This window comes from Perissodus microlepis, chromosome 23, assembly GCF_051167445.1.
Source record: "Perissodus microlepis isolate ML-2025 ecotype Zambia chromosome 23, ASM5116744v1, whole genome shotgun sequence".
In the NCBI taxonomy this organism is placed as follows: Eukaryota; Metazoa; Chordata; class Actinopteri; order Cichliformes; family Cichlidae; genus Perissodus; species Perissodus microlepis.
This window is the reverse complement of record NC_140482.1, coordinates 30,007,578-30,129,473: the sequence shown is the minus strand read 5'-3', so window position 1 is coordinate 30,129,473 and position 121,896 is coordinate 30,007,578. Positions and strand designations below refer to the sequence as shown.

The following is a 121,896-nucleotide window of genomic DNA, read 5'->3' as shown; positions in this document are numbered from 1 at the left end:
AAAATAAATACAGCAGCTATCCAGATGACTTTAATATGTTTCCTGAGGGATGAGGCTCGGTTTCTGCTAACAAATTATACCTCAGTCTTGGCTATTGAGGGGTAATCCCTCAAATTGTATCCCTGATACTGAAGATCACAGTGTGGTTACATCTGTTTTTAAGTGTGTTTACATGAAGAAAGACAATCCCAGACTGTCACTTCAGATCATCTGTCACACGTTGCGTGGGTCATTCACTGTATTTTCTCTTCACTCCATAAATGCCAGCTAATGCAAAGCACTATATTTGGCTCTTGTGACCTTTATTACAGCTGATAGCGACAGCCATGGATGTGATGGAAGCTCCATGTCGGCACAACAAAGGCTGCTTGCTAGTGGAGCTAGATTTCAGATGTGAAAAACGTGATAGCAGGTAAGAGAAAATGACAAGCAGGTATTTTCCTTCTCTTATGTGATAATTACCTGCAGTCGACTCCCTTTAGAAAGGTTATCTGAAACACAAACATCCTGAAACAGCTCCAGGAAACTGCACTGGTGCAATGCTGGGGACCGTTTATGGGAGATCAGACATTTCAGATCTTTAAGTGTTAAAAATGATTAATATGACAGTGACACACTTGATAGATAGGCTTGGTAATTATCTACAAATTCAAGCTGCTCTTCTTGGAGTACTAAGGGTTTTAATTAAATTGGGGTTTTTTTGGAAAATAAAGCAGGTGTAAATTTTTTCTCCAGACAGAGCAGGGTCAAAATATTTCATATAAAGTGTTGATAAGAATCACTGCGAGGCATGCTGTGGCGGGCGAGGATGATCTTATATTTCCAAGGGAAAGGCCAAGCTAGAAATATGTTATGTATAAGTTTGCCTGGATAAAAATAAACATGAAATGAATTCAAGTTTGCATCTAGAAGGTTGCAACAACAACATAAAAAGGCCTCTTTTAAAGAATTCGGTTGATCCCTCTTTTGTTAATTTGATGCAGGCCGAAATTACATCAGATGACAGCATAATCCGACATCATTATCAGCATCAAAATGTGTTTGATGCTGTTTGGCCCGGGGCGGCCGGCATGTGCAGCCTCTGTAACGGGATGATATGGATTACACTTTGCAAACCGACCTTGCCCCCCTCTCATTTTTTATGCCTGCCAGTCGAACGCAGTGATGACCGCGTGCATTACATCGCTGCCAAATAAAACCCAAATATCCCCTATGATTAAGGTCACTCATACACTGCTCAACAGAAGCCATCCTCTTATAAGCCTCAGAGTGGAAGAAGAGGGGGGGTGACCGCTTGGACCTTAGTTAGTCTTGATGTCGTTTTATTGTTTTGTTCCTTCGATGCTGCCCAGGTTCTCTCTGCCTCACTGGGGCTGCCGGTGACAGGAAGAGGACAGTACAGTAATCAAAGTTTTCCTCTGAGTCGGTGTGACCTGTTGTTGGCTTTCATTTGTGTATCACTTAAGAGGCTTAGGCTTTTTCATGGGAAGTTTATCCCTGGATCACAGGGATCTGCAGGGCTCACCGGTCATTTGCCATCAGTATCCCAAGAGCTCAGATTGTTAGGGCTGCTTTATTCTGAAATATGATGGAAATGTGTTGGACTAATTTGGCTTTAGCAGGATTGGCTGAATATTAGTCCACTCATCCAGTGGATTATCCAGTGGCTGCGATGAACGTACTGAACGTGGATAGATCTGTCAAACGCCCAATACAGTATATCTTTTGCTTTTTCTCTGATATTTAGTTTCTTCTGCTCATAGAAGTGCACATTCTGATGTAGCCACGTGACGCCTTTCCATAAAGATGATAGCATTTCTATCCAACACACTGCCTGCAGCTGACATAGTAAAGCTGTGCAGCATGTAATGCTGGTAATGGTAAGAGCTTTGGGAGTTCTTACCCGGTGAGGTGAGCTTATCTGCACAGACAGCATGTGTATTCATTTAATCTGAGTTCAACATCAGGTGTCAAGTACGATTAGAACTGATGCACATGCATTTGGCAAAATGCTTTTAACAGTATGGATTTCGTGCTCACAAGTACCTCATCAAGCACCAGTTGTGTTGTGCTTTTGCCATCAAATGATTACATTTTAATGAGATGCAGATACATTAGTTGCTAGTACCTTATGACAAAAAACAAACAAACAAACAAAAAAACAGTTTAGGATGAATATCAGGGTTTTTTTTACTCTTGTCAGGGCGTTGCTCCCTAATTTTGTCTCCTGCTGAAACATTGTTGACCTTCCTGTTGGGCGTGCCATGTTGGAGTGACAGCTGGTGTGATGTAATAACACCCCCTCCAGTAGACAAGTTATAAAGAGCAATATCTAGTTCCATGGATTGAGATAAGCTTAGGTAGATTAATGCTCGGGACACTGAAATGTTTGTTGTATAAAAGCTCTGTTTATAAAACAATGTGTCATTGCCCTATATGAAAAACTGATCTGGCAGATGGCCCGAGTTCCTCCATGTTAAAGGCATTGCTAGTCTATGGTTTGTGCTGCTATGGCTTAATGGGATTTAAGACTCTTCATTCAAATGAAATATATATAGAAAAACTGGGATTATTTTACAGGCTGTTAATCTCTCTCTCTCTCTTTTTTTTTTTTCAAAACTGAGCCTGCCCCACGGTTTTAGCATTCGTGGAAAAGTGGAGCGACTGTGAGTGCTACAATCAATGAACGCTAGAGTGCAGGCGGCCTATCAGCTCAGAGAGCCACAGAGATGCCCTGTGGACCATTTCACTAACGTGAAGCGTGCTCAGTCGATTTGACTCACTTCAGCCCCGCTGCCGTGCCTGCCTTTCCAGAAGCGTTCCCATCCTGCTCCACAACGACAGACACGAGGCTTCGCCAGAGCTTCTCCATCACCGACAACTCACCGCTTCGGTGCCCTTTTCCAGCTTCATCCCTTCAAGCTTTGGCTGCTTGCGACTCAGGAGCGAGGCTTTGGTACCGGTCTGCCTCAGCATCCCGGATCATCCAGCTACTTGCCAGACAAATAAAACTCTGGTGAAAACAATTCTTAAAGCTACATCAGAGGCGCTTCCGGTTCCTTAACTGAGCGTGCAGTTCAAAAATCAGCGCTGCCAACTGATTCCCACTACACATCCCATCATGCCTCACTCCTTCCAGCAGAAAAAAGGTGAGTAAAAAATAGAAAAAACTGAGTGCTGCTGCTGGTTAATGAATGATGATTGTAGCTTTGCTGAAAAGGGAAGAAATTATCAACAAACTTTTAATTAATTGAAATGTATTTGAAATTTCTGAATCTGTTGAATGCTAATTTACTTTTGTCCATCGTACAAGAGACAAAGATATTCCAACAGGTTAAGAAATAACATTACAAGCATATAAAATAGCATTTTAGCATTTTGCTAAGTTATCATTATAAACTAAATTCCTTTGTTGGATCTTCTAATTGTATTTAATTTGGCTTCTGAGGTAGGACGAGCTAACCTGATTTAAACTATTTCCCTTTTATTCATCATTCATAAGTCAAAGTAAGAACATCATACCTCAGCAGGATGGCAGACAGCCAAACACTTTGACAGGAAGGCCAGAAACTGTTTGCTAACACCTGTATTGATAAATTTCCATATATCTTTCATGTCAGTCAGTTAATCTCTGAGATCAAATCAATATACTGCTGAATTGTCTGCGCAGCCACAATATGAACAACCATGCAAAGTAACAAAAAAGGACATACAGTGAGTGCAGGTCATGATAAAACAACTGACATCTGATAAGCAAATGGAAGTACCGACTCCAATAAATAATGCCCTCACAGCTTTTATCTGCAATATGTAAAAACATGTAAAATAGACATTTAGCGCAAGCAAAGATGCGATATGAGCAATTTCAGGGACCTTTTTGATTCACTTTTGATTTTCATGCCAAGTGTAGACTCCAAAAATCTTCTCGTGAGTGCACAAAGGACACAGAACAAAACAAAGGTGAGTGGTTTAGATAAATCTATGTTCTGCAAAAGCTAAACTCTTGGGTGTAATGTTTTGTTTTACAGTTAAAAGAACGTTAGTGCTCGGTGCAATCCACACTTTGGTTGGAAAATTAAATTTTCTGTTATGTGGTGATGTGTACTAAGAACTGTTTGTGGTCCCGTGCATGCAGAGCACAGCATCTCTGAGAGTGCAGCAGATATCAAAGGTAGCTGTGTGTGTGATGTAGAGCAGATAACAATTATAAGAATGTGTCGAGCGCAGGATCTGTCACAATATGAACTTCCACCTGGCATTTCCTGGGCTGTGGAGATGCTTTTAATGAAGGCACAAAGGGATGCAGTATATGTTAGTGTTACTAACTTGGAATCAAAAATGCATTCACTGCCAAAAAAAGAGAGCCTTTATTTTGAACTCGATCAAATGGTTAATGAGGTGTGACGCTTATAGGAGCAGATTTTTTTTTCCAGCAAAAATAATCTGTGGGAGTTTTTCTTTTTTTTTCTTTTTTAATCATTCAGAACAAAGAGCTGTCTAGTTTTATATATTAACTGGGTGTGGGTGCTGATGAGGCAGTCAGTGTCGTGAGAAAATGAAACACATTTTGAGAAAACTTGCACATACCTTTTTAAGCTTTGCCTGGAAAAAAAGAAAGTCATGGCACTTTCTTTGTTTGAATATTAACATTTGAAATGTAAATGTGCATTAATAAATTATGCATGATATTTTCCTTGATATTTTATTTACAGTAAATGCTGGAATTATCTTCCACTTGAATCCACGTCAGCACCCAGAGTTTTCTGACTTCTGGGGCTTGGTGGGATTTCTTTCATCCCACGTTTCCACATTGGATTTAAATCCATTTACTGCTTTGACTGGAGGATAGCACATAAAAGCTGACGTAAAAATATAACTGTATACAAATAGAGGCTGGCAACAATGGATGCGGATGTGGACTCTTGACCAAAACATGAGGGCTAATGTCAAAGCTCCTGTGTTTGTAACGAAAGGCGTTTTATATTTGGAACTGCAGTGACTTCCCATATCTGGATTTGAGGTAGTTAAAAATGTATATTAGTCTAACAAGAATTTTACCCAGGACTGCATTCATATTTTAGGAGTTTTCTAGCATAGAAGCAGCAGAGACAGGGAGCTGAAGTGCTGGATGTGTTGAGTGCACTGTTGCTGCTTTGTACGTAGCTCTTGTTGAACTGTGGCCTAGAGCTAGGTGTGTGTAATTCCTGTTTAGCCAGCCCTGTAGACCAGTATCAGCAGTTGGCACTGGATACAGGCGGCTACTTTGACCTGGCAGTGGAAGCAGTGCAACATGTGAGAATTTGATATGGTGGAAATCAAAATTGGGCCGCAGCATGATGGAGTGTGAGGGCAAGAGAGAGGAAAAACCAGCAAAGGCAGAGCTGCAACAGTTAAATGGGGGAGGAGTGGGGGGCGACGTGAGAGCTCAGTCCCCGCTAACAAAACACACTGCTGCGACTGCATCTGTGTGGAGTGAATTTCTACAAACTCATGTTTGCAGCAGTGCTCCCACTGAGTGTTCCCCTTCAGTTTTACTTTTACTTGACAAACGCTTTAGCGTCGCTGTGCAGTGGGAGTGAACATTCAGAACATTCACAAGAATTCAAACTGGTTTAGCAGCTTTGAGCCCGGACCGTTTACATCCCCGCAAACCTGTTGACAGGGGAAGATTCCATCAGCACAGTGGAAATACACTCCAAATATTACCTCTGTTGCCTAAACAGTGAGAACAGCAAGGTTGGAATTAATTGTTCTGAACCTGTGCGCTCGGCATTTTCACAAAGGTCTGTTTACAGTGCATCGCTTTTAACACGAGACACTGAAATCACTGGTTGCCATTAGCTGAGACAGCGTGTTTGTGTTTTCTCACTGTGTCACCAAAGAGCTGAACAATGTCTCAATTATGTCCAATCACAGTGTGAAATTAATATGCTGAACTGCAGAAGCAGGTGTTTTCCAGAAACGCAGCACAGCAGTGCTTCCCTACCCACCGCATCCCAATCAGATAAACTTAAGTTACTTTTCATCCATGCAACATTAAATTTTAATGTGGAATTAACTAAATTGATGTAAAACAGTGGAATTCTGTGCATTTTGATGCCTTTGAGGGGAAAACATTAACCTATGTGCATGTGCAGATTTTTATGTTACAATTCAGCATTTCTTCTCTGGTGAGACTCGCATGAGCTCGACTAACTGTAAAACTTATATTCTATACAGCAGATTACCAAAAAGGTGTTCAAATAAAAACAGTTTATTAAGATCAGAACAGGAACAAAAGAAAAACAACCAAATAACTAACACCATTACACTGTAACGCTTCTGTTATATACACCAAATTACCATACCTTAAATAAGCATTAAAATAATTGTATAATGACAACCAAACAACTGATGTTATTATACTGTACATAATAAATAACCATGAATTTACAGTAAGAAATTACAGCGATTTTATTGGAACATTGAAATGAGTTTAACAGCAACTCAACAACTAGCAGCACTTTAAAGCTCGCATTTTTACACAGCAAATCACTGTCATTGTTTTATTGAAAGAAACCGTTTTTTAAGATAATAATAGAAATATAGAAATGACAGATTATGATACCACAGGATTCATATTCTAGGGAGCAAATAGCTGTAATTTTCTTACAGTAAGACTCAATTGAAAATATAACAGGCCCATTAAAATAATAGTATAATGTGATCAAAACCTGACAATATTGCATGGCACAGCAAATCCTTTTTTTTCTAGTAAGAAGCTGCTTATTGAGGTTATAGTGGGAACACTAAACTAAAATAAAGCCTAAAATGGAGTAGATAACATCTTAGAAGCAGCCAAATGTTGTCAGTATTTAACAGGAAGATCTTATGTTTATTTTGTCAGTGTTTAGGTCAGTTTGCATTCAAAAAGCTGATCTTTTTATCTATCTGTTTGGGAGTACAGTGGTTATAAATCCAGTGCACATGCCAGAACACACAGACAAAACAAAAATGCTGCGATACGAGAAAGGAGCCTTGAAAAATTTCCAGTGCACTTCCAGCATACCAAGATCTACAGCTTGATGCTAACTAATAGGTGTTGTGACAGTAGAGCAGGAAAGGGGGGTCGATTCAGAGAGATGGTTCTTATTGGATCATTACGGAGGGTGGTGCAAAGAAATAAGACCCACTTGTTTACCATTTGAATCCTTGCGCTAAAGCTGCCTGTCAGAATGCGGATACCTCTATTAAAATACAAAACTGAATCCACATGGAGATGCATAACAAGGCTTTGAAAAGTAATGTCTGCAAAAGTTGTTTCCAAATTTAACAACTCCTCATGTGCACATGGAACTCGAACGCTTTGCAGCCCTGGGCGTGTGAAAAAAATGCAAGCCCTCAGATTGTGAAGATATGTGAAGATGGTAGAGATTGCCGCATGCTTCCACTATTTATTCTCATGTTCCGTGGAAGAAACTGACCCATCAACCAGCAGATGGCACACTGGCAGGAGACTGTTTTCGGTATGTGTGGAAAATTCCAACAAGTTCGACTCTGCAGACTGCATTCCTGGCTCCTCTCAGCTGGCCTTGAGAAAGTCCTGAATCTACATGCTTTGATATGACTAAATTGGAATTCTAGCCTACCATCACGCCTCTGCTCTGACTATAACCTTAGCATGTAGCTTGCTTAGTGAACTCAAGGTTATCCACATAGGCGCACTGAAGAAACTTGCTCCAAAACTTACTTTTCTTGCAAGTGGGATGATATTTTTGTTTTGGAAATAACACGATAAAAAAAAATCTTTCTCAAAGCTTTTCGGGACCTCTATTGAACAGTGTAAAAAGTACACTGATGACTATTTAGGAAGCACCCTTTGAATAAAATGCATTTGCAAAAATGGTCATGATCGCTTTTTGTTATGAACATATAATAATTGTTCTCCTTTTAGATAAATGTGAACGTCTGCAAGCTCTTTATCTCTGTGATTCTGAGCTGCTGGTAATCTTCCTGTGTGTGTGTGTGTGTGTGTGTGTGCGCACACGTGCGTTTAACCTTGTCAAGGGGCACCAAAAAGCAACGTTCAAACTCAAGCGTGTGAGTGCAGACACACGTGGCAGTATTGTTGCAAACAGACATGATTTCACGTCACAATATGACTCGTCTGTTAATTAAAAAAGCAAAAGGCAAGATTCTGAGCAACGTGAGCTCATCGTTACCTGCACAGAAAGTCTTTTGAAGTGAATTTATTTATTACACCTCATGTTGCTGTAAATCATGCATGCAGTACGGTGTGTTTACGATCACCTCATCAAACGGAGAATCAAGGAAAACGTACAAATGCATACAATAAGATGTGGAAAACAAACCCTTTTTACTGCCACACTGCAGTCGTGCCACAATTCAGACCTGCAGTAGTGATTGTGTTTTACAAAGAGAAACTTAGTTGTGGACAAACGCAGAAAGAAAAAAAAATGCTTCTGGGATGCATGGAGTTAAAAAAGTGAAACTCAACAATATAAAAAGAAATTCTTTTAAAGAAAGGAACTAAAAAGACCTCTGTAGCTAACAGCATTATCTGTTTGGTGTTACAGTGCGGTTGCATCATGCCTCTCAGAACAAAACTCCACACTCACATCTTTGCTGACAATGAACACTGAAGTTGGCAGAAATTTGCTGTGAAACGAGACAAAAGTGTGCAGTTTATGAAAAAAAAAGTGAGGCAACCTCCGGGCCTCAGGCTTTTGTCAGTGGGCATTTCTATTCAATGACCTATCATGCTCCAAGTATAGGCAATGATACGGCTTAGAGACGTTTCACATTGTGTCAGAAGTGTACAAGATTCTTTTTTAAATGTGCAGCTGTTACCGGTCGGTCAGACTTGAATCACTGTCACAGCCTGTTTATATTGTCTCTGAACGGCGTGGTGCTCAGACAAAGGAGCCGAGACCCAGACGTCACGAACTCTTGTTTAATTGTACAGCCTGAAAGAAGATCAAGGATTAACCGATAAACTGTTCATAACGCGATAATACACTCTCTATCAGTTCAGACGGGGGCATATTGATCAGCCACTCAGCACTGTCTCTCTGTCCTCTGTAAGTGGGTCATTTATTTTTGCTAGGAACTGGTTGAGTAAAAGTTTGCCAAGGATTTGCAGTAATTATCTCTTCCTTCTATAGCCGGGCACAGCATGGGGCCTTGGTAAATTACACATCTCTCTCCGAACTCCTGGATGGTTTATGGCCGTGCATTATGCATAACTGTGCTGGAGCGCCTTAAACATCCCCCAAGTGGATTGAAATAAAGTTGACGCTGCTCTTTGTTTGGAGCTCAACATAGTCTTTATTTGGCAATGCTGAATCGGAGATTGCTGTAAAAGCGCGCATCTTAATTATTTTGGAGACTTTTCCCCCCCCCTTTCCCCAATGGTTTGTGAACACCTGGAGTGTTTTTAGTGGGATGCCGGATCCAGATGGGCGGATGCTCGGGCAATCCACGGGGAAATGATGGTTACAGAGTGTGTCGCCATGCAAAGGGTTAATAAAAAAACAAAGAAAGAAGGAAAAGAAAAGGAAACGCAGTTTGTTGTTCGCTGAATTCAGAGGTAAAGCGCTGTGAAAAAGCAATCTGTGGTGTCAGATATTTTAAAACTATTTTCTCTCAGAAAAATTTGACCTGTGGACAATTAGAAAAAACATGTAAAATAACTCTGAATTTTATACAAATGCATTAAATTACAAAAATGTAAAAGATAAACTACAAAGACTTTATCTAAAGCTAGAAATAAGGAGAAAGGTACTGACTGTGCGGATAGCTTTATAAATTAAATACAAATCCACATAACACAGCTGTATGTTCCACTAAAATGGATCTTCAGTCACTCTTTGCCCTTTAATATTTACAGTAAATGCAGATCAGATGCATTATTTGAATATTTAATCAGTGCTACCCACTACATATCTCATAAAACACAAGAGAAACCACAAATGTGAATTACTTGGAGAGTTGTGTCTCTTCTTTCAAGGAGACATAAGTCTGTTTTTCATTCGACCTAATATTTCCAATAATTACTGTTATTTTGTGTTATATTCTCCAGCTCAGCAAATGCTCCTTCTGTGCCAAGGAGTGAACGGGATGAGAAAAGACGGGGAATCCGTGGTTTGGAATCACCACAAGCAAAGTTTCCAGGGTGAGTCACTGACAGTAAATGCTAGCCCACAAACTCATGAAATGAATAGTACTTTTCAGTTATTGGCATCCCCTAAACGAGACACAGAAGCCAACTATTAGCGAGTAATAAGCGCATAAATTCACACCACTTCTACCCTCAATGTAGGGATGTAACAAATCTACACACTTGGTTCTAGTTTCACGCAGACGCCCAAGTGCTGCTGCTGGTTTCAGATGAGGAAAGCACCAAGTAAAACACACTTCCAGTAGGCTGAGGAGTTTATTCTTGCCCAACTCTGTGAAATGATGCAACAGGGAGTACACATGCCTTAAATTAAAAAAAAAAAAAAAAGTAGAGTGGGGGGAAGAAAATCACAGCAATGCATTTAATTAATTTTCCAGGAATCTTTCACTTTGCATTTAAAGTGTGCACATCACCTGACAGGCATCCTCCCCTTCCCAATTAATCCCAGTAATCCAATCAGAAAAACAGGACAAGTACATGCAGCATGAAACAGAATACAAGTTCCCCGTCTATAACATTATAATAGCGCCAAAAACACACCACCTATGAGCCTGACATCTCACCTCCTCGCATAATTTAAAAAACGTTATTAAAAATATAAATGCATTCACTCCTGTGCATTCTTCTTCCTCAACTCACCTCATGCTTTCTGCAAGTTTCCTACACAATCTCAAAGTTCATTTACCGAAGCTCTCAATTACTAGCAGCTGTTTTAGCGACAATCCGCTCAGATTCACCTGCTTTTAAAGCAAAAACCAAAAGGCAGAGGCAGTGCAAGAAACCGCTATGCGCGCATGAGAATATCACAAGAAAAACTCTCAACCTACCTAGTGAAAAATCTGATTAACTGACAGAAAAAAAACACCCCAAAAACAAAACAAGTGGCATCCACACTGCTCAACAGGCTGCCTACAGTACTTGTGAATAATAAATCTATCGAAGCTTTCCTTTTGCAACAAACCCCGGTGGTGACTCGATGTATTCTCCGTCTATGTGGTCACAGCAAACCTGCAGGAAACCACAAAGAAAAAAGAACCGTGGACATGGAGAGGAGCGAGCCTGTCCGCATGGGCCTAATTAAGAGGGCTGTCTGTGTGCTGTACATGTACGGTCTGTGTGTTAAATGCGACGACGGGCAGCCAAACGATGCGCTGCTTAAGTCATGGAATATAAATTAGTTCTGAGAATTTCGGGGGCCGGGTTTAAGGAACTGGTGACGTCGCCTGCTCGACGTCCTGTGACTGCGGATCGAACCAAAAGGCGGGGGATGTTGCTGCTAAATGTTCAATTTTTAAAAAAAATTATACACATTTTTGCGCTTATTTAAACGCTGCTTTTAAGTTTTCTCGCCGTTAGAGTCGCCTTGCGTGAAAATCGGAGGGATATCTGCTCTGGAAACGGGTTGTTTTAACTCGCAGTTCGGGAGGTCCCTCTCCCCTGCCCCGGGAGAGTGGTACGGTCCGGGGCTCAAATTCCGAGAATTGTGCTCGTCTGATTCTTAGAACTGGGGTTCTTAGAAGTGGTGATGCAAGAAGTTTCTAGGAAAGCGCTACCAGGTGATTTTTTAAATTCCATATTATTTTTTTCTGCTTTAATTTGGCGCGAAGTTGTTATGTGTTATTTGTTGCTGCTGTTTTCGACATGTATGCCGGTGCTTTGTGTGCTTGTTGGGCTGTTTGACGGGCTGTGACAGCGCGAGCGGCTGCTGCTCTCAGCCCGGTCGCGCGCTCGCAGTGAGGCGGCGGGGCTGAGAGCGGCGGCCGCAGCTGAGCTCCGGCTCGCGACGCTCGCGCTGACAGCCCGTCCTATCAGGAGGCTGTAGCTACGGCGGGGCTGGATGAGCGTGTGCCGCCCGGAGCTCGCGTGAAATCAGGTGTCCGGGCGGTTGCGATCGCTCTTGCCCTGTGATTCACTTTGAGTGGGCTCGCTGCGCTGTCACACGAACTTTGCTGGCAGCGTGGCAGCCGCAGGTTCTCAGCGTTTTTCTTTTTTCCTCCGTAATTTGCTCTAATGGAGCGCAAAGAGCTGCGCACAGCGAGCCCCGCTGTTACCGTAACACTGGAGCGGAAATATTAGAGTTGGAAGGTGTGTGTGTGTGAGAGAGAGAGAGAGATTGAGTGTGTGTGTGGTTTTTTTCCGCGGCAGAGGCTACAAGTTGTCTCTCATGTTTCCACTGTGACAGCTCGCTGCATGATAACCAAACTACGCCGAGTTGAGAGCTTTTCACCCAGACGTGCGCAGTTTCGGTTGTGCAGTAATTTACGCGCAGTCTGAGACGAGAGACCCGAGAAATGAAAATAAAACTATAGATATTTTTAGATTTAAAAATAAATACAAATGCGTCCTATCACTGAAATGAAGTTTAAAAGCTGTGATACTCCTCGGAGGTTTTCTGTTTCACAGGAGGAGGGGGGGGAAGTACTGAAGAAAGTACTTCATGATTGGCCATCAGTCACTTTAAGGTGCATTCTGTTCTGGTTCTATTTTCGGACGTGTCTAGTTACACTGAAGTAAATATCCGGTTATGAGTCCCCTGCCGTCTCGTGAAGCCGATTCTTCCTTCAGTTAATTAAATGTTAGTTTTTTGCTCTCGTGCAGTAATTGACCCAGAAATGCGCTTAAAGACATGCGCTGCGCAGCGCTGCGGGGCTTCACCGGTTTTACCACAGCAAACAAGTCAAACTCTCACTTGTGTTACCCTCCCAGCTGCACCGGTGTGAGTTTAAAAAAGTCCCAAGGTGAGGACATCTTGCGGATGAATTTAAAATTTGGAGGTTATTTGTGTGCCAACAAAAAGTTTAGAGTAATAACTTAGTCAATTCGTTTTTATTTGTACAGCTGCGAATGCGCTGAAGGAGAGCCCCAACTCTGAGGCCACAATGCCCATCTTACAGCTCATTAATGCGTAATGCGCAGGTGTTTGTCTTAAAAATGTACAAGTTTTAATGACCAACATGAACTTTTCTCTTTCTGTGGAGTGTATTTAAACCGTGCACATTTATATCGTCTGGAGGTCTGGATGCTCTTAAAATGCTCACGTGTGCAAAGGAGTTTGTTGCATTGAGCTGTTAACCAGAGGTTCAGAGAGAGAAAGTGAGGGGGAGAGAAATGACTCCAAAGAAGAAATTTAAATGTCTAGACAGTGTTTACTTAATAAATGGCGCCGCCTTCTGGTGATGTGCGTGCTGCCTTCGGAGGATCGTCAGTAACTTGAGCCCAAGTTCATCTACTTGAAGCACACATACTCTTTGTGGCACGGCAGCCAAATACAAGAATATTTTATTTAAACTTGCTTTATTTTTTTAAAATTAGAATAATCTTTATGCTTTTGCCCTTTTTTTTGCAGAACTTGACAAAATGGCTTGCGCAGCAGACAGCTGCATACAGTTCACGCGCCATGCAAGTGATGTTCTGCTCAACCTGAACCGGCTGCGCAGTAGAGATATCCTCACAGATGTCACTATCCTGGTCAACAGGCAGCAGTTTCGTGCACACAAGACCGTTCTCATGGCTTGCAGGTGTGTGAAACTAAAATCGGCGTTTGTGCTGTTCTATTTCTTTTGAACAAGCGACTGATCTTTGCATGTCTGCTCCTTTCGTTTGCTGCAGTGGGCTGTTTTACACTATCTTCACTGACTCCCACAAGTGCAACCTCAGTGCTATCAGTCTGGACCCAAAGGTGGACCCAGAGGGCTTTGCCATCCTGCTAGAGTTTATGTACACCTCCCGTCTCACACTAAAGGAGAGTCTGATCATGGCTATCATGAATACAGCTATCTACTTGCAGATGGACCACGTTGTAGACACCTGCCACAGATTCATCAAATCCAGGTGGGTGGAAGCCAGTTTTGTTTTGTTTGTGTTTTTTAAATTGCTGATAAGAATAAATCCATGGTTATGAATACCTCCATGTTTACGGCATCCTCGTTCTCTTCACAGTGATCCGACTGCCAAGCTACCTAGAGACGAGTTTCTGGTCAGTCCCTTGGTTTTACCTCAGGATGTCCATGCTTACAGAGCCCATGATGTTGTTGACAGTTTGCACAGCCGCGTAGCTCCGTTCAGGGACGGGAGACCCTACGGTTCAAACATGTTCAGCGGGGTCAGCACCCCCAGCAACTACCATCTCTATGGGCAGTTTCCCATGCCAGGATTCCCCTTCCCTCTCTGCAAGCTGGCCGATACCAAAAATGCTTTTGCTGACCTCTCAAAGAGCAGCATCCACCACAAGCACTGTCCTCCGCATGACAGCGGCATCAGGGCAGACTACAGCAGAGCCATTGGCACAAACTCCTCTGGCATCATTCACTCCACCACCTATGCTTCCAGGGAGGTAGTGAGAGACGATGAGATGAGGAAAGAGAGCCACGAGGGGGTCAGCCAGTCTGTCGGTTTCAGCACAAGGAAGCGTGCATTTCCCATGTTGTCCCTTGAGCACCAGAAAGACTTGGGCAAAGAGCACGCTCCTCAGGCCGAGGAAGATCTCATCCATCAGCACTATCCCCTGGGAATCTCCGCTGGACGCAAGAGCCTCATGAGCAGCCCGCAGAGCCCCCTCAAATCAGACTGCCAGCCCAACTCCCCGACAGAGTCCAGCAGCAGCAAGAACGCCAGCCTCTCCCAAGCTGCTGGAGCGCAAACGCCACAAGGCACGCAGGACCCCAAAGCTCGCAACTGGAAGAAGTACAAGTTCATTGTGCTGAATCAGAGCGCCAAGGAGGACAAGGTGGGGTTAAGGGATCCTGGGCTTCACTCACCTCAACGTCTCGCCCTGCAACCCTACCTCCACCCCAACGACTCGGAGAACCTCGACCCACAAACGACGAGCAAGAGCAACAGCGAGGATCTACCAGTACCCCAGGCTAGTCGTCTCAACAACATCATTAACAGGTGGGTTTTTGTTTGACACGTACACATCTGCATGCTTTAAACAAAACAAGGAAATGTATAGTTGAGGTGATTTAAATGACACACTGGGCAGATTTTAAGATTCTTTATAAGCACATAAAATTTCTTTTTCTTATAAGAAAAAACAGGCATGAAGTGAAATTCAGTGTTTGTAAATATCAGGCAGGATAGTTGTAGGATTTTTATTTTTGTAATGAAATTTATGTTGGAAGAATCTGATTTGAGATGTCTGACTGGATTAGTTTTCGATTTTGTGTCTGCAGTGCGCTTGAGGGGTCTCTGAGGAATGGCGATGGCCACCCTCCACACTACCTGAACCGCCTCACGTGCTCGTCCTGCGGCTCCCAGTCCCCGCAGCACTCGGAAGTCTGTCCCAACCACTCCAGGTCCCGTCTATCAGAGGAAATGTCAGAGCTTCATTCAGAATATTCAGACTCCAGCTGTGGTGAGTTTGGGATTTCTTTGCACCTCCAAAATGAATCTGAGCACTTTCGGAGCACAAGTCAACATCAGATTTTTCTCTTAAACAGAAAACGGCACGTTCTTCTGTAACGAATGCGACTCCAAATTTGCTGAAGACGAAGCTTTGAAACAACACATGCTTCAAGTACACAGCGACAAGCCATACAAGTGCGACCGCTGCCAGGCTGCTTTCCGCTACAAGGGCAACCTGGCCAGCCACAAGACTGTCCACACAGGTAAAAGCAATTCACTCTCATTTATCTAACTCATCGGCTTTAGAAGTTGCTGAAATCTAAAGTGCTGCTTCTTGTTTTCAGGAGAGAAACCGTATCGCTGTAATATCTGTGGTGCTCAGTTCAACAGACCAGCTAACCTCAAGACTCACACTCGCATCCACTCAGGAGAGAAGCCATACAAATGTGAGACGTGTGGAGCTCGTTTTGTACAGGTAATTATACCCTTAAATTATTTTTTTATTTTTTTTAAACTCAAGAGTGTCTTCTATTGTGTTATCAGCTAATAGTGCTAATGCTCGAATCTGAGCTGTAATTATGGGCAGCTGTAATCACATTTGGCTTGACGGGAGTGCCCATAGACGTGCTGATATAAAACATGTGATGTCTGAAAAGTTTAATTTAAGTTTCACTCCCACTTTTTTTTTTTTTTTTTTTTTTTTTTTTTTTTTTCCTCAAGGTTGCTCATCTGCGCGCTCATGTGCTGATCCACACGGGCGAGAAGCCATACCCATGCGAGATCTGTGGAACCCGCTTCCGTCACCTGCAGACGCTGAAGAGCCACCTCCGCATACACACAGGCGAAAAGCCCTACCATGTAAGAATGATACTTCAAAGTTAGGAACCTCCTGAGTCGAGTCCAACCAAAGCGAGTGAAAATAACGCCGCTGCGCTTTCTTTTTCAGTGTGAAAAATGCAACTTGCACTTCCGCCACAAGAGCCAGCTACGGCTGCATCTTCGACAGAAGCACGGCGCCATCACTAACACAAAGATCCAGTACCGTATGTCCACAGTAGACATGCCCACTGACTTGACGAAAGCATGCTGAGCCAGATGAAGGAAGCAGCTTAAAGGAGGCAATCTTGACCTTGGCATTTATGAACCCCAACTTGTACAATCATCCAAAATTGTAGTGCCACACTGTGTTTATTAGACATGTAAATTGGCTGCGTATGCCATTCTAAACGGGTTTCCACTACATGTGAACGTAGAGCCACATGGCATCTTAGTCACTTTATTGTTTCTATATAGATATAAATATATATATGTATGTGGGGAGTGTTTTTAAGCTTCGAAGGTACGTATATAAAGCTTTATTTTGTTGAGAAGGATGGAATGTAAACAATCAGTTTTTTTTGAAAAAAAACAGTATTTTATATCAGAGAACTTACTTTTCTGAAAGTATTGAAAATTTTGACGGGTGGTACATATATTTTAAGATAATGGGATTTGCGGCTGTATAGAGTTGTCTATACATGATTTTTATGTAGATGTACGTACATGTTGTCAAGTTGCCATATTCACGTGAGCGGGGAATTAAAAAATAAATAATTGGATTTGGTGTAAAACATATCAGATGTCTGCTGCTGTCTGAGGATGTGCATGAGGTACTCTCTAACCGGTGTCGGGTTCTGGCGTGCACGAAGTGGGCAACTGCATAAATATTGTGACATATTGTGTAATTATATCCGTGGGATTGCTCTCTGCGGGCAGAGCCAATCTAAGTGTTGAAATGCATTTCAAGGTACTGCTTTGTAACGACCAAGAAAATTTTTTGCTTCAAATGTATTCGTATAGGTGTGACTTCTGTTGGTTGATTTGTTTTTCATAAGTGAAGGTTTACAGTTTTGCTCATTGTTCTAGATCCTACGGTAAAAGTCGTGTAAATGTCGAGGTTTTTTGTTTTTGTAGATACACTGTGTATTCAATGTGCCTTTCTCTATGGTGACTGAATTCCTCTCCATTCAGCCCAGCTCTGTTAAGGTACAACTCAAGGACGCCACTTGTCCTAGATCCCTGTTTGTGTGTGAGCGTGTGAGTGTATATTTTTAAATGCTCGTCACCAACCTTTGAACGTGCAGACTCATCATTGTAAATCTTCAGGACTTGTTTTCGGATTGGATTTTTTCTTTTTTTTTTTTTTTAAAACTGCATTAAAATTATTGTACAACGTTATAGATGTATGAATGTAAAATAAAGGTATTGGATTTCTATGTATTAACTCAAGAGTGAGCTCTTTATTATTTTCTTTCACTTTGTGTTCATGAGGAATGTCCCTCGATCTACGGGCACACAGATTTGACTGGTGTTCCTGAAACACCGGGCTGAAATTGGTTGGCGATGGCGGCAGTAAACTTAATCGAAAGTATTCACCGTGGCGTTTTCACTCAGTTTTCATGTAACATTTCAAACGATTGTACCTTCCACTCTGGTTACAGCCACATACTCGAACAAAGATAAGAGAATGAAGAGATGATTTTAACCTTGTTTTTGGCTTTTGAACTCTTCTAAATATCCGCGTATTATCAGGGTCGGCTCAGCCAGATTTTTCCATCTAAAACCAAGGAAAAAATAAAAGCTGTCAATAACTGAAACACTCATTTACCCCTGACACTTTCACTGTTTAACCCTGAAAGTGAATGAGTCGCTGGATGTTTCTGTGCTATAGTCATTTTTTTAAAGTTAATTTCTGCCATGAATTCATTAGTACTGTATACCTCTCCTGCAAGCTTTTACTGGAATTGGTGCAAGGATCAGAGGAAGCTGTGTGGGAATATGCTTTAATTTTATTGTAATTTCCCAGTTGTAATCACTACAGTTTGATACTCCTGTGAAAAACAGCAGACGGACAGAAACAGACGTACTGCTGCAGGAAGCTTGATGCCCAAAATGCTCAAGAAGACAGCAACAGCATGAAGGAGATCAGACGGGCCAACTCCTTTTTGCATAATTGGTTGTTTTTTTTAAATGACCATTAATGACATTTAAACATCTCACAGCATGAAAGCCATTGAAGTATTCTTCTGTAAAATGTAACAGGCTCATTTCAGTCAGCTCGGTAGCTGGAAGGACAGATCACAGCCTGCAGCAGTTTAATGTCTGCGACATGGAGTAACAGAAACAAGCACCGGTACCCTGGATGTTTGACCACTTTGATTATTCACTGGAAAAAACTTCAAAATTTTTGGCTTTAAATTGTGCTGCTTTGAGTGGGTCTAAATTTTTTTGGCTGCGGTTTTTAAAGCAGAGCTTAAATGTGATCGTCAGCCCTGAAAATCTGACGTGGACACTCCAGTACTCAAAAATACTGGAATAGAAAAACAGTTCTTCAGCAGCAAAAACTCAAATCCTCCAACATGTCACCAAGATCATCCTAAAAAAAAAAAAAAAAATCACAAACGTCATGAAAATATAAATAAAATAATGTTTATTTCCAAGAGGCATAAAAAAGCCACAACTTGATAAGCAAAGCGTGCCTGTTATCATCAACATGAACATCACAGCAGGTTTCCTCTCTGGACTCTCTGATTAGTTTATTTCTATATAAAACCAAAAAAAGGGATCAAACGACGACATCTAAACCGTCTGTGAGGTTAAAAAACAACAACAAGAAAACAAAAACTGCAAATGATTGATCCCCAGTGTCAAAGACACATTTTCAGAGACAAAGAGAGGCTGCACAAACTTAACCCAAAACCAGAACTACCCATTCATTATTCCCCTTACCCCCCACCCCCCGTCCCGCATCCCCGTCACTGCTTCTGCTGCATGGCTTCTTTCCGTGCAGCGTCCTGCAGCAGCTGAGTGTCCACTTCGTCTGCCGGCAGCTGAACGTAACGGACCACCGATCCACGGATGAAGCAGTTTTTCACAGACAGCTGCAGCAAATGAAAACAGTCAGTGTGAAGACAGACAGACAGCCGTCACTCGGTGCTGGAGCTGCTGGTGAGCTTTAAGGAGTGCACATTCAAGGACTTTCCTAATGTCCGAACTCTGATTTCATGCAACTTTTAAATAAGGAGCTAAAGTTTATACTTATGTTCTTGATGCTGTATTATAATAACAACAACACGGGGAAAAATATCTAACTTTTCTTTTTCCTCTTGACCTCATTAAAAACTGAGCAGCAGCAAATGGAGCTCACATACATGATGAAAACAAAGACTGAAATCTTGAAAGCTTTGTGTATAATAGATGAAAAACATAATCAATGTAAAAGATATTTGTGTAAACATATTTGTATAACTCGGGAGGAGCTGTTGTCTGTGTGTCTTTTTTGGGGGGATAATTGAGCCCCTAATTATTTATCATGCATCATTCTGTGTGGAAAACAGAAGTCCGGTGCAAATTTTCACCGCTGGAATATTCATCTAATCAAAAGATTCATCAGGTAGAAGGGCAGCATCTCTACATTCTCACATACAGCAGCAGAGAATGTAGTTTCTTTTACTGGTTGTACAGACCTCTGTAGCAGAACCTTAAAAACCTTGTAAGTACACTGCAACAGCCTTTTTTTCTGTACATTGTAAAACTGTAAACACCTGTTTAGCAGCGACAGCCTCATCTGTTTCTGTAGTCTTTTTTTTCCCCTGTATGAAATGTGGAAAGTTTCCAGAAGCAAAACTTACCATGTGTGGATATTTCTCCGGATCTGTGACGCTGATGTCTGTGAGCTTAATGTTCAGGTACTGAAACACGCAAGCAGAGGACAGCGATGTGAAAACGGCATTTTAGTGAGCAATCATGCAGAAATGTAAAAACTGAACAGCTTCCGTTTGAAAACAAATTAATTATTTCCAACCTGGTCAACAGAATGAAGCGTTCCACAGATGCTGAGGAGGGAAACACACACATTCATGAACATGACTCTGTTCACAAATACAAACCAAAATTGCTCAATTAATCTTTAGATTATGAGGCTTGGGAACAGCTCATCGGTATTTGGGTGGAATTTACAGTCAGGTGTGCCCAGGTGAAGCAAACACGACTTCTGAGGTTTTCTTTCTGACCTCAGGATTTCCATGGCAGTTATTGATTTATTTATGGGTATTTAAACATTTATTTTCACAGGTCTGGGTGGTGAAACAATAAGAATTATCACCAAAATATAATATTTTTAATACATCTATGTTTTGTCCACATCTTCAGTAATTTGCACATATTTTAGAAGCTGTACTGGAAACAACAGGCAGCAGCACAAACCTGTTGTTTCATTTTAAAACCGTCACTACTGACAGGCATCAGGACCCTGCTCCAGAGTTTAACCCCGAGAAGGGAACAGTTTGTGTTCAAGAAAGTCTCATTGTAGTTTGTTCGATCTACTCCGTCTATGAAAGAAAGCTCTGATACCACCACTGCAACACGGAAACAAGTTTGTGACTGTGATCTCACAAAAGATTTTATTCCACTTCAATTTTATCCGACATACAGAAGTTGAAGTAATGTTAAAACAAATGTAATTATGCGGCTGTGACCTGACAGGCTGCAACCTGGATTCAAAATCTTGCTTTAAGCTACATTTAGTCCAGTTTCAATCCTGTTTGAAGTCACTTCAGATTTTATTCAGAAAAAAACACATCATCTCCAACAAGAAGTCAACCACGACAATCATTTCATCAGTGGTCATCAGTGTGACCAGTTACAAGAAATAAAACGTTCTGTGTTTTATGTCGACAGTTTCATGCAGATTAGTTCCATTTAAGCAGTGACAGCTACGGTAATACGTAATAAATATTTCAATGCTGAGCTCATAATGAAGACTCAGAGCCCACTGATCGCTGTCTAAGGCCTTTCACTGATGACTGATTGCAGAAGTGCATAACATAACGAACTAACCTGGAACTCTAACCTCACAAACTGAACAACCACAGCGTAAAACACACAGGAAATGTTGTTAGCTTGACTTTCTGAGAATGTGTATGACTCAGAGTGAGCTGTTTGTGTTGGATTATTCTTGCAGAATTCAATAAAATGGAACTAAAGCTGAAATGAAAACTAATTAAAAAAAATCAATATTCAAATTGTGACTGTAGGAGCGCTGCTGCGACTATCAACGAAGCTCCAAACAGCAATCGCCGACCAAAAAAAACAGGCCGGAAAACAGCAGGTTATGTGAGCGAATTGAACACGAATACTAACCTCAGGTCATTTTTGAGCTCCACCACGACGTCCTTCCCCACCAGCGACTTGAAAAACGAGTAAAAAAGCTGCGGAGCAGAAACACATGCTAACGTTAGCTGCACGGTTAGCGTGGCGGCGGGTTGTTTTTTTTTTAAGCTGACAGAATAAAGGTTACAGAGAAACACCGAGGTGTGCTCGGGTCAGAGGCTCTCTTCTGTCGCACCTATCTGCTATAAACTCTACAGAAAAGTCATAATTTCATCGTGATTCCTTACCATTCTTACTGCTGCCCTCTCCTAGCGGCGCGTCGCCTGTCGATGACGTAACAAACCCTTAATATTCCTGAGAGACACCAGGGTGTAATTACTAAAGTTCGCCACACAGAGGCGACAGAGCTAAGCTCAACGTTCATGCATGGGAATCGTCGCTTGCACAGTTTATCTAATTGACTTAATTTTATTGCGATTTCCCCAAAAAATACATTAATAAATAAATAAAAACTTCATATGAAAATATATTTCAGTTAAATAAAATAAAATATAATTTAAAGAGACAATAATTAAAGCTTAACACTGTCAGCTGACATTAAACAAAATGCTTATGGAAAATACAAACTCTTTTTTTGTGGTGCAACCAAAGAATAAATAAATATATGTTGGAAGTTTATAATTAATGCATCCAAAGTTTCAAGTGACATCTTCTAAGAGAGGGTGTGGGTCCTTAATTTAAAAAAAACAAAACAAAACATGAACTTAATAAAAATGACTTTTAAATTATATTTATTTATTTTATTTAGCAGAAAAAAATGCACAATGCAAAGACAGCTGGTACCACAGTCGCTGTAATTATATTTCTGTAATTATGAATTTGTTTGTCTGTAATTTGTTTTTTAAGAATTTATTTGTATTTTTCTTTGAACTTTGTCATTTTGGGATTTTTGTTTTCAACTACAGACAGTTACTGTATAACATGAAAGGTAAGGAAAACCATGATAGGGCCTTCTAATTCTCAAATACTCAGGGTGGAAAACACAGGAACCGCTGGTGTTATTTCAGTCATATTTTAAAGTCAACATATGTGTAAAATATTTGCAGTGGAGTACATTCACACACTTGGACTTCATCAGAGACTTTGCTCTTCTCTCCTCAGCCAGTTCCAAAAGAGTTACCAACTAAACCAACAGAACTGGCTAGGCTGTTAGCCTCAACATCTACACCAAGAAAACACAGCCAATGTACACCAACGCATGTCTTCAACCATGTCTATAACTATTGGTGACTATTCCCCAAATATGCAGCATCTTCCAGCCAAACAAATACTCAAACATGGAGCTGCACAGAAGAACTGGGGTGTGTAAATGTGTCATGAAATAAAGATGAGGAGTTTTAAGGTGGGTAGAACATGTAGTAAGCATGACCCTTTGATGGAAAGAGGAAGAAAGGCTGACCAGAGATGAGTGTGCTGGCTGAGCTACAATAGCTGGGTCTCTCATGGGAACAGGAGCAAAGGCAGAGGCACAAAAGCGAGATGGGTGGAGGTTACAGGCTGCAGCCTTACGACAATAAAGAGGCGTAGTAGTAGAAGCAGTTTGTACTGAAAGTGCACATCAGGAACTGTGCCACCTCACCTTTTTAGTCACAGCTGATTAAAGAGAAAATGTAGATGTATTTCCAATAACACCAAGCCAGAAAGTCCCCTTGAATAAATTGCAAGTCTCAGACTGCCTGCAGTTTCTTTAGGGACCAGCAGATGGAGGCAAATCACTGCAGTGTGACCGGTCTGGTCCTCGCAGCAGATTGTAGCGGCCTACACTCCAAGTTTTAAAAGCAGTCATTTGTGACGTGACATAAAACACACACACACAACATGTAATTCAAGCTTTAATAATGGAATTCATTGGAGCATCATTTGCACATATTAAAGGCAAACATGTCTGTGCAAGATAATACTGTGCGGTAAACATTCATCAGCTACTGTATAGTGTAAAAACTCCAAATGAAATGTAACAGTTAATTTAGAAGCAGGTTTCAGGTTCAAACTTACGTTCCAATGCGAGCTTTGCAGAAATCCAAGAAACTAAAAAATGAGTTTACATACATTTGAAGGCTGAGTTAGACACTGGTACACCCATTTAATGTCTCACTAGCACTTAGATAAGTAGATAACTAAGCTAACTACAAGCCAGTTAGCTTAGCTTAGCATAAAGACTGGAAATAAAGGGGAACTGCTAGCCCGGCTCAGTCTAACTTACAAAGTGAGTTTTTGAGGATGACAGGCAGATGAATTTTTTAGACCTTTGGACAGGTGCAAAGCTAAGCCAACTGAGTTCTCTATAATGACAGCACAGATATGTGATTGTCCTCTAAAATGAGAGACAAGGGTTTTTAAAAATATTTCCAGAAATGCAGCCAGGAAGGTGTACCTCTCAGTCTCACTTCACAGGGCGACCCATCTTGGAAACGTCTGGATGCACAAAAAAAGACAAAGAGATTTCATTTAGTGTATTATAGCTGTCTGGAAACCTGAGTAGGTTCCTTGCTGTCTTTGCGAGACTCACCAGGTCTTCCTGGTGGTCTGTGTTTGCTGGTGAGCTCTGAGGTGTCTCTGTAGTCTCTTGGTTTGGGGGTCTGGGGCTCCGGCACACCTGGTCGGGACTTAGCAGGCAAAGGAGGGCGGCTTAGGCCCATCCCGCCTTCTGAGCGTGAAGGCACCACTGGTTTCTTTTGTGATGGGGGATGCAGGCTGACTGGTGTTGGAGGCTGAGGTTTGTTCTCAGAGCAGGTGAAGGAGCGGTTGCGTGGGGTGGGCACCGGAGGGCGATCGGTATCTCCGTCTGCTGTTTTGGAGGATCCAAATAGCACATCTGGGGGTATGAGAAGGTCCTTCTGTTGTTGGTCTTGGTCTTTAGACCGACCATGTGATTTGGTCACTGAACCATACAACGGGTTGTCAAACATCTCTGACGTCTTTCCGTTCTCACCCCTGTCAGAGAAATCATAAGTTAATGACATCGGTTTCCCTTTCTATAGAATCAGATCAGATAAAGGTTTAGAGGTATTTTTAGAAATGAAACTGAAGTCTCTTCAAACCAGAAAGAGGCTAACACTTACACAGAAGCAGGCTTTCCTGTGGGGCTGCGTGTGCTCACATCGTAACCCTTCTTTGGCTCTTTTCCGGCTTGTCCACCACAGGGAACATTTCGCGGTGGCATGCTGTAACTCCAGCCTTTATCTATCACATTCCCACCTCTGAATGACACTCCCATGTAATTGGGGTTCGAAATATCATGTGGTTGGTTGCTACAAGACCTGTTAATCAGAAAAAAGAAGAAGAAAAAAAAAAGAAAAATCACGCCCTGAGTAGTTTTGATGGTCCAAACCAGCAATCAAAATTAATCAGGCAACAAAAAAACTTGAATCGCAGTCTCATAGCTGCGATTTATGCCACCAGCATGACAGTGGATTGTCTTGCTTCTCTTAACTTTGATTCACCTTCTCTCCAGAGCACACTCCATCTCTCCAGCATCTCTTCCACCTGCTCCCAGCTCTCACTAAAGATCACAGTCTTATCTGCAAATATCACGTACACAACGACCGCCTGACCTCATCTGTCAGCCTCTCCATCAGCACTGCAAACAAGAAGGGGCTCAGAGCTGATCTCTGATGTAATCCCACCCCCACCATCAGCCCATCAGTACCACAGTTCCTGTCTTGGCACCCTATCATCAGCCTATCATATTCTCTGATCCGCAAAGGCACAGTGCAGCTCGCCCTGACCTTCCTATCCACACTTCTCCATCAACATCTTAAAACAAACATCCCATCTGTAGAGCTCTTTCTCAGCATGAAGCCGCTGTTGCTCACTGATCATCGCCTCTTTTCTTAACTAGCTTCAACAACTTTCTCCCTCATCTTCATGGTATGGCACATCATCTTTATCCCCCTGTAGTTAGAGCTCTGCACGTCACCCTTGTTCTTGAAAACAGGTGCTGGTTAACCTCTTCTCCCTTCCTCGGTCATTCTCTCACTTTGCAGGATGATGTGAAACAATCTGGCGAGAAAGTTCCCTGCCCTCCATCTTCATCCCTCCACAGCTATGTCATCAGGACCAAATGGATTTCTTTCTGCTTCATAGCTGCTCTCACTAATGCTCTGCACTTCTTTTATTAACCAACTTTGATCCATCTGCCCTCCTCTCTCTCATTTTTTACAACAATCAGCTCCTTCCATCTTCTCAACACACTCTTTTCATCTGTTAGTATATTTCCATCTCTATCCTTAATCTCCTAATCTGCCTCACATCCTTTCCTGCTCATTTTCTCTGCCTAGCCAATTTATACAAGTCCTTTTGTCCTTTCTTCATGTCCAGACTCATACACACTCACTATAAGCCTTTGCCACCCCTCTCTCCCTTCTTATACTCCTGTCGACTTTCTTCATCTCCCTGACTTCACAACATTTTTTCTTTGCTAACCTCTTCATTAGAATACTTTCCTGTACATCCTCATTCCACCACCATGTCTCCTAGTCCACTTTCTTCTATCCAAAGGATACGTCCAACACCTTCCTGGAAGTTTCCCTCACTACTTCTTCATTACTCTACTTTTCCAGTCATTTGTAACTCTTCCCTACCACCCAGAGCCTGTCTCAACTCCAGCCTGAACTCTTTACATCATTCTTCCACCATTTAATCCCTAACCCTGTCTTCACTTACTTCCTCTTCTTGATTTCCAAAGTCATCCTACAGCCACCCATCAGATGCTTGTGAGAAAACAGCAATATATGATGTCCCGTATATCGCAAAGATTCAAAAGTATTAAAAATGGATCAACTTCCGTGCAACAGGCTCATCTGTGTCACAAAACTTTCTCCCACAGTCATATTTTAACACTTATAAGTGTGGTTTATGGCTGTAAATTAAATTTAAACTCCGATGTGCACATGTTCCAAATGATAGTCTTTACAGATGGACATTGATCAAACATTTTCAGGTTCTGAAGAGGTTTTTCAAACTCTTTGAATGACTTTAATCACAGAGGGCGATCATAAGCTACACAAAAATGTTGACCATATTAGAAAATTATTTTGACCTAGAAAGAATCACAGCTTGAAGAGGTTTTCATATGTTTGTGTAGCCACCTATCCCACAGGGTGATTAGAGAAATTAACCATATGACACTTTTTGAAGCTTTCTCCAGAGTTCCTCTATGTCAAAGAAAGACATCAAACTGGTGATGCTCCAAGTCAGGTACAGAAAAAAAAATCTGTGCTGAATAAAACTTTAACTTTTTGACAGTGTATGTAAAACTCATTTGTTTGCAGAGGTTAAATATGTTTTTCAACCATAGCATATCTCCTGTTCTTAAGAAGTTATGATGGGTTAAAAATGCTGGAAAAATCTTCACAGCAAAAAGGTACATTTCTGCGTGACTTCATTCAATAAATTGAAGTTATTTTCCTGAAATAAAACAACCGATTTTGAGGGTGAGAATGTTTTTCGGATGTGGTTGATTTTATACGTAACGAGCCATGGCAGAACATGAGGGAATGCATAACAGGTCCACAAAAAACCCCCAAATCTTACTTATTGAGGTCTCCAGATTTGCCTTTTGAGGCGATGGGGTCATCCCTTTCAATTTTGATGAAATCTGAAAAAAGAACCAAAATGAGAATAAAGCTTCAAGAACCGAAGAAGAAAAAAAATCGAACAAATACATCCTGCGTCGAAGCTCAGCCTCACCGTATAGCTTCTCGGTGGGCTTGCCCTCAGAGGTGCGTAGCTGGATGCCACCTGTCAGTGTTCCCGTCTTCTCCCCGTGGTGAGTCAGTGTGATCTGAAATTCGGTGTAGCTGATCTCAGCGGCTCGCAGCGCCACACAGCCCTCTCCTTTAGGGATAACACACCAGCAAACTGTAAGCGCTGCTGAGTCCACCGTATCCAAATTACAAGCTGTAATGTGAGCTCATTACCGTACGACTCGTCGCTGTCCGTCGACTTCACGCATATCAGGATGTGCTGGTCCAGAAGGTACTCGGGGTCAGAGATGATAGGGGTCAGCTTTAAAAGACAGAAACAATGACTATGAATAACGACTGACTGATGCCATAACTAAGTAGTGTGTGCTGTGAGCTGTGTCTGTGGTTTACCTCTACTTGGTTCCCAAACCAAACTTTTATAGACCCATCGGAGTGCTCGCTGTTCTCTCCCTCTGTAGTCTTTACAGTTTCTGTTGGAAATGCTTGCTTTTAGTCATTGTAGCCCATTTGATGAGACACTTCACCCAATATTCATGCATACATACATGCATGCTCTGGCCTGCAGTGCTGTTTATTCATATTGATAGTTTTTGGTGTAACCTTTTTCCCTTTTTTTTGAGAAGTCTACTGCAAAGATCTTGGCTGTGCATGACGTCAGTAAGAGTAGATAACACATAATCTCAGGCACAGCGAGGGTGGACTTCAAGGTTAAAACAGTTCATTTCAAGCATGAATAAAATATAAATAAATAAATAAAATTTTTAAAAATTAAAAGATTATTTTGCATTGTGAACAATGCAAAGCTCCTCTAGTAGAGTCCCAGAATAAGAGCATGGAACTGGAAAGGAGAGGAATAGGTCTACTTTAAATAGAGTAAGCAGTTTAATGTAGGAAGTATTTTCTCTCTAGTGTCTACACACATCGACCAGAAGAAGTGTGCAGCTAGCTGACACGGCAGTATTAATGTTTACATCCTGTCACACTGTGAGCAGCGGCTTCTCGTCACGGGTAGGTGCACACCGATTTCTGCACAGTGGTACTATGAGTGGGTGTAGCTCACCAAAGAGAAAACAACTCCCAGGAGAATTTTCTCACAGCCAGGCTTGTGGGGGATTTTTGAGTAATAAAGTTGTGGTTTCAGGAAAGTGTATTTGTCACCTGGTGGCAGGATTCTTTGTATTTTTACAGATTTGAGTGTTTAGTGTTTTCTTTTTCAATTTGTTTCCCTTTGAGTGCCATCAGTGTCCATTGCATTCTGACTGTGACTCATAGACAGCACTTACAGTCCAGAGGAAGCATGATTTTTATGTGATTTTGAGGCGAACTGTTCCTTTAAAGCAGAATCTAGTGAGATGCGGTCAATCAGAAAGAGGAAACCTACTCTCCAAGCAACTGGAATGGAATTCGATGAAGAACTTGGTCTTCGATTTTGTCGACAAGATGGCCACACAGTTCATGATCTGAATTCCACCAGGAGGCGCACTGCTGGGATCTGAAAAATAAAAGCGGCATCAGACTGCGGCTATTGAGTGGACTCATCTGTGGCGTAGGTTGGGTGGGGGGGTCATACCTTGTTTGGAAACGTACTGCGAGGCAACTCCAACTTCAAATGAGGCGAACACCGGGGAGTGGTCACTTGTCATGATGTTATTAGTGCACCCTGCAAGTTCACACAAACACTTATAAACACTTCTGTGCATATTTTACACATATTTAGCCTGAAAGGACGTCTCAGCTGCAGTTTCACTTCAATCTTTGGACACTTTTGCGTTCAAGGGTTTTTTTCTTATTTTCTAAGTGCGAAACAAAACGTGAAAACAAAAGAAGAAGAGCGCGCGAGGGCCACAGAGAATGAACATTAGACCAGTGGAAATCTGACTCTGATCAGTCAAAAATCAGAGGTTCTGAGAGATGCAGAGGAAGTAAATAGATGTTAATCTGCATTGTTCTACCTCAAAATATGGAGGAAAGGGTGTAGTTTGATGGTGGGATCATCATTTGTTTTTCAGTTGGACACAGAGTCCACCTTCTGTAAGGAGTGCTGCATCAAATGTTCTGTGCTGGTTTGAGCTTAGAGTGAAACAAAAACAGCTAACAAAAGGTCAGTGTGTGTGTGGTCCTGGTGATGAGCTCATGAAGTTGGCTGAATTAGTGACGAGCGTATAAACTGCAGTCAAAGCCAAATGGCCTATTTTGCCGTCAGATTTCAGATATGCAGATTTTGTTTACATTTCATTTCATACACTTGATAGTAGCAAACTCTCGAATGAGCGGGTGTGTCAAACTTTAGTCTAGTACTGTACATTTTTATACATTATTGATCTATATATAAAATTAGTGAACGATTATTCTCTATATATTATAAAAGGTCTAACTTTAGGAAATGTTCATGGTTTCGCTACAGCTCAATGAAGACTGCAGTCAGCAGCAGCAGTTGAAAGATTAATACGATAAAATGGCTCATTATTTATTTTATGTAGGCACCAATAAGTTCATATTGGCTGCTTGGTCCAGTTAAAGACAGTTATTTGGAATTAATTAAGTGAGCTAAACTCTCTTTTGCCATATATATTAGGGGTGCAACGATACACAAAATTCATGGTTCGGTTCGATACTTTGGTGTCAAGGTTCGATATTTTTTCGATACAAAAAAATGTTCATGCCTTTTTAATTTGTCATTTATAAATATATATTTTAACTCAAAAGACAGAAACAATCACTCATCTTTGGAAAAGAGAGTTTATTACAGAGAAATGGCTCTTTCCAAAATAAAAGCTATATTATACACTTCTTCTGGGGTATACTCTCAGCAGCATATTAAACATATCAGGTCCCCGTGAGGAGAATCATGTGTTAACGGCTGTCTAATGACTCGGGTAAAGTTTGTAGCATGCGTGCTTGTTGTTTTTGTCTGCTTCCACTTGTCTTTGCACTAGGATGATGTCGGCATAAATGTGCAGTCATATTCGTTGCGTTCCCACTAGTGCTGTCAGCGTTAATCTCGTTAAAATGACATTAATGCCATAACGTGGCAAATCTCCGTTAACGAGCTACCGCGGATCGCCCCGTGCGTGGGGCTGGACGGCGTCAACACGTTAACAAGCTAACTGCACTAACGCACTAGTTCCCACCAATTGAGCATTGCGGGGCACATTCGACATACTGTTTTACTTTTGTCCATGACGCGCTTACCATCAGGGTCATGCTTCACATGAAAACCAAGATAGTTCCATCCGAATGAGGGTGGGGGAGGTTTAATTTCGGGTAGCGTTCAGGCAGTTGCCATGTTGCAACGAGCTTAGCTTCTGTCTTGCTAGCTTGCGCTGCGCTCAGTGGATCTGCACTCGACAGTGCAGCCTAGGCGGAGTAGTCGAACGCAGATCCACTGAGCGCTCAACACAGACAGCATAGTCAGAAGAAAAGTTGATAAAATAAATAAAATAAAAAAATTGTATTGTTTGATACATATGCGTACTGAACCTAAAGCACTGTATTGAACGGTTCAATATCGATACATGTATTGTCGCACCCCTGATATATATATACATTCCTGTATGTATAATATAGCCGCAGAAAAAAAAGGTTTAACAGAAGATTACTCACCGTACGCTTGGCAGACAACATGAACCAGAGGATATGACTTTCGCAGGACGCGATCACACCAGGATGGCAAATTGTATTTTGTCTGTAGAGTTAAAATCATCTTAATATTAATATCAATATAAAATACTTGAATTTTCAAATTGAAGACTGTAAAACAATTCAAGTATAACTCTACATAAATAGCCCAACATATAAGAAGCATGATGGGCAGTCATTTGTGGAAGAAACATGAGCAAATAGCCCTGCTAACGTGGATCGGTTCAAGAGATCACGCTGCATGTTCAACCGTTTGCTATCAGTAAATGTGATTTTTGACTTTTCCTAAACTGTCGATGAAAGAATAATAAGCCAACAAAAATCCAAACCAAGAATATTCAACGATAGGTAACTTAAATTAAAATGAAAAAATTCAAAAGATGAAACCTCATTAAAATGAAATAGGCTGTAAGTACACTAAAAGTATGTAGTTAAAATTAAGAGCACGTTAAAACAAATAAAATTAAATTTTATGCATAATAAGAAACTAATAACATTAGAACATGATGAAGTGAATAAAATAATTTAGGATTAAATTAAAAAAAATTACAGCAATGAAGCAGATAAAATTAAAAGTCTCAGTGAAGTGACCGTGATGCATAGGGAACAGAGATGTGATAAAACATGAGCTTACCCCTGTCGCTTTGGCCTTTGTGTAGGCGTACCTCTCTCGTGTGTCTCTTTCAAATCGATACGTGGGCGCGAATGTGATTTCTTCTTCAGCTACAATCAAAATAGAATAAAACCCGTATGTATGCAAACACAATTATAAGAAAAAGGACAGTGTTTTGCAGAAAATCCCAAGCATGGCAACAACAGTGAAGACACTTCTTTCTGCCGTATGCCTACATGTACTGATCAGTATTCATCAAAGCTCACCAAAATGCAAGAAGACCTTGCTCTCATTCCTCTCCATGCTGAGCTGGTCTTTGGTGAGCAGTTCCTGGTACTGCTGCTGTTTGATCTTTGACACAATGTTTTCAGCTTCCTGTGAAGGGAACAGGGGAAAGTAGTGACTGGAAGTGTTAGCAGCTGAGAGCTCAGACACCTGACAACCAGCAGGGTTTAAAAAAAAAAACAAAAGCACAACCATGCTTCTGAGAGGAAAAACCACAACAAAGCAAAGTCCGTGAATCTGTATGTAAAGTAGATATAAAACAAGGTTTATGACTTACAGAAGATGCCATTTCAACGCGATAGTTCAGATCTCCAAGCCAGAAGAGGTGCGTGAAGCGATGTGTGATGTCAAACGGATTAAGCTTCTTGTCTCCTAGATTCAGAAATCTCAGGATGCTGGCATAGTTTTGATTCCGTCTGCAAATACAGCAAAAAATATTGGAGTAACATCAAAAATGTGACGAATCAGTGGAGGAAGCAATAAAGTTTTCTGTTTCTACTGCCATTTAGCAAAACGTTGACTTTTAAAGCAAGGCTTCAGAAAGAGGAGGATACATATTCATCATTTATGTTGTCCAGGTTAAATATAGGTAAATAAATTAATAAAAAACATGAAGAAAATAAATAATTTTAAAAAATCCGACATGAAAAATGACAAAAATGGTTGCCATCGTGGCCGTGTGACTAGTATAAGGGGACGATGATGACAGTAAAAAAGATGGAAAATAAATATTTTTTTTAAAAGTATAAAGTATAAAGATGGATGTAGCTTGCTGGGTTGAAAAGTGAAGCTAACGCAGAATTGTCTTAAACGTGGATGTTTTTCTAAAAACCAGCAGGGGGCGACTTCTGTGGTTGCAAAAAAAGACTTGTGATTGTGTTTAAGACAGCCGCCCACGACTCCCACTGTAACCTCAGTGAACACGCGCCTGAAGACTTCACAGGCTCAGTCTCTAGTTTCAGATAATATTGAATAAAACATCTGTTTTATTTTTTAAATTAGTCAGAAAGTTTCACAACTCTCACTGAATCGCCCTGCAGACGATTATTTATTGGTGCTTTGCTTTAGCTGAGTGCTTAGAACTACTAGTGAGTATTTGCCGTTTCCTATTGGTAGGAGTATTTTTAGTTGAAACATTTGTTTTCAGCGCTTTTGGTTTGCTGACATCTTTATTTTGTTGTGTATTTTAAATCCTTTCATAACAAATGGTAAATGGACACCTCGGGCTCTATCTGAGCACTCAAAGCGCTTTGTACAACTTGCCTCATTCACCCATATTCAAGGGCTTTTTTCCCCATGGTTTTTCTACTTACTCTCCAACATTCACACACACATTCAAACACATTCTCAGGGTTCGTATCTTTCCCAGGGATATTTGGTATACAGACTGGTTCAGGCAGGGATTGAACCACCAGCCTACCAATTAGTAGATGACCTGGATGGACTTTTCATTTTTACTCCCATCCTCCCCTAGTTCATTTTTGGAAAGTTAGCAATATTTTAGCAGTTCTGGATCCAGATCTGGACAAGACCCCAAATTGTTGGTCTGAGGCAAAAAAAATAACAAATGTTTCCAAAAATGCAGTAGCAGGGCAGTAATCAAGCATTGCGATCAAATGTTGCAACGTTAATTTCTGATAATCGTGCAATTTGTTGTGTTTGATTTGAATAACTGTGGTCTGTCCAAATAAATACATACTGTACACAGTGCACAACATGAAAATGTACTAGAGTGAGTAGACCTACCAAGCTGCAGCTCATTTTAACATGCAGAATGCTTGTTAAGTTGACCATACAAGCACTCAAACCTCAAGGTTCTTTTTATAGGTTAAGGTAAAGGTCCTACAATGTTTAGCAGCTAGTACAATTTAACTGCTAAGCTAATATTTAACAGATAATGTTAACTGTTTTTGTAAAGACGATTAAAAAAAGTGTTTCTGGCTACATTTTGTCAATGTCAGCAGCAGGCTAAAACCAAATTGTGCTGATTGTTAGGCACATTTACATTTCCTGCTTTCCATTTACTGAACTGCTAAGTTTCTGTTAGGAAGTAGTGAATAAGTGAACAGGGGGGTATTTTGCACATGTCACTAGACAATTAGGATTTTTACCTCCCCATCCATCATTGAAATGATTACTTTGTTGATATCTGCATCGGGTTTTCCCTGAAGAGGCTATAAAAATGCTAGCACATTTCAAAGAGATTTGCGACTTCTATCAAAGGAAAGCCGCAAAGAGTTGAGTTTAATTTGTTTAAGCCTAGATACGTTTTTTGTTGATAAAATGTCCGGGGTATTGCCTTAACTAAAGGCAAACCAATCATGGTTATTTGCATAGTTACCCTCAAAGGTTAATTTTGAGCCCAGAAAAACCCTGTGTATATGTATGTTGTATATGTATATGTGTATAAGATGCTACTAATCAATTCAAACTTTTTAAAGATACTTTGAAAAGTGTAACCTTCTCCTCACCTGAGCTTCTTCTCACTTCCAGAGGTCAGATGACTGTTGACAAAGCCAAAAGATGTCCCATTGAACATGAAGGACACTCCCACTGCTCCCTTGTTTCCTGCAATTCAAACCAGTAAACACTGATGGGTAATTTTTCTGTGAACTTTTATGAGCAATCATTACAGGCCTCAAGGAGAAGTGGAACTGCTTACCCAAGGTGTTGGCGATCCCTGTCTTCACGCTGTCTGAAAAAACATGAGAGATCCTGTTTTCATGCTCAGGCTTGGCCAGGACCACGATCCGAATATTCCACAGTGTGTGAATTGCCACCTGGATGTTTGGAGATGTTTAGGATATTTGATTCATTAGTGCTTTGTGTTTGCATTCAGCTACAAATTCAAAACTTTGCCACAGTTACTCACTTGTTTAAAGCTAATGTTTGTGATGTTCCTCAGGACACCTTTCACTGTATCTGCCCATTCTCGCTCACCCAAAGGATCCTCCTGAGTCCCAATGACATAAAAATCATGTGGAATATGATCTGCTGTGTCATCTTGTGTCTTCCCTTGGCCCTTACACTGAAACCAGGAGTTGATGTTCGGGGGAGGGCCGGCATTTCCTGTAGGTTTGCAGATCCGTTTTTATATTATATACAGTTAAGTTAACTGAAGCACTGAATTCTGTATGACATCACTGTTACCCATGTTCCAGGTGCCAACAAACACTGTGATCATGTCTGGTTCAGGCTTTTCTGAGTGTTTGTTTTTCATTTGCTGAAGCAGCTGACAGAAGCCCTCTCTTTTCTGGATTCACAAGACAACAAAACACATCACATTTAACAAAGTGCACATGACTGAGGTCAGAATAGGGAGCATCACTTTTAAAAAGACGCTTACCTTTGTGTCATCAAACACAAACTCTTTCCGCAGAACTTTTTCTTTCTCCGTCTCCACCACAATGACCAACTTAGCGTGCATTTTCTGGGATTTCACCAACTGCAGGACTGACGGATAAGAGCAGTATTCTTATTAAGTTAAGTGCTTTTGATGGTTGAAAGTACTTCTTGACATTTGTTTTCACACATGCTATTTTGCACTTGCTGCAGAGAAGGTGCAACTTCCAGGCTGAAGAATCAAGCACAAAGTCTGCAGCTCCTTTAATGAGGCTGTCTCAAAAATCAAGGGACTCTTCATAGACACTGTTGTTAAAACATCTAGTTTTACAGCAGTAATAAACATTTTTTTCCGCTTCCAATAAACAAAAATACCTCCCATCTGTTCTCTTTTACTTATCCTTATCAGGGTTGTGGGAGGACTTGAAGCTTATCCCAGCTATCATAGGGCGAGAGGTGAGGTCACCCTGGACAGATCGCCAGTCTGTCCCCCCTTCACAACAACTCCGGTGAATTGATTTTTTTTTCAAACTCATCTATCTGCTTCTTTGATTGTGCATTCACTATCTGTCAGGCTTCACCTTTACTAACTGTAGTCACTTAACTGGATCTCTTAGCACTAATAAAAATCTTTGCTACATCGCTTCAGTTTATGTATATGAATACAGCAAAATGAACAAACTTGCAACAGAGTCATTCTCTTCTCCAAAACTGGCCACTTCTGGCCAAAAAGCTCAACTTGAGGATTAAAAACAAAGAGTCCAATACGAATATGTAACATTAGGGTGGCTACATTCATCTTTTATACTGTCTGTAGTAGCACGCACCAGTGGTCCATGTATGACGTTTTCTATATAATGATTTTTAAGACTTACTGACTGATTAAAACTCTTATGACTACAAATCCCACTTTATCTGTCTATTAGCATGGAAAAATAGCTTTTGTGGCCCTACTTAAAGTTCCTAATTTCTTAAGATACTGACCCGAGTCAAATGTACCACCTGAATACATTTTTCTGAACTTTACAAACCCAAAGATGTTCTTATATATAATTAGTAATTTAGAAAACAATAACTGTAACTGCTTCCTCCAATGAACCAGGCTAATGTACCTTCTCTGTGGTCTCACATGTGTAAGAGCAACCTTCTAATGATTAGCGTGTTCTTGAAATATGTCAGAATGTTTGATTCTAATAACAAATATTTCATTCTGGTAGCTAATTACTCCAACATAAAGACCAAGTGAAAAACATTGCTTATTTTCTTTGCAAAACAGCAGGACAGAGCACAGGGTTAAATACAAAAGCTCCGGTGGACACTATAGGCACTGTAGCCATTTAGTCAAGTCTAGAAAATATAGCAAGATACTGTAAAATACTCCGCCAACACAGAACGTTGAGTTTAACACCTTTGTTTGTCTATTGTAACGTCAATAGAGACAAGGGATCACCAAATTTTATTAAAATCCTTCCAACAAAATTAAAAAAAGAAATCACCAAAGTGATTGTGGGATTAATCAGATTAAGTTAATCATATCTTGATGTTTGCATTTTGTGACAATCAATTGTTTGAGATAGAAATGAACTCCTCAAGTCCTTACTTTTATTGTGCACAAAGTATTTGTCTTCAGGCCCATCTTTTGACTTCTTAAAGTAGAGCTTCCCACTTTCAATGTCCACTTTCAGGAACATCTTTGTGGAAATACCGAGAGATTCTTGTTTGACCTACCAGTGAAAGAAGAAATCGATCAAATAAACCATACACACGTATGACAAATGTTATGTAGACATAAGTACTAAAGAAAGCACCTCAAACGTAACGACTGGTATGAGAGATTTCCGTGGGCCCGCATCAAATCCAACATACTCAAAAACAGAACCTTTAACCTGAAAAAAGGAAGCAGAGTCGTCCTTTGTAATATCGCATGACATTTTCTATTATCATATAAAAAGCTGTTGTTAAAACATACTACAGTAATTTACCTTATCTTCTATCGAGTAGAGCAGTTTTGTTAGTTGCTCAAGTCTACAGGACACAGGACCCGAATCACAGAAATTCTGAAAATAAGGAGGAAATACATGAAGAGAGCAGCTTTTTAAGCGCTGATAATACTGCAAAGGATCATGGGTGCCACCAACTTGTTTTGGTCCAATCCCTGGAGAGAGCTGTTGGTCCAGCGTTCTGTGAAACACCTCCAGAGTTGGCATGACGCGGGAAATTTCACTGCCTCGCAAAAAAGATCAGCGCGTGGTTCAATCAACCCAATCCATTCAAGTGTATGTAATATTACACATTCCATTAAATGGACACTATACCTGTTTAGGTTCTTGCAGACTGCCATTATAAGCTTCTTGAGGCCAGGCAGGTTAGGGTTACCGTTTTGAACTTGTTCAGCATCTAAGCAGACTGAAGTCCTGAAGTATTCTTGGATGGCCATTTCATGCTCTTCTGGTAAGCTGGAGACATAAGAGAAATGTAAATTAAAACACTTCTTGCCTCAGTTAGCTTCAGGAATATTCATATTAGTAATTGTTTTGGAAAGTTTGGTGCCGAATGCCTAAATTCTACTTTTATAGTGCTGTAGGTACAAGAGACATTGCAACTGTCTGTAACTGTGACCATACATGGACAAGTCCATATGCTGCAGTTTCGCCAGGTATATGTCTGATAAGGATTTGGAGGCTTGCTCTGAAGTCTTGGAGTCACTGTCCTTTACATCAAGTGGGATGTTTCTGGGTGGGAGCTGTGGAGGATGACTGTTTTGTTCTGCAGAATAGATATAAAGTTTGTTTAGGACAAACAATACTTTCTCTTCCATATCAAAACCAATATACAGAAAAAGTGAAGTTTTTGACCTGGCTCCTCTTCTACCTCCTCCTCCCTCTGGACAGAGTACTGCAGGTGGGTGACTAAACCCATGTTGGGGCTATAATACGCCTCCACCAGCTCAGGTAGCATTGTGAAGAACCTAATAGGCACTCCTTCAGATGCCTGCAGAGCAGATAACAGCAAACATATTTTTTTAATCACTCTTTGTAAACAAAAGGATGATTTTTGTTGTTGTTACCAAAGCAGGTGACATAACCTGTAAGTGTTACTTCCCATATGATGTCAGACCTGTCTACTGTCTGCGTCTGTGGTATTTTCCAGTTGCATAATAAAACATTCCTTTGTAATTTTGCAATTTATTTCATTTAAAAGAACATATTATTACCCATAAATCATCAGCTATTTTAAGGAAGTAAACATATCCCTGCTCTGTCATAAGAATTAAATCGTACACTTAAACCATTAACAGAAATAGGTTTTAAAAACTATAGTCCCTTAAATGGGTTTGGTTTCTCTATATAGCTACATTGCATTTAGTCTCTTGTGCGGCTCGTAAAACTCAATTGTGAAACTTGCAGTCATTGGGCGGTTACATTATTTTAAAGCATTTTCTTTAAACTAAACTGCACAGGTGTACATTATCGCCTCATCTAACAAGTTTTTAAAAGCACGAAATGGTCACATTTTACCTGGCATGTTAGAAGGTAACAGTGCTGACTTATCGTTTCCTAGAAACCTGACACGTTGCTACTTCATACCAGTAAACTTATTTCAGGACTCAGCACATTTTGCTGTTACAGAATTTCTATCTAAGGCCACAGGTTTGCATAGCAATTATACATAGCTGTTATGTCAGTGCATAAATCAGTCATTTAGAAGCTCTCTAGCATTTTCACCTATTTTTTTTATAATTACAGTATTTAAAAAAAACATACAGATGATACTCTGTTCAATCTTTCTGTCAAGCCCAAGGCATTTATATCCTCTCTGTGGGGCCTGTTAGTTTTCTAATCTCTTCAGACTTACACTGCAAAGCTGACACTGAACAAATACCAAGATAATGAAGCATCTGCTGATCTGCTTCTGATCAGATTGAGTCTTGCTTTTATCATTGCCAACTAATTTACTGCAAAACTCTTAGTTCCTGCTTCAGTTTCTGTACTGGCTCATTGTAAGGTAGTTCGCCAATGGCAGATTAAATACAAATGAGAAGCAGGCATTTGTTATTTGCTGAACCATAAAGTCTCTTTTCTATAGATTTAAAAATCATAGTAAATAACAGAGGTATTTGTGGCTTTTTTAGGGTGATGTTGTTGTGCTCCCAGTCTGTAATCCCAAGTCTGTAAATTTTACATTTTAAGGCTTTTAAATTACTATCAGTGTAGCTTTGTGAGGCAATGATATTTAGTGTATAATAAGAGAATATGTTTTAAACTGCAGCCTTGTAAGCAGCTCTGAGTTACTGAGCTAACAGACAGTTTTGTGCTGAAATCTGTATGCCTGCATGCTAACATTCAACAGAGACTACCTGCTGATGTTTAGCATGTCATCTTTATTCTTTTAGTTAATGCTCATACCTCCAAGCTGAAGCTATTAATACTTATTAATACTGGGGGTATTCGATCATCAGATTGAAATTCAACTATAATGATGCATTATTGTGTTTATTAAATTTTATGCTAATCAATCTGATAACTGGAAACGTCACACGCGCGCGCTCATACACCAAAAATACATGCGGCTTCAGATTCTAGTGATCTTGAAAGTCATTTACGCATTCATCTCGCCTGTTGTTAGGATACTTCAGCCTGGGTCAAAGTGGTGGACAGTAAATACATGTGTGGGCTTACATCTTTAATTAGGTTACAACTGAGCATTGCACTAGCAATATGTGACTAATACTTTTGAAAATATCATTTCATCTTCACAGTAACTATAATAACTCATCTGGGTTCGGACCAGAACGATGGAAACTGTGAACCCACCTGGACAGAGAGCTTCTTGTCTTCATTTGGCAGGATTCTGTATGTGTACACACAGTTCTGATATCTGTGGATCAAATAAATGCAAATGTCTGTGGTTGGAACATGGAATGAATGTAAGGTGAAGAAACAAGCGGATTCAATGTGTTGAGTGAGCAGTTGGAATCATTTTTAAATGAAGGTTACCCAATGGAAGATGATGTGCAGAGGGGAAAGGGTGGTGCTTTGTGGCTGCACTGTATGCAAATAAAAGGGAACTAGTCTTGTGTTGCAGTGTGTATGTGCAAAAAAAGAAAAAAAAATGTAATGTGATATGGTGAGACAGTTTTAGGAACTTTAACTAATAACTGTGTTATAGCTACAGTGCACAAACGATCATGTTTGGAATTGTGTTTCTTGAACAAAATATACAGTTTGACAACCAGATCGTGTTGATTCGATACGATTCATAGCTGGTACTGCACGTCACGAAGGTTTAATGAAGTAGAAACATGAAGTATATGCAGGCATATTAGAATCAACCGCGAGCCATAATAAAAAGAAACAATAACTTACAAAACACAGAGGGCATAGGCTCCCTGTATGGATTCACTGTCCCGGATGAGGAAGCTTCCATCTCTTGCTGCTTTGGAAAGTAGATCCTCAGCTTTGGATCGAGTTATATTGCCATGGTACCAAGGTTGATAACTTGGCATCCTGTTTTTCACCCAAGAGCTCGATCTCAAGAGCTTTGCATGTGATCTCAAAAAAAATGATCCCAGCAAAACAAAGTAGACTCAATTTTTCTTTCTGGCTATTTTCATCTTCTCATGGTGCATACTTTTTAGTTCTTTCTTTCACTTGTTCATCCACTGCCTCCGCAAATTGTAAAAGGAAGCTGCTACTAGCTCAGCCCTGAACTTCCTCATTTGTCAAGTTAAAGAGAGGAGGGCCCTAGTGCCTTCACTCGGCCTCTTCTTTAACATAGCCGCACAGCTGTAAAATGGAAATACACACTTTTGTTTGCACAGTAGAAATCTTTATCACCTTACACGAATGATTAACCAGCATACCTAACCTCTTTGGTTTACTTGTTCATGTGAACTTTCAGAAAATAATGAAGTTATACGTAAAAAATTGAGCTACAAGAAGTGAAAAGAGGAAGTAAGAAAGAAAACATGACCATGATGATTTTTAGTAGTTACAGGAAGGGAATTTACTGGATATATTTACTTTAAAACCCACACAGTAAAAAAAGAAAAAAGAAGATAAGGACCTTGATTTGTTTTTCAAACATGATCATTTTGTTCTTTGATAAAAATAAACCAAGGTGCATCATATTCAGCCTGCATACTGCTGTTCTTTAAACCACAGATGAACCAAAGGGAGCTCGGGGGTTTTCTACAATATATACATTCAGGAAATACAAGTTAAAGTAGTTGCCATGTTCATGTGATGGACAGGAAGTCTTGCAGAAATAAGGGGAGGAAAATGAGCTGCTCACAAACCACAACATGTCACATGATATGAAAAGAGAACTACATGGTGACAAGTCACTGCTGCCTTCTGTCCCCGCACTTGAAATAGTTTTACCACTTTCACGGAGAACACGTCAACGCCACAGACGCGAAGGACGTGAAATCATACTTTTGCTTTCGGGAGACAGCAGCAGACATGTTGAGTTTATGCAGTTTTTATGTGACAAGCAAAAAAAGAAAGAAAGAGAGGGACTGGACATGTCACACAAATCGTGCATTTTTGCTGCAGTGAATTACACAATCATTCGCACGTTAAAGTCAGAGCATATTTTTAACATATTACATTTTATCAAACTGTAGATAGAACACTAGTTATTAGTTTGTCAAGTAACAGTGCAACAGAAATGCGTAGCATTATAGGAGAGTTAAGAAACTGAAAACCAAAAAATATTTTCACAATGGAGCTTTGTCGAGCACATTTAACATATACAGTGACTCATGTCAGGAATTTATAAAAAGCTGTGACTGTGTCCACGTCATTCCTAGCTGAGCTGGAGAAACACAATACAGGAATTTTTGCATCTATGAAAATGTGATAGCAGGGAAATATCCAACAGTAGTATAATAATGGGCACATTTACACAGTCCACTCTCAATAAAATGGTCACTCCATCGTAGAGTAAATGTGGACTTAATCCAAAGGGCTACAGCCTTAATAGTATCTCTGTGAGGAACAGCGTTGCCTTGAGCTAAATATTAATACTGGCATGCTAACACACAGCTGGAATATGAAGCAAGCAAAGTTTCAAAGATTGCAGTTCCGCTAGTGACCACATGAGGCTCTAAAAGTGTCATTCCCCCATAAAGAGCTGCCTTAAAATGTTACTTTACAGTAACTTTAAGTGAACTTACTTACAGCATACTACTCCATGCTATTCCTTCTTAATAATAAGTCAGGGGGGACTTTCTTATAACTTCTACTTCTGGTTTTTGGAATCAGAGGTGATTTTCTTAGGTCAGTCATACCAGAGTAAAAGTAGGTTGGAATAATCAGCAGCTCATGACTGACCCAGCAGCAACTGATTGAAAGTACCTGCATCAACAACTTTGGATTGCAAGGCAATCGCAGTTTGTTTTTCTGAGACAATTTCTCTGTGACACATCTTTTTTTTGTACAATACAAGACTCAACTGAACTGCTTCTACTTTGGTTCTATTCTTATATAAATTGCGGTTGCCGAGCAGCTGCAGCATGTTACAGTTAAATCACCATCCTGTAGAAACTACATCACTGTTTGTGGTGGGTTTTCTGAATTCTGAATGCAAGTAGGTAATGTGAATTTCTGTTTGTGCAGTCAAACACACGTGCCATTTTGCAACAAACAGATTAAATTCAATTGCTGACTCGACCCCATTCACTTGCAAACTGTTAGCAAACTGATGTCATCTTAATGCACTAAAATCGCCTTGAAAATGGCAACTGACTGCAACCAACAGCACTGCAATTTTATTTTACTCTGTAAGTCGTCATAATGCGAATGACTTTGTCCATTAGGTTGACTGTAGCATAATACTGGTGATAGGAGTCACTCATCTGAACTTCTGGACCGTGTTCTTTCTTGTTGTTCTTGCTTTTTTTTTAGTCTGTTACTTAATTAACACCAATAAGCACCTTTCTGTGCTTGTGGATTTCACCCATACAATTTATGGATGCAGCAAACCAACTTAGCACTTCAACTTCACCTCACACAACAGCAGCCACGGTGCTAATGGTGAGTCTTCAAAATGTGGAGTCTAGAAGCTGGTGAGTGCCATAGTGGGTATGTCCACCAGCATGCTACCATACAGTGCTAATATTTGAAAGGTATAATGCTTACCTTACCTGTAATGCTTACCCTGTTTAACTTCCCGGTTTGGTGCATTAGCATGCTAGCAATGCTAATTAGCATAAGCATTTTCCAAATATTTGGCCTGAAACTAAAAATTCAAACAAATGAACATTTAACTGGATGTTGGTACTTTAGGAGACGACACATGATCACACGAGTTTTTAAAATTCTCACATGGATCGCATCACATTTCACTTATAGTGTTAAAGTATGTGCACGCACATTTGATTAGCCACAAAGCAAGGACAACCTATGTCACCTTAGATGAAAAAACAACAACAATATTATCAACTGTGACTGATGCATATTCATCACATTTGGCTTACAGTATAAAAAAAAACAATAGAAAATATACACTGAAAGTTGACTATGTATATACTGAATTGCTGTTTTGGATTTCCAACAAGCAGAAGGCGGAACAATTAGTACTCAAGTTTAACCCCCATTAAGTATTATATATGACAGCAGAAGCAATTAAAAACTTTGCATCATTAGTTTTTTGCTTCATCTCTGGAACAAGTGAGTTGTTATGTTGAGACAAACCTTTTCTAAAGATTATTATTAAAACCGTCAGTTGTCAAAAATTATAACCAAACAAATTCAAATAGCTTAGCCGATACCACATACCAAATGGGATATTTTTTGTACAGAGAGTCCCACATTAGCAGGTATTGGGCACAGTTCTGACTGGTTTGAGAGTTGGTTTCTAACATGGACCCAAAAAACTTTTAATGGAAATGACAAGAAGCTTAAACAGAACATCAAATGTGTCACTAACCAGTACAAATTGTCTGTCTTATGAAACCAGATCTACTACAGTAAAAAAACAGGGGATCTGCTGAGCTGAAAGCAAGCCAACAGTACACTTTGAAAACTCATCAAATATCATATTTACTACTAATTGCAGTAATTTTGCTTTTAAACATTCTCCATTGCGTTAAATTGTTAAAGAAGAATGAGATTTACTCGAGTCTTGTGTGTGTGGGAGTTATTTTGAAGCATTATCTTCATCAACTTTAATTCCAGTGGTCACCAAGATAAACAGTGTGTGCAGAATCAGAAGTTATAACGGATTTAAAAATGCTTTAAAAAAGTTTGCTGACTTTGCCCCAAATTTAGGTTTTAAAGATCTTTGTTCCTCTCCTGGAAGTTAAACTTCTACCACCGTCTTTGCTGCTGAATTCAGGATTCTTTGAGTGTCAAAGTGATGTCAGTTTAATTCTCTAAGGATTTGGTGGGAATGGTGTGGGGATGACACTAGAATTGGTTCTCAAACAGCCTTTGGAAACAGCATCAATCAAAGTATCATCAACCTGAAGCTGCTTGTGATGGAAAAGTTTGCACAGGTGTCTGAGTCTAGCTGCTTTTCCTCAGAACTCAGATTTGGCACTCACAGAGCTCTCATGTGTTCCCTTTAACTCTCCGCTGGTGGCCCCCGACATCCCGCCATTATCTTTACAAAACAATCGCCGCAGTGTGCCGCGGAATTTCTCCGCCCCAAACAGGTAGACCAGCGGGTCCATAGCACCATTCAGGCAGGTGAGGGAGGAGGTGAGGCGGTTGGCCAGGCTCAGGCCTCTGCGTGTCTGGCATGAGACGTCTGGGTGGCTGTAGCCCAGGATGAAGGTGGCCCTACTCATATGATAAGGCAGAAAACAGACCACGTAGATGAGCATAACCAGGCCAATGGTGCGCAGGGCCCTTAGCTTGAGCGCCGGCTCCAACCTGGAGCCGCGATGCAGGCTGTGAATGATGAGGAGGTAACAGGAAAGAGTGGCGAGGAAAGGCGGCATGAAGGCAACAGCCAGCGAGATCAGAGCGTTGCGTGAGGCCTTCTCCCTGTATAGCTGCAAACACACCGTCATGTTGTCCACCTGTGCAGTCTGATGGGTGACAAGCAGCGGTGCCATGGAGACAGTAACTAGGACCCATAGAGAGAAGCTGATGATCTGAGCATAGCGAGCACGACGAATCTTCAGTGACCTCACAGCGTGAACCACAGCCAAGTATCGATCCCCTGCTACACAGGCCAGGAAGTACAGGCTGGCATACATGTTGACATAAAACAAAAAACCCACCACCCGGCAGGGCACCTCGCCCAGGGGCCAGTGGCCTCCTGTAAAGTGGTAGGTGGCCCTGAGCGGGAGGATGATGACGTACGATAAGTCTGCCACAGCCAGATGAATCAGGAAGACGTTAGCCGGAGAAGAAACGCCACGCTGGTGAGAGAAAATCCAGAGAGCCAAACTGTTACCGCTCAGCGCCAGAACAAAAACCACGAGGTAGAACCATCCAAACAGCTGGTTCTCGATCGTGGTCTCCAACACTACACAGCTCTCTAATGACTGATTGGATGGCAGATGCATTGTAGCAGACTCCATTTTGGTGACTGTGGAGACAGAAAATATTATAACAACAATATTATTACCATTACCTTTAAACCATTTCTGTAGTATAAGCAGAAGTGCATATATTCAGGACAGTTACGACGGGTCTAATTTTGCACTGCAGGCTGCAGGAGTGGTCAGATTTCTGACCTGAATTTAGTTTATACACACACACACACACACACACACACACACACACACACACACACACACACACACACACACACAAGACAGCAAAGACAGTCCCAGTAGATTGCATATTCTTTAGATCTTACAATCACTTTTTCCTTAGAAAACCCACCCACTGCTCCATCCAACCCCGCCAAGCTCCAACTGTTCACTCTTTGTATTTTTTGCTCTCTTTTCCCTGTTGCTTTAGCTCACTCTCTACACAGAAACATCACCGGGGCGTGAACAGCAAAGTCTGACTTTAATTAATTTAAGGCAAGGCTTCCTTCACTTTGGTATTTCTGTTGGATCCAAAACCAACATTTCTACCGTGTTTAGCTGGGGCTGAACTGTCAACCCACACAAAAGATGTTTCTGTAGCTGATGGAAGGTTCCCAAATGCAAAAAAACCTCCTTAAATTCAACAAACCTGTTTGTGAGAGAGTTCACATTAGAAGCTAAATACATGAAAGGAAGATTTGGAAAGTGAAACAGACTCTGTTTGGTACACCTGTTCAACTGCTCATTAATGCAGTTAGCAAATCAGCAAATCACATGGCAGGAGCTCAGTGCATTTAGACATGTAGACGTGGTGAAGACGGCCTGTTGAAGTTCAAACTCAGCATCAGAATGGAGGAAGAAAGGTCATTTAAGTGACTTTGATTGGTTGTTGGAGCCTGATGGGATAGACTGAGTATCTCAACTGGTGATCTACTGGGATTTTCCTTCACAAAGGATTTACAGAGGATGGTCCGAAACACGGAAAATATCCAGTGAGGAGCATGTTGATGTCAGAGGTCGACATCAACATACAGTTCATACAGACTCACTAAAATCAGACATTAGAAAATTGGAAAACTTTGCTTGGTCTTCCACGTATCAACAGTTCAGGCTGCTGCTGGTGCTGTAACATTGTGGGGAATACTTCCTTGACACACTTTGGGCCTCTTAGTCCCAACTGAGCATCATTTAACCACCACAGCCTGTCTGAGTATTGTTGCTGACCATGCCATACCTTTATGACCACAGTGTGCCATCTTCAGATGGGATAACACAATGTCACAAAGCTCACATCATCTCAAACTGGTTTCTTGAACATGACAGTGATCTCAGTCCAACAGTACAACTTTGGGATGTGATGGAATGGGAGATTCACATCATAGATTCAACTGACAAATCTACAGCAACTGTTTGATGTTGTCATGTCAATATGAACTAAAATCTTTGAGGAGTTTCCAGCACCTTGTTGAATCTATGCCATGAAAAATGAAGGCACTTCTGGAAGCAAAGGGTAGACCTACCTGGTCCCATCATGGTGTATCTAATAAAATGATTTCTGCGTATTATGCACAGGATAGCAAAGAATAAGATATACATTTAAAGATATATGTTTCCTATTACTTCAAAATAAGAACTTTCTAGACTTGTATATTGAAAAGATCCATATCCAAAAACTATTAATAACATTTCCTGATTGTTTCTGTGTTCTCTTTATGTTTTAGTGCTGATACAGTTATTTTTAGCTCAAAGATATTTTTCAAAAATAGCTTATGTGATTAAACAATGCAGAACAACCACAATGACTCACACACACAAAAAAAACCTGACTGGGCTAAATTTCACTCCCTGACTTTTGGCCCTTTAAGAAGCAGCGTGGCTCTTTTCAGTGGGTGTTGTGGGACCCACATGCCAGGGCATTTCTCAGCCAGGGCTCAGAGTCAGAGCTTTCAGTCCCCCCGAAGAAAGAGAACTGCAGTCCCAGCAGGGATAACAAACCAGAAACGGAGCAGCTGAATGGAAAACCTTCCATAAATGCAGATAATCCTGGAGAGAGACAAAGCTGAAATACGCCTTCATCGCGGCGATCTGGATAAGCAGATCTGTGCAGTGAAGAGGAGACTGAGCATCCTGGTATTGGTCCTTTACACACAGCGCTTATGGAAAAGCTGCAGCAGCTGTAATGTGTGAAATCTTCCATTGTCTAATGTGAAACAGGATTAAATGAGCCCACTTCATAGTAAGCAAGTATAGAAATTTGTTGAAACAGTGCAATCAGTAAAAGATTGGGTTTGGGTTTGCATGAGCAAAGTGAGAAATTTGCAGAAAGGTTTATTTAGTAAATCAACGGCAGAGTCAGGTATTTAGTTTAAGTTATAAAGGAACAAATAATAAAGAGGACTTACTGGACGGGCACTCCTAAAAAGAAAAGTTTTGCTGCTGGAAGACAAAGATGATCAGTGCAGGAGCAGGGAGCTGTACGTGAAGACAGGGAGTTCGTCTGCCGCTGTGTGGAAAAACTGCCGCTCTGACATGAGGAATGCTGTCCTATAACCCCCCTATCTCTCTCTCAAGATGTTCTCGGGAATGAGACTGTAGCTCTTTTTGTGTCTCAACAAATTTGATAACAGAAAGGGAGTCCCAATGGGAGCCTTTCGTTTGAACCCTGACCCCACCCTTTCTTTCTCCATCCCCTTCTTTTCAGAGAGCCACTTGTGCGCTTCACAATAGGCTGAGTCAGAATGAGCGGCGCATTTCAGCAGCGGAAAGAAGAATGGCATGCCTCAGTCGCAATGAGTTTTGGGGGTATGGCTCCATGGTAACCAAGGCTAGTTGTGCATTAAGTGCCTTTACCATGAACTCCCAGCCTCCCACTGACAGATAGAAGATGGACTGTGTTGTTAATTGTGTTGTTAAAAGTTTATGACTGAAGTCTCCGAGATGATCTTTTGTACATGGCCTGCTCTGTTTTGGAGGGGGCCCCAAGCCCTCACTATAGGCGAGCCAGAGAAAAACAAGCCTTGAGAGGGGGGTGCTTGGAGGAAACAGAGGCCCTTGTTGCTGTCTTGCCTCCTGGGGGCATCTTGAATTGGAATGCCCAAAATAATCAGTCGCATAGCCATCGGACAGATGTGGAGAGGGGACCCACTGACCAAGGGGAGATAATATTTCTTTCATACATGAACTTCACAGCTGTGTTTCAGACACATTGGCCCTTCTTCTCCTCTATATCATCGATATGCAAATGGTATTCTGTAGACTTGAATGAAACCACTATCTGCAGACTGTGGAGAAGCTTTGACATCACTACTCTGTTAATCTACTGCCAATTGCTAATTGGGACAGCCCCCCGCTTTTGTTCGGCTTCTCCACTTTGTCTGTTATTCGTCTTGTTACCCCGAAGCAAAAACATCCCCTTGTGCAAGAGCACAGCATCATAAATTTATCATTCTTCTTACTGCTGGGAGGGTTTAGTCAATAAAACGTGCTTTTTTCTTGCTGATGAAAGAGTTTAATAAAAACAGAGATGCTTTCATTTTAAAGGATAATTCCGCCATTGTTTGTAGCTGTGGACAGCCTCCCACAAGTAAACAAACATCTAAGTTTATCAGTTAGAGATGACAAATGAAAACAGAAATACATTCAGGCCGATTTAAAACATTTTAAAAGCATCAGTACCAACTTTTTTCATTTGAAGTTAATCAACTCAAGAACAAAAGTAACCTCAAATAATCGAATGTGTATTTGAACTAACTTTAAACCTATATTGAATTCAATTCAATTCAGTTTTATTTATACAACGCCAAATCACAACAACCGTCACCTCAATGCACTTTATATTGTAAGGTAAAGACGCTGCAATAATACAGTGAACTTATTAGCTTTGCTATTCATCCATTCAAACATTTAGCTGCTCCTTTTTTTTACAGCTATCCAAAGTTCACCATTTGATCATTTTCACCTTGCAATGGTTAGTTCCAAAATTTTGTTTGTAATGTTGGATAACAGCTGAGCCTGTTGGTGATGTGTGTAGGAACTGCTGACAACAGACGGTATAAAAGATGGATGCAATTTCCACATCTGAAAAAGTGAAACCAATGTTGAAAGGTCTTAAACCTGGATTATCTTTAATGGCCACCAGGGGGCCAGATCTGTGGTTGCAAAACGCTTTGCAGTCCTATAGAAGTCTATGAAAAAATAGCTCTCTGTTCTGATCTCTTTAAATACCTCCCTGCTGGGTCTATGGTTTTGCTAACTCATTTTTGGTTAAGTTGGATAAAAACAAAAAGTTTATTGTGTAAATTTTGGTTATACTATAATAGAAAGGAAGATTATGTCTGGCTTCACAATTGTTCATCTCAAGGCTTCAGTATGGGCTCAAATTGTATGGCGTTATTTTTGTGCCACTATTCTGAGCGCACGTAAAAACAAATTTGCAGTTGCAAGTGTTGCATTTTGAGGAGAAATTTATTTTGAGCGAAGAAAAGCTAAATTTGAGTGAACAAAACTCATTGCTGCGTGCAAAAAATGTATTTCAGTGTTTGCTATTATCCATACACACACACAATAGCAGCCCCTCTCGCTCAGTTTTTGCATTTGCGCTCGCTCGCAATGTGTTGCTTGCGCTCTCAACATTTCTGCCCGTGCGCGTTCAACTCTTTCTATACACCGTTATATTTGTGCCACAAAACCAGCCAATCACAGACTTGGATGCAAAAAAATCTGATTGGCTGTTTTGGTCTCCAATCAGCTCGAAATGACGAAATGCAGTATCCCAGAATCCATTTCGTCCAAAACTCAAACGAGGCAGTGGCGGAGGAACACAGAGTGGCGGAGTTTGAAATATTACTCTTTCTGGGTCACAAAATAAACTTTTAAGATATTTTCATGCGAGAATGGTGCTGTGTAAACTTCAAATATCTGCTCGATTTATCAAGACATCACATATTTGCACAAGTGCTCTAAACGTTTTCGGAGATGCCTGTTACCCACCAGCTGACCAGCTAGAATGGAAAAAGACACAAACCTGGAGTTATTCTGTCTTTACGCTGTCAACGTGCTGCTGTTGTTTAGCGCAGTTCAAAAAAGCACCCCTCTGACAGCCAAACCCATCTGTTCTCTGATTGGATATTTAAATTTGTGATTGACATGACATTGGCCAATCAGATGAAAGGAAGAAAAATAGGGTCAAAATTCGTACTTGTAACTTGAAACTTGAGTGCAGACTTTCTCACGTATTTTTTGGCTAAGTCCACACACAAATCTTTTTTACACTGATTTACAAGTACAAAATATTTATGACCACAATTTGAGCCCATACTTCAGAGCATGACTTCAGAAACCAGTGAGTGATGTCATGTAGTTGTGCATCTTTTAAAAGAAGTGGAAAATTCAGATTCATCAGGGACAATGCGGGGATTCAACCTCTTGCCCAAGGATGCCTCGACATGGTGATTGGAGTATTTAGGAAATCGATCCACCAATCTTCTGATCGGTAGAACTCCTCAATCTCCTAACCCACAGTTTTCCCAAAGAAAGCTCATATTAGTTGTTTCACGATGAGCTTTATTGTACGACAGTGGACAGTTAGAAATGATCACAGGGTAATAGTTAAAACAAATCAATCATCATAATCACCTTTTAGGTAGTTCACCTCGCCAAGACACATTAACTGGGGGGATGTTTTATTTCACAATTTTAACACAGAGTAAAAAATTTGCATCTGTAAAATTGACATAAAGGGAAAATCATTGTGGAGATTAACTTTCGATATACTTTTTGAAGATGGGCTAATTTAAAGGTTGCGTGTGCAACCTAAACACACAAATTGTGAAGTCGGTTTGACACTTGTCCAGCTTTCACTGTGATTTGAAGATTTTCCAGTGTGAGGAAAATTCAACTTTGTAACATTTTTTTGTTTTTTGAGAAACAAAACACTGAATAGAACTTTGCTTCCAAGAAAATCTTTAATGTTTTTACATCAGGTAAATTAATGTCTAATAATTGTCTGGAATTCAACTTTTTTTTAATCTACAAAATTGAGTACACGTGCAAAACGATGCGTCCTGTGCACATAAATGACATCTGTGACATTTTGGTGAGCAGAAACAGGTCAAATATTTTGAGCTAAAAAAAAAAAAAAAAAATCCACAAATGTAATGAAACTGACATTTACACGAAGTTCAAGAACAAATCTTATTAGACCTAGGTCTTTAACTTTGACTCAGACTCATTCAAATTGGATTTATTTATTCATAATAACACGCTAGAATTATTTAACTTGAGACAGTTTTGGTTTTGTGTCCATCATTAAAAACACCAAAGAGACCAATAACTTCTGATTTTGTTACTCATACACAGACCAGAGCATACATGACTTTAAATAAAAACTGAGAAATCTGCAACTACTTCGTTTCATGTAATAATTCAATGTTTTTTTTAAGGAAAGCACAAAAAAGTTGATTGCTAATCCAAAAACAGAGAACTAGTGTGAGTACAAGTTTCAGTCTGCAGCTACAGACACACAGCATGCTTTCAGCGAGCTGTCATGCCACAGAGTTTAGATGTCAAAGCGGCGGTTCCTGGTTTGCACAGTCTTCCTGTCACTGAGGTACATGTTGACGTAGGAGCTTATAAGATCATCCATCTTGTAGCCCTTTTAACAGAAGAGAGTGATGTAAAGAAAATCAAATGTAGACGAAATATAAAACAAATCTTACAGAGTGTCTCACGTCTTACCAGTGACGTTTCACACAGGAACTTGCTGCCGTTGACTAAATTACCAATAGTCATGTGAAAGTAGGTGCTTCCACTGGACCAGTTAGCAATGCGGTTGAATGGGTGAGTTGCCAGAGTTTCCTTCAAAGAAAAAAAAACATGAATAAAAACATGAATAAAATATTGATATGAGAGAAGGGCACTGAAATTTCTATTGCTCCATAGAGTTTTAGACTTTCTTTAACCTTGGTTTTTGGATGAATGATTGTGAGTCCTTGCTTGCTGATGGCAATTCGCACAATATCTGGAAATTTTTGCTCTGATGTTTGCTGAAAAGAAAGAAAGATAAGCAAATGAGGAAACTGTCAAGCTAGAGTCATGTTGCACTATTTGCGGAAAGAGTGCTAAAGACCAGAGGCTGAACAAATAGTGACAGATATCAATAGCGATCACATAAACACGCTGCCCACGCAGCCAATCTGATAGCTGATACCAAGATAACCATCGTGTGAGCTGCACTCGCTGGAGGCCTCACCTTCACATCAAAGAAAGCACAGCCAAACGTCGGCCAACGGTGAACCGCCTTCAGGAACGCCACCTTAGCTTCATCAGCTGTCATTCCAGTTTGTTTGTTAAATGAGGCGGTAATGTTCTGAAAATGAAAGTACAGATGTATCACAGAGTGAAACAACACCTTCAAGTGACCACTGCCTCTAATGAGGTTAATGATTTTCTAGCATTAACACTGATGATTAAGAGGGGAAAAATCCAAACCTACATGACCCTGTTTGTAAAAGCGAACCCTAAACCTAATAAGTGGTCGAGCCACCCTTAGCAGCAACAACTGCAACGAAGAGTTTGCGATAACTGGCAGTGAGTCTTTTGGTTCACTCATCTTTGCAGAATTGTTGTAATTCAGCCACATTGGAGGGTTTGCAAGCATGAACCACCTTTGTTTTTTCTTAAGACACTCAGAGTGGACTTGCTGGTGTGTTTTGGATCATTGTCCTGCTGCAGAACACAAGTGTGCTTCAGTTTGAGTCACGAACAGATGGCCGGACATTCTTCTTCAGGATTTTTCGGTAGACGGCAGAATTCATGGATCTGTTTATCACGGCAAGTCTTCCAGGTCCCAGCCCCAGACCGTCACACTACCACGCTACACCACAGAGTATTTTCCCAAAACTCTCAGGGATCATCAAGATGTTTTCTGGCAAAACTCAGACGAGCCTTTGTGTTCCTTTTGCTCAGCAGTGGTTTTGGTCTTGGAACTCAGTCTCTTTCATATGGTGTAGTCATGAACTCTGACGTTAACCGAGGCAAATGAGGCCTGCAGTTCTTTGGATGTTGCTCTGGGGTCTTTTGTGGCCTGTTGAATGAGTTGTCAATGCACTCTTGGAGTACTTTTGGTAGACTGGTCATTCCTGTTTCAGGTTTTCTCCATGTGCGGATAACGGCTGTCATCGTGTTTCACTGGAGCCCCAAAGCCTCAGCTTTGTAACCCTTTCCAGACTGATAGATGTCAGCGACTTTGTTTCTCAGCTGTTTCGTTGGATTGTGACAGAATTTATGGATCCACGTTGTGCTGCTTTTTGAGATCTTATGTCTTATGTTTGAGATGTTATGTTGCTTTTTTTCCCCCTGTGTGTCTTGCTTCCAAATTTTATTGTGCAAGCAACTGTACATTGACAATAAAAGTTGTAAGTTCTAAGATCTTTTAGCCTGCTTCAGTTTGTTGCACAGGATCTATTTAAGTGACTAGTTGATTCAGCAGGTATGGCATAAATAAGACCTGGGTGTGTTCAGTTTCACTGAACACAGCTTTGTAAAAAAAAAATGGTTTGGACATATGCAAAAAAGGAATAGTGGATATACTGGACAAAGATAACATGTCTTTTGTCCTGTTTTCCTTCTCTCACCGCAACCAGCCATGGCAGATGGCCCCGCCCCTCCCTGAGCCTGGTTCTGCTGGAGGTTTCTTCCAGTTAAAAGGGAGTTTTTCCTTCCCACTGTCACCAGAGTACTTGCTCACAGGGGGTCATATGATTGTTGGGTTTTTCTCTGTATGTATTATTGTGGCCTACCTTACAATATAAAGCGCCTTGAGGCTACTTTTGTTGCGATTTGGCGCTGTAAAAATAAAATTTCATTGAACTGAAGAGAACGTTTAAGATGACGCTGGCTGGCAGGAGTTAAAAAGGAAGACAACAGAGATTTATTGTGGATGTAGTAAAAGAGGAAATGCAGAGGGTTAGTAAGACAGAGAAGGATGCCCTGTGATAGGGTGAGATAGAAGCAAGCCGTCCTACCTTCTTCCACTCATTTTCAGACATGGCCTTCAGCTGGTCAGTGGGCACCAGCTCCTTCAGCAACTTGGGAATCATGACTAACTGGTTCTTATCATTGTTGACCTTTATGCAGAAGAGCAGAGCCGCAATTTTGAGCATTTCCTCTTTGGTGCACACATGATAGCCTCTTAGGTATTTGGGTAACTCCTGGAAATTAGAAAGACATTTCGTTAACTTATTTTTTAACAGGTCTTGGCCAAAGTTTCACTTTTTAACCGAGTATTCAAAACGTTTTTCAGTTGCAGGCAACTGTTACTAGATTTTAATCGCCAACTCCATCTTTGTGTGAGGAGGAATTGTGTTAATGGAAACATCTCGCTTCATATCAGCTGGAAAATTGGAAAATGAGACATCATTCAAATGTACCTGAGGGAAATGGAAGATAAGATCTGCTTTTGTGTCTCTGCCAGGGATCACGTTGAACCACAACTTCCTCATGAAGAACACAGTATAGTTGACCAGCCCACCTGCGGAACACACATGAGCACAGGGGTTTGTACAGGTATACAGCAGACCATTTAAAGTCCCGCCGTCATTCTAATCAGAAGATGATTTATTACCATCAATCCTTTTCACACTCTTTGACCAGTCAGTGATTTGCCTCAGACTGTCAAAGAAGTAGTCCGTCTCATTCAAACTGAGAAACTGAAACAGAATTAAAAAAACACAACAACAGGCTGGTTTTAGTTCATCAAAGATGCCAGACCGTCTATTGTATAAATGTATAAAAATACTGAATGAACCTTGTCATTTGTTTTGACAAAAATGCTGAAGCCATCTGCTGAAGACAGTTCGAGCTTCCTGGAAATATTCAGAATGAGATCCTTGATCCTGGTGTTGGTGGCCACTTCAAATATCTGGAGAAGGATGAGATTAATCTCAGATAACAGCAAAATGCAATCTCCACCCAGAAATGGCCTTTTCTGGTTTCATTAAAAGAGTTGGTGTTTTTACCTCATCTGTGTCATTAGGGAAGTGGATTTTGTGGCGGATCTGGGTGCTGTTTTGTTGGATGGCATCTAACTCCACATGGTGAGGTGGGAGCTTCCTGGGCTCCATCCTAGAGCAGAACAACAATTATTAGGTACCTGCCTTTTTGTTCTTTTTCCTAACAGATAAGTCCAAAGGTTCAGTGTTTCTAAAGCCGCTGACTTTTCTTCTTAGTACCACCTCAATTTAGGTTAAATGCTAAATATACCACCTGCCTAATAGTCTGTTGGTCCCCATTTTGCTGCCAAAACAGCCCTGATGCATTGAGGCATGGACTCCACTAAACCCCTGAAGGCCTGCTGTGGTATCTGCACCAAGACGTTAGCAATAGATCCTTCAAGTCCTGTGAGCTCTGAGGTGTGGTCTCTATTGCCCATTGCTCTGTGGTTAAGTTCAGATGCTCATGTGCCCATTTTTGTTGCTTTCGGCGGTGGAGAGGAGTCACCATGGCTACCCTGACTGGTCTGTGGCGGCCCCATATGCAACAAACTGTGATGTACTGTGTATTCTTACGTTTTTCTATCAGAACCAAATTGCCAACTTTTTTTGGCAATTTGAGCTACAGTGGCTACAAGCTGGGATAGGCCAAGTGGAAGAGGCTGGAAGGATGGATGGATGAGCCAGCCTTCAGTCTCATGCATCAGTGAGCCTCGGCCAGCCATGACCTTGTCGCTGGTTCACCACTGCTCCTTCCTTGGACTTGGACACTTTTACAGATACTGACCACTGCAGACTGGGAACACCCCCAAAATGTTCTGATCCTCATGCCTGCCCATTTTTCCTGCTTCTACATCTACTTTGAGGACAAAATGTTTACTTCCTCCGTGATATATCCCACACAGTAACAGGTGCCACGATGAGGAGATAATCTGTGGTATTCGTTTATGCCTGATTGGTGTATATAATTAATGAGCCAAAAATGTAATGCATGAGTTACTCCAGTACCAAAAACCATGTGGTCTTGGACTTCTTGGAATATGAGTGTGAGTATATGAGAATATGAGTAATTTAGAGATATGAACATATATTTTAAGGAGGCCACAGACTCAAGTGTACCCCATAATTCCAGTCAGTTGATCTCTTTACCACCTCACATTAGCTGTTCAGCTAATGCATTCAGGACATGCTATTTAAACTCCTTTAGCCTGTCTACAGTTACTTCTCCTTTTGCAATCCTTTTTGTAACCCACCTCCAGAGCAGCTCCTCCTTTTAATGCTTTTTCTGACCTAACCATTTATACATATAGACGTTCACTTAGACCACACCTAACCTAATAAAGTTTGACACATGCTTGTTGGGAAGGTCACAGAACAAGGAGACAAACACTTCATCGAGCTTGTTGATATTCATCAGCATTGCCTCGAAGTCACATTGACCACACTTAACAGACCTACGTCTAACATTCAAATGATGTAAACAAAGTACTGGCTGCAACACTTTGCATTTCTCCACATTTCTGATCTAGTATCTCTGCTTTGTTGGAATAGGTGACTAAAGGGAGCCCAGTATGGGCATGATTATTCAAATTCACAACTCCATATTTTCATTTTTGGATTCTACTAGAGTAGCTTTACATGACTTTTATTTCCTTTACGCCACAGTTCTTCCGATTCACTGTGTGGGCAGGTTTTCCAAATGCCTGAGATTTCAGTAACATCGTAGAAAAAAACTATGTGAAACTGAGCATTTAGCAGTCCCCTTGCTTCCTTGTACATACCACATTATGTGAAAAAGTTTAACATGAATGTCCACCACAGCAAAATGAGACATAAGACAGGAAATCATGTAAACCATCATGGTTGTCTTTTAACTTCACTTTTTTCTTTTGTCCTAAGAAAAAGTGGAATTATTCCCCCCTTTGTTGTGACCAGTATGCTTGTGTTTGAATGATAAATGTTTTCTTTCTGTATTTTCTGATTACTAATAAAAGCTTTAATAACAAATGAGTCTCTGCAAGCCTGTTAGCATTATGGAGGAAAGCCTGGATGCAAATCAGATATATTTATAACTGAGGTCATGCAAATTCTGAATGTGGTCCTTTCACTGCGAAAATGATGCAACACATTTGTACAAAAAGGACTGTGTTCATCACCGCAAGCAGGTTCTGCACAACTTGATCTCAGTGAATCTATAAAAAGAAGTTAAATTATTTGACATTTCCTTTTCACACCTGAGGGAGGGTGATGCAACTTTCAGTCCTTTTTTACTCTTTAAACCAACTTTAAACGAGAAGCAGACTCTATCGACGCATTCTTCCTGTTGCACACTCAAAAGTGTCTCTATGTTTATGTGTGATACATAATACAGGCCAGCGTGCGGTACAAACCTCAGAGAGCTCTGCATGCGCTGCAAACAGTCAGAGGCAAGTGGCTCTCTGCGTCGCGACTCCAGAAATCGCTGAGCATGTTTCAGAAGAGGCTGACTGGGAGGAAACAGGCCGCAGCAGAGCCACATCAGCTGCCAGCCATGCTCCATGCTGAACCTGGGTGAAGAATAGAAAAAAATAATAAAGAAAATAGAATCAATTTGTATCCTGGTCACTCCTGCACTGAAACAAAGAAGGGCTACCTTCAAAACCTCCAATATTTTACCCTTTAAGTGTCTGAGAAGGCACATGTATATTACATTTATTTATACAGGGAGTGCAGAATTATTAGGCAAATGAGTATTTTGTCCACATCATCCTCTTCATGCATGTTGTCTTACTCCAAGCTGTATAGGCTCGAAAGCCTACTACCAATTAAGCATATTAGGTGATGTGCATCTCTGTAATGAGAAGGGGTGTGGTCTAATGACATCAACACCCTATATCAGGTGTGCATAATTATTAGGCAACTTCCTTTCCTTTGGCAAAATGGGTCAAAAGAAGGACTTGACAGGCTCAGAAAAGTCAAAAATAGTGAGATATCTTGCAGAGGGATGCAGCAGTCTCAAAATTGCAAAGCTTCTGAAGCGTGATCATCGAACAATCAAGCGTTTCATTCAAAATAGTCAACAGGGTCGCAAGAAGCGTGTGGAAAAACCAAGGTGCAAAATAACTGCCCATGAACTGAGAAAAGTCAAGCGTGCAGCTGCCAAGATGCCACTTGCCACCAGTTTGGCCATATTTCAGAGCTGCAACATCACTGGAGTGCCCAAAAGCACAAGGTGTGCAATACTCAGAGACATGGCCAAGGTAAGACAGGCTGAAAGACGACCACCACTGAACAAGACACACAAGCTGAAACGTCAAGACTGGGCCAAGAAATATCTCAAGACTGATTTTTCTAAGGTTTTATGGACTGATGAAATGAGAGTGAGTCTTGATGGGCCAGATGGATGGGCCCGTGGCTGGATTGGTAAAGGGCAGAGAGCTCCAGTCCGACTCAGACGGCAGCAAGGTGGAGGTGGAGTACTGGTTTGGGCTGGTATCATCAAAGATGAGCTTGTGGGGCCTTTTGGGGTTGAGGATGGAGTCAAGCTCAACTCCCAGTCCTACTGCCAGTTTCTGGAAGACACCTTCTTCAAGCAGTGGTACAGGAAGAAGTCTGCATCCTTCAAGAAAAACATGATTTTCATGCAGGACAATGCTCCATCACACGCGTCCAAGTACTCCACAGCGTGGCTGGCAAGAAAGGGTATAAAAGAAGAAAAACTAATGACATGGCCACCTTGTTCACCTGATCTGAACCCCATTGAGAACCTGTGGTCCATCATCAAATGTGAGATTTACAAGGAGGGAAAACAGTACACCTCTCTGAACAGTGTCTGGGAGGCTGTGGTTGCTGCTGCACGCAATGTTGATGGTGAACAGATCAAAACACTGACAGAATCCATGGATGGCAGGCTTTTGAGTGTCCTTGCAAAGAAAGGTGGCTATATTGGTCGCTGATTTGTTTTTGTTTTGTTTTTGAATGTCAGAAATGTATATTTGTGAATGTGGAGATGTTATATTGGTTTCACTGGTAAAAATAAATAATTGAAATGGGTATATATTTGTTTTTTGTTAAGTTGCCTAATAATTATGCACAGTAATAGTCACCTGCACACACAGATATCCCCCTAAAATAGCTAAAACTAAAAACAAACTACAAACTACTTCCAAAAACATTCAGCTTTGATATTAATGAGTTTTTTGGGTTCATTGAGAACATGGTTGTTGTTCAATAATAAAATTATTCCTAAAAAACACAACTTGCCTAATAATTCTGCACTCCCTGTATGTGCTCTTGTGATATTTTGAACAGTTTGTCCTGCCATGAGCATCTTATGCAACATCATGGAAAGTTGTGTGGAAATGTGTACATGTACTTTTTAACATTATAGGCTTATATACTGTTTAAATTTTCCACTTCTCACTGTTTTGCAATGATCCATGACTAACAGACCAAGAAGACTGAGAGAGAACTTAATAACCGGAGCGTGCAGAGCAGACAGGCAGGCTGTGGACAGAAACTACTCTCAGTTTATTCTTGCAACTGTGACTGTGTGATTATATGTCAGGTGAGTTTCTGCATGCATTGCGTCTTACAAATTTTTGGATGCATGTACACAGGAAATAACACGTTTACCCGTTGTTATTGTTGGTCATCTGCTTCATGATCTGGCAGTAAATCTCATCCCTCAGAGCATCGTGTTTAGTGGCGGGGCCGAAGATTTGGTCAGTGAGTTCGAGGGGATTCTGCTGCTGCTTGGTGGGGTAATCACCCATGTACTTCAGGATTGGTACACAGCAGTCAAGGATGGCTAACAATGGTGGATTTTGAACAGCTGAGGTTACAGAAATACCTATCTGTAACATCCCATTAGTCAGTATCTGTTTTCCCCCCTCTTATATTTCAAGACCTTGCAGCTGTCTCGTGGTTTCAGTTCTTCTTCTGTGTACTACTTATTACTACTCTGGTTTCCAACTTTCCTTGCTTACTAGGTTCTGGGCTTAAAATAAACAAAAAGAGTTAGAAGAAATATGAATATGTCCAGAGAAAGAAGCAGGTAAATTTTATGACTTCATTTTGTTTCATGTTGAGGTGTTTAGCTAATATCTGTCCACTAAGGTTCACTGCAGGCTTTATGTGACTGAATGCAGGGCCAGATGCCACTGTGAAAATAGCAGCTGAACAGCAGAAGATGATTGCAATTGGTCTATTAGGTTAGCACCACCTTGTGTGTCTGCCTTTTAGTAGCATCGTCGTCATCAAGCGGCAACCTGTGAAACGGAAAAATGAAGCCAAAGAGGAAGTGCCAAAAAAACTGCCGTTTCGTGAGGCTGGCGAGTCGCAGTCCCCACAGACCGCTGTGTTAAAATGTCCACTTTACAGCAGAAATGAACATGTTACAGCCTGCTGCTGTTTCAGACTCTATGGATAGTTTCACCCTTCATAACAAAACTTTATAACTCCACCTGGACACTAGAGTTAGGGGTGTGCCCACTTTGATTGACTGGTGTGTTGATGCTGATCGCTGTGTGCTAGGCCTCGCCTGTGACTGAGAAACCTTATGCTGTTAATGACTTGACATGCCCTAAAACACAACACACTTTAAACTAATTTAAATTAGAATCATGTTCTATAAAATAAGACTTAAATCTACTGATAGAGACCATAAACTCATAAGGAAAGTGTTTGCTGGGGTCATAAGTCACGTATAAAGTAAGGTCATGTGCTCATAGAGCTCTGCACAATTAGACTTGTTGCCCCCTGCTGGATTGCAAAGAATGCAGCCACTTTTTAGACCCAGAGGCTTTGCCCAGCTTCTTTGTTAATGGTTTACCATGTAAAAAAAAATTGGTGAAAAAAATTTGTATTATTTCATCTTCTAGTATCCAAAGGATATCAGTAAAAGCTAGACAGGCTTTGTGGGTGAACTCTGGGTGGCCTCCAAGCTTCTTGAGTAGTGGCTGTCTTATTGGCTCTCTGGAGTGGACCCACAACCTTTCGGGTGCAGCATTCCTAGAGATTACCTGACGGTTCACATCCTTAATGGGCTGCCTGGAAAGAGGACAAGGAGTGGTGCTGTCAGTACTGTTTCACTGATCTGCTGGTGAAAAAAACCAGCAGAAGAATGGACGAAATTTACAGATACCTGAAATACTCGACAGAGAAATCTTTCAGTGAGTAAGGAGCAATTCTCCCCACTGTGCCTGTTTCTTTCATGGTGGCCTGTATGATGTCCTTCCTCTGGTTTGGTGAGAGGTTGATGAGGTTCTGAAAAAAAAGGAAACACCCACTGCATTTAGCCTTCAAGCTAGCGAAAAGGTCTATAACTGAAAAAAATGGAGGCAGGTGCTGAACTGACAGCAAGACAGTAATGAAAGTGAAAAAAATGAAAAGTTATATATATATATATATAGATAGATATGTCTTCATGTGTGTTGTGATATCATAAAAATGTTTCATATTACTAATTTCTCAGGCTTTTTTTTCTTTTCCAAAATTTGGTCAATTGTACGTTGATTCACGTTTATTCTGATTTGATTGGCTGCTCCGTACCATGACCTCGTTGGTGGGTTTGCTGAGCGTTGGCAGGATTGTGATGGCATCGATGGGGACGGCCCCGGTTTGTTTCGTGCGATCGTTTTGGCCCTTAACCCAGCCGTGGTCCTGAGAGAAATCATTGTCTTTAATGAGCATGATGAGCTCTCCTTTCTTGAAGCTGAGGAACGTGGCGTCTTCTGGAGAGGATTGAAAAACAACTGAGAAGTCAGTCAGTTAATAATCAGGAGAAATGACTTCAAAGGAAGAGGAAGTGGGGCACTGACCTTGCTTCTCGACTTCTTTCAGGGCCACGGCGTACTGCGAACGCTCCGTCAGCCCACTGACAAACATGGTAATCAGCTCGGCCATGTCCGCTGCTGAGGAGCCGCTCAGGGTGAAGTCTCCTTTCAGCGTCATCAGAGACACGGTCTGGCCAGATTTTTTAACATTCCTGAGAACCACCACCGAGCCAAAAACACGATTAAAGCATTCCTCTTTTAGCAAATTCAACAAGTTATTAAAAAAAACAAATAGTTTATGGAACAATTTTCTGAAAATATCCAATATTTCCTTCACGATTACAGTTGCAAAAAGACAAAATTTTCTTGCCTTATAATAAATATTCAAGACTGTGATTTAAAGCTAAAAAGACTTTAAAATAGGTCAAATGTTTTTATTAAAGATTTGTCCTTTAAGGAGGACAGAAGAACAAAAACAAGTCTTGTTTATCTTTTATCTTGTTCATAGTTTTTGGGAGCCAGAATTTCACAGATAGCACATCCGTGTTAACAAGAGTATACCTTCAGGTAATCTTGTTTCCCTCTTGGATTCTCCTGAACAAAGCCTAAACAGGTTTACCTCACGGCGTTGACAGCCATTACTTCTGGGAAGGAGAGTTCTGCCAGCCTCTTCTCTCGCTCATCCAGGAATGTGATTCCAGTCCAGTTTATGGCCACGATAAACTTGCTCTTTGGCAGTGGAGGGCCTGGGAACATCATGGAGAAACTGATCATTTCCTGTTCCTGAGAGTTTAATCTAAGCTGTTTAAGATATTAAAATAATGCAGAAAGTATGAAATATATCAGTGAAAAGCAGCAGTAGTGGCCAAGTTTAATGACAATAAGAGAACTGCAACAATGAGTCAGTTTGGTGCCATTTTAAAGCAGAAAAGCTGATTGTTGCTCGCTCACAAATTTGACAATTTGCTGCTGACAATCTGAACACTTGTGAGGGTTGAGCCTCAAACAGAGCATAAAAAAACTACCCCCCCAGCCTCAAGCAACAGTTCTTTTTTACGGTTTGATTTTAACTTAAAGGTTTACACTTTTATGTACAAGGAACAAAGACGCCTACCTGAAAGTTTGGCAACCTCAAAGAACCTGGAGAAGAAGATGGGCCACTTCTGTCGAGCGTAATCGACTATCTCCGCCTTCAGCGAATCCGTCTTTTGTTTGGAACTCACATACGAGCCCTGTGACCGGATTACAAAGACAAAAAGAAATGATTCTACCCACAACATTTTTTTAACCCTCTATATGTTACAGCATGTGATCCAGGACGTGACTGACCTGAGCATGGGCAGTGCTGACCATCTGCACCCAGTTACTCTCTGTCTTGGTCTCCAGCAGAGAGTTACTGATGCAGTCCTGCACAACATCCTTCACGTTTTCTGGGCGGCTGTCTGATCCGTGTTGGATGTACAAATGTTTTGCAGCGAGGTCAACATAGTCGTCCTCCTGGGGAAGGGAAATGTGGGAAAAACTCATGTTAGAGGTGTACGGCAGGAATGCTTAGTTGAATCCTTGGTTACAATACAAGCAATAGGAGCGCACCTTTTGACACGGGTACTCTCCAGACTTCAAGCCATGGATGATCTGCTTGTAGATGAGGTCTGTGCTGAGCTTGTCGTCACTGCAGTTATGCCAGGGGGTGAAGATCTCTTTACGGAAGATGAGACGCCAGGGGGCGTGCTGCTCCTGGCCTCCCCTCCTCTTTGTGTCCTGCTCACACCGGGAGATGGCGTCCATCACGTGCTCCCGGCCGCTGCCCAGAGCCCACACCTTCAACACAGCTTACGTGATTAATATCTATCCATTTATTGACATACTTGTATTCATATTCAACTCGTACAATTATCAGGGAGGCATGTAACCAGTATGACCATCGCTTGAAAATAACTACACTGCAAGCATCCCATCATGATTTTTTGTTTTTACTGTGTATTCTGGGTCACCTCTGTGCTTCTTTCCCTTAGAGCCTCTTTTTTTTTGCACGTGCTTGTATTTTTGTGACTTCCTGCTCGCATTAGTGTTTGCACAATACGGAAATAATCAGAGCTTGGTTGAATTCTCCAAATCTAAAGAAAGATGCTTCTTTTATTACCTCCTTTACCAGAGCATGCTCTGGAGCATTGTTTATGAAAGGAAGGTAGATAAGACTGTTCCCCAATTCAGAGTATTTACAAACAGGAATAATATAAATCAATAAAAAGCTGTTTAAGTCACACCGTAACTCAAGTTTGACTGAGTGGAAAACGAGGAAGGTTTCAGATATTCCTTTCGTGTAAAAAAAACCAAAACAACAAATTTTAACTGGCTTTATTTACATTTTTCTGCTTTTCTTTTGCTTCTTCTCGTTCCTTTCTGCCACGGAAATCAAAGGCTTAGGTCTGAGCGTTCGGCTCTGTCAACAAGTTATTTCTGGTAATGAGCGTTTTTGCACTGCAAAGTGAAAAAAATCCTCACTCACTAACACTTTTGGGCCCTGCATCTTCACAGCTCATAGGGTGTATATTTATGAGCTGTTTATAACAAATTGAGATGAGCGGCTGATAGATGTCTATTCTGGACGCTCTGATTGCCACAGGATGCTTTCCGCATATCAGCTTCCCATTTCAGATGAAAGAATTTGGATCCGTCTGTAAACACGTACCTTTGCATACAAGGCGACGTAGATGGAAAAGCCGAAGCTGTCTTTGAGGTTGATTTTGTTGGAGATAAGCTGGCAGATCTCTTTAGACGTAGATGCTGAGTCGACGGGGAGGTTAATGGAGCGGTTGTCCATAAGCATCACAGTCACAACTATGGGCTTTTTTGTCTTGGTGGCCTGTCACGGTGCAGGAAATAAACATGTTAGTTAAGTGGAAATCACAGTTTGTGCATATTTTCTGCACTTTAAGGTAGTAGCTTACTCAACTTACACAAAAACATTTTTTCAACTCTAAAGGAATATATCTAGAAACATGTGCGGTTTAATTTTTCAATGAGATTTCAGATGCCGCATAATTCCAACTGAGACCAAACCAACACTTTGTAAATGTGGACTGTGACGTCTCCTGGCAGCATTTTTTGAAATTCTTTTAAAAAGATGTGAGCATGTTACAGGATGTTTGTATAGCTAGTGTCAGCTGCTAATGTAGCATTTCACCATCTCATCAAATTTCAGCACAGAATTTCTTTTCTTTTATAATGATAATGACAGAGTTTTCAGTTTTAAAGTTTTCACAGAAGTCTGCAGTCATATGCAGTTCTCTGAAAAAGTGCAGCCCTCTAACATGATGTTTTCTGTGTGTCTTCCACGTGGTTGTGGAGTAATTTTAGCCCGTTAGCTGTTAGACAGATGGCCTCACATTTGACTTTAGAGTACTTTGGCCTAAAGAGGAGTTCACAATCAACTGAGTGACTGCAAAATGAGCCCAAACCATCAGCCATCCTCCACCGTGCTGGCAGCTAGTGTGACGTGGTGGTGCTGATGTGTTGTGATTGGTTTTCTCCAGACATGGTGCTGTGCATTTTGATGCATTCTCAATCATCCAGGTAAGTAAATCTCCAAAAGTTAACTCTGTTCATCTGGACGTAGCGTTTTGTGGGAGAAACGTTTCATCACTCATCCGAGTGACTTCTTCAGTCTCAGCTGCCTGCAGGTTTCCACAATCTTATAAACAGTACATTTGCATAATGAATGAAACCAGCCCACTGAAGGAACAATGGGCTGTCAGGTCAGTTCCTTAATCTTAATTATGCAAATTCTCATAACCATTGATCAACAACCACTGACCAAAACCCACTGATCAAAGACCACTGATCAATGGCCATGAGTACCATTCACAGAGAGTTGGGGAATGGCTGCAATCACAGCATTGTAAGATGGTGAAAGATGTACCCTTAGGCCCCCTCCTCGATTCAGAGATGGTCTTTCCCTTTTCATGTAAATGGCCTCCTTGACTCCGCGCTCAAACCAGCGTTCCTCCCTGTCCAGGATGTGCACATCCTCATCATTGAAAGAGTGTCCACTGGCCTGTAGGTGTAAATAGACTGCAGAGTCCTGGCCTGACGAGGTGGCTCTTCTGTGTTGCGCCATCCGCTTCGCCAGAGGTTGTTTGGTTTCCCCGATGTATAAATCCTGGCAATCCTCCTGGCACTTAACAGCGTACACTATGTTACTCTGTTTGTGTCGGGGGACCCGATCCTTGGGGTGGACCATCTCTGAATCAAGGAGGGGCCCTAAGGGTACATCTGTCACCATCTTACAATGCTGTGATTGCAGCCATTCCCCAACTCTCTGTGAATGGTACTCATGGCCATTGATCAGTGGGTTTTGGTCAGTGGTTGTTGATCAATGGTCATGAGAATTTGCATAATTAAGATTAAGGAACTGACCTGACAGCCCATTGTTCCTTCAGTGGGCTGGTTTCAGTCATTATGCAAATGTGCTGTTTATAAGATTGGGGAAACCTGCAGTCAGCTGAGACTGAAGAAGTCACTTGGATGAGTGACGAAACGTTTCTCCCACAAAACGCTACGTCCAGATGAACAGAATCAACCTTTGGAGAGGTGCTGTGCATTATTTTTCTGGGAAGGCACCCATCAGGCTAAGGCGTAGATTTATTTATTTAGAGTTACTGAGCATAGATTGAAGGAATTTTGAAAATGTTGCATTTTTCATATGAAGCTGTATAAATCTCAGCACCTGCAGCTCCAGATAGGAGGGAGGCTCCTCTCGTGTGCCGTTCATCACGGTGCGCCGCAGCCTGTCAGCACAGTAGGACGAGTAGCCGCTCGGAGCCAAGCGGATGAAACTTTGGAGGTACTGCGAAGACAAGAGTAAAAGGTAAAACATCACAGCATTGAAATGCGCACAGCTGTTACGGCTGCTGTACTCACCTTTATAAATCGCTCACTGGGAGGAAAAACGCCCAAACAAAGCGACAGCAGGATCCAGCCACGGAAGAAGCCCGTACGATTGTTGTTGTCATGAAGCTGTTTGCAGATCTGACAGTAAATCTCATCTCTGTGGCAGAAAACTGTGTATTAGCAGAAGCTCAGAAAGAGATATCAACAGCGGAGCTATGCGATTTCAAACTTCTGTAACCTGAGGTCAGGCCTGACGATGGCGTATCCAACGATGTAGTGGAGCTTTTCCAGAGAAGTCAGGGGTCTGTCCAGTGTGTCCGACTCTCCAGTCAAGACTTCGGGATCCTCCTGCACAGTCTGCAGAGTGGCAGGCTTGGAAACTTCCGTCTGATCATCTGACTGTTGGAGAAAAATGTAAAATGTCCATTAGCTTGGTTAAAAAGTGAACGGCAACAAAATATTCTGGCTTCTGCCTCACCTCCTCCATGATGATTGAGGTTTTTCTGAAGTTTAAACCAGATTTAGGGATTCCATTTTCTTGAACATTTGATACTTTTCTGTTTTTGGACAGTAGGTCAGTGAATGTGGAGCCCTTTCGTCCTCGAGTGCTTGCATCCGGTACAGTGTACACCTTCTGGTTTTGAGGTGTCTGGTTGGGCACAGCAGAAGCTTTCCTGGTTCTTGTCAGGATGTCTATAAAGATGGAGCCCCTTTTGTTTTGTCCTGGTGGCTCAGGGACCGTAGAAGCTTGTGTTTCTTTTCTATTCCTCAGCACCCTCTAAAAAAATGAAAAAGTAAATGGTCAAACATCTCTGGAAACTGGCCCATGATTATCAAAATGAACACTGATTAAATTTGTCAAGTCTCTCCTGCAAGATCATCCTCTAGTGCCATTTTGGACTGCGTCTTGTGCAACAGTTTCTTAGTCCAGTTGGTTTGATGGTCTTACCTTGCAGTGATCAGAGAGGCCGGCTGCAGTTATAAGGTATCAGTAGCAGTTTTTATGTGAAAGTTTATGTAAAGAGAAAGTTACAAGAATTGAGATGGGAGAAAAGTGCTGTCTAGTCATTCTGTACTATTATGTGTCAACGAAGGTTTTACTTTTTTGTTTTTTTAATAAAAGAGAAAAGACTGAATGAGCTTTTAGATGTAAGACTCTGAATTCAGTTCTCAGTCAAAATAACAGCAAGACTCTTAGCAGATAATTTGATGTTGCTGGGAATGACTGACCGCAGACTGAAAACGAGAACCTCCGTTTTGCCAGGATTAAGATGGAGAAAACTTAAAGACATTCAGTTTTTTAAGGTTTTGATTCCTACCTGATCCAGGCCCACCATGTTGCTGAGACGTCTGTCCTTTCTGGACATCAGCTCCTGTGGCATAAAGCGATCCTGTGAGGAGGGTACCCTAACCTGGGCCCGTTTCTTTGGCTCAGGGAGGTCTCCCATAAACCTCAGGATGATCCACCACACTGTGAGCGAAGCCTGGTGAAAGCACAAAAGAGACATGATTAAACTTTATTAAAAACAGACAGAAACATGTGGAATTATGATGTGTGGTGAACTGAGAGAAGCACCAGAACATCATCTTCATCCTCATGGTAGAGCAGGGGCTGATGAAGCCTCTGTCGGATATGGGTGTGGGTGGCTGCACCCTGGAAGTACATGGAGGCAAACTTGGCGAAGGAGTACTCATCCAGGTCATCATAGTCTTCGTTGGGAAGATCCTCCTCCATCTGGATTTCGTCAATGTCTATCTCTTCAATTATCCGTTTCCCACCAAAATTCTGCAAACACATACAAGCACGTGTGACTCATCGGCTTATATCTAAAAATCATTCAACACCTGCCAAAACATCTGGTTCCAAACCTCATATCCCATGGGTGCCTGCCCCTCCTGCCCTCCTACAGTGTTGGGCATTAAAGTAAGGAAGTCAAACATGTCATCCACCATCTCCTGGTCGGACTGCCGCTTGGCCTCCATCTCTCTCTTCTGTCTCAACACCTCCTCCAAGCGCCTCTGTTTCTCCAGAATGAGCCGCTGTTCCTCTTCTTTCTCTTTAGCAGAGAGGTACATCTGAAAGAGCAAAAGCAGTGCTCTAAGCAGGGGGCAACTAACCTTGTTGCAAAAATAAGTCAGACTACATAGAAGCCTATCAGGAAATGAATCAACTGCTCATCCGTAAACACTGAGGTCACAGATCAACTCAAATTTTGGTCTCAGTCATCAGTTTAAATTGTTCTCTACTACAGCTTGATGTGCATTGTGTAAATTCCACCCTCACATTGAGTAAACAGATGATAAAGCAGGGTATGTGGCCACTCCTCGCTGGTGACAACAACAGACAAATTACCAAACTTCACAAAGCCATAAAGATAAATGCTCTTATGGATGGAGTAAACTAAAGCAAGGAATAAATACTTGAAATGATGCTCTAACATTATAAAATAAATGTGAAATAAAACTAAAATAACTGACAGATAGCAGTACAGTGGAAATAAGATGAAACTGGTGGATTAGGATCAAACATCGGTGGTGGTACTTACGTCTCTCTTCATCTTTTCGAGAGCTTTTCTCGCCAGTATGCCCCTGGTGTGTGCCTGCAGCAGGATTACAGCCTTCCTCTTGCGCTTCCATTCCTTCCTGGCCAGGTGTCCTCGAACATGGGTCTGTAGCACGAGGGTCGCCTGCCTTCTCTTTTTATATTGGAAGTGGAGCTGGCGAGAGCGAACCTGTGCCTGCAGCCTTGCAAAGCCCAGCTGCACCTGGAATCGGAAAATGAGTGAAGGTTTAAAGCAAGCGACGCCTCCATTTTCACTCTAGTCAATGCTGAGTTTTGAAAAAGCGACTTACCACTTTGTACAGCTTCCTGCCTTTGTGTCCTCGCCAGTATTTCTGAATCACGATCGCGGCTGACCTTTTCCTCAGGAATTCTTTCCTTTAGATGGAAAGAATTCCAAATTTGAAGCAGTAATTCACATGTAAGAATACTAAATAAATAAATAAATAAAGCGTAATGCAGATCTAATCCTCCTACCTGTATTTGTAGCCTCTCAGGACTTTCTGGATCAAAAGGGCTTTCACATTTAGTTGTTTTATTCGCTCTACTTCAAGCATTGTGTCATGATGGTCCTGAAAGAAAACAGCAGAAATTACCATTTTATTTCCTTTCCTTTTCATTTCTTTTGCTGGTTCTTGACTGCTGACGTTCAGACAGTAGTGAGATTATTTTATGTACTTATGTATTTCTATGTTGGCAATTGCTTCTGCGGATTTCCAGCCTTTGATTGCTCCCCTTCCTAACCAACCTAACTAACTGCAAAGCAGAGTGCTCCAGTAGATTCTGGTTCTCCTCATCTGTACTGAATTTCTGCGGCACAGTTGATAAGAACAGGCCCTTCTCTGTAAAGGCCGCTTCCTATCAGCAGTGCATGTTTTCAGATTGCCGTATGTTTAAGAAAAATGTGTAGGCAACTGTGTATGTAGGGATAAATACAGACCAACAGGAGTGACGCAGAGGTGCACTATGAGATGACCTTGAAGGGCATGTTAGGTTTTTGGAAGTCTATGACTGCTTAGTGCACACATATTTCAGTATTTCAAACCATATACATTCAGCTAAGATTGTTCTTATAAGCTTCCAAACCTTTAGGAATATCTTTGTCTTTCCAGTCTTCCAGTCACCTTCTCCGGTAAGCACGTTTTCACAAATACTTTCACAGCATTTCTCTTCGCTTTCCTGTTAAACCAGCAGTTTTTGTTTTTTTTTAAAAAAAAAGACAACAACGTTAATAACATTATATGGAAGACTTTCATTTGGATTTATGCTTACATATGAGTTGGTCATAGAAAGAATTTTGCTGATCAAAACACAGATTTTGTCAAAAACAACTCACGGTTTTTGGATCACAGATGGAAGTCCTCAGGAGGACACGATATCGAGTTAGAAACTCATCAAATGTGTAGCGTACAGGATACCCAGCTTTCCGGATCCTGATGGTCTCCATCATACCGGAGTAACGGAGCTGCCGCATGCACAGCTCTCTGTCAAACAGCTGAGACAAAGAGGTACTAAATGAGATTTATTTGAAGCAATTTCTTCTTCTTTTTTTCAGTTTTCAAGCATGTTTTATTCTGTTTGAGAGGACCAAGACTGTCTCCTCACCATGGGCTTCTTGAAGTCATTGGGTTTGATGCAGCGGATGAAATATGGCTGGCATGCAGTCAACGTTTTCATCAGGGAATCCAGGGACTGGCGGAACTGACCGCACAGTGTTGGCACACGCTTCTTGCCATCTGGTACTTGTTGCTAATACAAATAAAGTGCAAATATGTGTAAATAATTCTATACAGTGATGGTGATGTGAATGGTCAAATGATAAAAGGCTGCACTAACCCTGGTGTTTCCCTTGGCTGATGTTATGGTCATTTTGGCGTTGGCAATCTTGATGCTACCGGAGGTGGATTTGAGGTCATTACGAAACACCTGTTTCAGGAGTTTGTTGGTGGACTTTTCCAACATCTTAATGAGGTCTGAGCTCAGAGTGTCACGGTTTTTTTCAAGAAAACCTTAAACAAAAACAAAACATTGAGAACATCAGAGGAAAATTACCAAAAGACCAACAGGTTGGCTTTAAATGACTTAAGTGTACCTTGTGAGTCATAGAAGACCTTTCCAGCAAAATGCTCGATTCCAAACTGTGTTTCATAGTTGTTCTTTGGGGGAAGATAGATGCCACCTTTCTCGTGATACTGGTTCATCTTTTGGAGCAGGGTGGCATCTGTGGCCTGAAAATTAAATTACACTTTTAAAACCCTTCCTTGCTTTGGTCCGTTAGAGAATTTAAAGTACGACGAGGACAAAGACCTTGGGGAAATTGCTCTCCTCGTCAATAAGCGACAGCAAGTTCATGGATTTGCTGGCCAGTACGTCCAGGGTTCGCTGGTTATCTTGATAGTCAATGTGCTTCCAAACAATGTTTTCACGGGCGTACTCTTCCTGCTCAAGCTTGAAGACGTGCTTGACGAAGAACTGCTGCAGCTGCTCATTGGCGAAGTTGATGCACAGCTGCTCAAAGCTGCAGAAAAAGAAGAAACAAAGACAGAGGCTTAGTAAGAGCTTAGTAAGCGTACCCACACAGGCCTGGCCTGAGAACGGAGGACACCAACCTGTTTTTACTAAAGTTCTCAAAACCAAAGATGTCCAGAAGGCCGATGGATTGTTTGGCCTCGTTCTCCTCATCAGGCGGCTTGTAAATGGCACTGTTGATTTTCTCCACAATCCAAATGAAAAGTCTTCCGTATATACCCTGGAGCAAATACACAGACACCAGCAATAAAGCTTTTTTTAACGTGGAAACTGATCTGTGACCAGTTGCTACTGATGATGACTAAATTAACCTATCAGTATGCTGATGGCTAATCTGTAATAAGTGTACCTGTCTGAATTTACTCTTCTTTTAACTGACAAATTCTCCATTTTGTAGCTTAAAATAGTTGTGGTTTGCATTAAAATTACACTTTAGAGAAACTCCCAAATCTAATTGAGGTGGAGGGGTTTGTGTGTCCCAGGGATCCCAATGGCAAATTTATCCTTTGTGAGGGACCAGACAAAGAGTGGTTCAAAAGATCCCTGTCAGTGAAAAATCTAGAGACCAGTTCAACCTCCCCAGCATAGGGTTACTGAGTCTCCGCCCAGGAGCCAGGCCTGGGGAGGGTGCCGCAGGGTCAGCGCCTGGTGGACAGGCCTTCGCCCATGGTGCCTAGCCAAGCACAGCCCAGAAAAGGGACATGGCCTCACCCTCCTGTAGGCCCACCACCCGCAGGTGGCACCATAGGGGTTGGTGCAATGTGTGCTGGGCGGTGGCCAAGGGCAGAGACCCTGGCCGATCAATCTTGGCTACAGAGATTAGTGACTGGGACATGGAACATCACCTCTCTGGCGGGAAAGGAGCCTGAGCTAGTGCGTGAAGTTGAGAGGCACCAACTAGATATGGTCAGTCTCCTGGACAGGGGCTGGACTCTGTCTCAGAATGGAATTTCTGTGGTGAGAGGTGTCGGGCTGGGGTGGGTATTTTAGTATCCCCTCAGCTTGCTGCCTGTACTTTAGAGTTTTCCTGGTGGACAAGATGGTTTATTCCCTGCACCTTTAGCTCATCGTCTGGGCTTATTCGCCAAATGACAGTTCAGAGTCCCTGGCCTTCTTGGAGTTGCTGGGTGGTGTGCTTGAGAGTGCTCTACCTGGGGACTCTGTGGACTTACTAGGAAACTTCAGTGCTTATGTGGGCAATGGTGGTGAGACCTGGATGAGTGTAACTGGGAGGAACGGCCTGCCAGATCTGAATGAAAGCAGTGTTATTTTACTGGATTTCTTATGTATAACAACACAATGTTCAAACATAAGGGCGTCCATAAGTGCATGTGGCACCAGGACACCTTAGGCCACAGGTCGATGATCGATTTTGTAATTGTATCATCAGCTCTGCGACCATATTTTCTGAACAGTTGGGTGAAGAGAGGGGCTGAGCTGTCAACTGATCACTACCTGGTGGTGAGTTGGGTCAGGTGGTGGGGGATAATGCTGGACAGACCTGGCTCACCTAAATGTATAGTGAGGGTGTGCTTGGAATGCCTGGCAGAGGTCCTGGTCTGCAAAATCTTCAACTCCCTCCTCTGGCAGAGCTTCAACAGCATTTCAAGGGAAACTGGGGACAGAATAGAGTATATTCAGCACCTTCATTGCTGAAGCTGCTGGCACTGAGCTCTGGCCACAAGGTGGTTGGAGCTTGTGGTGGTGGTAACCCCCGAACCAGATTTTGGACACTGGAGGTGAAGGGAACCATCAGGCTGAAGAAGAAGGAGTTCCATCAGGCTTTGTTAGCCTGTGGGACTTTGGAGGCAGCGATACGTACTGACAGGCCAAGCGGAAAGCTGACGCTTCAGCAGTATGGGGTGCCTGGCCAGTTGCAACAAGCTATTCTATCCTTATACAACCATTACAAGAGCTTGGTCCACATCATCGGCAATAAGTCGGACTCAGTCCCGGTGGGTGCCCTTTGTCACTGATTCTGTTGGCTTTTCAGGTGGTGGCCTCCAGCTCATGCTGGAGCAGTTCACAGCCGAGTGTGAAGCAGAGGGAATGAGAATCTCTGAGTCTGAGGCCATGGTCCTCACCTTGGAAAAGGGTAGAGTACCAACTCTGGGTCAGGGACGAGTTACTGTCCCAATTGGAGGAGTTTAAGTATCTTAAGCTCTTGTTCACGAGTGATGGGAAAGAGGAGTGGGAAATCGCTGGACTGATTGGTGCTGCAGCTGCAGTGATGCTGCCACTGTACTGGTCTGTCTTGGTGAAGAAAGAGCTGAGTGTAAAAGTGAAGCTCTCGATTTACCGGTCGATCTACGTCCCTACCCTCACCTATGGTCACAAGCTTTGGTTAGTGACTGAAAGAATGAGATCACAGATTAAAAAGTGGTTGCTCCTTCACATCAAAATGAGCCAATTGAGGTGGTTCAGGCATCTCACAAGGATGCCTCGTAGGCACCTCCTAGGTGAGGTGTTTCAGGCATGTCCCATCGGGAGGAGGCCCCAGGTCAGATCCCGGACATGCTGGAGAGATTATATCTCTCAGTGGATAGGGAGAGCGAGGTCTGGGATTCTCAGCTTAAGGTGCCCCCGCGACCTGGCCCAGATAAGCAGAAGAAAATGGACTGGTGGATGGATAAAATTACAATCTACACAGGAAAGTAGTATCTGATTAACTACTTTAAACCATCTAGGCCTATCTTCCTGACTGCTAAAATGAGCTGCAGTGTCACACATTCATTTTACTTTGACAAATGCGTCCCTGCCGTCCATGGCTTGAGCAGAGGTCAGAGATTTGGTCACGTGTTCTCTGGCAGTCTGGAAGGAGCGCTGAGTCAGACCTTTCCCCAGTGCTTTGGGATCCACCTGAGGCAACAAGGTAGCACAATCAGACAAGATGATCTCTTAACTCTAGCTGTATCTTCAGACAAAACTGCACATGCCTCCAAGAGCTCGCTCGCCATTTTGAAATTGGTCGACGTGTGGACGTTGCAGGCTTCCAGATTATCTACGATGGTGGCTGGAATTCCACAGGAAATGAATGTCAGTTACTTGAATGATTGCACCTGTTTCAAAATAATCTTCATTTTTAATCGCTGCTTTACCCTCAAAGTCCACATTGCCCAGGTGAAGAATGGCTGCGAGCAGTTTGGAAATTTCCCACAAGTCATTTTCTGTGAATGTGAGAATCTTCAGAGCTGACTGGAAGTGAGCGTACTCCTTCACGTCGTCACGGCCCTCACAGCTGGTGCAGTTACCCTGGTGTGGTCACATGAGTTAAAACTGAATAAGCAGTGAGTTATCAGATCAAACATCCAGGGCACCAGTAATTGTTTCTGTTCAGTTTTGCTATTGAAACTATGACAAATCCCATGAAACTGATATACTGATATTATGGTTACAGAAACCATGACTATAAAGATTTTTAATTTGGTAAAATTCTAAATTAATTTGGTTGATTTTTCCCACCTGCTCCATATATTTTCAGAAAACATAAATAAATCCAATCTTTAATCTAAACATCACAGTACCATGGTCAGATACTTGTACTCAGCGGCGTTTCCAAGGGAAAGAATCTTCTTCTTTTCTGCCGACATGCCCATCAGCATGTAGTAAAAGATGTGGTAGTTTCTTTCGTCTGGTGCCTGCACATTGATGCATGTGTTCTTTACTACAGGAAAGTTTGGCTTTAACACAATGCTGTTTCCGAAAAGTTCAGCAGACTGATATTCCCACCTGACGACACACCCTGGACTTCTCCAGCAGGTACTGCTCAATGCGGGCACCTTCAATAGCCCCACCCTTGGTGAAGTTGATGTCGATGTACTTCCCAAATCGACTGGAGTTGTCATTTCGAATGGTTTTGGCGTTACCGAAGGCTGAGAGGATAAGCTACAGTTAATAAAAGGCAAGTCAAATGACAAAAAGGTGCTGGATAAGACAGTGTACCCTCTAAGATGGGATTTGCTTCTAGGACCTGCTGCTCAATCCAGGAGCGCTGACCGCTCACTGCAGCCAGAAACTGCAGCATCAGCTTGGTGCTCTCGGTTTTCCCAGCTCCCGACTCTCCGCTGATAAAAGACACGAGGGGGGTGTAGATGTGATGGATTTCCTGAATATTTTCATAAAAATCTCAAAAGGATTTGGCTCAAAATTAAACTTCAATACATTGATAAAGCAGTTCTGCTTGGATCAGTTCAGATCTTCTCTATTACCCAAGCAGCAAACTCAGGAATAAAATAACAAGGCATTCTAATAAGGAAGCGCATTTCATCTCCAGAAAGACCAGGACACTTAATGAGTCCTGGTCTTTCCTGTTAGAGCGTACTTAAAGGATCTTTTTCATTTAGTCACCCAGACTGAATAACAAAGATTTCTGAACTGAAACTTTAGAGAAACTCCAAAACCGAATGCTGGTTTTGGTTATTTCCATTATAATAATAGAAACTGGGCCCTTTTTTGCTGTTTTAGTCTTATGTATATGATGTATTAACGCACCAGTGTCTTTTTTCTTTACATATAGTGCTTCATTTTTTTGAATTCCTAAAGCTTCCAACATCAGGAAATATTTTCTTGTTAGATGAATTAGACAAGGATCATGAACAGTCGGCTGAGTATAAAGGTAACAAAAGGCACCCAGTATGTTCACTAATTAATATTCAATTAGGTGACAAATGTAAAGTCTGGAGAGACTGAGGACAAATTTTTAACTGTTTCTGCATTGTAGTTTCTATTAACTGTAACAAGGTAACTGCCTGAAAGAACGCAAATTATAGGTTATGTCCAAATATTAGTGAATATTTTTACCTTACCTTTAACCTTAGTGGTGATAATGGTGTTACCTTGTTAATACTTCACATTTATTACTTATTGGGCACTTAGGCGCTCCTGTAAAGATAGCTCTCTCTTTTTCCCATAAACAAAAGCTCCAATTAATCATTTTACGCAGTCCAGCAATCATTTGTTATCTTTTAAAACAGACTTGACAGTAAAAAAAAAAAGAAAAAAGAATGATGTGCAATAAGATGTAATAAATGTATATAATATTTGGAGTACTTAAAATTTCAGCACTAACATGATTTTTAAAGGATTTTATACCATCTCAAACAGATTCTCACTAAAGAAATTGTCAGAATTTAGCCCAGCTAGCTCATGGATGCACCACCTCCATAAAGATTGCAGTCTTAAATAATCTGAATATGTGACACAAACCTTTTCACCTTTAGCGCCTTTATCAAATACTTAGAGGTATTAATGTCAACAACACACAGATAAACACAGAAATATGTGCTGGGGCAACATTTCATAACTCCAATAAATGGGCGGAATTTAAATGCTGAGATGTTTCAATGATCAAAGGAGAAAATGTGGTGGACCTACTGGTGACCACATCCATATATTTGGTCATCTTCTGAAATTAGAGGAATTTGGGGGGGAAGGGTTTAAGGTACTTAAACAGGTATTCTACCAAACTTTCATAGAAGAATATCAGAGGGCATTGATGGAAAAACTAAAGAACTAAATTTAAACCATTCTCCTGACATATAAACACCCCATCATATCTTATAGACCCCAGAGTACCATCACCCCAACAGAGAACGGTGCTCTCAGACTGCAGGCTTACTGAGACATTTAAAAGTGTAGTCTCTGTTTTTTCCCTGTTTCCCTATAATTTTATATTCCTTGTTCCTATTAAGAAATTTCTACAGTGTATTTGGGATGATTTCACTTAAGCCAAATAGTCTTAAATAACATACATCAAAACGTAATATAATTTAAATCTAGATGTACACATAGTATAAACCAGTTTTATATGTTTAAACAATCTTTTTATGTGAAGTGTATGTATCTATGTATGATCACAATCTAATAATAAAATTCCAATCAAATGCTTTGATAAAGAATAAACATATTAAAGTTCTCATGCTTTTTTCCTTTGCTGCTGCTGTATCATTTTTTCCTAGTCTCTACATTTATTCATTATAATTCATATAGATGCAGCTTAAAATTGAAAAACCAAGAGTCTGAACTGCATCTGTGACTGTATGAGTGGTAAAACTGACATAAAAACCCAACCTGATGACACAGCACTGGTTCTTTCGGTTGCGGCGCATGTTGAAAAAGCAGCTGTCTGCGATGGAGAAGACATGAGGCGGCAGTTCACCCAGCCGCCGGTCTGTGTACATGCGCACATGCTCAATAGTGTAGATGGGCAGCAGCTGGTAAGGGTTCACTGCGACCAGAATGGAGCCCGTGTATGTCTTTAAAACAGAGAGCAGCGAGTAAACACGTCGTTATCATGGTGGAAACTCAGCATGTGATACATAACTCTCACAGATTAGTCACAGTAAAACAAAAGCAGAGATAAATGCTGAATGATTGCTCGATAAAATAACTGAGAAGTATAAGATAGAGGATATTACACTCAGTATAATTTGCCCCCAGCCTTTCACAGCAGTGTTTTTACACCACAAAAAAGGTCCAATTCATAATTAAACACACGCTCCGTTGAGTTTTGGTGTTGTGACTCATAAACACTGGGTTACTCTCTTTAAACAGAGGCTCATTGGTCTCTATGGAGACAAACAACACAGTGATAAACTACAGGGCAAAGTCTGAGCCTGAAAGCTGTTCGCATCGAGTAAGCATTTCCATGGATGGTTATGGATGTCATAAAACTAGGCGGCTTTGCAGTGAATCCAGGGAACATAAACTTACATAGATGATTCCTTCCTTGTGTCGTACCAGGAGGTTCCTGAGCAGTCCGGCCTCGTTCAGGTCACCCAGCCTGATCATATCGTCTACGCCCTTCACAGAGGTCGGATGCATGGGCCGGATGCTTTTCTCATTTAACTTCTTGAGCTTGTGTTCCTGTGCGTTTGTTATTAAAGATCTCAAATTATACAGAAGGCAAATACAGCTCTTTTAAAGGCAGATTTCACATTAATGTAAAGAATCTGGCAGGAGCGCAGAGTATCGGTCGGGTTTTTGTACCTTTCCTTCGTCATCGAGCAGCTGAATCTGCCCGGTGTCTGTGACATTAACCTCCGCCCCAATCGGCACCCCGGTGCCCGTGTCCACCCATACAAAATCTCCCTGTTTGGGTGAATTAAGAGTTATAATGAATAAAAAGGCCTTGTAATGATTTAGGATCATGAATCTTAATTATAGAAACAGAGAACTCATTCCTACCTTGCTCAGGTGCAGCATCGCTGAAATGTGAATTAAATCTGCAACGAAAACATTTTCTTTTCTACTTCTTATGAAGGAAAAGTTACAGCAACCGAACTTAAAACACAATCAATACAGATTTCCTTAGCCATGCTATAAAAATCAATTTCCACGGTTTTGCACTTGCTCCAGGGTGTTTCAGCCACCCTCCTATTCCACCCCAAAATATTATTTGTAACCAGTTTTCCAAGCATGACAAGCATTATTGTTGATATAATGATCAGAAGTAACAGGAAAATACATCAGTATCCTTAAAACAAGCTAAAAGGCTCAACAGCCTTTACTGGACTTGGACTAATCATTCTTATCTGTGGCAGTTAACCCCTAAAGACCAACTCTCAGTCAGGACAAAGCCTGACTTCAGTTGGTTTCATAACACTGCTGGAGATTTATACAACAGCCACATATTTTAGATATGTTAAAAAGCAGTCTTCTGCTACATCTACACAAACTTTAAAGGCAACTAAAATAAAGCATGGGTTTCACTTTGAAGACACGTTTGTTCAAAAGTATACACTGAATTTTATAACCTTGCTACTAAAGACCAAAAAAATACACAAAAAACATATAAATATTAAAAAATCCATCTTTTCTAGCTACATTTTTAGAGAAATCAGCGCTTACCTGAGAACAGGTATGTGTTGCGTGGAAGCCCCTGCTACTGATGAGGGACTAGTTCCTTGAGTGGCTCTAAACCAGGAAGTTTTCCTGGCAAAGCCCCACTTTATGGTACTTTGACTTTGCTCCTGCAAATGCAGAACCAAGAGAGTAACTATTATAATGCCACATCCCAAACATTTACTTAATACGAGCGCAAAAAAAAAACCCCTAAATTTATTTGTTTTTAAACACCTACTGCTGCTATTTATGAAGTGTTATTTTCACATAGTAAAAGTCAGGTTTCATGGTGGTTGATGAGGTACACAGTAGCACGCAAATAGTCATCATATTTTCATTTTTTGGTCTTTCTGAACTTAAATGGTTAAAAAAAAACAAGTTAGAGTCTGAGTCAAAAGTGGAATGATGATTATATAAATGCCAGTGACAATAACTTTTCCTGATTGATAAAAACGCTGTTGTCATGGGTCAAATACGTGCCAACACGTGATGTATCACAGGCAATTATGTTGTAAAACAGCATGCAGTAAAAGGGAATGACTGGGCTCAGCCTGAAGATAAAAGAAGGCGAATAAAAACAGACAGGTCAGATTATTCCAGAAGCAAAAACCAAAATAAAGGAAGAAATTCAGCTGCATCAACATGTGGCCAAATTAAGTGACACGTGGGACTGAATCAGATTTTTCATGTAGTACTTGGTGACGGTGGGAAGAAAAACCCCCTGTTAACAGGAAGAAACCTCTGGCAGAAGCAGGCTCAGGGAGGGGCGGCCATCGGCTGTAACAGGCTGGGGGTGAGGTGAGGAAGACAGGACAAAGAGAACCCGAGGTTAATAATAACTAATTACCACCTGATCCAGCCCTAACTATAAGCTTTATAAAAATATATATATATATATATATATTTTTTATGCCTAATCTTAAAAGTAAAGAGGGTGTCTGTCTCCCAAATCCAAACTGATAATCTGAAGGCCTATCAGGAAGTCTTTTAGGACAACCTGATAATATTGAATTACAGCATCCAGCCTACAAATAATAAATGGCTGAACTAGTTTTTCAATAATATTCTGATGCAGGATGTTTCTAATTTTAGAGATTTGCAAAAATGCAAGAACATAGTCATATTTCTATAATATGCACACTGAATGCTGAACATATGCTAATTAATTAATTGCATATGAATTAGTACAACAAGTATCAGTTCCTGGTTTGTAGTACAGTTTGAAGCGCAACGTTCAAACACTGGAGTACAGGCAGGGAGGGTGAGTTTCAGTTACAAACTGAAACTACATCCGTTTTACACCCACTGCAAGTCTCACTGTGTAAAGAGATCAAAATGTTCTACCTGCTTAAAACCAGGTAGAACATTTTGCTACCAGGCTCATCCTCAACCTGTGATTCCATCTGAGTCAGAATAATTTCCTAATCCACTCATATTTATATAAAGCTGTGAAATGTTTTTATATACGGACACAATTAGCAGGATGAAAACTCAAAAATAAGAGCAGAACTTGTATTGTTTTCAGTATCTTTACTATAATTACACAGACAAAAACAATGTACAAGGTCTGGATGTTTCAGGCTCACTTCAGCTCGTACACTCTGCAGCACAAAGCGGCACGTCACACAGCACACAAAACGTTTCATCGAGTACAAAACTGGAAAAGAACGAGGTCGATGGAAAAACAGAAGCACATTTACAGTGATTTACATGAATTCAGTCTGCTGTTCACACGAGCACAGCCGCTCTCTTTATTCCAGATTAAGTGAAGTTTTGATGGCAGTTTGAAATATTTTCTCATATCCGGATTTTTAGATTACACCTAAATTGTGGCTGATAAAAGATCTTTTTTTGTTTTCTCTTTAAACAAATGAAGCTGCTGGATTTTTTTTTTTAAAAAAGGAAGCAGTAGAAGCGACCTGACACTTTTCTTTAAATGACATTTTAACAGCATCTGGAGAGCGTGTGGAGCAGCTCGGCCCGGTCCATCTCATGTACACTGACAAAATAAAGGCACAGACTGATGAAAAGAGCACGACTGAGATTAGTCCGTTTACAGTTTGCTAAAGGAGTCCTTTTGAATGATTCTGACCGGCTCCGTTGGATAACTCACCTTGCACCTCTTTTTAGAGCCAAATATCACAGATACACAATGTGCCAAAAGTCTTACAAGAGGCAGAAACTAAGTTAGTAACAAGGATCTTTTTTGGGGGGGGTTTCCATACATTAAAAGAAAGGGGAAGGGGGCAAAACAAAACACGGTGGCCATCAAGTGGCCACTCTAACAACCTACAATGTTCCTGTGTTTTGAACGAGAACCAGCTCCTGTTCCTCGAAGCCGTCCTGTTGCTCTTCTCTGTGCCCACAGATATGGAGGGTGCGTGTGATTGTATGCAGCAAATCATAGCACCAAAACTCTGAGCAGCTCCTTCACCCCTACACGGAGAGAGAGACGGTGGGAACGGCAGCGGTTTCTTGGCAGATGGGGAGGTCGCTCTTACGCCCGTTCTTTGCGCTTCAGTTTGGAGGACTTCTTGACTGTGCCGTTCTTGTTGAGCAGCTTCAGGACCTTCTCCTTGTGGTCGAGCACTTTCATCATGGTGTCTCTGGCCTCGGTCACCTGGTCCATCACCAGTTTACAGCGCTGCATGTTACCCTGAGGAGAAATGTACTGATTGAGTTTGCTAAACTCATTACTAACATTACATGTACCTGAAAGAGAGAAGCTGTGGGGCTTTTTCCAGCCTGCCTAACAAGAACAAAAAGGAACTACATGAACAAACTATAGAAGAAGAAAAAAAGCAGCAGTTTACAAAACTCAGAAGCCCAATCTGTGTTAAAGAGGATCTGTTATACTCATTTCCAGCCAATACTTCTATTCTTGGACTCCAGAGCAGCTTTGCATGATTACAGCTAAAAATAATCCATATGTATCTTACACTGGGCCTTGTCCCGCCCCTCAGTTCAGTCTCCTCCCCCTTAAAGCGAAGCTTAATTTGATTGGCTGGCCATTGAACAGCTGTGTTACACATAAACATATGACCATATGAGGGCTATCTGCTGTCACTAGGATCATAGCGAGCCAAGTCTGTGTTTATAGTGGAGGTGTCAAACATAAGGCCCGGGGGCCAGAAATGGCCTGCCAAAAGCTCCAGTTTGCCCCACTGTGTGATTTTAGAAAATGTCCAGGGCTTAAATTTTTGGACTTTGAAATCAATTTTACTTTAGTTTTAAACATGTTTTTGCTGCTGACGACACAGAGAAAAAAGCAGAGAGAACATTGGTTTGTTTTTAGTATAAAAACGGCAGAGCTTCACTTTTCAGGTGCTTTACATTGTGGGTTCATAAGCTGTGTTATTCGAAACTTTAAGGAGAAATTCAGACAAGTTGACAAAACCAAATCGCCTCTAAAAAGTGAACTGGATTCAGAGAGACACAATATTCTTCTATAACCAACTCAGCATCATCACTGGACCAGGGCAGGCGGACTCACCCAATAAGCAATAAAATTTGTATCCACATGGTTTATAACCAAATGAGTGTATTTTGGAGGGTGAAGCACTGAACTTTGCTTTGTCATTAACTTTGCTAATGACAGTGAGAGTCTGGCATTAAACAGATCACAGGTATGCTGTTTTTATTCGCACCGTTCTTCATGTTTTCATTCCTGTTTAGTCTTTTTTTCTCCGCTGAGGTTTTAATTATCTATTTACTAAACATCTTAAAAGAAGTCCTGAAGTTCTTTAAACTGCCCACCCCACATGTATAACTTAGGAAATACTGATTTTTTTTTAAATTTGCATAACCTGAGCAGTGAAACCTTTATTTTTAATGTGCAGCAACAACCTCACCTGTATTAGTTCGTTAATTCGGTGAAGGTCATCATCTGCGCCGGCCCTCTTCTTTGGAATCAGACCCTCCTGAAGGGTGGAGAGGCGGCTGTACACATCATGCTCCAAACTCGACTGCAGAGCAAGCGATAAAAAAAAAAAAAAAATCTGCTTGTTAAAGAGCGTAAAAGTCTCTGAACTGAAATGCAAAGTCACACTGAAATATTGTAACAATTTTTTAATTGGTTACATTTCTTTTTAAAAACAGAAGCTCACTTTAAGCACTGTTTTCCCCCAATTTAAAGACAAAACTATATTAACTGGGCCAATATAATAAAGGTCTGGAGGTCAGCACCCACCAGCTGCCTGAGCTGTGCCGCACACAGGTGAATCTTCCAGCCTTGTGCTCTGCATGCCACTCCTCTCTGATTGGCCATATCCTGCAAAGAGCCCTTCTTCTCTTCTGAAACATTAACGAAAAGCAGAATTAAACCGAGGAAAACGACAAAGAAGATTCAACACAAGCCTTTCAAACACTTCACTGATCGCTCCTCTCTGTTTTTTAATTTTAACCTCAATTACGGTTATAACATTTTATTTGATTTTGGCTTTTCTTTTTTTTTTAAATGATAAAATTAAGATTATGATACAAACAAAAGGAATTTGTTTACTCTTATTGCATATTTGGTATTATTGTAGGGTCTGCCTTACAATATAAAGCGCCTTGAGGTGACTGTTGTTGTGATTTGGCACAGTATAAATAAAACTGAATTGAACTGAATTGATTTTGTCTTGCATGATTCAGAAGCATAACAGTGCATTTTTGCTCAACCCCTCAAACTCTAAACTCACTTGATGTTTAGTTCAACTTGTGTCAAGATAAACAAATGGTTATGACTTACCTGCAATTTAAATCAGTGTCTTTTATGTGTAATGATTTATCTTTATTTATAACAGTGTTTTCACATTAATGAGCTTTTCAGGGTTTGCACGCATTTTTCAGGGTCAAATTCAAGCACTTTTTAAGCACTTTCAAGGTCAATTTTCAAGCTTTTCCAGCACATTACCAAAAAAAATATTATTATTATTATTATTATTTTTTTTTTTAAAATGCATGTTTCCCTTAGCATCACCTCTGTAAGGCCATGTAAAAAACATTTGTTAAAACATAGAAAAATGCCCCACAGACAAATACTGAAAAATGAAACTGTACACTATATGCATATTGCACAAACTCAAAAAATATATACATTTCTCTTAAAAATTAAGATTTGCAAATGTGAACAAATCAACTTGTTAGAGATATTCATCTCCACTTGAAAAAAAACAAAACAACAACAACCCCACAAAACAAGAAAACTGCACCAAACACCACAATGATACACAGCAAGACCAAACTAATAAGTCTTTTCATTAGATATTGATGCTTCTTTCCTATGTGACACAAAAAATAGGAGACAGATGTTTGTTTGTGTTTTTTAACTAGTTAAGCACCCAACACCCCCAAATATGGGGGCAAAAGGGAGGAGATCACGTTTAATCAGTTACAACACGAGGTCAGAAATATAAGTGCCGACATGAGTAGTTTCCACAGAAACCTCTGAATCTCAGCTAAAATCTCATATAAACCATTTCTAGAAACACCAAACAAAGCAAAGACACCAAACAGTTAAAAGAGCAGTTACGTCACCATGAATCTGTGGACAGGTAATATCCATATTTTGATTTATGATTTTATGGAGTTAAATGTGAACTGAAGCATATTTTCAAAGGTGTTATATGCTATAAAATAGCAATAAAAAAGTAGACGAGGGATATAAAAACATCAAATTTTTCTATGTTTGAGTCACAGCAACTTTGCCATAGTAACATCTGCAGTAATATTTACACGTCTGATGACATCTCACAAGTGTTAGCTTTATTTTGATGCCAAGACTGTTTACACGGAGTTTGTAATTGCAGAGAAATACTATTTTGGTCATTTCATTTTCGAGCAGAAAGCTCAGAAAACCCCTGGGGGCCTAACAGCTTAAAGTTAATTTCCAATAAAACCAACTGTAAGTTGTTTAACTACATTGTTGTCTGTATTATTGCTAAAGTCCTAAATTATCACCTTTAAAGTGTTTGTGCTAATAACAATATGTACAATAAGACAGAATTGGAGCCCTGACTGGGAGAAGCTTTGAACAGATGACATACTCAGTTCAATTCAACATATAAGACTTTAAGAATGCACAAGCATCTACCTAAAATCTATTTATTTATTCTATCATCAGTGATATTATTAAGTACAATTATAATGTATTGTTCATCTCTGTGTGGCCTTTAAGGTCAAAAACAGTCCCTGATCATGGCCTAACTCTCCACCGGGTGACTGTGTCACCCATCACCCTTACCTCTGTTTTTCTTTTTTTTGGTTCTCATTTGAATTATAATAGTAATTAAAGTAAATACCTTTAATAGCCATGTTTTCAACTCTGTTTTTGAGTTCAGGATCTGCATGTTTGATGCATTAATGGATAATTGCGTTAAATAATAAAGATTTCAATTACTGACCAATTAATCATACAGCTGCACAAAAGTTTACAAAAATGTCCATCAATATTTACCACACATATAAGAATCTACTGTGAAATTAAAAAGCAACCCACCTTTTCAGTTACTGAAAAATCTGCTGCTGGTATGAAATATTAAATATTTTTGTTTGCAGCCAGTAACACACTCACCTTTGACCCGGATGTCGCTGTACCTCTGGAAATGGTGATAAGCAGCTTTCCAGGGGTTACGATAGTGCCGCAAAAGTGTAATAGGTGGGCGAGGCTTCACCGGCACGTAGCGCACTCCTTCTTCATCTTCAACATAGAAACAGGTGTTACAAAACTAATAGTGCAGACAGGAAACATCACCATCATCATCGACACCGCCATGATCAGTTTACATACCGACATACTCCCTTGGTGGAGATTCCCGTCTCTCGGCCCTGCCGGTGATGGGCCTGCCTGGGGTCTTCTCCTCATCCGTGCTGTTAGTCTCGACCATCTCGCTCTCCTCTGTGGAAATGACATGCTGCTGTTTGCGGGGCTTCTTTCTCGGGGAGGCTCCAGGGATCAGATCGCCTGTGGCTGGGGTGCTCAGGGTGGACGTCTGTGTGGTGAGGGCTGGGGCCGCTGACATACTCGTGTTGGGATCTAAGGGGAAGCCTGCATGTTAGTTTTTATTTATATTTTCTATAAAGATGACCTTTAACATTTGGAGCACAAACATGTTCGTCACCTGGCTGAGAGGTGTCCATCGCTTCCACTTCCTGCTTGATTTTCACATCTGGGCAGACAGAGCTCGTGGCACATGCTGGAGTGCTGCTGGCAGCCGGCTGGGTGGGGGAAGCCACAGTGTTGGCCATCGAGGCCGGGACAGGGGGAGTCACGGCCATGGCAGCCGGCAAGGAGGACAGGACAGTGGAGGGCTGTGAGGGAGGCACGGGGCCGGGTGTAGCCAGCATGGTGGGGATGGCTTGAGCGAGGTGCTGGGTGTTCGAGGACACCGCCTGCTGCTCTCCGCCCTGAGAAGGCAATGCTTCTACTGTAGCTATGACAGGAGGGGCCACTGCCATGTGCACCTCAGCTTTGGGCTTCACTCTGATGGATGAACAAAACCCGTTACATCACTGACACAGAACAGGAAGTGAACACGCATGTAACAAATGAGACACAAGCTCACCCAGCGGGCCGAGGCGATCCCGCTCCTCTCACGCCGCTGTCAATTCTCCCAGTACTGGCTTCAGTCTGGGCGGGGATCAGGTTCTTACGAACACACCTGAGAAAGGGGAAGCGTAGAAAAGAAAACATTAAACTATTTTCCTGGAATTGGAAGTTTGATATGGTTTGACATGGATATTTTGACACTGTGGATTCAGAGCTGTTGATCAGCGTGTGAAAGTAATCCTGCGTTTAGAGCGATTACTGAAAATCTCCAACAACGATGCTTCTGTGTTTCTCCCTCACTCCTTTACTCTCACCATGTTTTATATATAAGCTTGAAAATATTCAGTTCAGTGCTTTTTCAAACCTTTAGTTTGTTTACTCTGGTTAGAATAAGTTGGTGAGTTTGCGACTTTTCCTGTTTTGGTTTCAAAACTAGCCATCTCTCTAGTAGGGAATCATCTGTGTATTCATCTCAGTTTTATTTCTACCCTGCAAAATGTCTCAGCATTCTCCATATTTATTTTGCTTTATTGAATTTATTGAGCTATTTTACTCAATAGAGTCATTTTACTATATTTCATACAGCTTTTTATTTATGTGGTGATATTATTCAAATTGAAACTAACTAAGAGTGAAATGTAAGCCAAAATTTTAGAAAAACAAGATACTGCAAAACCCTGCTTCACGTGTTATACTCACGTTTCATTGGCGGGCTTCTTGCGGAGAATACTCGGTCTTGGGGAGGAGACCAGTGTGGGAGCTCCTCCCACTCCTCCCCCCTGGGTGTGCGCCTGCACCATGGTGGCTACCGGCTGGGTCGTGCTGAAGGTGCTGCTAATGGGGCTTGCTACAAAGCCATCAGCCAAAACAACCCCTGAATTTAAAAAAAACATTAATTACAAACAAATTTCAGTAAAAGACTCAGAGACCATGCTATTTGGTATGATCTAAGTAACTACCAGGCTTTGCTTCAGACTGCGGCTGCTGCTGCTGTTGAGTGACCGGCGCCTGCTGTATTCCCTGTGTGGTGATTGACGCAGACGTGTGCAAACCCTGAACGCCTATCGATGCAGGCTGAATGCCCTGCGCTGCGATCGGTGCTTGCTGGATCCCCTGGGTGCTGATCTGTGCAGACGGCAGACCGATGCGGTCCACTGCCATCAGCTGCATGTGGTTCAGGTGCACAGTGGTCGCCACGCCCACTCCAGCTTGAGCTGGCAACGCTGAACTCGGAGCTTGAGGAGTAACTTAGAGAGCACAAAAGGGTAAAAGATTTTTCAAATCCCAGGCTCTACATTACACTAAACTAGACTTAAGTCCTTCCAATAATGAGCAGACACTGGGACTATAGCAAGTGCTTACCGGGGTACTGGCGGATGGTGGACACAGAGCTGCTAATAGGGGTGTAGGTATGTGTCAGAGGGTATGACGAAGAGTAGGCAGGCAGGAAATACTGGAACTGCACTGGTACAGAAGGTCTTAACAAGAAAGAAACAAGAATTAAAACAAGATTGGATTGGTTGTCTTTATTGTCTGTGATGTTTTTATACTTTAAACTCTTGTGATCTGGATCATTGCCACATGCTGGTCCAGACTTAAAGAGATATTTAATATATTTAATACTTTTGATTAATATATTTTTCTTCAAATGTTCAAAAATACATTTTCAAAAAAAAAAGGGGAACAAATTTTTTTCCCTATAGCTTAGTTTGAATTGGAAGTTTTATGGAGGGAGAACAATAAAGAGGATATGCTGAAAGGTAAAATGGAAAACACAATGTGACACAACTTGTTTTCTAATTGGCCAAAAATTTCAACTGAAATTAAACTTTGATTAATTCCACAACTTTAGAGGAAATAAGAGGAAAGCGCACAGATTTTTGATACAACTGTGTAATACCCCATCATATGATCAGACTAAATTCCCCAGCACAGTGAGCTCACCTATTGTCGCTGCGGGCTTCCATGGTGACAGGGTTGGGAGAAGACCTGTGGCCAGGGATGGGGATGAGGTTGGCTCTCTCTCCTGGGTAGTCAGGCTGAACACGGGGTGAAGAATGGGCAATAGGCTGAGGGACCACTTTAGCTGTGAACAACACCCCAGAAGACTGTTAAGAAAAGCTACATGCTAATAATGAAAGCATATACATATGATAGCATATGTAGGGATGTGCATGCACTAGAAATAATATTTCATTACTTCCAAGTTGTAAACACGCAGCTTGTTCTGTTCCATGTCATTTAAAAAGGCAGCAGCACAAAAATGAATGTTGCATGAACGAGGCCAAAGAGTCAACATACCAACAGGGATGGTGGAGGTGGTCACTGCTGTAGCATGAGAAGAGTGTGAGGCCATTGTCATGGTGACAATCGTGCTACTCGTCATTTGGGTGTGTGTCACAGCGCCTAAACAGAAATGAAACAAGATTTCAGCTTCTTCTTTAGTAACATTACAAAGATTTTGACATGCTGACGCATAACTAATCAAGATAAAAGCTGATACCTATTGTGGTTGTTGATGGCACAGTGTTCGTGGCAACTATTGGTGCCACAGTTGCTGCAGCTACTGGTGTCACATTACTGAATATGGATTTCTGTGTGGAAAAAAAGGCAAGATTTTAGTTATTATGCAAAATAAATATTGCATATTTTTGCAGTGCATCATCAAGAGTAGTAACCTGTGTCATTGTGTGCGGAGGCTGGGGCTTCTGAGCTCCGACTGCAGGGTGTGATGGCAAAGTGATCCGTGTGGCTGTGTCACGGGTCCCCTGAGGCCTCTGGATGCTGACAGCAGGTGGAGGGGGGTGAATGGTCATTGCTGGACGCCTGAAATAGTAAAATAAATAAATAGATAAATATGACCTCTTCAAAAATGCAAAGTAAACAAGTAGCACTAAACTGCGAACAAACTTGGCTAAGAACATACTGAACGATCTCAGACTTCATCTTTTCTTACCCATGTATCACCTCTGGAGAGTGTGAGACTGTCTGGCTGATAACTGGAGATTGAGTTCTAGTCACTGAGATGGGAGCCACCACAGTTGGGAGGACAGCTGTAGAGGTTGTTGCAGGAGATCGGGACTGTGGACAGTATGGAAAAAAAAAAAAAACACAGCAGCAGCCTTATACTCTGTGCTTCTACATAACTAACATGAATATTCTTATTTCTTTAAAGTTCTGCAGGGCACCTGAATCTGGTGAATGATGTGCGGCACTGTCGGCTGGGCAGTGCCAGCGCTCGCTCCAGTGGCTGGCCGCAAGACAGTTTTGGAGCTGGACATAACAGCTGCTGCAGCAGCCCCTGCAGGACAGAAAATACAGCAATCCATCAAAATGCAAGCCTGACATACTGTCGACAACATTTAGGAGATGACTGTCCAAATCAGTCTGCATCTAACTTTTACTTTCTCTTTGACAGATCATTTACAAGTACTCGTTTCCCAAAGCTGCACTAAAGGTACTCCCACAGGAGTCTTCCTCGCTATATACCTCGAGGCAAGTGTGGTGGGAAGGACTGCTGAGGAACTGCAGCAGGGGTCCTGATGATCTGAAAGTTCGGCATCAGGTGCACGTTGCTTGAGTGACCCTTAAACACCAAGAAAGTAGTACAGGTCTTTAGTTATCAGCAGGAAAAAGACAAACATTAAAAGCAAATGTAGAAAAGACTCACCTGCTGACCACTGATGGTTGCCACAGGGATAGACGGGGTGGTAGCGATGCTGCTCTCGATGGTGACTGTTATGTGACCAGGCACCTTGGGGGGTATGGGCATATGAGCCTGGTTGGAAGCTGGTGCTGGAGCAATAAGACGACTTGGCATTGGTGACTTCAAGACCGCCTGAAAAAGACAAATTTAAAAAAAATTAACATCTGTTTGTTTTAACAAATAATACAAGCTAGATGATCAGATTCAGACAGCCCGGGTGAAAAGTTCAAGCTCAAGTAAAAAAAGAAATATCCTATGATGAGATTCCTGTCTACAGCATAACATTTTCCCCCCACAGATCAGAGTTTTACTGAACCTTTAGGTACTTCAGAGCTAATTTTAACTTTTTTAAGTTATTGTTGGGTAACTTAGTCTACAATAACATACTTTTTAAAATATAAGGAAAATTGGCGTCTTATTATTTTCAGGAATTGCAAAAACTGAGACCAGGGGGGAACATATTACGTTGAACACTGTCTACACTCAGAAAACTTTGCCAATATAAGAGAGCAAATTATGTTCCTTTTACTTTGGAGATGGTTACGTTTATAGAAACTCAAACAGAGACTTAAAGGTCACCTTCATCTGGCTTTCAGTAAGCACTGCAGGCTGGCCCTGTGGGAGCTGGACAGAGGGGGTGGGTAAGGTCGCAGGTGTGCCGGGCTGAATGGCCACGTTTTGGGTGGCAGCTGGAGGCTGGCCGAGCTGCGTCTGTACTTGTGGGTATGGTCTGACCACCATGGTCTCTTGCTTTTCATCTCTGAAAGTCGAGGTTCCCCCGCCACCGGCAGGTGGATGATCATGCTGACCGTGGTCACCATCCCGACTGCTGTCTGCATCTCCACCACCTCCACCTGAGGAAAAACAACTTGATTAGACATCAACTACACACTTACATCTTCTCTGCCGTTTTTGTGTGATTAAATGTTACCTGAAGCGTTTGACGGTTGATTGACAGGCACCAGGTTTCCAGGTGCTGGGATCTGAGGTGCTCCCCCACTGGAAGCAGGCAGCCCGTGTCGGGGGAATTGCTGGGAGCTCATTTTAACTATTTATGATCTAAAACAGGATGCAAAGCAGATGCACACAGGATATGACAAAGTTAAAAACACTACCATAGGCATCATAGGAAACAGGGAGAAAAGGCTGAGGAATGCCAGATTTGCCAAATTACACAAGAAACTGACTGAAAATCTGTGACAACTGGTCTAATGGAGTTATTAATCCAAAAGTGAGATTTTTGGGGTCAAATTGTTTTGGATATAACGGGAGGTGAGGAAAGAGGTTCAAAAATGAGTTTCCACCGCCATTTGTAAAACACAATGGAGGCTCAGTCATGGAGGATGTTTTGAAAATTAATGTAATTATGAATACAAAACGTTATGAATGCAAGCTCGTTAGAATTGCACAAACTCCGTTTTGGCCTTATGTACTGCATTTCCATGTATGTTTGCATGTTTCAAATAATTTCTGCACCCATTTCCCAATGTGTCAAGACTTTTTGCACAGTACAGTTCAGTTTCTAATAGGCTTTTTTCCATACAGCCGCTGTATGCCTACTACGATTTAAAAATGAAATATATTTATGACACAAATATCTTAAATAACGGCATAACTGTTCATTATGGACGTGCTTTGCATAGTTATGGATACAGACTCTCTTCACTCTTACTGAAAATACTAAAACATCCAATTATTAAAGTTAATTATTGTAGCTACGTACAGACAACGTGAGACTGTAAGCCCTGAATACCACACAGGGTTAGCTTAAGTATCCCGGGATGGGGTTAAATTCCCGACCTGAACATAGATTATTTTCCCCTGGTATAAATACAAGTGTGTCGTGAAATTTTAGCTCACCCTTTGGTCACAAAATATTTGAAAACCTCTGCTCTTGACGATCCAGTCCGAGGACCTCAACAACAACAAAAGCCATGTAGATTAACCCTTCACATGCAGCGCGGGAACGTAAAACGGACAGACGGAGGGCAGAGGACGTGTCCATGAAATTAAGAGCTGTTTAAAATCACAGAAAAAGCTGTATTTGAGTGTCTGAAAAGGATTGAACGGCTTCAGTACCTTTGTTTGACATTATGTAGTCGGTATCGTATGACAGACAGCAAACTGAGTCGATGCGCACCAAATATGACGTTAACAAGCATGCACAGAAAAGGCCTTTCAACTAGAATCACACCCGTTTTCAGCTCAGTCAGATACTATCCACCGTGGTGGCTGTTTTAGCCTCTGTAACCCTAAAACCGAAAAGCTGCCTCATTGGGCAGCTATCCCACCTAGCAGCATGCTAACACTGGAAGCGCTAGCCCCGCTAACCTGCTTTTCATGCCAAATCCTGAACTTTCTACAGAGTACAGCGGCACAAACCTCCTACAGCTAAAAGGACAAAAAGGCTGTTGTGTGCGCGCAAACTTTACCGTATCGATGAGTTGCTGGGCAATGCTCGTTTTGTGGATTACAATTTTTCCATTCGTCTTTTCTTTTTTTCACTCTCAAAATGCAAGCCGGAAGACCGCTGAGAAAGGACTGCACCTACTTTCTACATTCAACCAACCAGAGAAGGGACTGCTCGATCGCTGGCCAATAGAAATGTTTTTAGCGTCATAAAGCGGTACAACGGGCTGAAGGAGGTAGGCGGTTGTTAGGGGGGACGCTAAGACACTCTAGTCACGTGATCGACGGACGCAATCGAGCTCACTTTGGAGCCAAGTGGGAACCTCCGAAAAAAGGAAGCCAAGGCGGAAGTGCAAAAAACTGCAGTTCCTCTAAAGGCCACTTGATGCTGTCTATGCTTCAACAGCAATGAAATATCCGCACAGAAAGTAATTAATTCAAAGAAATAAGCGACCAGACACATAATTCAAGAATTAAATGACAAAAAACACCCCAATATATTTAAAGTAAAGGATTTCAGGCACCCCTCATAATGTGCCAACTCTTGGTGTATTCCAATAGTCAGTACTTGTTAAATGTAATGAAATATCTTAAATCCTGTTAAACGTTAAGCTGTCTTTAACATGTAAATTTCCTGATTTACGGGAGAAATAAACACTGTTAAAATGGTCTCCACTGCCTGATTTTTGTTTTTTAATAAACAGGAGCTCAGTCTCCATTTGCAAATCAAATAAAACATATCCCTAGGTTTTGTTTATGTTTTCATCTTCGCTTAGACGCAAAACAAACAAAGAAAGCTTCTAAATCTTCCCTTTCACTCATGTTGCTATCCTTTTGTCACCAATCACAAGGACAGGAACAAAACTTAAAGTAAAGCTTCAAAACATTAAGATCCAAGCCCTTAAAGACATTTTGTTCTCTTACACTTTATGCTTTCCCCACTACTAAAAAAGCTCTGGCATGAAGTTCAGTCCCAGCACACCAGGTGTCAGTTTGAGAGGAGGAGCAACTGTAATACCTTCACATAAACACTAGAGAGCAGCAGCAGGTCATCAAAACATCTTTACATTCTCTACATGTTTCCATTACCCCCCTTTTCCCTTTTTAGTCACATTAAGTTTTTCATCTTATAGCCATTTTGGTTAGCAACTTTTTTGGTTCCTCATCAGAGCAAATCACAGTGTTGGATATTAACCCCCCCTCAGAAAAAAAAAACTTACTTAGCTAATTTTTCTACTTAATCTTTTTTCTACTGAATCTGCATAATGAGTATTTTTAATTTACGTTCTAAAGTATATTTCAGTGAAAATTTGCATTAGTAGGTGGGGTTATGTTTTAAATAAAACAGCTTTTAAATATAGAATTATGCTCAAAGTCTTCTCTAGCCCCTTTTCATGTAAAACATCTGTATCACCCCAAAAGTCCAGATGTTTACTTTCCCCCCATGTATATTGCCGATCATATATCTTTTGGTTTCCTGTGGGCCCCGACATGATAACCAATTTTTTTAAAACATCCTGGAAGCTCCCCTGGTATATGTCAAAGTTATTATGATTAACTTCATGTAGAAGTGTAAAAAATATTTTAGCCAACTGACATAAAAATAAGAACTAAACTTAACGGAAAAAATGAGAACAATATTTTCTGTGATTTTCTGCTTTGGTCAAAATTATTGCTTTAGTTTATCTTTGTTTACTGAGAGTAAATTACAGTGAAACTACACAATTAATCATAACCACAAACACCATCTGGAAAAATGTATACAACAAAGTAAAAACCATTGGAAAGATATAAAACTATGCACAACTCTGGGTCATATCGTTAGGCTATTCAGCTGCTGGATTACAAACTACACATCTCATACCATCAGTGTGATCAAATAGATATATACATATTTTTTGTGGGAAACATGTGAAAAAGTTCTGTAGAAACAGCAACAGGATTAGGACATATGAAACTGTACTTTATATAGTTTTTAAGGGATTTATGATGCTGTTTTGGGGACTAGCTGATTTTTAGCTAACAGGTGGAAATGTCTGTTTAAAGGTCGGTTCAACAACTGTAGGATGAATTTGGCATAGATATTTCTGTTGCCCAGCGACTTTGCTGATGCCATGCCTTTTTCTTTTGCCCTGTTTTGGAAATATGCTGCCCTCCATTAGCACAATCAAAAATTGCTCTTTTATTATAAGTAAATATGTTGTAATGTATTTCAGCATTAGAGCACATCTACTTCAGTTAGTTTGCACTATTTTTCAAAGCTAAAAACTAATTGCCCCTTGGGGATAAATAAAGTCTTTCTGATTCTGATTCCGACTATCAAATTTATGACACCATTTCTGTTTTTTTCATGTTTTCTGCCATTTATATACTTTTATAATCTAGGATATTAATATTAAATTGTATTAATATTAAGTTTCATAAGATTATATACTGGTGCCTGACCGGGATTATACAAAAGAGTTAAAAGAGATGCAGGACATAGTTAGTTTTTTAATTAACAACATGTAAAAACAGTCAAGACAACCAGACCAACAGAAAGATTGAAAAAGCAGTCACAGGAAAAGAAAAACTCTTTCAAAGTAAAACAGGAAATAGACGCTGCTAAATATGGAAGTAGGAAAACTCCTAGTAAACACAAAGCAGAGGAACACATGGAGGTAAGAGTAATAATAAAACTGGAACCCAAAACTAAACAAAAATCAAAACGATAAACTTCACACACCAATGATTAATTATATAACGGAAAGAGTATTGGTACGATAAACTAAAAGAGAACATTTTAAAAGAGTATATCTGAAGATAAAGTATAACAGTTATTTAAGTCACTACAGCATTTTCCCACTTAAGTGTTAAAACAGTGTCAAGTTCTTCTTTTTTTTCTACATTAACATGAGTGAAAATTCACAAACGATCTTTCATCAGCGATTAGCTCTCTCCACATAGTCGTCATTTATATCCACCTGGATCATAAAGGGTTATTCAACCACTGCTGCATGCTGAGGCATGCCATGGAATTCCCCAGCTGTGCCTATTCAGTTGCATACACCTGCCGGTATGTTTCTTTAAGTTGTGAAACACTCGTGAACTCTTTGGATATTATTTGTGACTGGTTTTATTTGGAACAATTAAATGAGTCCAAGGAAGTAAGCAGTAAGTTAGTAAGATCAGTGATTACAAATCAAGGAAATGTTAACATGAGTACATGAGTACAAGCAAAAGAAAGAAACACTGTTTTTCTGTGACATACCAGTTTGACTCTTACTCATTTGTCTGCATTGTTAATTACTCATAACCATTTCAGACTTCAGTTAAGTGACTTTTCACAGCTGTACAATGTCTGATCTTAACATTGACTCATTTTTTATTTTGGTTTTTTGGTTTTTCTTTGGCCTCAAGGTTGTCCTCTGCAGCACGTCTCTCCGTGTTGCTACAGACACAGAGTGTTTTGACTCATCTAATAATTCCTTCCCTACAATGAATCGGCCTTTCTGGATTGTGCAGCACAGTTGATTCACTGGAAACCACTAGCAGACCCAGACAGCAACCAGCTAAAGCACCAAAGAGAGGTTCTCCATGGTTAATGAAGTATACTCTCCCCAAGAACCCCTTTCAAACATGGCAGCTTCATTGTCTCACAACTCAATTAATTAAACAAGTCATTATGTCTGAACTCAATCAAACACTGAGGCACCACAGAGAGCTCACAAAGCTCCAGATTCTTTCAACTCAGTTTGGCTGTTCTCCCAGATGTTACAGTAAAGTTTCATGTCCAGGCATCCATGAAAAAAAAAAAAGGATTTGTAAGGTTTAGCAGAAAGTTACTTACATTAGCCAGATGTTAACATATAATGATGTGGTAGCTGGTGGCTAGCTACAGAGATATAGTTAGGCTAATATATACACATCAACATAGAGCAGATGAAGGATCATGTTCAGACGTTCATGTTGAGGATCCCCGATGGGCAAAGTGGAGTTGAAGTTTGAACTGGATTCAAAGTCACCATCTGGCCAGAGAGTTTGCCCGTTCTCCCGTGTCTGCATGGATTCTCTACAGGTACTCCAGCTTCCTCCCACTATCCAAGGATATACATAGGCTTAGGTTAATTGGAGATTATAAAATGATTAATGGCACGAATGTAAGTGTGAATGGTTGTCTGTCTCTCTATGTTGGTCCTACCATCGACTGGTGGCCTGTCTAGGGTGTACCCCCCTCTCACTCTAGGCCCCAGCCCATTGGGTAAGAAGAAGAAAATAGATGGATGGAGCTTAAAGACATGCTGCACATGAACAGTGCTGATAAAACACTGCAGAAGCTGATAATGATGACTTGGACTTTTGTCTTAAAAAAACAAGACAAAACACTTTAGCAAAAAGACATCATCCTCATGAAAACGTGACAGACATGTCACCCAAACAATGCTCAGCTGAAATCGACAGAGCTTTGCTGTGACGTTGGGTTGAAGTAGGAGAGCAGAATAAGCTCTTTTTCTATAAGATGTCAGCTCCTCCCTGCTGGATGCGTCTTCTGCTGGAGTTCTTCGTCTCCACCATCACCAAGTGGTGCTCATTTGATCTAATGTTGTTGAGTCTTTACCGTACTACATAGAGGTGACTGTTATTGTAAACTGACTTTTTATAAATAAAGCTTAATTGAATTAAGTTGAGCAGTTCAGCAAATAATGTTGCAGTGGACTCAGGCTGAAAAATTTGCTGCCAGTGGCCTCCTTTGAGAGATTTGCATCGTCTCTCTAACATCCCTAAAATTAGAAGTCAGTGCCCTGATTTATGTGGAAACGCTGAGGGGGCGGGGGCACATTCCATGGCTGCTGTAGGCAGGAAGTTTTGGAATCTCCATGGAAATCAAGGCAAAACACAGAGCCCCACAGTTATTTTTCCAAATATTTCACACATGCCTTTAGTACAAAATGTGCTCAAAAGGAAAGGAGGACAAATGATTTGTTACCAACTGTCCCCTTCATTCCTCACACACACTTCGATTGTATCTTGCATTGCTTCAAATGGCGCTTGACTTTAACATTTTTCTGACTGTAGATGAAGCGTGAATTATGTGGAGTGCATTTCACACGAGTCTGCACTTTCATACCATGAAAAACAAACAAAGTCAAAATTCAGAACATTGACATCTGTTCTTGATCCACTCTGATTGAATCACGCGCACAGTTGGCAGGAGTCACAGTGGTGAAATCACGGCTATAACCTGACAACAGTCTTTGTAAGTTATGCTCCAGTCCACATGTATGTGGAATGCATACATGAAGGTTTAACCTTTCTCCATGCAGGCTGGATGAGGATGACTTTTCAGCTAAATTTCCCACTATGATGCTGTTCAAACTTAGTACTCACGTAATCCTAACCTTTCCCCTCAGCTGAGCCTCACCTCACTCACAGTTACTGACATACGAGTCAGGAAATGTGATCTGCATTTGCACAGATAGGACCAAAATAATGGGAAATCACAGACCGCATGGTGCCAAAGCTGAAAATGGTACTCAACACATGGCGATTTATTACTGCAGCTTTTCCCCGCCTGAGAAAAGTGGCACTCGCCTATGACAAGTAAAGGCAGCGAGAGGAAAATGTTTGGCATCTGAGGAATGAAATTCCAACCTCAGCAAGGGGGAACAAGGAAGACAAAAATATTTACATTAAAATTAAAAGTTTACCGAGGAATTCCTGCATGTCCCTGCACATCTTGAGAATATATAAGAAAGCACATCCACATCAAAATACAATCAATTACTTGGGATTTGATCTGATTATTTGAGGTTAAATTTGTATTTCCATTTAACTTGAGTGACATTACAGGTTCTCTTATTTTCTGAGAATTCGTGTGGATTAGTTCCTGCTGGGCAGGTTTGGAGAATCACTTTGTGTGAGATGAAATCTGAAATCCTCAAGAACTTAATTTTCTTAGGATTTGAGGTACAGCTTCTGGTATTTGTCATGCAAGATGCCTTTATCTTAACAGCAAGATAGAAAAAGATTGCTGTGAAACTAATACGGTACATTTTCTACAAGTACAAGAGTACTTGCAGAGTTTTTGAACATCATATTGTGTCTCTGCTTGACGAAGACCAACCACAGCTGAGCAGTCATAGAAGTCACAGAAGAATAGAGAAGATCTTGGCTCAGTTGGTGTAGTAGATTCATTGGAAGGATGACTGATGACTGAGGAGAGACTTCAGCCATTTTAAAGAAAACTTGGAGTCAAACAGTAAGTACAAAAGTTTAACCTCAACAGCCTGGTCATCCCCTAAATCCAGTATATCTAAAGAGACCAAAACTACAAAACTAGTAGATTTTTGTCACTTTGGGGATCAGCCTCAAGTGGACAGAGGATAGAGGATTTTGGCTGAATTTTTCAAACTCGAAGATTTCTGAGGTCACTGAGATGTTTGGAAAGGGTCACAGCGACAAAAAGAAACGAGGCCACTCTGGAAGTGTCTGAGCTGAAGATGTTAAGATTTTCACTGGGAGTGACTAGAAATGAGTATGTCAGAGGAACAGTTCAAGTGTGGATATGAAGTTAGAGAGGCTAAGATGGTTTGGACTTGTGCAGAGGAGAGATATTGGATATACTGGACAAAGGACGCTGAAGATGGAGATGCCAGGCGTGAAGAAAATAGAGGAGATTCATGGACGTAGTGAAGGAGGACAGGCAGAGAGTTGGTGTGACAAAGGGGGTTGCTAGGGATGGAGGCAGATGATCCACTGTTGCGACCCTAAAGGGGGCAGCTAAAAGAAGAAGGCGAGGTCACCGTCTTTACAGCCTGATATAAATGGTTGTGGTCTCTATAGCTGATATCTGCCTTCATAACAACTGCAAGAGGTGATTTTTTAAAACTTTTTATCTTTGAACTAATGAGGAACCGTTGGTGCACCCTATTTGGATTCAGTAAACCTAGATAGCTGATGTTAGCGGGTGAAGTAAATCCTTCTAATTGTCCAAATATGGTCACTTGTGGTTCCAAAAAAGCTGGCAATAGCACCAAAACTTCAGATTTAAAATGTTTACAAACCAGCGGGTGACATCTGCGGCTTTACTTCAGTGAAGAGAACAGAGAGCCTTTTATCAGGAATATATTAAAACTTTATTATTGTGAAATGTTAAGGCATACATACAAATGTTTCCTTTACAAAAGTTCACAGCAACATCACGTTGGGTCAACCAGCTGAAGCAAGGCAACTTAACACAACCTTTTGTATTCGTCATCAACTATAACTTAAAGATAGAGTCCATCTTTGGCACCAGGAAACAAGACCATTTAAAGTAGATATGAAAAAAAATAATAATTACAAAATATATTAACTTCTCTCACTTCAAACAGCCATTTGTGTAAACATGTTGCAGAATAAGCAAAGGGCAGTAACTCTGACACACCGCACTGACCAGCAAATGCACTGTGATGGAGGATGAAGGAGAACATTGGGTAAACGTGAGGTTTCACACGCTAATATTTAAAAACTGGATGAGCTTATTGGCTTCTTCAGAAATCCACTGATGATGAGTTTTAATGTCCTTTCCCCATGGAGTGTGGCACATTCCAGTTAAATAGAAAACACATTCATTGAAAACAGAAGTGTACATTCATCAGTGTTCAGTGATCCTACATCACGCAGAGAGAAATAAATAGAAGAGTCCATATTAGGCTTACAGTATAGTCTACCCAGAAATGTGAGATACTTGAAAAACAGCTGAATATAACAGCGATGGGAGTAGCAAATGCGGGCCAATTATAGTTGACCGTTTCGACGTTTGTGGTAGATCCAGCTACCACGACTCAGAAGAAATAACCACCCCAGAAAAGGAGTCATGTGGAGAATGCCTGCCATTTTAACAAGGGCGAAGGGTCAGACTTTAGATAGCCTTTTTCTTTAACGGGAGCATTCCCTCAGCGAGGAATGTGAGAAGATTAGCTCCACTGTGGCATGGGAGGGGAGCGAAACGCTGGGTAGCCACCTTCTGAGGCCCCAAACATTAGCCGGGGATCTGGAAAACCGGACCCCAGAGAAACGGCGTCAATCCTCACAGGCTTTTTAAAGAGAGAACCGAGCAGGCGTTTTGCAGGCTTCGCATTCAAAAAAATGTTTCCAAATCCCCCTCTGAGCTGCGAGCAAGGCCTCCGAATTTTAAAGAGGAGGGCAACTGTTAATTTAGCTCTGTTAAATTCTGAGTCATTTTATAAATATTCCCATTACTTTCAGAGGGCATGGTAACAGGGATGCTACTGGAAAACAAAACCAAGAAGTGAGTCATGTGTATATAATTAGAAAAAAAAAAAAAAGTGGTGCACATTTAGGACAAACAAAAATCACATCAATTATGAGCAGCATTTACATGTATAAATACAATACATAATTAAAAAATAAAAAGAGAAACATGCACAATATATGCACAGTCAGCAGCCCAGTTCCTGTCACGCTGAAATACTGTCCAGGTACCGTGAATGAATCCCAACTGCCCGTTTATGAGTTGTGCAGAAACAGCAGAAGGAAATCTCAGCACACACATGTTGATTTAAGCCAGACATCGAGGAAGCCCTTTAAAGTCTCAGCCAAGAGTCTGTGTCAGTGCTGCTGTCAGTCATACGAGCCGCAGCGAGCGCTCAAATGAGGATTTCCACCACGTCTGCGCCCAAGCTGTTGAGGCTCCTTAGCATCTTCAGCGGAAGCTTTAGCTCCTCCGAGGTTTCTACAGGCAGGACAGAATTTATAGATTAGAATAAACAACACTGGAAGGCAAACTGCCGATGCACGTGTCATTCGTTTAGATAAATATTTGTTATTTATACGTCCAGATTGTTTTGGAGTTGCTCGTTTTTGGAAATATCCTCTGTGAAGAGGTCTGCACTTGCCCTGCGGTGCTGAAAGCACCAAAAACCTGATGTGAAAACTAAGTAGCAACATCTTTTTTTTTCTAGAAATCATGACCCAGTTACCATGTGGTTCCTGGAGGAACTATTTTCTCTCAACCACATTTTGGTAGAAACGCAGCGTGGCCAGAGGCCTCTGTGGATCTTTTTTGATCCGAGTGTTTCAGCTGTAATATTCATGTTTGCTGATTTGACTGGAGGAAACAATGTAAAGCTACTTGTCGGAGTGATTTTTCTATTTAATTCAATAACACATTCTTAAAATGAGCTGTGAGGAGCTGATTGGGCCTTAAGCACTTTGAAAAACCCACCAGGTGTAGCCGCTGAGCTTGCTTCACACATCTTGAGCTTGCCGTGCTCTGCTGTGGCCTCAGGCTCTTGTGAGGCCTCGTCGCTCTGCGTGCTGCAGTCTCGGCTCAGGACCTTAGCAGCAGCAAACAGCTTGGGCTGCAGCACAGCTGCACCTGTCTGGTCATCTGAGAGGCTCTTTCCTGCAGACAAAGAGAAGAAACTGCTTAATTACCCGCCTACATCCACATTTATGCGCTCCTGAACATCTGCCGTGCAGAGTTCTTCCCATGACTATTCTGGATGGGGCTATTCTGGAGTGAGAGATGATATGCATTCCAGTTTAAAAACAGGGCTGTGTCCTACTTGTTTTTGTCTTTTTCAGGGTGTGCGCATTCTGTCTGGCAGTTGTCACAGGATAGTGTGTGAAATTAAAGATTCCAGATTCCTCAGCTCGGCACGAATAGTAAGGGCAGGAGCTCACCTTTGCTCTCCATGCCGCCGGTCGCTATGTTGATGGAGGGGACGGATCTGGCCGAACGAAGCCCCTGTTTCTCAGGCTTGCTCTGCTCCAACCTGGAGCGCTGCTGGAGGACTTTGATCACCGCGTCCTTCTCTAGGAGCTGAGCGTGAAGAGCGCGGATCCTGAACGCACGGAGAACATCGTGAGTTTAGAAAAAACATCACAGAGCAGGCAGAAGGAGACAATGAAGTATGGATAAAAAGATGATCACCTGTTCTCCATCTCCTGACGTCTGTGATGGGACAACGGCAGGTCTTCATTAAAACTACTGTCCGGAGAGTGCCGCGGGGAGTGATTGATGATAGTTGTATCTCTGAAAATAAAATAGACGGTTTTCTAAATAATCCCCCAATTTTTACGTTTTGAATCTTCACTCCATTTTGACAGATTTGTTTGTACCTCTGTGCTGCAGCTGTGGCTGCTGCATCCATTGCAAACTGCCTCATGGTGCTCTCCTCCAGGTACTTTTGCTCCCACTTGGTGATATCTGCCTCCAGGGCAAGGATACACTCCTCCTTCTCCCTCAGATGCTGCTGCAACCTGGACGAGCTCGGCTCTGAAGCTGTGGAATCAGTGCTCTGGTTCTGGGACTGAAACGGTAGACAGAATAGAGCGTTTAACACCCAAAGAAAAAACAAAATGCTCTAAATCTGACTCTCTGAAAATGTGTTTATCCCTCAGTCCACTTTTACAACTTTAACTACGCAGGAATCCTCTAGCAGACTAATGCTGGTCCCTTTCACCCTGTGAGCCAACCAAGTGTTTCTATAGGATAAGCCGTTTGGACATGTTCACATTGTTAAAATCTGCTAACTGAACCATTGGGGGGGGGGGGCTTGTTTTCCTCACCTGTTGTGCCCTGAGGCTTTTTAGCTCCTGCTCCAACCTCGTGCGTAGCCGGAGCTCCAGCTCTTCCCTCTTCTCACAGGCGGCCTGCAGCTGGGCCAGCGCACTCTGCAGCCTCTCCACTTTCTTCACGTACGCCCTCTTCCTCTGAAGTTCTTCTTCCAGCTGACGGTTGCGAGTCTGCGCCGAGGCCAGAGCCTGCTCCATCAGCTCCCGTTTCCGCTGGCACTCCTCCCTGGACACTCGCAGGTGCTGAATCTGCTTCTCCAGACATTCGCGCTCCCGCTGCTGCTCTTCATCTGCAATACAGGAAACAGCAGGTTAATGAAGGTGACGAGGCTCCGACTCTGAGAAACAACCACAAAGGTCAAAGAAATGTTAGTGAGTCTGATATGCTTTTCCTCATTTCCTGCTCGACCACTCAACTCGTTTGTTAGTCACCTCTCCTCATAAACATTTCCAAAAATGTCCAGCTCTTACCAACTTAAAAATAAATCTTTTGAGATTCTTCCTGGCTTTTGTTTGATTTTTTAAGCCTATAAAACTATATCACTGAAAAAAAAAAGAGAGTAAAATTGGTCTCCTCTAAAGAGAAGCTCCCATGGCCTTCGCTAGGGTCAGTGAAGCCTTCACTCCGGGAGCATTTCTAAGGAATGTGACCCAACAACAGACATAAAGGCATGTGGTTCAACATCAAAACATTTGACACCTTATTTTCTGCTAAGTTTGTTGCCCTCGTAAACATGGGATCAGTAAAAACAATATTTCTCATTGAATCTTTGAAAGCTAGTCTGCATTTCAATGAGCCCTTTTAGAAAGTTTAACTGATGTGCCTCTTTAAAAGGGGGCTGATTACACAACATGAGTGCATGCCTGTGGAGGGAATGCAGACTTCCTCTTATCCACTTACGCACACAGGCATAGCCTTGTACTGGTAAAAGCTCTGGAATGCCTCTGAGGACGTGAAGTAAACAAGCAGCTCAAAATATATTTCATGTGGTTCTCATAACACAAACATATAAACTACACATCCCACTATTGTACTGCTCTTCTCTGCTATGCTGAGATAACCGTTTGGGAAAGATAATCATAGACACTGAGACGACTGCATTTACTGCCCAAATGTCCCAACATAAGTGTTATTCCACCTAATCCTCGCTGTAGGGATTTCTCTACAGCTCAGTTCTGCACAGAGCTAAAAGGGAGCAAAGAAATATTCACAAGTGGCCGATCATCATTAAGCTATGGCATGAAAAAGAAATGCCCAAATAAGGAGAATGAGCAAGTCATGGGTCATGTAGAGTTAGGCCAGGACACCCAGACGTATTAGTTCCCCTTGAGAATGGAGGTCATTAGTAGCGATGCAAAACTGAGCACATCAGTAAAAAAAAAAAAAAAAGGGGGAGGGGGGGGGGGGGGGCATTCCTAGTGGCAAACACCCTGAAAGCCCTAAAAACATCTCAGGAATCCAGGCCACATTTACTGCAGCATAAAAAAAAGTCTGGAGTCTAGGTGCCAAAAGTAACTTACAGGGGAGATACACCCATTTGTGTGACAACATGTAGACAGCACCACATCACTAAAGAAGGAAACCAATCCCTGCTCAGCTATGTTCCTGCTATTGTTCAGTGTTTCACAGGGAATTGTGATTGAATCTGTGATGAACTGCAGCGTGAGAGGAGTTTGTAACAAAAGACTGATGCAGACTCACTTTGCTCCAGGAGTTTGACAAAGACGTGCCGCTTCGGGTCGGCGCAGTCCGCTCTGTGCTTGTTAGCCACGTCGAGTTGCTCTGCACAGAGATGACCAGCATACCACAATGAGCACACACGCATAAGGTAGGTTTAAAGCCAGGAGACAGACAAATAAAAACGGAACCTTACCTCGCAGGTCTCTGTTGAAGTCATGCATTCTCTTAACCTCTGCCTCTAGTTTATTCCTCATCGTTTTCTCCAGAGTTTCTCGCTTGCCAGAGCCTTTCATGAGGGTCTCATAAGCCTCAGATATCCTCTGAATCTCCAACTCCAACTGGGAAGAAAGAGAGAAAATGAGTCTCTGGGGGAGGAATTCCTGCATATTGTCTGGTTTATGTTGCAAATGTTAATATCAATGAGGCTAATTAGTCTACTGAATGCCACCCGCTGTGAAATGTCTCTTTAACACTACGTGAATGAATAATGGAATTAACATTCCAGACTGAACACTCGTGATCCCAGGTGCCAGCCATTTATCTCCTCACATGCCGACATGTTTTTAAAGACAAAAGGAGATGCGTTGTAGAGATTCTATGCTCTGAATTAGTGAGAAAACCAGTCACCTCCTGCCCCAGCTAAAAACTTTTGTTTTCTCAACAAACCATTCACTACCATCCTCTCACCTTCTGAAGCCTGGTGGCCTTTTCCGTGTACACCTCCAGTTCCTTCCTGAGCCGCTCGTTCTCCTGCATTAATGTGTCGCTCTGAGGGGAGTTGCTGTCTGAAGCTGCTGTGATGCTGTTGTGAGTCTCCTGCGACTGAGCAGACACAAACCTGCAGACAGGAGATAGCAACAGTGCTGAAAAGACCGCCAAAATAAAAGAACAGCAGACTTCTCTGGGGCTGTTCTTCTTTTTTTGATAGCGCATGTGTTTGTGGATATTACCTGTGCTGTTGTGTGTAGAGGGGAGGATGGGGGTCTTGGTTGTATTGCACATATTCCTGTGAGTGGCTGAGCATGTATCCAGGAAGTCTGACACAGAAAGGATAGTCTGGGGGTGGTCCTCGCTGCTCTGCACACGGCTGAGCCCTTTGTCTGTCAGGTGTCGCAGCATTTAAAACATTATTGTGATGATTATAGAGCTGTGGGTAGCTGTGTGAGGAACTCATAGGCAGACTGTCCCTAGACCGGTTTCTCTCCAGAGAAAGCTGCATGAGTCTCTCACTGAGAGAGCGAGCATGCTCTCTCTTCAGATCCCACTGTGCCTCACTTCCACTTCCCACTACATCCATGCTTGGTCCATTGTGCTCCGCCTGCCCCTTCTGAGAGTTCAGGAACTGGGAGTGGGCTTTGGCTTCCTCGTAAGTAGGCAGTTCCTCCTTGTGGAGATGGTACAGGTGGCACACGGGGCTCTCAGAGTGCAAGCTGTCTCCTTGGTGCTCCTGACCTTGAGGCTCCTGCCTTGTTGACATCTGGATGTATTGAGTGTCCTCCTGAGTGAGGCTCTCCAGAGAGGAGCGGGGACTCCCGGTGCCGCCGCCGCTGCTGCCTCCACGCAGTGCCTGCTGCTGGATGGCTAGAAGCGTGCGTGTGTCCGTCAGGTTTCCGTAGCGGAGCTGTTCTTGGATGAGACGGTGCAGGACCGTTCCAGAGGACTCCTCGGCAGTTCTCATGTCAGCCAATGAAAAGACAGTTTTTAAAAAAACGAAACAAAAACAAGCCTCGATGTGGCAGCGTGGGCGCTTCACAAATCACACATCTGAAAGGAAAAGAACTGTGGTCAGACTCAACACTGCACAAACTTATCCACACTTCTGTTACACAATGCTGTGTGTGCATGAGCTGTAGCTGGAAATACCCCTGATAGTGATGTCACTGGAGATCCAGTTTTTATGGCCCACATGCTGCAATGCATAACTTTCTCCAGTCACACAAGCATAATACTCAACGGTCGCACACACTCAAAAGATTCTAGTGATTCAAGATCAGATAGTGCCCAAAACATGATGAAGACATATAAAGTCTTCAGAATATGAATGATGGATGCTTTAAAATGCACTGGATGCTTTATACAATTAACTCATTTTAACTTTCAACGTGAAAATCTGGATAGAGAGTAAAATTAATGCCTTATTAAACCACTGCAATGTGTCCTGACCGCACAAAATAACTACACAGCTACATGAGATCAAGAGTGAATTACGCAAAACATCATCAAGTCTAATCCTCCAAGCTGAAAAAGCAGCAGTAAAGATTATTTAAAAATCACCTTAAAGACATTAATGTCAGGGGTGTGAAACATAGGGCCTGATGGCCAGAACCGGCCGCCAGAGGGTCAATTTGGCCAAAGTAAATGTTCTTGTTTTGTTTTTACAAAGTGTGAAAAGTCTTTAAATTCTTTACTATTTGAGTTTGAATTATAAACACATAAAACACAAAATGCAAAAGCTTTATGGGTAACTCTACATTTGAATGGTTTGTGCCTTTATAGCTCCTGCATGAATGAGACTGTTTTGTAAATGGATGGATCTGTGTGTGGCTCTTGAATTAAAACGGGACTCAGATGTAATCTGTTAAGTAACTCCATCCGGACAAACCGACAGAAAACGTTCAGATAAACCTATTCAGATAAAATGCTAAACTCACCAAATTTTTGTCTCATCGCACAGTGAGCGGTGCCGTCGTATCTCAAATCAATGATCTGCGCTTATTGTTCAAAATAAACGTCCACAAGTGTGCGGAGCTCCTTTCCTCCGTGCGCATGTGTGCGCGCTGACGGGTAGCAAGCAGCAGACTGAGCGGAGCGGAGCTGCGAGGCGCACTAATAAATAACTGAGAGCTGATTGTTCGCTGCGGCTGGAATGACAGGAATGCAAAGGCTCCGAGTCCCTGTGGGATCAAAAGCAGAGCAGAGGGGAGGAGGGAGAGGATGAGGAAGAGGAAGAGGAGGAGAGAGGGGCGGTGTGTTTAAAAAAAAATGGATTCAGAGCAGCAGAAGCAGCAGCCCCTCAGCTGGCTGCTTGTGTCATGTAAAAGAGCTCGTTGTTGTTTTTTGTTGTGCGGCTTCAGGACATTTGAATGCACAGTTTCTATAGCTGAGGAAGATTTAAGTCCCTGCATTCTCATGTTTGAACGTTTCTGTGGCACTGCCGCACAAAAAAGATAAAAAGCAGTAAAATAGCTGTTCAAATACTTTAAGAATGCAATGTTAAAAAATTTGATATTTTGAAGAATTTTTGCGTCAAAATAAAAAAAATGTCACAAAACGCTATTTAGTTTTATTATATTATCATTATATTTTATTTTTAGACATTAACTTAGATGTGCCAAATTAAGCCAGTCTGTCTCCGTTTCTCATCACAAACTGAATCCTTTCATTTATTACTAATTTCGTTTACTTCAGTAACTTTGTTTTCATGTCAGAAAATCAAGAAAAATCCGCCAGTTTCCACGGTGATGCTTTTAAACACTGCTTTATCTAAAGCAGCAGAACCAAGCTCAGACAACAGCAGCAACTTTACGTGATTCCAAGCTTATTGGCGAGTTTTAATATAGACTGTATATGAAAGATGGCCAATGACATATCCTCTAGTACAGTGGTCCCCAACCCCCGGGCCTCGGCCCGGTACCGGTCCGTGAGTCGTTTGGTACCGGGCCGCGAGAGTTGAGGCTCAGGTGTGAAATGTATAGTTTTAAGGGTTTTTATCGGTTTTCAGCGTTATTTTGTTATCGTTTTTATCGTTTACTCGGTTTTCCTTGGTATTTTCACATGTGTTATGAATAAATTTTCTTTTTTTCGGTACCGGTACTAGTTTTATTTTGTTGTATTTATCCGCGACACCTTAAAGGCCGGTCCGTGAAAATATTGTCGGGCATAAACCGGTCCGTGGCGCAAAAAAGGTTGGGGACCGCTGCTCTAGTATTCAACACTTGGAACGACTAAACCGGCTGAGTGCATACATCAGAGGTATGAAAAGAGCTGCATGCATCTCCGCCAGCACAATACAAACTATTTTAACTAGCTTCATTAGCAAGCAGCCCTACGTTCCATAGAAGTGTTATCCTTGTGCTAATGAGCAAACTGCATTTATGCCACATGTACGTACCATGTCACAATTTGTTTGTACATGTACAGTGACAATAAAGGCCTATTTTATTCAGTTCGACCAACCAGACCTATCACGGCTGCTGAGGTCTCATTCACAAAGACGTCTCATTACATATTTGGGAAAGTGTACATCAAGTTATGCTATACATTTAACACACCCTGAAGCTAGGCAAAGTCTTGTTTGTTTTTTTTAAGCCTCAGGCTAAACATTTCTGTGGTTGTTAGCGTTCTGAAAAGGATGGACCCAACAGAAACTTGCAGATCACAAGGTAGGCCCGCCCATCACAATCTCCAGCTTTCTCCTGATTTATGAAGATCATAATCTCCATACTGAACATCGTGTTGTATTAAATGCGACTTTTAACCAGCAACAAACCAGAATATCACATCAAGGGAGTTTTTACTAAGCTCATAGATCATGTAAACTGTAGCCTCTTTTTCCTCATAGTTTTTTATACAATGTTATACAGTGTTATTTATAACTATAGACTCGTCCCTTGCTTTTCATAAAAAAGAATGCATGCTTAAGGCACTTCCATACTGGCTTCACTTTCTAGCCCCAGAACCCATGTCCACCTTTTATGGCTATCTAACTATAGACGATCACAGTCAAACATTCCAGCTATTTTCCCTGTTCAAAGTTCTTCTCTTCTTGAATTTTTGTTTCCTTGTACATTTATACCTGTTTTATTGACCTTTCATTTGCCTGCTCATCCTCACCTGGTTTGTTGTCTGCCCACCCCCTGAATGATCTCAGACCCGATAAAAGATTTGGATTTGGAGCTTTTACTCTGTCCTGCGTTTTGGTCCTCTTGCTCTGTGATCCTTATACACAAACTTGACATTTGACACAAACTCTGTAACAGATTTTATACCTGCTACACTGAGCTGCAGATGAAAAATGATGTCATATCACTGAGACCTGGACTAATCTTTATTTCTTTTGTTTGCATGGACCTGGTAAATATTTAAGCCGCAGCCCGTGCCAGTTAATTGCAGTGTGTATGTGTGGACATGGAGGGGAGAGGGGCGACGTGAGGCATGCTGCCTGCCAGCTGTCCGCGGACTGAAACCCCCCTTCCCCTCCTTTAATAAGAGCTCTGAGAGATGCATTGTTCTCCCAAGAAAGCAGACATGATGGGGGCAGCCCTGCCATCTGCTGTTCTCCCCTCCACCTCAAGCACCGGCTGCATGTGGATGTAGACCCTGGGATCAGCTGGCAGTGGGGGCTGTGCAGCAGTAATGTTATTGAGTGCATGAACACCATCAAACTGATCCAGTGATTTGAGGTTGTAGTGAGTGTAAACAAGTCTTCTCTTTTTAATGTGATGCTCGCAGCCGACAGTGCAGGTTGCTTTATCTTAAACAGTCGCAGGTATCGATTTGCATGGCAGTTGAAGTCCAACAGCTGCTAAAGAATGCTGAAGAACTGATAAACAGGTTTCACCATTTCATGATCCTCTGGATAAGCTTAGGTTTATGACACCTCACACATTTGTCTATATGTAATGAGACAGAATGATGCCGGTTTCTGTACATTCAGTCTTTGGTTCAGCGTAGGTTCTTCTGGCTCCAAAACTGGCCTTTGGTGGGTCACTATGCACATAAGCATAACTGACCCACATACAGTTGGGGCAAAAAATCAGTTTGACTTTACAGAAGCCTGTGAATTCCCCTGGTATTTTTTAGCCATCTGATAAGCAAAAAAATGCATTTTAAGCTTGAGTGAAGGAAAGCAGTGAGTCTGATCATTTTAATGTAATATCAAAGCCTATTCAGAGGGTGCTCATATTTTTATTAGCAGGTAAAACCCTAATATATAAAAGATTAACATAGACGAGGTAATGTCACCCATTGGGTAGTGTAGCACTGATATTTTGAAACCAAACGTAACAAAGTGAAGAACACTACACGCTCATGGGTTAAACAATCACCTACATGATACAACTGCCCCCTTTTTGACTCCATTTGGGATCATACTTAATAAAACAGAATTTAAGTAAGGCTTGAAATGGCAGTTGAAACTATAAAGTCATTATGAAAGTGATCAAAGATCATGTGAGGAGTGATGCTTTTGATACAGTCTCCTTTTATACAAATTTGAACCTGAATTTCAGTTTAATAAAGCTTAGGATCTCTGTGATAATAAGTCATCTCTATCCATAGAGGACAGCTAAACAAACACACACCAATTATATGTGGAAAAACTGAGCTGGTAACATGAAGCGTATGAGTGACTGTGCATTCCTGTTGCCTGGAAATTAGATTATGCAACCTTTCCCACGCCACAAACAACAGTAATTTCCAGGTACTTCTGTCTCAGCATTGTACCGCAGGCTATATGAGAAGTCAAACACCTAATAATCAGACCATAAATCATTAAAACAAAGCAAACAGCAATGCAAGTCACTTGGTAGAATAAACCCATGATAGAAAAAAAACTTTTTTGTTTAATAAAGTTTTTATTCTTTTAAAGACATATTTATAGAAATATTTTGGGAAAAACAGAATATTCAGGTGAGTCATTACCAAAGACTAGAGTGAGAGTTTTGCCAAGCTAAGTAATTGCTGGGTAGCCCTTTCTCCTAGCTTCCTGTCTTTAAGCTAGGCTAATTAGCTGCAGCATTTTTTAAAATCGCCTTTAAAGTTTGACAGTGGACACATTTACAATATTTCATCCATATACAGGTATAAAGGGTAAACGCATCTGGGAAGTGTTGCTGTGTGTGCTTATGTTTGTCATTTTAGTTTCTCTTTGCTTCATTTTGCCAGTTAGCTTCTGGTTGCAGCTTATATTTAGCATTTCATCACATTTACACAGTAGTAAAACAGTCATTTTAAGTGTGTTATCAGTTTTATTTGCTCTAAAGCAAAAACCCACTCAGCTATTTCTGTTTTTTAGAAGCAAATCTCAAACTTTTAGCTGGAGGGTAATTTTTAGCGTATGCCTAAACATCGAGTGGTGGACATCAAAAGACCTCATCTCCTAAAAAATACAGTTGTGTACAACCAAACTCTATTCAGGTATAATCACAAAGTCATTTCAGCTTCATTGAGATTTGGTATCGCCGTCACTGTTGGTAGAATAAGCAGCCCTTTCAGATGTCTGATTCCTTCAGGATCTTCTCCAAGAAGGTTTGTCATGTCTCCCAGCACAGTGTCAAGAATGTGGTCACTGATATATCCTGAGCTGACAGGCATGTAGAAGGGCATCAACCCACCAGGAGGACTGGTATAAGGTCTTTTGTGTGAGGAGGAACAGGAGGAGCACTGCCAGAGCCCTACAGAATGATCTCCAGTGGGGTACTCCTGCATGTTTCTAGAGATGCTCTGCTGAATGTTATACTGCCTGCAACATCGTATAGCATGACCAGTTTGGAGCTAGGTCAGTGATGGTCTGGGAAGGTGGTTTGCCGATTGCTGTTAGATACTAGGATAAAATCCTCATACCCTTGTCAGATCATTTGTTGTATTGGGCCCTAGGTTCCTCCTGGTGGAGGAATACCCATCCCCATGTCTAAATGTTACTAAGAGTGCCTAAAGGGACGTAAACGTTTAGGGCAGCCAAGTCACATTGTGACATAAGCAGTGACTTCGATTTTTCACTTTAATTTAATCAACATAATTTTGTTTTCAATGAATTCAACAATGTAAAGTTTTTCTAACTAAAATATTTCTCTCAAGCATTTCTTTAATTTTTTTGTATATATTCCAGGTTTGTGTCTCATACTTGTTTCTTACAGGTGGCAGGTGTTATGACTGTGTACTCCTCGGGTAAGAAAGGTAGAAAGTCTAATTTACGCCATATTTTCGAGGACAATTGCCATCAGAAGTGATACCTAAGATCAGTCACTGGGACCTGTTGATGGGCTGACTGGGCCAACACAAAGCAGACTGCGATTTGGGAGCACCGCCCTTGGTATGTGAGGTGGGACAAGCCTGGTGCTTCAGCAGCTCCTTTTGTTTTCCAGAAAGGAGGAAATGGCCGCATTCCTCACATTACCATGTGCATGGGGTCTAACTGAGCTTCCAGTCTGCTGTTCTACGGGGAACAACAGGAGGTTAACCGGCAGCCACTTACAGTTTCTTTTAATGGGGGGGCTCTTCAATGAATAACACTGCTGCATGGCTGTCCTAATTCATGACTTCAAACCTTTTCTTAGCTGACAGTAGCTGTGAATCACTTACAGGATCGGACAAAGATAAGTGTAAAAAAGCACGCCAACTCCTACACCCCCGAATACACCCCTTCTACATGAAGTGGATTTTTTCATTGTATGTGTGAGTATTTACTGAAAGCAGCAGATAGTGGAGACACCCCGTGTGTGTCCTGACACTCCAAACACATGAGCAGCCATGTTTGGTTTGGAGGTGAAAAACATTTACAAATGTCTGACTTACAGCAGGTCTAACATGAAACGGTCTCTTGCACCTGATGACATCAGAAATTCCTCACCTCACCATGAAGGTAAACAAGTGACACTGAACCAGCAAGGGACAGTAAACAGGACTGTGCCTGTGGGTGATGCTGTTTACAGATAAGACAAGGACACATATTTCCACGAGTGCCCTGTGGGCTTCTTTACAGCAACGGCATTCACCTGATTCAGCTCCAGACTCGGTTTAGGGTGATTCAGGTCAACAGTTAAAGTTTTGTTTCACTGGAAAACCATTGAGATACAAGCGCGGCATTCCAGCCGCAAGCGCTGATGACTGGGCCGTTACGCAGGTTGAGGTGTTACTTGCAAGCATGTGCACGTCTTAGGCGGCAGTTATACTCTGTTCCAAACACAGCTAAAGACTCTGCTGTTGAAGAGTCATTTCTGTTATAGAAATCCACCCAAGGCGTGCATGGGTAGTTTTTGCATTGCATCATGTCACAAAGAGCAGCAGGCATGTGGACACCCGCTTGGAGCCCCAAGATCACCATTCAAGGACAAAATTGACATCACTCTGAACCAAGAAGACTGAAGAATACTATAACTATTAAATTCTGAATAAAAGAATGATGTCATGGGGATAAAGTCCATCTTTTTATACCGTCTGTGGCTGAGGTTAACATCTTTCCTTGAAAAAACCCAGCATGTGCTTGTAAATAAATATTACAGTTTGAAATTAAGCATACTGGAGTTGAATGCTGCTGACCATTTATGGGCCGATATCTAAGAGCGACTGCTGTGGCGATACTCATGCCTATAGGTTCACCTACACGTCATCTCATTTACCAGAACAGATCAATTCTTCTTCTTCTTCTCACACTAATAAAAGTGAAACCAGCCAGAGCAACGCGCTTTATGAATAACTCCTGATTCTAGGTGCTTAAAGAATGAGATGAGGATGGCAGTTTTAATTCTCGCCTCCTCGCCTCAGAGACCGTAGCCAAAGTGTTTCGAAGGCCACCTTCAAAGGCAGGTTAGGGCAGACTCTTTCTCTGCTGCGTTAAACACAGTGAAAGCTTTCAAGTCAACCGCTTGTCAAGTTCACACAAAGAACACGGTGTGAAAGGCTTTTCTATTATCACTGTGCCTTTGTATTTTTTGAGTAATGGTAATTTTATTTTTAAAGCCTTCCAAGTCTAAAAATATCGCTGAGGTAATGATGTCTCTGATATAAAATGAGAAGGTGACATCCGAGCTGTGTAAACACCAGAACAGCTGATCCACAGACATTCCTCGTGGGTGCTGTTGCAGAAACCTTTGGAAGATGTTGAGCTCATTTTAGCCGTTTCGGGAGAAACAAGCAACGTTTGTTTGGCTCACAACACACAACTTGTGTCGACAGACAACACAAGCTTTCTTCTGAAGCCGTCCCTTTGAATGTTGCCCAATGTTGGAAAAATTATATCTAAAGAATTTGGGAAACAAGAGGTTATCAAATGAACTCTGCAGATTTTTATCAAACATGTAAAATGAAATAAACTTCATCTCAAAAGCTGGCAAATTCCCGTATCACAGTAGCCAAGACATTTAGCAATACCACTTAAAACAGCTAAAATTGACTTAGAATTGGATTTTTAAAAATAAAGACAAAGAAAGGATTTGTGAAATGCAATAAAACAGACCGGCTTATAATAACAACACTTTAATAATATGCAGGCCTGCATGTCTATCTCCATTAACTCTGCTGCTGCTGAGCCAGCGTCAGCATAAAAAGTTGACTTTTGTGAGAATCTTAATGAATGGCTGACTTTTGAAACCACACTGGGGTTTAGCTGGGTTTCACAGGGCTTCAGGCCAAGAGGCAGATGTTTTGTGGAAACAAAGCGCTGCTCAGTATCTACTGCCCTGCAGCTCAGAGGCAGATGCACCTGTCAGGCCCCCACCATATGGACTCCTGCAACAAGAATGCAGTGTATACAAAACAGAAAGCAGGCTGCACGTACATTACAGCCACTCCAAAATACAAAGAGGAACACCTGGAGTATGTTGCTGCGGTCTGTAAAAAAAGAAAGAAAACCAACCTGTTACCATCTCTTTGCCTGATCCAAACTCTTCAACATGCGTGGATCCAAAAAAGTGCCACAAGCCTGAGCAATCAGCCTCGTGTCAACGCTGTTGCTGTATGTGTTTGCACATATAAGTTCGCCTGCCCCCTCCCCAATCCGTGCAGACCCTTTGTGAGCAGATGGCTGGGATAAAGCTTCCAGGCCAGATAAAGACGTCTCCTAAAGCCACGGTGAGGGCAAAACCTCTCAGTCTGAACCATCTGCCAAGCACTAGAGATGGATGTCTCGGTGCTGGAAGCCTGGAAATGGCAGCGTGTCAGACGGAGAGCAGGTGGTCGACCTCCGGACACCAAATATCTTTGATACTGGAAGGGCTGAACACTGAGATATCCATTGTAAAGCCAGTAATAAAAGGGTTAATCACTACATTTATAATCCCCTTACCCCCCAAAACAAAAGCAAATCTCTGAATCTGAAAATGATTAAACACCACATAGTTAACAATACATTATCAGTATAATATTCTAATTTTAAGTTCTTGTTTTGCTGATATTTTGCATTAATATGAATCAAGTAAGCCAGAAATATGATGAAGTAATTAGTCATCAAAAGCTGTAACGACCCACTAATAAAATTTATGAGGTTCTGAAAAGTGTTATGTCTTTCAACATAACAAGGACATTTAAATAAATGTCATTTATAAAACTATAAAGATTAATATTAAGCTTTTGAAGTAGGACTATATTTTTTACTACACTTTGTTATTCAATTTGCCAAATAATCACGAATAACAATATGATGTCTAAGCTCTTGTTTTTCACATAATAACAGGACACACGGCTGCATATGAGCCTGAAGAATCATGGTTTTAGTCAGTGCTTATAACCAGCAGCATTTTGAGCTAATTTAGTGACCAGTGCATCAAATACAGCAGATAAGTGCTGAAAACACAGCGAGCACCTGGTGGATGTTGTCTTCATACACGTTTTTAGGACTAATGCCACTTTTCATATTCTACATCCAGCTTACGTAAAGCAGTCTTTTTAGGTCACGTATTAAACACTGAAGACTTTAAACAATGCAAATACCTGACATGTTTTTAACAGCGTGCTTTAGCAGGACAGACATTAAGAGCATCTGAAACCCCGTAAGTTTGAAAAATATAAATAAATGCATCAGAAAATATGAATGAGAACATTTGCTATACGCGTGCTGTGTGTGTGTGTGTTTTCTCTGTATCTTGTCATTGCCTGAATTAAAGTTTGAAAAACCTTTGTTTAGTTTGAATCAGATCAGAATCGTCTCTTTTGTCAAAGAGGAGTAACTCATCACATTGGCTGTAAAGCTTCTGAGTTTATTCTTAATCAATGTCTCTCCCCAGAGGATCCGACTTTGGCTCATGTTTGGATATATTTATTATTGAATCTGAGTGTGGCAGCAAAGGTTATTGTATGAGGGCTGACGCGGTTTCCTCTGTCTGCCCCCACCTTTGTCCCAAATGTCTGACTTTGTGTTTCTGGCAATTTGCTCCCATTGTGCAGCACTTCCTGATAGGAGGCACTCTGAAAGACTGGGCTCAGTCAACTGCAAAGGAATGTGACATTCCTTTCTAAAATTACGGATGTTTCGCTGGATTTTGAGGGCCGATTTCTGCCAGTTTTCCACCGTAGTGTTTGGAGAAAGTGTTTCTGGGGCAGACTGCGTATATCCTAAACTTCAACCATGATTGGCTGCAACAGACTGGACGCCAGAAAAGATTTACATTGGTACCAGCCATATTTATAGTTATTTGTTCTATGGTGGACAATTCAAAATATTAATATCTACCATTATTACACAGATAACAATAAAACATGAAAATGTTACTGCATATTTACTGACATGCAACATGTTTGTACTTCTGAGCTGTTAAAATGGTCTTTAATATTCAGCATCAGTTATATTGTTATGTCTTTGCTTTATTATTCATACATTTAAGTTTGATATTTTCTTGTATTAAAGAACCTAGTGAATATCAGCCGGTGTGGCTAAATATGACTTGTCTCCATGATGGATCTGTGTTAATTCAGGTCCCTTTTTAAATGAAAAACACAAACCCTACAGTAACTTTAGCACATTGTAGGTGTGCAAAATGTCAACTTGATGCTACAAAAACTGTTCAACTTATAGACCTTCAAAGTATACAAGGTTAGGTTGATACTTTTTTAAGATCTCATAACTTCAAAAGAACTATATTAAACTGTCTCACAGACATAAGCTACATTCACGAGTGTTAAAAAAAATTACTTGGAAATGTGTTTATTTACACAGAAGGAATTCCGGCTAGAAGATGAGCCTGATATCAAATGTAGGTTAAAACAACAAAAAACAGACATTTCATCTGTTCCAACTTGCTCGGAGCAGCCACCTATGCCACATGGTGATAAAAGCCTTGAATGTTTATCCTAAATGCACTTTTTGAAGTTTTCTCTAGTGAATTATGAGAACCTGATCAAACATCCGAGGTACCTGTTTCTGTTCCTCAAGATCACAGACCTTAAACTGGTGCAGTTTATTCGAACCATGATATATCTCCACACCAATGCTAATCGTGTTGAACAAAAAACATATTGTGGCTTCAAATTCTGTCATGTGGTGCACAAAGCATTAAAAAAATGCTCTAAATGACTTAACTTCCAGATACTTAATGATGATAAAAGAAACTATACTTTTATCAGAGTTACACTATTAACTAACCACAGAATTCAGATGATAGAGGTGAGTCTTTATTTGACATTTGTAGCAGATTTCCCCTAATGATCTCTTTAAAGGCGCGCACATGAGGATTTCTACACCAACAGACATAACCTGTTCATTATCTCAAGAACTACGTCAGCACAAAGGTTTGGTAAATAGACGTCTTAAGTAAACAAATGTAAAGAGGCCACAGGTCTGCTGTGATAACCTCCATCTCCAGATGGCAGACTGCCGTTAAAGGGAAGGGAAACGTGAGATAGACGAGTGGAAGGGTCAGACGTCAGGAATGAGGAAATCCCACCCTTTGCCCAAGCAGATAGAGAACAGGAAGCAAAGCCATTTGCATACTAATTCACTCTCTTTGGAGCAACGTGTAGCTCAGGGAGAGCACGTTAAGAGCGTGGGAGGAGACCTGCAGCCCGCTGATAGTGCAGTGACAGGTGGTTACTACGTGCCCGATGGCATTCTTAGACGGCAGGGGGGCAATGATAAATAGGAAGCATTCAGAACATACTCCTTAGAATTTAATTTTCTGAATGTGGAGCAAGGAGGCGAGAAGGAAACAAAACACTCAGTTGGATCAACATGTCTAAAGCTCATATTGAGAGTTCCAGGGAGCAGCTACCAAATGCAAGTTTGCTTAATTTCTCGTAGTTGAATGCAAAAGGCCTCACCAGGCCATAAAACTCTTGGCCACTTTTCCAGTTACCTTTAATCCTCTGAAAATGGTGAGCTGTGTTGTAATTCCTTATGTTAAACCCCTTAAATTATGACTGAAATTTTAACTGGTTGATTTAAAACCTGCTGTGGTGGATTGTATCAGTCCAAATACTTGGCTCTAACTATCCACTGATAATAAAAGTTGAACATAAACAGAGCCTGATGAACAAGAGTGTTTAAATTAAAATGTCTCCGATTACTTTGAATGTCTGTAATACGTTAATTATTCCAATACTTTTGTGCAACCGTTTAGTTTATGCTGAAAATTGGTGGTATTGTCCAAATACTCACGTACTTCAATGTATTACTAATATACATATAGTGCAGTTCAATTTCCTCTATGGCCCAAATGAAAAAAAACCTCTTTACTTCATTTTCTGCTACATTAAGCAAACATTTCCACTTTAAATTTCTACCTTACTGATGCTGTGACCTGTCCCAACAAGGGAATAAATAAATACCTAACAACTACCAACTGACATTAAACACTTGCAACACTCACATACCTCAGATAATGTTTGTGTAGCAAACAGATGCCGCTCATTCTTGGCCTGTGTTTGCATTTTTTAAAGCTTTGTCACTGCTTCCCAAACATGTCAAACACATTTGAAGCCGCAGATGAGTTTAAACCACAGCACACCTGATTAAAAATGAAACATCAGATCTGAATCCTCAACAGGAGGAGCGGCCGTTAGAGCCCGCTGATTTATGACCCGGACCGCCTGCAGAGTGATCACCACAGGTGATGACGATTTTCTCTCTGATCTCCCACAACACTGACGACTTTATGGCCTGTGTAATTAAAGACTTAAATGCACAGTTGCCTCAGAGTTGACCCAGGCATGAAAGGGAGGGGAAACTGATGAGGGTCAATCATTTTTGTAGAGCAAATGAGAAGGTACCTGCTGCAGCACATAGGTGCAAATCTAAGACATAAAAGAAGTATTGACTGGTGCAGGGTTGGATGTTTCAGCCTCCTGCATACTTCAGGGAAAACTGGGAGAAAAGGGTGTTGTTGGAGTAGAGAGATTCAGTTTTGATAACACTGCTGTTATCTGCCCCCACCTCTTTGTCAAGTGACAACAGCTGCCTGAAAGTAATGGACCATGAAGTCTTCCCTCTTGAGAACCGCGTGTATACACATTTGTACACAATCCACTAAGCTATCAGATTTATTTTCAATTTGTTTGGTTGATATGAAAACAGACATGTTTTTGATGGCATGTTTGACCAATGAAGGAAGCACTTTGTCTGTGTGTTTTTCCCACATAGGCATTTTTGGCTCACGATCATTTATTCACAGTAAACCGGAGCATTGTCCCTGAAATAACTCATGAAACAAACACTAACGTCCACCATATTTTCGGCATAGTTTACTTATAAACTGGTGACATCTACCTTTTATTTACAATCCGACAACAGCCTCTGGTTCTAGATTTATTACAAAGGGTCATCGTTTGCGTTTTTGCCATTCCGATGCTTCACAATAAGCTGCCATGCAAGTTTTTTCGAACCCAAACATTACCATATTTGGACAAGAGAGTGGAGTGCTAACATAGCTGGTTAAATTAATAAACATGGGTCAGAACATCTGGGTCAGAAGACTATGCAC

General features: G+C 41.3%; 7 protein-coding genes across 8 annotated transcripts; 1 reads left to right on the top strand and 6 right to left on the bottom strand.

Annotated features, from left to right (window-relative positions):
* Nucleotides 1-2,630: 2,630 nt before the first annotated feature.
* On the top strand, nt 2,631-17,786 carry bcl6aa (BCL6A transcription repressor a). Of its 2 annotated transcripts, XM_084921608.1 has the most exons (10): nt 2,631-3,149; nt 10,082-10,174; nt 13,527-13,698; nt 13,790-14,011; nt 14,120-15,070; nt 15,352-15,533; nt 15,619-15,786; nt 15,868-15,998; nt 16,244-16,381; nt 16,470-17,786. In XM_084921608.1, exons 1-10 carry the CDS (start codon nt 3,122-3,124, stop codon nt 16,611-16,613), a joined length of 2,229 nt encoding a protein of 742 aa, XP_084777734.1. In that variant the 5' UTR covers nt 2,631-3,121; the 3' UTR covers nt 16,614-17,786. The 2 variants fall into 2 exon arrangements, with proteins under 2 accessions (XP_084777734.1, XP_084777735.1); XM_084921609.1 differs by lacking the exons at nt 2,631-3,149; nt 10,082-10,174 and adding an exon at nt 11,563-11,736.
* Nucleotides 17,787-18,975: 1,189 nt separating this feature from the next.
* On the bottom strand, nt 18,976-22,040 carry smx5. The gene is made up of 5 exons (XM_084921610.1): nt 21,961-22,040; nt 21,704-21,771; nt 20,367-20,397; nt 20,194-20,253; nt 18,976-19,443 (listed from the first exon to the last, which is right to left on the bottom strand). Exons 1-5 carry the CDS (start codon nt 21,961-21,963, stop codon nt 19,318-19,320), a joined length of 288 nt encoding a protein of 95 aa, XP_084777736.1. The 5' UTR covers nt 21,964-22,040; the 3' UTR covers nt 18,976-19,317.
* A 1,512-nt stretch (nt 22,041-23,552) lies between these two features.
* Nucleotides 23,553-41,819, bottom strand: inpp5d (inositol polyphosphate-5-phosphatase D). Its single transcript, XM_084921702.1, has 27 exons — nt 40,687-41,819; nt 40,135-40,198; nt 38,176-38,311; nt 37,945-38,086; nt 37,636-37,776; nt 37,459-37,543; nt 37,303-37,377; nt 37,129-37,206; nt 36,921-37,044; nt 35,325-35,431; nt 35,129-35,231; nt 34,851-35,047; nt 34,641-34,758; nt 34,450-34,546; nt 32,256-32,394; nt 31,960-32,068; nt 31,715-31,803; nt 31,045-31,126; nt 29,012-29,101; nt 28,823-28,933; nt 27,832-27,911; nt 27,655-27,742; nt 27,425-27,571; nt 27,269-27,332; nt 24,796-24,993; nt 24,243-24,667; nt 23,553-24,148 (listed from the first exon to the last, which is right to left on the bottom strand). Exons 1-27 carry the CDS (start codon nt 40,824-40,826, stop codon nt 24,117-24,119), a joined length of 3,261 nt encoding a protein of 1,086 aa, XP_084777828.1. The 5' UTR covers nt 40,827-41,819; the 3' UTR covers nt 23,553-24,116.
* Nucleotides 41,820-41,914: 95 nt separating this feature from the next.
* Nucleotides 41,915-48,487, bottom strand: gpr17 (G protein-coupled receptor 17). Its single transcript, XM_084921703.1, has 2 exons — nt 48,215-48,487; nt 41,915-45,865 (listed from the first exon to the last, which is right to left on the bottom strand). The coding sequence occupies exon 2, from the start codon at nt 45,855-45,857 to the stop codon at nt 44,847-44,849; it is 1,011 nt and encodes a 336-aa protein (XP_084777829.1). The 5' UTR covers nt 45,858-45,865; nt 48,215-48,487; the 3' UTR covers nt 41,915-44,846.
* Nucleotides 48,488-51,762: 3,275 nt separating this feature from the next.
* myo7ba (myosin VIIBa) lies at nt 51,763-79,741 on the bottom strand. The gene is made up of 47 exons (XM_084922371.1): nt 79,724-79,741; nt 79,526-79,627; nt 79,250-79,402; nt 78,608-78,792; nt 76,481-76,602; nt 76,268-76,410; nt 76,063-76,176; nt 75,637-75,790; nt 75,475-75,551; nt 75,278-75,397; nt 72,619-72,758; nt 72,317-72,527; nt 72,102-72,237; nt 71,846-72,018; nt 71,615-71,758; nt 71,346-71,504; nt 71,096-71,188; nt 70,487-70,581; nt 70,303-70,387; nt 69,996-70,214; nt 69,319-69,525; nt 69,026-69,235; nt 68,769-68,933; nt 67,928-68,227; nt 67,688-67,848; nt 67,480-67,606; nt 67,286-67,405; nt 65,249-65,422; nt 64,150-64,377; nt 63,886-64,053; nt 63,671-63,788; nt 63,176-63,302; nt 62,602-62,768; nt 62,333-62,514; nt 61,926-62,047; nt 61,677-61,831; nt 60,416-60,569; nt 58,192-58,347; nt 55,829-55,934; nt 55,618-55,731; nt 55,435-55,519; nt 55,241-55,341; nt 54,836-55,021; nt 53,062-53,178; nt 52,772-52,855; nt 52,548-52,667; nt 51,763-52,464 (listed from the first exon to the last, which is right to left on the bottom strand). The coding sequence occupies exons 1-47, from the start codon at nt 79,739-79,741 to the stop codon at nt 52,369-52,371; spliced, it is 6,693 nt and encodes a 2,230-aa protein (XP_084778497.1). The 3' UTR covers nt 51,763-52,368.
* A 2,145-nt stretch (nt 79,742-81,886) lies between these two features.
* sap130a (Sin3A associated protein 130 a) lies at nt 81,887-94,180 on the bottom strand. Its single transcript, XM_084922065.1, has 21 exons — nt 94,050-94,180; nt 92,549-92,676; nt 92,197-92,471; nt 91,582-91,749; nt 91,401-91,497; nt 91,100-91,212; nt 90,868-90,992; nt 90,590-90,737; nt 90,415-90,505; nt 90,213-90,317; nt 89,856-89,997; nt 89,274-89,389; nt 88,871-89,158; nt 88,611-88,785; nt 87,928-88,023; nt 87,484-87,845; nt 87,153-87,398; nt 86,937-87,062; nt 84,570-84,673; nt 84,232-84,345; nt 81,887-83,036 (listed from the first exon to the last, which is right to left on the bottom strand). Exons 2-21 carry the CDS (start codon nt 92,658-92,660, stop codon nt 82,878-82,880), a joined length of 3,162 nt encoding a protein of 1,053 aa, XP_084778191.1. The 5' UTR covers nt 92,661-92,676; nt 94,050-94,180; the 3' UTR covers nt 81,887-82,877.
* A 6,800-nt stretch (nt 94,181-100,980) lies between these two features.
* Nucleotides 100,981-109,168, bottom strand: amotl2a (angiomotin like 2a). The gene is made up of 11 exons (XM_084922224.1): nt 108,922-109,168; nt 107,221-108,034; nt 106,958-107,108; nt 106,464-106,608; nt 106,292-106,372; nt 104,584-104,879; nt 104,134-104,324; nt 103,946-104,047; nt 103,696-103,856; nt 103,235-103,414; nt 100,981-102,742 (listed from the first exon to the last, which is right to left on the bottom strand). Exons 2-11 carry the CDS (start codon nt 107,946-107,948, stop codon nt 102,657-102,659), a joined length of 2,121 nt encoding a protein of 706 aa, XP_084778350.1. The 5' UTR covers nt 107,949-108,034; nt 108,922-109,168; the 3' UTR covers nt 100,981-102,656.
* Between the last annotated feature and the right edge of the window lie 12,728 nt (nt 109,169-121,896).

Coding starts and splice junctions, on each gene's coding strand:
- myo7ba (XM_084922371.1), bottom strand. Junction 72,019..72,101: donor GGTCTTCTATGACTCACAAG/GTACACTTAAGT, acceptor TTTTTGTTTAAG/GTTTTCTTGAAAAAAACCGT. Junction 55,732..55,828: donor TCCCTAATGACACAGATGAG/GTAAAAACACCA, acceptor ATCCTTCTCCAG/ATATTTGAAGTGGCCACCAA.
- amotl2a (XM_084922224.1), bottom strand. CDS start 107,948: ATGAGAACTGCCGAGGAGTCCTCTGGAACGGTCCTGCACCGTCTCATC. Junction 106,609..106,957: donor AGGCCACCAGGCTTCAGAAG/GTGAGAGGATGG, acceptor CTTTCTTCCCAG/TTGGAGTTGGAGATTCAGAG. Junction 104,880..106,291: donor TGTCAAACTCCTGGAGCAAA/GTGAGTCTGCAT, acceptor CCTGTATTGCAG/ATGAAGAGCAGCAGCGGGAG.
- bcl6aa (XM_084921608.1), top strand. CDS start 3,122: ATGCCTCACTCCTTCCAGCAGAAAAAAG. Junction 3,150..10,081: donor CTCCTTCCAGCAGAAAAAAG/GTGAGTAAAAAA, acceptor TATATTCTCCAG/CTCAGCAAATGCTCCTTCTG. Junction 10,175..13,526: donor CCACAAGCAAAGTTTCCAGG/GTGAGTCACTGA, acceptor TTTTTTTTGCAG/AACTTGACAAAATGGCTTGC.
- gpr17 (XM_084921703.1), bottom strand. CDS start 45,857: ATGGAGTCTGCTACAATGCATCTGCCATCCAATCAGTCATTAGAGAGC.
- sap130a (XM_084922065.1), bottom strand. CDS start 92,660: ATGAGCTCCCAGCAATTCCCCCGACACGGGCTGCCTGCTTCCAGTGGG. Junction 91,213..91,400: donor CCCACCACACTTGCCTCGAG/GTATATAGCGAG, acceptor TCTGTCCTGCAG/GGGCTGCTGCAGCAGCTGTT. Junction 90,993..91,099: donor ACATCATTCACCAGATTCAG/GTGCCCTGCAGA, acceptor TACTGTCCACAG/TCCCGATCTCCTGCAACAAC.
- smx5 (XM_084921610.1), bottom strand. Junction 20,254..20,366: donor CGCTTCATTCTGTTGACCAG/GTTGGAAATAAT, acceptor TGCGTGTTTCAG/TACCTGAACATTAAGCTCAC. Junction 19,444..20,193: donor CGGAGAAATATCCACACATG/GTAAGTTTTGCT, acceptor CATTTGCTGCAG/CTGTCTGTGAAAAACTGCTT.
- inpp5d (XM_084921702.1), bottom strand. CDS start 40,826: ATGCCAAGTTATCAACCTTGGTACCATGGCAATATAACTCGATCCAAA. Junction 31,804..31,959: donor CAAGGTCTTCTTGCATTTTG/GTGAGCTTTGAT, acceptor TTTTGATTGTAG/CTGAAGAAGAAATCACATTC. Junction 27,743..27,831: donor GGTTTGGGAACCAAGTAGAG/GTAAACCACAGA, acceptor TGTCTTTTAAAG/CTGACCCCTATCATCTCTGA.